General features: G+C 42.4%; 4 protein-coding genes and 1 long non-coding RNA gene across 7 annotated transcripts in view; 1 reads left to right on the top strand and 4 right to left on the bottom strand.

The window, feature by feature from the left end:
* The window catches only part of LOC136293684 (uncharacterized), a 15,646-nt gene extending 10,636 nt beyond the window's left edge, over nt 1–5,010 (bottom strand). Inside the window, exons 1-2 of the long non-coding RNA XR_010722218.1 lie at nt 4,973–5,010; nt 4,227–4,402 (exon numbers count right to left, since the gene is read on the bottom strand). This is a non-coding gene — a long non-coding RNA (uncharacterized lncRNA). The remainder of the gene's footprint in view (nt 1–4,226; nt 4,403–4,972) is intronic.
* Nucleotides 5,011–16,882: 11,872 nt separating this feature from the next.
* ANXA8L1 (annexin A8 like 1) lies at nt 16,883–29,737 on the bottom strand. Its single transcript, XM_066190617.1, has 13 exons — nt 29,633–29,737; nt 29,475–29,521; nt 26,040–26,130; nt 25,672–25,766; nt 24,461–24,574; nt 23,614–23,704; nt 22,926–23,005; nt 22,264–22,323; nt 21,673–21,766; nt 19,827–19,922; nt 19,523–19,581; nt 18,566–18,688; nt 16,883–17,261 (listed from the first exon to the last, which is right to left on the bottom strand). Exons 2-13 carry the CDS (start codon nt 29,493–29,495, stop codon nt 17,205–17,207), a joined length of 981 nt encoding a protein of 326 aa, XP_066046714.1. The 5' UTR covers nt 29,496–29,521; nt 29,633–29,737; the 3' UTR covers nt 16,883–17,204.
* Nucleotides 29,738–39,455: 9,718 nt separating this feature from the next.
* ANTXRL (ANTXR like) lies at nt 39,456–98,608 on the bottom strand. 2 transcript variants are annotated; one of them, XM_066191282.1, is made up of 19 exons: nt 98,566–98,608; nt 95,530–95,774; nt 83,995–84,066; nt 83,787–83,858; nt 81,542–81,623; nt 81,406–81,439; nt 79,375–79,454; nt 79,191–79,259; nt 78,912–78,992; nt 78,748–78,808; nt 72,012–72,110; nt 69,993–70,062; nt 68,789–68,867; nt 64,832–64,927; nt 64,162–64,200; nt 61,743–61,841; nt 60,540–60,707; nt 59,302–59,382; nt 39,456–43,830 (listed from the first exon to the last, which is right to left on the bottom strand). In XM_066191282.1, the coding sequence occupies exons 2-19, from the start codon at nt 95,688–95,690 to the stop codon at nt 43,600–43,602; spliced, it is 1,674 nt and encodes a 557-aa protein (XP_066047379.1). In that variant the 5' UTR covers nt 95,691–95,774; nt 98,566–98,608; the 3' UTR covers nt 39,456–43,599. The 2 variants fall into 2 exon arrangements, with proteins under 2 accessions (XP_066047379.1, XP_066047378.1); XM_066191281.1 differs by lacking the exon at nt 98,566–98,608 and having other exon boundaries at nt 95,530–95,864.
* Nucleotides 98,609–99,891: 1,283 nt separating this feature from the next.
* ZNF488 (zinc finger protein 488) lies at nt 99,892–118,909 on the top strand. Of its 2 annotated transcripts, XM_066190615.1 has the most exons (5): nt 105,916–105,954; nt 108,083–108,172; nt 111,239–111,461; nt 115,341–115,569; nt 117,489–118,909. In XM_066190615.1, the coding sequence occupies exons 3-5, from the start codon at nt 111,246–111,248 to the stop codon at nt 118,655–118,657; spliced, it is 1,614 nt and encodes a 537-aa protein (XP_066046712.1). In that variant the 5' UTR covers nt 105,916–105,954; nt 108,083–108,172; nt 111,239–111,245; the 3' UTR covers nt 118,658–118,909. The 2 variants fall into 2 exon arrangements, with proteins under 2 accessions (XP_066046713.1, XP_066046712.1); XM_066190616.1 differs by lacking the exons at nt 105,916–105,954; nt 108,083–108,172 and adding an exon at nt 99,892–99,900.
* Nucleotides 118,910–124,501: 5,592 nt separating this feature from the next.
* RBP3 (retinol binding protein 3) lies at nt 124,502–140,226 on the bottom strand. Its single transcript, XM_066190614.1, has 5 exons — nt 137,269–140,226; nt 130,349–130,539; nt 127,364–127,506; nt 125,228–125,532; nt 124,502–124,686 (listed from the first exon to the last, which is right to left on the bottom strand). Exons 1-5 carry the CDS (start codon nt 140,224–140,226, stop codon nt 124,654–124,656), a joined length of 3,630 nt encoding a protein of 1,209 aa, XP_066046711.1. The 3' UTR covers nt 124,502–124,653.
* Nucleotides 140,227–144,179: the final 3,953 nt, after the last annotated feature.

Genomic DNA, 144,179 nt, shown 5'->3' with positions numbered 1-144,179 from the left:
GCTAGGCTGCTCCCATTCTGCAGGCAACAGCAAGGACTGGGAAGGTGAACTACTCATCAGTGGTGACAAAACCAAGAGTACTCCCGCGTGGTCACAGCAGGATTTCAGATGGACCAGGGAAGTGACACAAAGCAGAGGTCTAAGATTAGGCAGGGCTTTGAGGATCCTTTTTTGGGGTATAGATGCACAAGCTCTGTCTAAATCTAATATTAAATTCAGCTCCACGGTGACAAGCTGAAGTCACACAGGGAGCTTGTACCTGAGCAGCCATTGAATCCAGTTCTACACCAGCACACTAATCAATAATCCACTTCCACATTAACCATACCTAAATCTCTGAAAACTGCAGCTCCAGCGTGTTCAATCCAGAATAGACTCATGGGTAACAGCACTGGAAAGGAGATGGGGGATGTACAAGGTGACCTGCATAAGTATGGGCAGTCACACAACTGGAACAATTAAAATGATTCCCCTTCTTGGGGAGTCACTTGATTTTATAATTAACTTAGTTTGAATGAGTTAATTTCTTGCAGACTCTGTAGTACTAACGAACCACCCAGCCTCTGAGGAATATCTACCTGTGCAGAACTTGGTAGATATGCTTTCATGCAATTTTAATTCTTATTTGGTTAATACCAAATACCATTTGGTTACCTCCTCAAATCTACCTAAAGAAAGCAAAGGTTTTGTATGCTCTATCTCCGTAAGAAGAGGACCCAGTGAGGTACAGTGAGCTGAAGTCAGAGGTCTGATTTTTTCAGTTAGTTAACATCAGATAACATACAGTCCTGCTGTCTGCAAGAGACGGCGTAAGTCAGTGTGCAATTATACATGATGGATCTAGGCATCATGCTGGTCGCTTCTCAGCTTTCCCCCCACTCACTTGTTCATCATCCTATAGACTGTGACAGTATATCCCGGCAGGGATGGGAATTGCATAGCTGAACTGACATGCATTTAAAAATAAGACTTAAAAAAATGAATATTATTTTAAAACCCGGGCTTGTTATATTTAACTTTGTCTTATCATTGATCTAGTTAATGCAGTGACCCTATAAAGAATTTTATCATTACAAATAAAGAGACAGTGACTTTACACAGGAAAAAAAAAAAAAAAAAAGCAGAGGGGAATGTTGGGGACTGGGATTTCTTAGATGAACTTTACCGCCAAAGTGAACACTCTGCCTAACTAAACGCACAGTGTCTGGATTTGTACTTTACCTATTCCAAGGGTACTGTGATCAGAAACTTCTCAGAAACTTGGAACAGCTGAAGGTGGAAGGGACCTCTTCATGCTACCTTATCCAGCCCCTGAGATCAAGCAGGTTTGCCACAAACAAGATACTCAGGACTGTGTTTGGATGGGGTTTTAATATCTCCATGGATGGAAATTCCACCACTGCCCGGACCAACTTTGTTCCAGTGCCACCACCATTGTGCACAGGCAAATTGTATTGCTGCTTCATCTCACTGTCTTAAGCTGAAATCTTCAGCACATGAAAACCAGCAGATACTGCAACATCTGCAGAAATTGCAATGGGATGTGATTGGTTTACATGTACTGTAAGTCTGTCCACTACTTTTTTTTCTTTCAGTCCAAGTTTCTTACTAGTATTTGATATTGAAAATTCAGCCCTTGTTCAGCTGCTGACTCATACTGCCCAACTAGAATCACACTAGCTTGCAGGCAACTGTTTAAATTTAATTACCAAATATACTGCCTTTGAACTTATTGAAATTTAGACCTAACTTGCGTGATTCTGTTTCCTGAAAACAGTAGATTTAGTCTGCGCGAGGTATCTCAGTGGACAGTGCTGAATGTATAGCCACAATGATACTAACTCCAAAACCCAAGATAGAACAAATATTTTTTTTTCTAAAATATGAATAAAACACCTCAATGACCAACATTATTAGGAATCTCTGTTTGAGCAACTCTCCTTTCAAAACCTGTTACTTGTTGCTTTATTTCATATCCTTGCAAATACCTTCAAGATTTAACATGTGGCAGTATTTTCCATTTTGCCATTTATATCTGACAGATTTTTTTTTTCTGTTGGGTACCATATGAAGTTCATGGGTCTCATTTGCCAGGGTATTCTGGTATAAGGAGATGGCAGCCAAGAGGAGGAGTGAAGGTCGTGTCTGATGCTTTCACAACAAAAGGATTGTGCTTGTTTTGTGTTACTTCAAGGAGATCATCCCTGCAGTTCCTTGAGAAATGGAGTGGACACTTACTCCAGCAAAACACCAGGTTATCTTTTCTTTTGCTAGGGTCCTATTTTTTAAAAGCAAATTTTTTCCTAAGCTGCCCTGATTAGATAGTACTAATAACATTAAACTAAATTGGTTCCTTGGGAGATGTCCCAATTAAATGGCTATCCTAATTAAGCACATCCTGATTAAGCAAAAGATCCTATAATTATAATAATAGCATGTAATAAAAACTGGCCCATAGTTCTGTTCAGACAGAAGGCATTTTGCAAGCCTTATTTACAGGAACCACTTTATCCAGTATTAAAACACAACCAGCTCTTCGGTGAAATGCAACTTCTGTTTAACAATGTGCAGTAGAACTAAACAGGGTTTCAGAGCAGGAAAATGAAAAATTCTTCCCCATATGACAATGCAGACAATGTTATGATAAAGCAGAAGGTACTCAGCATGTAGTTTGGATGAAGTATTTTGACTGATCTTAGCAGAATTACTGCAGTATGTACAACTGCTTCCCATTATCACAAGTTCACCAAAGAACTTCTAACAAATATTTAAGCTACATACTAAATGGAAGAAAAGTACCCCACATTGAACTTTGCCATCTAAGTTCTGAAAAAAAAAAATCTCATTCCTATATTGCCACAACGGAATTTTTATCAACTTCGAGGAGAGTGCAGAACCAGAAGCCAAATAGTCTGGGAGAAATACTAAGTGTGAAAACTCGGTTTTCTCCAACCTGCTGAAAAGCTGAGCTCCTGACCCTCTGCAGTTATTGCAAATGTATGGCATGTTTTTTGAGCACTACTGTGCCAGAGGGAATTCCAATTGTGTGTTTTGGATGCTGTTCATGCTCCAGCTTGCCTAATTGTATTCGTCTGGCTTAGTTCCTCTCTTGATCACAGTGGAGTAGGACAACCTCATTATTTTTAGTTTGCCCTACACAGCACTGCAGAGAAGATGTTGAGTAATTCTTGGATGAATAAGAGTTGAATAAACAAACATAAACAAATATATTTACTCATTAAAATTACCCTTTTTTTGCCTCCTAGAGGTCAAAAGAGCAGAAACAAGGAGTTAACATGAAACTTAAGTGTCACTTGGCAATAACTGAATGAATATAAATGTTAGCAGTCATCAGCATAAAGTAAATTATCACTGAACAGGAAAATTGGTGAAGTCCACCACACACCATTATTTCACAGAGTACATAAAACAACTCCCTACATCTTTCCTTATTGTCCTGCCATTTTTATGTCTGAGCATTTGAGAGTTATAGAGACATTATGTTATTAATTATTCAGTATAAGTTCAGTATTGTGTGGATCTAGAATTTTTAAGCTATACACCATAACATTGAAGAGCAGAATCTGGTCCTTGCATAAACTCAGGAGTACGTATAATGCAAGTGCACAAGCTGCACTGAGGTACTGCTCTCCACAACATCAAGAGAGATGCCCATCTGTGATAATTCTGAGGTGCCATTGTAAAACACAGTAGTGCCCTTTGAAGAAAACAAGGTGTGCTGGTGCTGCTGGAGGATGATGGCAATGTTGTCCTCTCAGCATTACAGTGAGCTCCCAACACAAGTCAGTTCTCAGAAGTGCAAATGCAACCTGAGGATGTGTTATAGAGCAACATTATTGCAATTACTGCCAAGTGTGACTCTATAAAAGGATGTAAGGCAGAACACTGAGACCCACACTGAGGAAATATCTACAGAAAACAGAACAGGCTGCAGAGTAAGATTACTAGGATCAGAGAAACAGCCAATCTATATACCAACAATGATTAAAAGTGCTTCACTGTTCAGGATGCAATTGACATTTGTACCTGCATCAGGCAAATTAAATTAGAAAAAAAAAAAAAAAAAAGCAGTTGAGGTAAAAGGGCAATGTTAAGGCGAAAACAAGCTAAGTCTGGACTTGAAACTGAAAGGCTTTCATTGAGGTACCTCCTAACCATGTTAACCCTTCAGGATAAAATCCTGGTTAGCCAGTAAACAAACTTACCTGGTGCTGTAGCAGACGATAGGTGTAAACCACTGAAAGTCCTTAAAGTCCTGTGCTCTGCTGCCAGGTAGTTGTGATATCTGACTGACTGCTGCAATCTCAATTTCAGCCTTGCTTGAAGTCTCCTTCCTTTATCCCAGCCTCCAAGACACTAAATCTCCATGCCTTACCATGTCCTGCAATGACATATGACAGAGAAAAAATAAAGACAATTGCAGAAGCTGCCTGCAGGCAAGATTCCCCAAGATATCATTAGCCTAGGCTAAGGAACTAAGATAAGGCCCTTTTAAGGAACTAACATAAGTCTTCAGGCAGTTCACAATAGCAAGACAGTCACTTCCTCTTCCCTTCAGGTAAAAGCAGAATTTTTTTCTTTTTAAATAGAAATACACCTTGATGCTTCCAGATCACAAGACAAATAATTTTATAGTAACAAATGCCTCAGTATAAGGTACTAAAATAACCCCAAACCAACCTAAACAAAACAAAACAATACAGAAAACCAACAAAACAAACCCAAATCAAAAGAACATGAATAATACATTACAGAACTTCTAGTAAGATCTCCAACAATAACAACACCATGGGAAATGCACTTCAGTAGCAAAGACTAAACTAGTTTCTAAACTAGCAGCTCTTCCTGCTTCTTCTCAGAGTAATCTTCCCAAACAACTAATCTGTTTGCCTCATGTCCAGTTTCTTAAATAGGAAAAAGCCAAGGAAAAGTCTTCTGGGATTCTCCCTACCATCCCCAAATCAGTTATCATAGATAGCGTTACACAAAGTTACCATATTCCATGGCCTGATGCCTCAGGTGGTGATTTTATACCCAGGTGTCCACAACGAACTGCAATCATTGTTCTTGAAAAGCTACTTTTGGTGAAACATGGTGCAATATTTTGCAAGCAGTAATAAAATCTTTTAACAATCCTGAACGCAGGGCAAAGGTTATGGCAGATGAAGTGAAGCTACCCCAGCAGGGGAGGCTGGAAGAGTGTTTTATGTAAAAAGGCCTATTTCCAGGCAGCAAGGACTTGCCCAGACTATGGGAATTAACATCTGGTTAAATTAAAAGCAGATGTTTAGCTGCTTTAAAGCAGCAGAGGACCATCAGAGTCAATGAAACAGAGTTTCCTTGTGCAAACTCTGCCAATTCGGTATCATGGGGGAAGCTGGGCCAAAGCTCCATTCCCATCCAGGTCTCAGCAATTTTGAACCATCCTGAAGTGCATTTAGTTAGCAGGTTATTTCATTCTTCATTTCACTGAGGCATTCTGAACTGTGAGCTCAGGCACAAACAAGCAGGTTGTTTTATCTACAAACAGCAAGTTCATCTGTGTTACAAATTACCCTTGTTCTGTTAAAATCGTGGTCCATTTACACTGTGTTCTGCTTAGATTTTAACTCTTAAGTGATTCCATGACTGCTGAGAATTTTGTCCTTAACTCAGGATCTCATTTTTAGAATTTCGAATTAACCTTAATAATGCTGTCCATTAATCAGGTGAATTTGCTGTTTTTTTTCTCCAAACAGTGTTTTGTCTCACAGTATAAAGGTCAAAGTTTGTTTGGTTGTATCAATAGCACTCTTTTAGGATAGAAAAAAAGCTAGCATTTTCATTATTACACGAGAAAAGGTAATGCCTGTTTTCTTTAACAGGCTTTTTGTTAAATTGTAAGAGCTTCATAATTTGAGGCAAATTTTCCTGCCTGCTTCATACACCTTTGGAAAATTGTGTCCTGTTCCTCCTGATGCTGTGACAGAAATGTTATTATTACAGTGGTTGTCTTGGGAAGGGGCATGAAAGACTTGAAGAAATTTTATCTATGGATTGGAACCTTCGCCTGCATGAACTGGGCTTTCTATTTTTTTTCAGTGAGCCAGGTTCGGATTTTGGGAGGCCTGGTGCTAAGCCAGGTGGTAAACTTTGTTTGTGTTCATGGTTCTGCTCTTCTGCTCATGGAGACTGAGTGACTCTGTGTTACTTATTTTAACTGTCTTCAACCTGTTTCACCTCTTGAGTCATCTCTGTGGACCATCTCTGTTAGGAGAAGAAACAGACATACAGAGTTTATGATCTAGTCGCAACTTGTGTGCCACCAGTACCACCAATCTCACAACTGCAACTCTGAGACACCCTTAATTAATATATTGGTGTTAAAAAAAAAACCAACCTTTTGGTGTCCCCAGGCAACAGCAACATCTGATCACATATCCTGTGTCAGAGCAGTGTCAGAGCAGAAGGAGAGGCAGACTTTATACTGCACAACCATCCAGCCTCTGCCCTAAACAGTAAGAGAGGCTCAGCTCCCCAAACAAGAGAGGCTCAGCTCTCAGAGCATGGTCAAGACTGCAAAGTGGGAAAATCTAGGACTGTGTCCACATATTCCCATGAAAATCCTCTTGGCTTTTCAAACTACATATCTTGTGTTGCATATGTTTATAGGGCAGGCAGAACACAGACTATAGGAAAAGCAGGACTCAGTGATCTGCTAGAATTTGCAATGAGAGATCCAACTGGGTCCCTTCAAGACGCTGTGATTCCCCGTCTACTTCTGTTTATTTACTATGAGAAGCACTCGACACACATTTATTTGAGGTGCTTAGCTTCTACACCTCTTACTAAAGCCAATGGAAGAAAGTTTTGTGCAGCTTTCTGTTCCAGCTGTAGGCTGTGATCTCAAGAACATGTTAACTGGACACCAGAAATCCAAGAGAACTTTGACAAAATCCATAGTGCTCAGTTCTAGCATTGCATCTGTCCAGACAAATCATCTACCAGGACTGGACCCCAGACTGTTATGTTAATAAATGTTTCTAAAGCGTGCCATTTCTGGGGTAGGCTTTCTATTCCCTTCACACACAACATCAAGGCCTCACTGATAGCTGCATGCTAAAATTATCAAGAAACAGAAGTGTGGTTTTTTTCAACCAGTTTATTCTAGAAGCAAATGGGTGATATTTTAAGAACTACATTGCATGTTCAGTCTTGACCCCTGGGATTTTTTAGCCTTAAGCCTGGATGTAATAACTTCACCCTGTCTTAAAACAGAAATGTTATGCTTGGTAAGATGTCAGTCTCCGCACAGTTTTTTAAGACTTCATTTTATAATGTCTCCACTGATCATCAGGTAAGGGAAGTGTCATAACAAATGTTATAACAAGGATTGGTGGGACAATGTCCTTCATTAAACTGACTCACAAACATGTACTTTTAAAAATAATTTTGGCTGCTCTTTAAAAGACTGCTGGCTCTTGAAAAGTAGGACCTGTGCTGGTGTCAAATTCCAAATTCCTTGGCTCACAAAACAAAACTTAGAAAATCTGCAGTCTGTATGCAGACATACAACTGTTTGACAGATAAGTGGAAGGGAGAGCTTGCATGTTATTTGTCACATTCCCACCTCATCAGGTAGCTTCGTATGTCAGGTCCTTACAAGTCACCTTTGCACAGGAGGAAAAAGGTAAGCACAACTAAATTTATTTATACACTATATGCAAATCCCTGAAAAGCATTGGTTATAAATACAGATGGTTTAGAGTTATGTGAGACAGTCAAAACATCATAACTCGGTTCCCAGGGAGCAACAAGCATCAAGAGCTGGTTCCAAGTAGACTGAAAGGCAAATTTTCTATCCAATGGGGTGGCAGGTTCCTTTAGAGCTCAGATATCATTGCTTGTTTCAGGGAGCATCAAAAACAAACCCAAACTGTACCCCACAGTGAATCTTGCCCTGTATATTTTATAGAAATTATTCACGTTCCAGCAGAGCAGATTTGGCGCCTGTCACAATCTCCAGCTCTAGGAAGGGAGAATTTCAACTTACACAGATTGCAGAGGGCAAAGGGACAGCTCAAACTTCTACTTTCCTGACGTTGCTGCTGTTGTTACTCAGAATGAGACACAGACACACACCCTTTCTTGGTCCCTTTGATACTCACATCACCTCAAGATCGAGTCTGATGAAAGTTCTTTGAGACTGTAAATATCTACCTGGATCCACAATAGGAGGGTTGTGGATACATTTGGCAGAGTATCAGTTTAGGACCCAGCAGGGTGTGATTTTGTTCCTTGCAAGAACACAGTTTTACTGCGTGACAACAGGCACAGTCAAGTCCTGCTGTAGGGATTAGCAATAGTCTCCATATTCACTCAGTTATATACTCAAAAAAAGAGGTTAAATGAAGCAGGATGTTACACACACAAGGAATTATTCAGATACCACAATGAAGGTGGTGTGTGAATACCTCTAAGTAAATACCTTCCAAGCAAGGTATGTTTCTTCTGCATGATTATCATAATGACAATCAAAATCCACTGTGCCAGATTTATGTATCAGCAGGACACAGTCATAAATACAGGATGCCTTTCAAGCACTGTGACATTCCCTTCCTGCAGATGGCTGGAAATGTTCTTAGATACAATATTTGCAATTAGCTTGCTGATGAAATTAGTGCTCTGAAATGGTTAGTTTTATAGATGCCCCTGTTACTCCCTCTCTGGATATTACTGCTTTAACCTCTTTGAGACCTTGGCTGAGAGCACTTTCTTAGGACTGCCATATCGAGAGTGCAGGTCAGACAAAAAAATATAGTCCAGCACAAGCACTGAGAAAATGTGGAGTCATCAGGTGGGTGGCTTGTCTGGGGCTCTGATGAGCTGCATCCTAATCCCTGCTGCCCCACTGCTGCCCCTGAACTGGTCACTCCCCTGTGTTTCTGCTTCAGTAAAATGAGGTACCACTTACTGCCTTCCAGCCCTCTGCCTGTGGCACAGGACATGGTGTGGGAGAGTTCAGAGTCACCACTATTCCCAGTGGCCAGTTCTAGTACCTCCTTTTTTAAGCATGAGTAATCACCATTCCTGACATGTGCTGCCCTGCTGCTCTCGTTTTACCAGCAAGAGTGTTTGGGGCATGCGATCAGAACATTTAGGAGAAATGCCTCCAACTACTGTTCCTGAATTTCCCAGGAGAAGTGTCCAGGTGCACACACTGCTGAGGACATCTGCCCCTTGCCTGCTGACTGGAAGCACATCAGCGGTGGGAAGGATTCATCAGTAATACAGGGACTTCATAGGTCATATTGGGGACTTGGGGGGATCCCATACATCCAGGGCACTGTTGCTCCAACCTAGTTTGCCACTGTTTACTGCTTTGTGCCACTGAGATGTGAGAGAGCAAAGTTTCTTCCATAGGAAGCAAGCGGGAAATTGAGATTTTGATGAAGTTTCTACCCTCCTTGCACCAAAGCCCATCAATGTCTCAGGCTGGTTTCCACCTTTCACGGACAATAAAGTAATTTGCTTGTAACAAACAGCTGCTCATCTGAAAGAGGACTGGCATGAATCATAGCGGAGGCATGAATCAAAGAGGACTGGCATGAAAAGCTCATGCTCATTTTTGAACACTGCATTATGCCCTGATTAATTGGCAGTGGCTTATGGCTCTATCAATAGGACACGCTCCCTGGAAGAATGACACATTTCTGAGAAATTCTCAACAGACCCAAGCATGCATTATTGATGAGCTAGGAGAAAATCATCTGGGTACTTTCACAAACCCAAGCTTTAAATCAGTTTTGCTGAAAGGCCTGTCAGTCTTTTTGATTAGGTTCCCCCTGAAATACATTTCCCCTGAGGCAAAATCTTTAGTTATGGCACAAGCCTCCAGCTTAGGAGACCTGTACTCCCTCCTTGGTTCTGTGTCAGATACGTGGTGCCAATCGCACAATGGAGATCGATTTTAACTCTATGCCCGAAGATCATGACTACTCTTTAAGTAGTCTCACAAAAAAAATGAAAAGCTCTCAACTGCTGCCAAATATCTTGGCTGTCCAGTAGTGCTCCCTCATCCCTGCAGTATTTGCAGACCTAGTTTGGAAAACTTTTCCATCTTCTTCTGTTTCCTGCAGGGGTATTTTCTGTGCTTGCAAGGATTCAATTAATGCCATTGATGTGGAATGTTGTTCCATTCATCACTGGCCACAGCATCTAATGAATAGGATAATCTAATTCTCCCCAAATAAATATGACACCAAATTAAAAGGGTTCATAAACAGCCTCCAAAACAAGTGAGTTTGTTTCAATTTATTGCCTTTTAAATTGCACTGGATCCCTCAAGTACCAACCTAGGTATAAACAAACCAATGACTGAGTTTGAGAGTTTATTATCACTAATGTTTGCCTTTATTTATACTAGATTTGAGTGTTAGCATTAGCTGGAGAACAGAAAAAGAGAGGTCATCCAAATGCCACAGTTTCTAGCCACAATTTTCCTAAACTAGTTAGAGAGCTTTAAGGAACAATGTATTCTAGACAATTATTTTTGCTGTGTTTACTGTCACTAAAACATTCAACAAAGTAGTTATGACCTATCATTAGAACCATGCAAAAAGTTCACCAGGAAATCAGAAAAAAGTTGGAATGCCTAGTGGCTGGTGTAAAAAGACACTCCTCACCCTATCTTCCACCAAAACCCAAAGCCACAGTTCTTCTAAGTTTTCGTCTGATACAGTTTTATTTGGGAGCCTGCTGTTAGAAATTTTAGCACATATGTAAAGACAGTGGATCTTGTCAAGCTCTTCTCTGAAGGTAGCCTGTTTTTCAGTATCCTGCCTTCACTGACCAGTGTTTCCAGAATGCCTGGCAGGAAAGGAGACCATCAGTGTGGTTGTGGATTTCTTAGAGGGTGATCTAGATGAAAGAGAGAGAGAGAATCCATGGACTTAGTGTGATGCTTAAAAAGTACATCATATTGGCTCACCAGTTTAACTGTAGACAGTACCTGGTGCTTCAGAAGAACCTCATCTTGTGCTTTACTGCTTGAAAATCCTATTTATTTAACAGGTTCTATAATAGATTTTAAACACTTTCCTGAAATTAACCAATTTAGCCTCATTACAGAGTCCCATGAAGTAAAGATGTATCTCTACATGACTTTTACAGTTAGCATATTGCTCAGGGTAACACAGCTGTGGCTTAGAAAAACCCAGGGCTATCATGTCTGCAAAGCAGAAAATTGTCTTGTGCAGGGGTCTTCTTTCAGTCCCAGGAGGACAAGCAGTGAGGAACAAGTGAACTTACAGAATCATAGAATGGTTTGGAAGGGACCGTTAAAGGTCATCCAGTCCAGGCCCCTTGCAATGAGTAGGGATATTTTCTATCAGATCAGGTTGCTCAGAGCCCCATCCAACCTGAATTTTCCCAGGGATGGGACATCCAACACCTCTCTGGGCAACCTGTTACAGTTCTGGCAAGGCTAGAAATGAACATCAGCTGTAGCTGTATTTTTCCTATTTCTTGTTTGAACCTTTGGGGATACATTTAAACTCAGAAGTTAGACCTCCAACACTGATGTCTTCTGTTAGAAAAGATTGCTAGTGATATTTAAAGCAATGACTCTCCCCTCCCTTTTGAAAAACATCAGCCTTTATTTTGGCCAAAATAACAAGGGACCTTTCAGCTCAGTGGCTAAACCAATGAATTGAGGGTGAAACTGTGGTTCTCTGGCTTAAACCAAAATAGAAATTTAGGAGATATTTCAGAAAGTAAAAATTATGTTATCAGACAAACTGAATATTAAAAATTTTCCCCTCCAAAATGTCATGTTTAAGCTTCAGATTAACAAAACCTTTTAATAATTGTTTTTTAGCTTGAATAAGCTTTAAAAATAAAGTTGCCATTTTAAAATCAATCGATGTAAATGTTGACTTTCATTTCCCCCCCCTATTTTTCTGCCTGACATCAATTCATAAGCTCAGTTAAATTTCATTTATGTCCACCAAATGCCTTTTTTTTTCTGTGAATATAGTACTGCCAATGATATTTTGCCCAGTGCTGACTGTGATTCTATGCTTCCCTAGACCATTGCTACTCATGACTCAGTTCCTGTTTGGACTGTAATTCAATTTCAGAGCACACTGCCATCTATAACTCCAAAGAGCAATTTCAGCTGAAATCCTAAATTGAATTACAGATTCATATTGCATTGCTCACTATTTATTAATAATATTGTGCCTACAACATATCCTGTTCTTCATTACCACAGAGAGAACAGTACTGGTTCCTCTGTGTGATCCAGAGCTATTTATTTCTCCAAATGTTAGGTTCCTGCATGTACAGAACCTACAGACATCTGTGTTTCTTTTGCAGTAAGTACCAGCCAGAAAAGCAGAAAAGGTTTCTCAGGAATATACTTGGATGTATCATATGACTTCTGTATCACAGAAAAATATCACCGTAAGTATTTCTTTACAACTGGAAGAATGCTAAGTATTATGGGATAAAGTCCCGGTGAACTTTGAACTACCATACAATGACACTCTTCAGGGTTGGGCACAAAACTTTCAGTCAGAAATGCCAACTCTAAGCCTCCAGCAAGTCCAAGACATGATATAGACCCAGCATCGCTAACTGAGATTTGTAACAGGAAGGAATGTTGGGGAAACAGAAACACACCTTGAACAAGTTGCACTTCTTTCCAGACAGGAGCTCAGGTCCTCAGGATTGGCTGTTTCTGTCTTCTCAGAAGAGAGTCAGATGCAACCCCCTAATTATTAATTCTTTTCTGCAGCCTAACATAAAGTTTTTTGTGAATAACAGAAACTACTGGCAATTTCTTGGAACCTCAGGGATGAGTTCTTTGGGTTCAAATGTATGACACCAGAAGAATGAGCAATGATTACTTACAAGGCCAATAATATTTGCAGTGAGAGGAGAATTGGAATGACCTTGTTTGCATGTGGTCTGAGAAGAGCTTGCTGCACTGTGTCAAACAAAACATCTCTTGCTGCTATAGCGTCCCAGGCATGGGGATGTTCTGCAGTTATTGACCCCAAACACTAAAGAAGTGAAGAGTCTTTGGAGTCAGCTCAGGCATTTGGGTTCAAGGCAGAAATTGAAGGAAAGCCTGACAGGTCTTTGGCCCACTCCCATCTTAGCATCTTACAGTTTGCTGCTACTATCTTCCCAGCAAAGGAGATTCCACACAAGAATCCCTCAGGAAGGTGTATGCTTTATTATCAGATGGCCACCTTGCCAGAAAAACAGGTTGCTTCAAGATAGCCAGGCACAACAGTGGGAGACTCCATTATCCCATCTGGATGTCTGTGGCAGGCAGTATTTAAACATTGCAGCATTTTACATTAATACATCGACACTAGTTTACCATTAATTTATTAATTTAACAATAAAAAACAACCAGCAGTTTCCATTCAGGAAGGCTCCCATCTGCCCAGCAATGAGGGTGTTCTGCCCTTGAGCCTCCCTCCAGCCCACCCCAGAACAAAGAGTGGGGCCACCCATGATAGCACAACCCACCTTCCCTTCGCCCGGGCCACACACTCTGCTGCTCTGCGCTTTGGCAACCCCACCGTCAGCTCCGAAGGGAAGTGCTGTCTGGGCAGCCTCAAAGATGCCCCAGTGTTGGCTCTGGCGACTCAGGCAAGGCTCTGGCCCCATCCCAGCCCTGGTTTTCAGCAGCCTGCAGCAGCCAGGGGTGCCTCTGTGCACTGATGAGGAAACCGCAGGGAAAAAGGAAGACTGAACATCTTTCTCAGATTATTTCCTGCCCTTGAAACACTTTCCTTAACATGAGGAGATGGTAAAGACATCTCCCACTTTGCCTAAGATACCTGATATTCTCTTCTTCCACTTCTTGACAGGAGCAATGTTCTTTTAACCTCAATTTGAACACTTAAACATATTTTATCCAAAAATTACTCCAAACTGCTGCAAAATAGAAATGCAAGTGAAGCCAAACCAATCCAATCGTTTTTTTTTTTTCTCCAGAAGCTGCAGTGATGACACACCTCTTAAGAAGCCGAGCCTTTGCTTGCCTGTGTCTGGCTGCCTCGGTTTTGGGTCACATCTGCTCTGTGTTTCTGGGAGAATTAAGCAAGACTAAATGAGGTCAGCTTTCTCTGGAACAGAAACTCTCAGGGGTTAAACATGAAGTATGTGCATTAGCATCCTATCTGGAACAGACTTCTGTTAGTTTTCCGGGTGTCAGGAACAGAGGTAACAGTTGGAGGCAGCTATTCCTACGTACGCCTGGGTGTGAGCTGGGCAGAGAGCTGACGTAGCCACACCCCACAGGGCTGAACGGTAGCACAGCTCCTGCTGTGTGACCTGTACCTGGGGACACAGGGCAGCCACCCGGGGAAGACAGCAAGGGGGCATTAGTGCTGTTCCTGGAGACTCCCTGGACGTGGGTCTTTCTGCAGCACAGGAGGAAGAAAAAGGCTGGCACATAGGCAGCAGAAGGCCTACACCAGTCCTGGGCATTTTTAATGTTGCCCCTGTTACCTTTTCCTTGCCAAGCTTTTATCTTGATTTTTGTGCAATAAAATCATGTTAATAAAACTGTGAATGAATAGAAAGGCCCTAAGTCAATATTTGCACTTAGAAAAAACTGGTTAGAACAGCTTAGAGATTGATCCTGATTTATTAAAGCACCTGTTCACCCAGGGAACATTTTAGCAGCAATCAATATGTAATTAAATCTTCATTGATGTTTTACAATTGTTTTGTTTCCCAGCAATTGCAGTGATAGAATCAGCTTCCCCTGGTTGTTCCTCCTTTCCAGCTTTACTACTGATCTCCTGTGAGCATTCTGGCAACTCACTTTACATCTCCCAGGCTGTTACTAATAAATTGGGATCACAAGCACAGTGAAATAACTCTAATCCATACACACTGTGCTAAGCACAGGCCAACAAGAAAAGCCAACCTCTAACCCGAGTAACCTGATAACAATAACAACAACGGCAGCTCTGGGACCATATAAACACAAATGTTTTAGTGAAATCATCACACAACTCTGAACTAAAACAGCTTGAAGAGCTGAGCTTTCATTAGGCTTTTCTAGTGAGACTTTAGGTCCCTCAAGTCTGGGATTGCTTTTCACTTGCTGCCTGTCCATCTCCAGGAAACAGAGGTGCTGTGGGCGCAGCATTGTAAATCACTCCTGCTCCCTGCTCAGGCAGACACAAATTCCCATTTGGCCTTTCCAAAATAATACCCCAAACACACCAGAACAGGTCACACTTTCAGTAAAACCTCCTCACATGACTTTGGTCGGAGGAGTGCCTTGCTGCAGAGCCCGTAGCCTTGCTGAGGGCCCGGGAGCTGGGTCCCTAAGGGGACAGGGAACGCACCTCTCCGTGCCAGGCTTCGCGGCGGCTGCGAGAGAGAGCCAAGGGGGGAAGGGGGAAAATCCTATCCGTTCCCCTTGGCTCCCGCGGCGGCCGTGCCCGGGATGCCCCGGGGTGCGCGGTGTGCCCGGGATGCTCCGGGGTGCCCGGGGAGGCCCGGGATGCGCGGTGCCGCCGCCGGGATGCGCGGTGTGGCCGGGATGGGCGGTGTGGCCGGGCTGCCCGGGATGCCCCGGATTCTCCGGGATGCCCGGGATGCCCGGGATGCCCCGGGATGCGCGGTGCCGCCGCCGGGCTGCGCGCAGGAGGTCCCCCAGCAGAGGGGGGTGTGAGCACGGCTTTGGCCGCAGCCGCAGCCCCCGCACGGCGCTCGCAGGCCCGAACCGACTCGAATAAACCAGAACGGAACAGGCAAGCCCGATCATCGGTGTCAATTAGAACAAGTGACTGTGAAAAACCAAATGGGGTGCTTCGACCAGCAAAAGAGACATGCGAGTCCCTGTCTTTTGGTGCCCGTAGCCGGCTCATGTTCCTCAAAAACTGAGAGAAGAAACCCCCACCTTGATGCTCCGCCTAGAGACAAGGAGAGAGACTGGGACATCACTGAAAAAACAAGCACCTCAAGAGGCAGAGACTGAAACCTCCTCCTCTTCGTGTTCACTTGAGGTGAATTGATACCCTGACCCCAGGACCCTTGTCTGTGTCCTGGACTCACCAAGACCTTTTGAACTTGCCTCACTCATGGCACTGATTCCTGCTAATCTCAGCAGTGCAAGGAAAGTAACACCCCTCAGCCAAAAAAGCTCACTCACTTGATCAGAAAAGCTCCTTTACTGAATACATTTACTGAAAGGCTTTTGTAACTACACATTTAAAGGATTGCTTTAGGAGTGGAGAACCAGTGGTCAAGGCAGATCCCAACTTCTCAGACTTCTCAGACTGTTCTCTCTGTATCACTGTCCATATTTGGGGCTTCACTCAGCACCCTGGTGGTGCATTCATGGGGGTTGGAGGCAATTTTGGAGGGAGTCTCAGACTGCTGAGAAGTTACTGTGACGCTAGGAGCACAGGTCTGCTCCATGGGCAAGGTATCCTGTGTTCACGAAAACCAAATCATCCATGCCAGTTTTGATTCCCCCATGGTCTGACATCGATGTGGGGCCCTGAGCTTGCTGGTCTTAGCCAACAGACAAGCAAGAAGGAAATTAGGCACACAGCCTTCAACTTTTACATGCTTGCAGCTAGCTTGGCTCTGCCATTCCCTGCTCCTTGGGGAGCTCCCTCTGAAGTTATGTAGACAAGGCTGCTAAACAACTGCCTCTGGCACTAAATTCTCCATTCTCACCCATGGCCTAAAGCCTCATTAATATCTGGGACTCCTTCCAGACCCATCCTTGCAAGCATCAAATGGCCCCCCAATCTACCAGCGAGTCCTGGAGAAATTAGCATGGCTTCAGGGCAGCCCAGGCTTTGTAGGGTTGTTCAGACTTGTGAAACATCTATTGAGCATTTGAAAGAACCTTTAATTCCATGTCAAAGTGCCATCCTTCACAGTGGCTTAAAATAGAAGGAAAACTTCAAAGAACAAAATGGAAACAAGAAATTAACCTTCCCCCTTGTGTTTAAGAAACTCTTTGGGAAGTGGATAGCATTCAATATGTAATGAGCATCTACATCCTTCAGAAAGCTTTGTATATCTCAACCATTAATTTGGTCTTTCCCCCCACACCTGGATCAATGCAAAGATTTTCTAGAAGTATATTTTCAGACCCTTGTTCACTGTTAATCTTCTCTCTGTAACCAACATCTTCCTCCTAGAGTCTGTCAGTCACTGCCACAGAGATTCAGCAAGGCTGTCTTGTATTCACCACTGGTATCCTCCTGAAAGGAGAAAATATTAAAAAAATAAGTGAGTATGGAAGTTCCTCTGCATGCTCCAAGTGCTGACGTCGTCAGTCTGTGGAATATGCCCACACAGGAAAATGCCTTTGGAAAGAGCAAGCCAGACTTCAGCAGAGTTGCTGCCAGCTGACACACCATCAAAAGCAAATGGAGAAATGAGGCTTGTAGCTACCACCTGAAATAACATTCATCAAGTCCAATTTTTTCCTTTGGAATGCAGGTGAGAAATTGATCAAGGTTCTGTTCCACAGAGCAGCACAAAGTCAGCATAAATGACAGCAAGCAAACCTGTTGTGTTCAAATTTTTTGTTTGTGGGTATTGATGTAGCACCTCTTCCCTACAGGAAGTGAAACGGCACTATAGGTAGCCCTGACACATGGCATTTCTAAGGTCATTTTGGTCTGGAAGCACTACACAAAATATTCTCTAGTTTAAAAAATTTCCTCCCTTTGAATGTTCTGTGGTGACAGGTGTAAGCTAGTTCTACTTCTAAGAAGGAATGAATATTCTATACAGACCCTTGAAGACTGATCATTAATCAACATGACAGACCCTGACAGTGTCAATTATAAGGAAGGCACTTCATTTCAGAACCAGACTTCCCATAGAGAGTGCTGAGGACAGAGTTTCTGTGCTATCTGCACAGGGGCAGAGGAAGATCCCAAAGTCCTTAGGACAAATAGTAAAAAACAGCATTTCAGTGCTAACAGGGGAGGCACATTCACTCGGAGCTGAGACTCAAATGCTACAATAAGCCTTGACAATGTTCAGTTTCTGAACCTATCTCATCACAGTGTAGACCAGGTTTTCACCTGGGATAAGGCAGCAAAAAGCCCCTCAAACAACAGGGAAAGGAAAAGGAACAAAATGCCCCAGCACTATTTTGGTGTATATGGATGACACTGGCTTGAGGGAGTTAAGGATGGCAGAGAGGACAAAATGGCACAGCAGTGTGGGATAGGTATAACAGGAATGATTCATTAAATTTAGATTCATCTAGGACATCATGCAGTGCATGGATACAGAGACTGGCCCACGAAAATCCTAGTGCAGTGTCTCCTTGGGTTTGCTTTGTCCGAGTCACAGAGAGCAGACGGTCTGACTCACCTTTCAGACACACGTGTCTCTGAAGGACATGACTTAACAGGCCTAGTGGAGGAGAGCCATGATCATAGCAGAAATCACATTGTTACTGCAAACAACCATGGAAGCATCCCACAGTGCTGGAAAGATTAGGAATACATGCACTGGCTGAGAACCATCATATCAAGATTCTGCTTACCGAAATCATAGTGGAGAGAGGCTTTCCTGCAATACGCTTGAATTCAGGCTTGATAAGATTTAGGTCAACTTCACTTCGAGAAACAAGCACCCTTATCAGAGTCCCATCATCAGTTCCAGCCCCCTGGAATAACAGATATATCAGTCTGTGATATTACTGGGTGTTCAAGGCACAGGTTGTGCAAATTAGTCCAGAGTCAGCTTTCCAACACCACTTGGCACCTGTTCTGTGGAACATCTGCATCTTTTTCTGGAGGTCCCACACTCACACTCCTCCCAGGGGCCTCTGCCAACCCACAAGCCCACCATGGAGGTGTGCACAAGTTTTGCACATGTCAAATGCAAAAGCAAACATGCTACAGGGATGGGAGCTGGGAATGAATGCAGATTGTCCTTCTGCAGCATCACCCAGGCAGTGTTTGGCTTCAACAAATATTGTTTATTCACTCACAGGAAAATTTGGATCACACTGATAAGAAAACAGTTATCTCAGCTTTCCAAAAGGTTTGGAGAGCTGACATCTTGTACATACCAGTTCAGTATTACAGGGGCACAATCTGCAAATGCCTTATGTGTCCCCATTTGAAACTCACATTTTATACTGCCATTGAGAGAATTGCTTCCTAAAAAGAAAATACTGTGTTCCAGTCTACTAACACAGAAGGAAGTCTTCACCATAAAAAACCTCCTAGAAAAGCCTCTTCCAGAAGTTTTGTCTGTGTTCCAGAAAGTAGGGCAGGACTCCTTGCAGACTCTTAAGCCAGAAAAGCCAGACTCCCTTGTTATCTTGAGCTTAAAAGGTACTTTTCTGCTCAAGGTGTTTGAAAGGATTCTGCTATTACTTGCAACAATTGCACTGAACCTGCTGAATTTCACCAAAACCCTGGCTCTTCTAGTTTAAATTGGTGGAAGCCAGGTTACAAGTTCAAAACCAGTGTGTTGCAATGAAGAGTCTTACCTTTAAAGCATTGTACAGCCTCTCTGCAAAGTAGCAACGGATGTTTCTGGTGCATTTCACTAGACATACAAAAAAGCTCAGTAAGAATCAATGGTACTTCCAGCCCAGGGCAGGAGGTGACTGAGATCCTGTATACTTCCCATTAATTCAGTGTGCTCCTGGAATATGAGTTTATTTTACCCAAGAGATACCTCTAACTTCCTACCATATACCCTTATAAAGTAGATCCATCTAATATAAGTCAAATACTGCAGAAGAAAAGGCAGCAGACTCTGACAAAGCAAAGGGAAAGGTCACCACTTACCAATTGCCAGCATGGCATCCTCAAGTGAACCACGAGTTTCACTCTTGATAGAGTCTTCTATGCTCTTACCAGCCAGTTTCTGGTATTCTTCAAACACTGTTTGAAACACAAAGAACTTAAATTTTTTACCAAGTAACCTTTGAGGCATTTTGGGCCCAATATTTACAGGCATTACTTGTGTGGCAATATGATCCTGCAAAAGATCCTGCGAAAGCAATGGCCACATTTGCACCAGCTTCAGGAGGCTTAGTCAACATCAGAAATTAGCTATAAAGATGGATGTTAACATTTATAAAAAGCCAAACCATTCATGGTTCTAAATTCAGGCAATTTCAGTCACTTCAAGTTTATTTGGAAATGTGACCTTTCATCGCTGTCTTTAACCACAGAAATAAAGCAGACAACAAAGTTAGGCACACCTTTGGTCTTGTGGTTGTTGATTACATTAGTTCATGAGCCAAAATAAAATCAACTTAAATCTAGGACTATGCAGCTCACAGCCCATGGACTTCAAAATGATGACAACACCATTTGGGGAAACTTACTATTTCAACCACAATTTAAAATAAAAACAGCTGAGAAAAGATGAGCAAAACACAGGTGCAGATTCCAAGATATTTGAGTTACCACAGTAACAAAAGCTCAGCAACAGAGTCATTGCTTGGCTTATACACTTGGGATACCCCAAGGCTCAGAAACACAGATATCTGTTTTTATTCCTAACTTCCTTGGACTAACAAAGAAGGGAAACTGCTATGTAATGTAATAGACATATTAAGAAACTTTGCTGAGCATCCAAGATCATCAACACTCAAGACACTTTGGGGAAATGGAATACAGGATAGACAGATGGATACAAACTTCCCAACTCAAACCTACTCTTTCTATTTAAAAAATAAATAAAAAAGTTGCAATAATTACACTCCGATTTTAGAGGCAAATAGCTACAGGTGGCTGTAGCACAGAAGAAATTGCTTGGTGCCACAGTAGGTTCCAAAGACTGGTTGCATTGTCACAAGATTAAATTCAATTCTTTAAGACCAATACAGACAAATACTATAGCGACCACCTATTTTTGTTTGTTTGTCTTGCTTATTTTTTAAGTGACCTTGGGAGATTGAATTTGAAACACAAGGGGGAGCTGGCTTCCAGGGCATAGAAACAGCCTCAGAGTACCTCAGCTTGGAAAAAGCTCAGGCATACCTAATTTATCTCCAGCTAAATTTACCAGTTTAGGTCCACCTGATTCACACAGTACTTGATATGCTTAGATTCAGCCAACATAACAAAATCTATTATACCTCAAAAGCCTTGAGATGACAAGGTTTGGTCTCTGCTGCATGGAGCTGAGGTCTCAGCTCAAGCAGGGCTTGTGTCTTCCCTCCCAGCAGCCTCTGATGCCCTCAAAAGGGCCTGGGGCAGAAATGCAGGCTGCACCCTGTGATTCTCTAGCACTGAATAACCAGCTATTTTTTTAGTGATTTTTTTTTCCTCAGAGGAATTCATATCCAAGGGGACGTGTCTGTTCACCATATGCTCCTACTTAATGAGGATAGTACTCACTCACTCACTTCTTGGATTTATAAAATCAACTATCCAGTTATCACCACTATACAGGGACTCCTGGAAAAGCCACTTGATTTTCATGAGAACTAAAGCTTCATAATCTTTCACAAAATCTGCTGGTAGCTTTTGGTTACTGGGTGACCAGGAATTAAAAAACAGGCTCAGGTACTTATTTCTGACTTCTCTCATCTCTAGCCCTGCCTCTTCTTTTTGGCTAGGGCGATCTCTGATTTTGGAGGCCTGGGAGTATAGTGATGACAGTGTGGGCTCTGCTCTGTACCTTTCATTAAGTGTGTGGCACTCCTTTTGCACAAGATGGTGATGAACTGTATCTCATCAGTGCCCCGGATCTTTTCTCCAGCAGCATAGAGAGCCTGTAATTTAACACACAGTTGTTAGCAAGGTGTTCTGTGTATGGTAAATGAACAGAGTTTGGTTGAAGGCATGGCTGGGGTAAAGGGGTTTGGAGTAACTGAAACCACCGTGTGAACCAGAGTCTCCTAGAATGGCTGTTTATGAAAGCCTCCCTGTTGTCTAGACAAATTGGAACATCCATTATCTCCATGCTTTCTACCCCTCCTGCAGCAGCTGGAGCAGCCAACAATCCACTTGAGGTTCCCTCCTTTTTCTCTCCCACTCCACCATACCCATATACTTTCACACGTCAAAGGCAGCTGAGCCAAAGCCTCATCACCCCGCTTTGGAATGGCAGAGCTCAGCAGTGCAGGCAAAATTGAAAAACCCCAAGTTACTTAAAGGTAACCCCACCCCAAATTACTGTGACTCCAACCCTCTGTTGACACTGAAGCACTCTGAAGTTCAAGAAGGTGGGGATGCAGGCATATCAGTGATTACAGGTATCTGAGAGTACCTCTGCATCCTGATGAGCCAGGTCTGTGTCCACATAGAGGGTAGCATTGTCCCTCTCACCCTAGGAGCAGAAAAAGAAAGACAAACAATTTTGTCTCATGAAGATTCTTCCATAAATATGGATCAGAGCATTCATTCTGAGCAAAGATCAATTATCCTCTTAGTTATCTACTTCTGCAGAGTACTCAAGCAGTAACATTTCAGACAGCACAAGTGCTAACTCCTTCACTGAAAGGTGCTGAAATCAGTGATATGAAGCAGAATGAAAAATTGCTGTTACTCTGCTACCAGGCAGGAAAATTCCAAAAATGCGGTAGGGTAAATGCACTGAGCATTGAGGGCACAGACCCTGGAAATCCTAGTGGATTTGAATCCTGGTGGAGGGGCATTTGTTTTTTAAGACCCATGTAGAGTACAGTGGCTTTACACATATGTGAAAGTGAGGTGTCTCTCTGCAGTAGAGTTCTCTTACTGCTGCTAAGGGAGGGAGATTTCCCTGTTTCAGTCACATTGAAGCTGAAACAGATCTAGTCCAAGTGACGTGGTTGTCTGCAGTTATCTGTTGATCATGACTGTACTGGCTCTCCCATTGCATGTCTTCTCCAAAAAAGAAGAGAGAAATGTGAAGACTTTTATACCCTCATTTCTCTTCTCTAGCATTACCTGAAGAAGGCAAACCAGAATCTGTTCTAAGTAGCCACTTGTTTCCGATTTTATGTCTTGTTCCAGATCAGAACCGTACTCTACCCAAGGGAAAGAGAAGGACAAGGGAAGGATTTGTTATTTATTTAGATGATACAGTCAAGATATTACCAGGAACCCAAGCATACACAATAGCTTGACACCAGGCAAGAGGGTCATTAAGGAAATAAAACAGGGCTGAGAGCAGCTCACACCCTCTGTGATACCCAGGTCAGCGTTTGCATCCAGCTGAGTCACTAGCTCCCCCGATGTCCATGAAATAAACCCAGAGCTAGTTTTAGAGGTATAGCTGAAGGGATGAACAAGATAAAACATCTACAAATACATATTTGATAAATTCCCATCTATTTAATGGGGAGAAAAGCCAAGTGAACAGCTATAGTTTTGTTTATGTTCTGACAATACTCTGTAGCCAAAACTGAACCAAATTTGTGATTTGCTGACCCTTTGCTACAGCTGGATGACGGTCTAGAAAGGGATTTTCAAACCCTCTCAGCATAGCCACGTTCTGTTTGCCAGCTGAAAGCAGAGTTACACTACTTTTGGAGTTAAATGTTTTTAGAAAAGCCCTTTTCTTGCTGACAGTGCTAGCTGGTAACACCGCTCCTGTTGTGCTCTGACCACAGAAATCTGAGCCCCAGGCACTTACCTTCTTTGTACGCCTTGATTATCTCCTTGATCTGCGCTTTTGTCCGAGATGCCAGGATCTCTATGATAACACTTTCCCTCGTTCCCACACCCTATAATAGAAAACGCAGTGGAGAAATAAAGGTGGAGAAAGGCATCTAGTCATGGAGGGTGATTTACTGCTAGAGAAGTATGGTGAAGGGAGGAGTTGGATGGCAGCAAAGAGTCAGTCTCTGTGCTGAGCTGTAAGAAACCATCGTGATGAAAGCTGGAGATACCAAACACATTTGGGTTGAACATGGTTTCTTTTACCAAGGTGCCTACATGTAAAGGAGGATTTTGAAAGGATCATTTAATTTTATGATTTTATTTCTGCAATGGTTTTCTGCAGTCAGATCTTTGACAACAGCCAGCATTGCAGGAATGCAGGGAGACCAGTGCTTGGCTAGTCAGTCCATCTTTGTACCATTCTAACAGACCACTCTGCATCTGAAACTTGTAAAGATACATTAGCAATAGGTAGGATCCCAGCCAACCCCAGCCGGGCCCTTGCACCACCACTGTTTTATTCCTTAAAGGTTTCATGGCTCAGATGGGGCATCAGAGCAGCAGGTTTGGGTGTGAATTTAGTTTTGCTGTTGCCTACCCTGGCTCCATGAGTCATATACGTACAGCAACTTTCTTATAGCCATAAATATTTCAGCAGCATTTCCCCCAGAATATTAATAGTACAATTAAGTATTTCTCAAAAGCTACTGCTAATAACAAACTTAACCATGCAACAGTCGAGTTATTAATGCTTGCACAATTGCAGGAAATGACGACTGTATTTGTGCTACTATTTAAATATCAGTATGCAATTTGCTTACCTTCATGGCATCATACAGCTCCTTGGCATCATACTTGAATGGGGAGTACATGAGAGCTACAATGAGCTTCTCAAAGTTGCCACTCAGTTCAGACTTCAGGTTTTCAATCAGATCCTGTTAAATGGGCATCATCAGATTGTTACATAAACAGCCTCACAGGATCATTTTGCTGCACAAACTGCTTTCATCCCCATGGCCCAAGTCATGAAGCTGTATGACAGTATTGTTGGTAGTTCATTTGAAAAGGTCATGGGAATGAAAAAGGAACCTAACTGCAAAATGGGATTTGTCTAGGTGCTTACACATTCCCTGTTTTCTTGATATTCAGGCTTTCTCAATTATTAGACCCGCAGCAAGTCTTCCTCCACCCTCCTTTACACAGTGAACAGGACCAGGTAGCTGAAGGCCTTGCATTGAGCAAGGGTGTAGCTTCAGAGAGAGCTGATTCCCAAACCTGCATATAAACTTGCACCCAGACGTTTGCAGAATCAGGAATGCAATCTGCTTGAAGATACGCTTCAAGCTTCCCTTTCACTACAATGCAGGTTTTCCTAGAGTATGAGTCTCTCTGTCTTAGTGGGATGCAAGTGCTCTATTTATTCATTGTTCCATATCCACAACCCCCGTATTTGCATCCCTTTCTGAGGCTTTTGCATGGCAGTCCCCTTTCCAGCAAGGGTCATTGGAGACTCCACAGTAGGGCTGAGGGAACAGTCTGCTGGTGAAAAAATTTTCCCAATAGTAGTAAGATTTTATCAAAGAAACAAAGAGAGACAAAGGAAAACATAATTGTCGATGACCATGGAATTTCCAAGCAAGTATAATTAAATAAGTCTTTAAATTGAACTTTTTTGACATTTAAAAAGATCTGAAACAGACCAATATTTTTACTCAACTTGTCACTTAGACAGGTACCAATTTTTGTTACAGCTTCAAATCAATAAGAAGCTTGATTTCAAGTTAAAACTGGCTTTTAAAAAGTATTTCTGGTCAAAATGCATTTAAAAAAATCTTTAGGAGAAAACCCTTTTTTTCTGGTGAAAAATTAATTTTACGCATTCATCACAGGCCTTATAAATAGATATTAGTCTACTTATTTGCAGAAGGCCTGCATATAGTTTCCATCATGCTACAGAATGAACTGTACCCCCATTTACTACATCCTGCATGCAGTAAACCAGTGATTGAATATGGCTTTGTTTTGGAGGAACCTTTCCAAACTGTGCTTTGAAGGATTTGGCAATCTCTTGACGCTGCAGATTGCTCCTCTTGGTTAGGACATCAATTATAGCTTGTTCATCAGTCCCTGTGGAAAGCAACAATAAATCATAAATACAGTGCACAGAATAAGCTGACACTCGCCCAAAATCCCAATCTGAATATTCAGACAACCTTGTCTGGTTCATTGCCTTTGTGTAGAAGTTTAAGTACCTACTGAGGAAACTTTAATATCAGTTTTTCACAGTTAAAAAAAAAAAAAAAGTGATATCTCTTGATGCAAATTTCCTAAGGAATGGATTTCAACTTAGCAATTATAAGAAGAACATAGAATTTACATCTGTGGTTGGAGTCAACTCACCAAGCCCTTTCATGGCCTTGTACAGGGTCTGAGCATCAGGTGCAGCGTTAAAATTTAAAGAACCTGCCACAGACCTGCCCTCTGCTTCACTCTGAAAGAAGAAAAAAAATACATGACTTTCCACCACTGCTTTTCATCAGCTGAAGAAAAAGTATTTGAAAAGTACATTCATGGTATTTATTGCCTACACTTGGTAAAGTCACAGAAAATAAGAGAGACTGGCACGAAGTCTCTCAGCAGAGCAGAAAGAGAACACAAGTTGCTGTCCAAAGAGAACACAAGTTTCCTGTTCCCACCTGCATGTACCAGCCTTTGCTGCTGGCAGAAACATGAAGTGCAAAGCACAGCTGACAGTGCTGCAAGTGTTGTGAGGTGCAGGCAGTCTGGCAGAAATAGCACAGACTGTAATAGACTGGACTTTCCTATTCTCCCCTTAATAACAGTCCCTGGTAGCATGGATGCTATTGTATCATACTGCATTTCTCAGTGGGTTGGTGCAGGGGAGTTTTTAGATAGCTTTTTGAATCCCTGAAATAGTCTTGTTCTCACAGACCATTTTTTTCAGTAGCTGCTGCTGCATTTCTGCACAGCTGGTTTCAAAAGGGGAGCATCTCCACCAGAAGGATTTGGGCCAAAACACTACTTTGAAGGAAGAAATCCATCTGGAACAGTGCAGGTTTGATGTTCTTCCCTGCGCCAAGAATCAGATACAAGTACACAAGAATTCTCCTAACAAACCCCTGAGGTGCTGACAGTACCAGTCCCAGGGCGTAGAAGGCACACTGAGAATTATTTCAGTCACCACAAAGTAATAGGGCCATCAACCAGAACCCAGGCATAATTTAACAAAACTGGTAGTCAAGGAACTGGCTTGAATATATTGTCACATCTATCACAAAGCTGGTCCTATCAATAGGGGGAGTATGCGGGTGGGTAGGCATGAAGAGTCATCAACACTTTATTACAATAATAGACACAATTTTCTCCTTCCAAGAAGCAAGGATATTTAAGTTGGAAACTACTATATTCTCCTAAATTTACCTTTAGAGGCCGGGTTAATATTAAACTAATGGTATCAGTATGACCTGATAAATATTTTAATGGGGATGTCTTCACAGTGAGATAAAAATCAGAGATTAGAGATCCGAAGGAAGCATTAGGATTGTCCCACCTGACTTGCATAACACGGACCACCAAGTGCCGCCCACCAGCCTCCTGCTGTGATGCAAATCCCTTCTGCTTTTACTTCCCACGTGAAAGAGAACCAGTGGATACAGACGGCCTGTTTGCATGCTGGCCCCTTTGCCAGCCTCGCTCCGGAGCAGTGACAACCAGCCAAGAGCCAGTGAGGGGTTTTGAGAGAGGCAGCACGTTCAGCAATCAACAAGACTTGGAAAAGTTTGCTTTGCAGCCAGCACAGAGACACTTTTGCACCACCACAGCTTGCTCCCAGCAGAAAGAGCAGCTGAGAAGCAAATGTTGTCAACAGGAAACTTCACAAGAGATGCAGCTTTGAATCCAAATGGTCACTGAGCACCAAGTTTAGGGCTGAGGTGAAGCTATCACCGCAGAAAAAAGCAGTGACAGAGCAGGTGGCACTGCCACCTCTAACAGTTTGCCATGGGCCTAGAAGAATTTGGCTGAGCTGGCAGGACCATTTCAAGTGCTCCTTTTCAAGCCCTCTGCCAAGATGGCCAGCACCACCACAACTTCCCTGGGAAGCAGGTTAGACTCATCCATCTGAGTTTGCTCTGAAAAGGATGGTCAATCCTCTCCAGCTGCATGCAAGGGCCCTGTGAAGAAACCCCCAAACACTCTGGACCCATGCCTGGTGACTCAGTGAAAAAGGGAGTACAAAGCTGAGCTTTCTTTTGGAGGCAGTGGAAACAATTTAAACAATGATCTTTTTTGGTACTAATTCCGATAAACAGTTACTGCCCTTCCCAGCTCAAGTAGCACATTTGTGACTCACTCATGCACCTCATTCTCTGTCCACATCCTTGTTGCAGCACAAATACAATTCCACCAGCTCTTCAGAGAATCTCTGTTCACTTTGGTCTTGTTTCCTGGCTGAATTAATCCTACAACTCCCTAACTGAAAATACTCGAGGGGTTTGTGCTCATGGAAATATAAATAACTGGCATGAAAGCAGCAGAAGCAGTGTACCTTACAGCTGATGCTGTGAAAAGTTTTACCTATAAATGAACGGAAGAAGGAATAAAAGGTTTACCAACAAAATATTTTCAAACCTAAACTATAGGCTTTTTTAAAAAGCTGGAATCTGGGGACAGGCTGGGTTACTGTTTGCGTTTTTTTCAGTCAATATTTTCTGAGAAAGTTTCACATTTTTTCATTCTTTTGGCTTTTGAACTGTATTCTTTATGAAGGGTTTAGAAACCCCAAATTTTTGCCCATCCTTCTTTGGACCTCTCATTTTCTCTCATGCCTCCACCCCCTACAACACCAACTGGTGTGAGATCGCTGGAGTTCAAGGGCTTTTCTCCTTCTTTTCTCATTCTAAGTTTACAAATTATTTCCAGCTTGAGGGTAGCAGGGAATAGATCATCCAAAAGGAAAAAAAATTAAATGAGAGCTACTCCTAGCTCAGGAAAAAACCATCTATTTTATTATGCCAAACTTCCAAGAGAAATAGGGAGGCAGAGAAAACTCAGAAGGAAGATTACAATTTTAATCTTTCTGAGAAAAAAAAATATTTTGAGACCTGGGAGTAAACCTGGCCTCCCACAGAGGCTGAGGGGGCAGCTGCCATGGCTGGCACATCACCAGAGCTACCTGCTGCCTGGTCTGAGCCAGACCCCAGGTGCTGCCTCAGCACACCCCATGAGCTTCTCCCCATCCTGCCACATTCCTCTCAAAGCCACAAGCATTTACAAGAGAACATACATGGCATTTCTGGCTCCTGGCAAAGAGACAGGCTGTTCAAGACATATTATTGTTGCAATATTAAAAACCCACCAAAGACAGACATTGTGGCTGGACCATACCTTTCTGTGTGACCACAGCCTGACAGCACAACGGGGAACCAAAAATGGGGACAGGTCAGTGCCCTGAACTCACTGCCACAGGGCAAGGGAGCAGACAAGGAGCCCACAGCTCGCAGACTTCAGCTGTGTAACTTCGCAGTCCCATGGTACCATCTCCCCATGAACACAGGGATATCAACACCCCCAGCACCTCTCTTAACTGAGGATCCAGGGTCTGCTCCTCTTCCTATAGCCAGCAATCCTAGCAACACCCTCCTTCATCAATGCTTTTGAAGTGCTGAATGCTATTTTACAGCCAGAAAAACAGTGCAAAAGTCTTCCTGATTTTTAAAGGAAACTGTTCATTCCCACGCAGTGCCTGATGCAACTTAGAAGTTACCTTATTATAGTGCCAAAAACCCTCGGAGTGTCAGTATATCCTCTACTTACCCAGGCCTTCCACCATGCCATTGCGGTCTCAGTAGTGATACCTGGGTCTGTTGGGGAAGAAAAGCACACATATCACACCTCACAGCTTGGAAATATCAGATTTGAAGGGAGGCATAGGGAGCAGAGGAAGAAACAAAAGTTCTTTTCAATAAACTTACCACAGGAAAAATGGAATAACTGTTCTCCTCTGGAGGCTTGTTCCCTCTGGAAGCCACAGAATGTAACTGGCCTCTCAGGCACACGCGGGTATAAAGGATCCTTATCTACAAATTCCACAGGGCAACACCCTCAGACATGGCTCAACCTGTTTTTCACATATGATCTCACAGGGAGAGCTCAAGTTGCTTAATAAACGAGGCTTCCCTTGTGAGGAGGCCTAAATTCAACCTTGTTGACTCATTGTAATTTTTCCACTTCTCCCAATACACGCCCTTCCCTGCTAACATTTTGGCCTCTGGCACAGATACAATATGCAAATTACAACCAGGTAATTTCTCAGCATAAAAGAGACTAGATGAATTCAGCTACAACTGAATAAGCCACTCATTATTACCAACTCTTTCTATCTCTACTAATCTGGAACACTGCCAAACAGGACTCTAGAAACATAACATACCTTCCTCTACTTCCCTTCAAAACCTTAATAAAAAAACCCTCAAAGCCAAACAACCCAAAAATTTCCAAACAAACCACAAACACAGCCGAACTCCACATCATCCGTGTCCTACACCCTGCAGTGTGGCTCCATAAAGCATCAGATTGTACAGAGACTTAGGAGGCCCCCTATCCCATACCTAGACTTCCACAGCATGAGTCACAAATGATCTCCAGGGTAACGTAGGACCAACACATCTAAGGCTGGCAAGTTTGAGTAATGACAACCCCAGCTAAGTGTCATAGGGCTTGCAGGAGCTGCCGTGACATGTTAAGGTTTAGGAACTGTGTGCAAAACTTCTCTTTTTTCAAAAAGAACTGAGTTGAACAGCTCCTCATACTTTAATTTGGTGAAATGTTTCTGTGAAATCATCTGAAATACCTTATGGTTGTAGCAATATTTTCCTGTCTAGACTTTTGTCAGAATCTACCCATGCCAGCATTTATTTATTTATTTGCAATGGAAAGCTGCCCTGATGGAAACATTCCCACCAGCTATCTTAACACTTGCCATATAGGAGCTTTGTGCCCTCCACATTAGCAGGCCCACGTGGGATGCTGGGTAAACACCAAACTATAGGCCTCTCTTATTTCCTTCCCACACACTGCTATTTCACTTAACTCAGCAGGGCCCCTGATGGCCTGGGAAGTTGCCCTGGTTATTCCCAAGAGAATAAGCTAGGCCAGCTGCCCCTGCCTCCAATACAACCATCATGTGGCGAGGGCAAGTTGGGAAGGAGGAGCTGGCATTGCCCTTGGTACAACAAACATGCTGCTGGGTCTGCACTGGCTTTGCTCCCAGTTACATGTGAGAGGCAGGTTGATCAACAGCACACAGCAAGGAGAGCTCATGAATGATCCTGAAGTCCTCCTCCTCTGGGGGTGGTAAAGGCAAGGTGCCTTTGCAAGCAGGGTGCATCTGCTTTTGCTGGATCCCAATATTTGCTGCCTACACACACATTTCCCTCAATTGGGATAGAATTGGTCAGCTTGCCATGGAGATGAACTTTCTTGAGGATTCCAAGGACAAAGAAGTCCTTCTAGGCAGAAAATCACAGAGTTACAGCAAACAGCCATAGGTCACAGAGGGCAGAAGAGACCAAACCAGACAGCAAATGGGAAAAAGTCCAAGGGGTTATTCTTGCCATCATAAATTAAAAAGGCTGTGAAGGGACAAACCAGGGGATTTTAATGCATAGAAACACTGGCAAGGTTTTAATCAATATGGGCAGGCTAGGAAAGGTCTGGAGAACCTGAAACATGCTGCAAGTGTCACAGCAAGGCTGCACAGACTTAGTGTAGACCAGAGCAGCTGGCACTTGCAGGCTAGTGGAGCAGAAGACAGCCCAGTAGCCCTTTTTCTTGTGCAAATATAGTTACCTTGAGCAGCTGTAAACATGAACAGATTTGTCTTCATTGCAATTCTTGTCCCTCCCTTAGCACTTGTGCTGTGTGAGCGAGCTTATCTGTGGTTCATGGATTTACTACTGTGTACTAGAGACACACACACAGCTGTCACAGCAGCAGTAAGCAATGGAAGGCACAACCTCTCACACACTTCAACAATTACCCTCAGGAGCATGCAGCTCTTCAGAAAAGGGGCAGAAGATGATGCACGGACTTTCCCAAGCTCAACTTTCTCACCTTGGCACTGTGCCCCAGCCCAGGTGTCATACTTGCATTTCAGGTACTACTCTGTTTTGGAAAGTGAACCCCAAATGCACAAAGCACTCTGTCTATAAACTCTGCTCAACATAATATTGAGGTGGTTAGAATTTGTCTCATAGAAACTCTGCTCAGCATAATATTAAAGTGGTTAGAATTTGTCTCAGACAGTGATCGTGTGTGGTTGTACCACAGTGTGCTGTGGTACCCCACAAAATACAGCCATCTCTGATCTATCTGCAGGAGGAATACCTGGGAAGTGGGTCAGTCAGGCCATGGGTGTGGACACCTACAGCCTGTCTGTACAGTGGCTCTTTCTCAGGCCGCATCCACTGGCCTCCTCCAGGCTTTTGGAGAGTCCCTACACCTGCTGACATGCCCAGCACAGCTGTCAGCCGGCAAGAGTGGGCAGCAACCTCCAGCAGAACTACATCTTACAGCATAATCAGCTTTGGGTTCACATTTTTAAGCCATTTAGTCCAAATCAATTTTCAGCTAGACAAAATGCAGCAGGTACCAGTACACTTAGCTTTTCCTGACTCTGTCCTGGCACTTTCCAAACTTGAATCACAGACATTGGAGTTGTCCCTGATATGTACTCAGCCAGCGCAAAGGAAATAGAAATCACAATCAGGATTTTTAACGAAAAGGTGCCAATAGCCTTCGAAAGGTGCATGACTGACATCACTTTAAGAAGCTTTGGCTACCCATTAATCTCAGGCAGGTTTGTTACAGGTTGAATGACAGCAGTATGAAGGATGTTCTAATTTAGACTGAGGATGACTAAAGTCTTCTAGGGCACAGAGGCAGCCCCTTTCCCATCTATGAGTTTGTGAAGTCTGGTCCTACGCTGGGAAAGTTTCAGGCCAAGGGCTGACTTTTGGAACATGAAAGCCTGTGGAAACCAGGTTCTCAAATGCTCAGCAATTTCATGGTTTCCACTTCTAATAAAATCTTTTCAAGACTAACAAAACCAGCACAGTCCATTGGGAATTTCATCCCACAAGTATGCATTTGTTTGATTTTTCAGCTAGGAACTTGGAAATCAACTGGAATCATTGAAGAAACAGCAGACCAAACACAGAGATATACTGTTGGGCAAAGCAATAGTACTATAACCATATAACATAAGTACTTAAATTTGAAGCAGAGCATACTCTTTAGACCAAACAGGAGAGGGGTATTCTGCTACAAGGCTACAAAATGGAAACCCTTCTCCAACCCAGACTGTAAGCAGAACCATGAAGAGCTGGAGCTCTGATGAGGACCCAGTTCAGCAAATGTCAGAATTGGGGTTTTTTATGTATAATAGAAACCACCAAACTCACATAGTACTGTGCTTTCCAGATCTGAACATTACCCTTACACAAGTCCTCTAGCTTTACACCCATTACTAACAGCACCTGGCCCTACCTTCCAGGGTCATACCCCAGCCCCTTGCCTCAGCAACTGTCATGTCTGCAGACAGGCTCACACCCTCGCTGTGAAACCAGAGGAGTTTCATCCTGTAGGTTTTAAGCCATTGTGTAAACAAGACCAGAGACCAGGCAATACCTTCTGCTGCTCCATTTCCCTACCCTTTCCTTTTCTTCCTGTTTATCTCTCTTAATCACCTCACCTGAAATCAGATCTCTAAATGGAAGAGCTGTGTAAATTTGCCAGCAAGCCTATCCAAACAAAGTTATTGTCTGTTTATGAACGAGGTGTGAGCTGGGTAGGGAAAAGGGTCAGATGGGGAAGGCAGCAGTTTAGAGCAAGGAGAGCATCTGTAGTGCAAAAATAAAGTTGTTAAAGCACCTCCCCCCTCCCCCCCCCCCACAAAATTGCCAGTTCAGTACTTAACCCGCCCTTTCCTCTGGTGTGTCTGAACCATGTTTCACAGTGAAAATGACCCCAAAATAGGTTTATTTCCATTTGAAAATCATTATCACAATTTAATTTTTGAATTCGCACTGCGAGCAGCTATGAGGCAAGCATAAGAGAAATTTCATATTGCATGTTGTTGGGCATGTTCAATTACAGAAGGAACAGAAGGGTAAAAACCCAGGGCTTGATTCTCCTCAGCACCTCAGTGTCAGTGGTGCCTGTGCTGTGGGATCTCTGCCCAGAGGTTTGCAGAGGTTAGTGAAGGGCGTGGGCTTCTCTTTTTCCAGCAGCTTTGCTGCCCATGAACATTCTGCTGCAGGTAGGAGAGTCAGGGCGAGGCACCAACACTTGCCCTGCCTCTGCTCTGGCACTGACTCTGGCTGAGCATTTTTCTGCTCATTCCTTTCTTAGCTAGTGCTGGTGCCAAGGAATTCCTCCCCGTTGCTCTAACAACCATTCCCCACACAAAGCAGGCAATTGCTGTACTTGTTTAACCCCAAAGGCCAATAAAGAAAGCACCCTCTGAGTCAAAGTGGTCAGAGGCAGATCACTTGGGTCTGATGGGGACATGACAGATGCCAGGAGCTCACATGCCAGCAGAGGGTGGTAGGCAGCATTCAGCAAGTCTTTGAATGCTTGGCTGTGAAGTATTTTGTGCATATACCTTTCTGCCTCTATGGGAATTGGTTTTTGTGTGCTCCTTGATGGAAAAAGTATAGGTGTTTGTACACAATTAAGCACAGTCCTGCTGTTTGAAATGACCCTGTGATGGAGGCAGACTCACACAGAGCAACCTAAGAGAAAAGTAAAAAAAGAAAAATTTGCTCACGTCAGGCATGTATCAGAGTCCAGGTGTTTGTCGCAAGGCAGCAACATTTACTGCTTGCAGTCTCCCAGTTATTTATGTCAAAGCTGAGCAACATCCATGGCCTTTTGGTTGATTTTGGTTCCCTTCCCACTGCTGCAGAACTGCAGTGACACCACTCAAGTCAGTGTGCTCGTGCCAGTCACGCAGGTTACACTGCAATGGGTATGCAGATCTTTCTGGGTGGATGTAGAAAAGGCATCTTAAAGTCTTGCCAAAGGAAAACAAAAGCAAAGAGACATGAAGGATTACTTCCCTGTCCTGGGGCCATGACTGCTGAGGCTAGCCCTGGCAGAGAGGCATCATGCACTTTGCTTGGCTGCTAACACACTGACAGGCTAGTTTTACACTTATTTCCTGCTCTTAGGGCTGCTCCTGAACTACCGAAAACAGTGGAATGCCAAACATGAATCATGTGCTTGGCCAGGACCAGGAGCCTCTCCAGGCTCTTGCCTCTGCCCCAAGGTTTGCTGCAAAGGTACCCAGAGAGGAAAGCTGGCAGCTGCTAAGTCTGAGAGCAGCCACCATAGCTACAGTTGCTGAAATTGCCTGGCCAGGAGTACTGAGCTGTAGTGTTCCAACAGCCAGAGCTGAGCATGGTCCTTGAAGGAAGGGAAACTGAGGCACAAATGGAGGGCAGAAAAACAGCCATAACTTGATTGGCCTGCACTAGACTCACAGGAGAGAAGGAGAGGCCACCCCACAAAAACAACTGTGCAGAGTTTGTGAATCACAAGGTGCCCCATCAACCCCTCAGAGCCCCTGTTGGCACCAGCAGGTTGCAGCTCAGACCCATGGGGAGCAGGCAACCACCACCCCTGCATGGCTCAGGAAAAGGAGAACAATACTCATGTGGGATGCAAAACCTCCCTCTCCAGACAGAACTTCCATGAGACCATGTAGACACACTTCCTGAGAGCACCTGGGAAGCATCCTGCCTTCTCTTCCCAGGGTGATGCTGGGTCCAGCTGGCCTGGGTTAGAGGTAGACCAGCTCCTTTGCTCCTGTGTATGGCTGGGAGGGAAACGAGCTATTTCATGTTTTCATTTGTGAGTTACTTTAACAACACAAATGATTAGTACTGGAAAAAATAGAGAGAGAGCAGGGAAATTCCAGAGCCTGCAGAGTTACAGTTTCTCCCTGCCCACTTTTTTCCCTAGGGAAGAGTAAGTGCTTCAAGGCACAAGTGGTCCCTGGCCATATCTGCTAGCTTGGGAAGAGGAAGATCCCACCAGGGTCTTTCCCACTGTCCTGGCAGATAGGCTGTCTCTCCTGATGTCTCAGACACAGACACAGGCTGTTTGCATTCCTGGAGCTGGAGTTTCCTGGTGAGCTATAGCAGAGCCAAATCCACCGTTGTGATGATGGCTTTCAAGGGTTTTGAACTACCTTCTGAAGGCACTGTCTGCTGAGGACATTGCAGCATTTCCCAGTTGGAAAAAACAGCCTCACTGATGTGTTGAAATCCCTTTATCATGGGAACTGAAGATCCCAACACACCTCACACAGGTGCATCAGAAATCCAGAAAAGAAAAAAAAAAACCACCAAAAACAAAACCACAAAACAAAACCCAAAAGCTGAATTAGGACCAACCAGTAACCCTAGGCACATTCACTGCTAACTAAGATATTCTTCATGCAAAAGGAGAGAGAGGCACAAAGCAGGAACAGCTGTGTTTTCGAAGAGAATGAGCTGCCACATATGCTTGCCATATTTTTCCTTTGGTTTTGATTGGCCAAATAAGCCTTTGATGATGAAGGGGAATCTTGGGACTTCCGTTTCCACCTCAAAACATCTATGTACTGAAAAAAAAAAAGAGACTAGAAAACATTTGAGGCCTCTAAGTATTTTACTCTAACAGTGCATGAGGCATGACCAGTAAGGCAAGAGCTGCTGTATTTAGTAACCTGTGGCAAACACATGGATGTTTATAATGTGACTATGGCTTGAGAGCTGTGTTCCTGTGTTCACTGGGAAAACTCAACCCCATCTGCCCCACTCTGCCATCAGAGGGAAAGGTGTACACTCTAAGTTGTGAGGTGTTCTGGGTCACAGGACCTTAGGTGTTTCTGCAGGGCTCCTACTTCTACCATGAAGAAGCAGACAGTCTGAGCTCCACAATCATGGCCCAGAGGCCCAGCATGATGCAGGACACCAGCATGGATGAAGGGCAAGGCAGTTGCTTCATGGCAGGGATAGGCTGGTGTGAGGAGAGCTCACTTCAGTGAGTGACCTCTGTGGCTGAGACACAGATGGACTTATCTAAGGACCTTCAGTGAAGTATTGACCCATGCAATCATGCATTTCTGAAAGCGTACAAGGAAACATTTCTCAATCTATGTCACAGGAAAAACCTTTCAGCAGGAAATCTTCTCTTAGGGAACTTTTTCATATCATACATAATCTGACAGTTTGAGCTGCAGTCAGAAATCAGAGTGATACCTGGCCAGGAAACTCCAGTTCAGCCTCCTGTGCAGTAATAAGGAAGGTCCTCCAATGCGCAGGAAAAAGAGGAAATTTGTCATAGAAACAGATGAAACTTGAGTCCTATCCCAAAGGGCAAAGCACATTCACAGAGTAAAGACCAGACAACTTCCAGCATGGGCAACATGCTCTGCCTGTGGTTTCTTAAGGAATGAGAAGAGAGGGAAAAACCAGCATTTTTCCATTCCTGGCTCAGGTTGCTGAAGCCAAAAGAATCCTTGTTGCTGACTTCCATGCAGCCAGATAGGGTAGAGTTTGGTGTATGTGAACATATAAATGCCACTCCTGAGACCGTGAAGTACATTTGATGAAAGATTCTAAATCAACACTAGAGGCTATTTGTAGACAATTCCATAACCAAAAACCTGGATCTGCACATTCCCACTCTCTGGGAAAGTTCAGGTCAAATCTGAATTTTGTTGTCTCAGGCATGTGTAAACCTAAGCAGCTACAGCTGCAGCCAATGTAGAGTTTTTGTTAATGCAGAATAAAAATGCCCAGAGCCTTGGCTGCAGAACCACTTTTGTTTATCTGATCTCTTCCAAGAGAGCCCGAGCCTGCTTTTTGAGTAAGAAGCAGATGGAAGAACAAAAAAGAGCGAAGGCCACAAAACCATACTGGGTGACTAATGTCTTGCCAGCTTGGGGTGCAGAGTGAGAGCAAGCCAGGCTTTCTGTCAGAGCCCCTGCCTCCATGAGGGAACAGCACAGCTCCAGGCTGAGGATTTCAATTCCCATTAGCAGCACAGCCAGTTGGAGCTGCCCAGAGGGAAGCGGGTGCCTGGCTCAGCCACCACACAGCTCCCACCTGCTTTGCTGCAAAGAGTTCATGTGGCTACCAGACCCCCAGAACTTGGTGCCCACCGTTTTTTGCAGATGAGGCTCATCACGTGTGCTCAGGGGATTATGTGTGTACAAAAACCAGCTTCCTCTCCCCTTGCACACAGGGCTGTGGCTGCCATGCTGGGCACACTGAGTGCAGAGCACAGCTCAGCAGCTTTGCAGCAGCCTTGATTACCCATAATTGCAGCCTGCTTGGGTTGGAGATTTTTGTGGCCTACCCCTGCTGACCTTCTTGCCTGCCTTATGTCCACCAGCCCTGCGCCCCCAGTCCTCAATGGGGCTGGAACAGATACAGAGGAAACATTAGAAGCAGGGAGGGACTGAAAATCTGTAGTTCTGTCTGAAGCCTGGTGACTCCAGTGTTTTCAGAGGTGTAGGATTTCCCACAGAATTTCTCTTTGTTAAAGTCTTGAGCTCTGGCATTTTATCTTCCATGGATTTTACTTTATGTCTGTGTTTCTATCACTCCTCTTTAAGATAGCAGCAATTAGTTCAGGCTCTGCCCCACATGTTAATAAATGTTTGAGCCCTGACTCAGTTCAATTTACTCAGCATTTCTATCTGGTTTCAAAAAACAATGGCTTACCTTTGAAATAGACAAAGATCGAAATCCTCAGCCTAGAAACATGAAACTGAGGCACAGAACATACTCTTGTCTCTAATTAAATTAGTAGCAAGTCGAGGGTGGTAATTCTGACAGCCCAGCTCCACATTGTTCTCCTGGCCATTAGGTGGCTGAGCTGATTACAAAGAAGACACAGAGGAGCTTATAACCTCTTAAAATGACCCTGCAATGAAATTCTTTGTAGTGTTTAACCAGTAAGCACTTTTATTGTTGATTCTGAAGCCATTAAGACTACATTATGTTGGATTATAAGATTTTGGCTACATCTCCCACATTTGCATGCAGGCATTACATTTGCAAGGTTTTTCTCAGAAAAACGGAGCACGTGCCTAAAATGCATAAAATTACATGATTATAACATGGAAGCAGCATGTCAGTTACAGAAATTTGTACCACATGTACCAGTAACAAACCCACACTCCCATGTAAAGCTTCTTTATCCCTCAAAAATCTTCCTGCTTCTTCTGCCCACCATCTCCATGCCCCAGCTGTGGATCAGCCCATGTCCCCATTGTTTCTGAAAACATTACATCTTTCTAAACGACCAAAAAATTTTAAAAAATTGAGTACAGTACATTTTTCTCCATAAAAACTAAAACATTTCCTAAAACATTTCTCCCTCACTACCCTTCTCCTCATTTCCCAAATGAAAAATCTATCACAATCTACACATTTGTTCAAGCACTGTTATATGTTAGGAATCTCTATTGCATTATTCAAAGGTATATCAGTAACAAACTTCTAAAAAAACCTAAGATGACCCAAAAATTCCCCTTGCCCCAAAACTACAGAGAACTGAAAATGCTATACTGCATTATCACACTTGCATGCGTGTATCCTGAGCCACCTCTATTTATTCACCTTGAGCCCCTTTTAATAAATAACTGTCCAGCAGTAACATCCAGAAGTGTGCTGTCTCCTCCAAATTAAACTCTATATTTACAGAAGTGGGGCTGTTTTCTCAGTGAAATGTTTCTTAAAAAAAAACCAAACCCAAACAAACCACAAAAAACCCCAAAGTAACAACAATAAAAACAGCAAATGATTAAAGAGAAAAAACATATCATACTGATCATGGCTGAAGACCAACAGGACTAAAAAGCATTAGGAGCACCAAGTGCACATGCATTTGAACTGGTACAGTTCATGACATAATGTCATTCATTGTTATGCTTGCTCTTTTACATGAGAAGCTGATTATTTTCTTTTTTTTTTTTTTTTTTTTTTTTTTTTTTTTTTTTTTTTTGGTTTCCTTTTTCTGTTTAGGACCTTCTGCTCTGCAGGCTACTCCCCCAGATGGCAACACATGCACTGAGCTTGAAAGATGGCCATAAATATGCTTTGATCAATGTGGTTCTGTATCAGGTTTAAACACATAGAGTTTCCCTCCCCACTGCTTTGCACCTTGTGTCATTTCACTTCTGTACTAAGTGTGAGACCAAGGTCTCCTGAATCCACATTTTCCTCTAGGATTTGGGGAAGCATTAAATATTCACTCTTTGCAAGTGTCAAATGATGCTATATACTGGAAAATACACAGCAATCATCCCACATGAAAACATTTCTTAGCAATGTAAATGTAACTACAGTAATTACAATTGACATATACAAGAATGTCCAAACAAACATTGAAACAACAAGCCTGTTAGAGGGATTTTGTCCCTTCATTTATTTTCAGACATTTCTCAGCTGATGGACACCAATATTACTGCCTTGACTTCAGCTGGTCTATTTTGATTTATACCAGATAAGGATCAAGCTCAACAGACAATAAAATAGCCACTAGTTTCTCCTACTGTGGTGTTACAGTGCCTGAGATCACTGCAAATGGGTACATTTCTATACAACCAAGAGGCCTTTCTGTAGCCAGTGCAGTATATTCACTGCTCCCACCATTGCAAAGGAAATTCAGTTTAAGGCAAAAACATTCACTTTCTCTTCCTGATTTACCAGCAGACTAAATCTGCAGTGCTCCTGTCACAGAGGCTGCAGCCAAAACTTGAGTTACACACCAGATGCTTTATTTTTTTACAGTGAGAATGCACGAAACTCCATTTATGTCAAATCTAATTCTCAAATCCATGGTGGTTCCTGCTTTATCATACATGAATTCATTCACCTGGGATTTGGCAAAGCCTAAGCTCTTCCTATTCCTGCTGCACTTGCAAGTTGTGCAGAATTGTGAGTATGTGTTATCTTTGCAAGACTGTCTATTCCCGCAAAGAAGAATATTCTCCTCAACTGCAAACAACAGGCAGTTGGATGCGTGACTGTGAGGAGCCCTGCCTAAGCCAACACCTCCACTGTCACTGGTAGTGAGTCAAATTTCACCAACATTAACATGAGGGCAAATCGCCAACTCTACTCACCCCTCCCGAGATCTGTACAGGTGCAAGACAAGACAAAATCTAGCTCCCAGGCTTTTTCATTAGCTAAAGGTAATTCTTGACCCACCAAGTCACTGCTTCAATCTCACTGCTGCCTGCTGATAAGAGACTTGGCATCTACGGAGCAGTGGTCTGTTGCAACCCCATAAGAAGTTAAAGCTCTAATGCTGTGTTTTGTCCTGGCATGGGAATCAGTTTTATGTCCTCTGCCATTTCAACAGTTAGCATTTGCTGGCTAATTATTCTTATACAACCAATGTGAGAAGCTGTTAGGTTCGCTGTAAATACACATTACAAACGGTCGTAGACCCAGCAAGGTTATTTCATGGCTTCCACATTACCAGCACAATGCCCATCGACATCTCTGCTTGTGAAGCACCTTCCCCCCCCTTCCCCCGGCCCTTTCACTGCAGTCATCCAGTTCTTTCACTGGGGTGAAAAACAGAGTTTCACCAGAACTGCAGTGGGAAAAAGGACTTGTTTTAGTTTCACCTTTCCACTGAAAGAAACAGAGATAGGTGATGACTCTGTGTCACACTGGCTGAAAAAGGCCTTTCCATTCATAGGAGTGCAGCTCTCAAGCAATTTTTGTAAAGCAGGAGAAACCAAACAAAACCCTACACATTTCCCACACACAAGCAAAGGCACACAAACACACACACACATACACACACTCTTCTTTCCCCTCCGAACAGAAATCCATTCTCATGAACCAAATTATGCAGACCCTATTCAAGTGTCGAAAAAGAATGAGGATAGGGTTGAGTGCATTCCAATTCTCCTTTCTGATCACAATGAAGTCACAGGTCAGCAAAGTACTTGGGCATAAGGAAGTTTCTCTTGACCTGCAGGACATTTTGACACAAGCAGAAGTGCTTTGCTGGCTCTGGCCTAAATTAGAACAGCTCTAAGGCCAGCTGGCATTCACAACCATGATTCCACTACCTGCACCAATATACATGAGGTAAGAGCTAAGCTCAAGAGAGCAGAGCAGTGCAAGAGGAGAAAGAGGCTCTGTGGTTCTTCTGAGTTATGTTTGACAGCCTCAGCTGCATACACACGGCATGTCACAGTGATCAGCATAGACTGATGAGAGCTTGGTGGTGTTCTGCAAGTGGGCCTTCCACTGGAAACATTAAGCTTGATTTCTGTTTGTACCAGTACAACTTTATATGCCTGTAACAACTGCATGAATAGGTTTTAAATCTGGAGCAACTGCACGATACAGCTAGTGTTTTATCTCAGACTTATGTGCCAATAGCTACTGTGATGTGTTACACGCCCACATACAGATGGAGAAATAGGTATATGCTGCGTCATAATGCAACATATCATTATTTCTACAACTATCCTAAAAACACAGCCAGTGCCAAAGCAGACCAGCATAGGTTCCCTCTCCAATACAATAGGTAGTGGGGGAGAAAAAGCAAGCTCAGGTGTTATTTTGATTCACTAGGGAATGCTCTGGGCACAACCCACTCAGGTATTGCTCAGTGAACAGTAACAATGGGCTGACCCACAGTCCCGCGTCATAAATTCCCACCTCTGTGTGGGCGCTCACATCGCTTTCTGATGACACCCAGAATTGAGGTCATGGGAGAACAGCCAAACATATAAAACAGGGATAAAAGCTCATGCTCACTCTTCACATCATGCCTCTCAGCCGCAGGTAGTCTGCAGGGTTATATCCTAGTGGGATCTGAACTGTCTAAAGAAACAACTGCTAAAAGAGGAATTTATGTTTGAATCACAAAAGGATTGAATTCCTCTTGGCAGTAAGAACAAAGGAAATTCATTCAATCAAATAGTAATAGAATCAGTCCCTCAATGCTGCTGATATAAATAACACATTCTGTTTGCTTACTACAGTGTCTACACTCAAATTCCATGTATGTTTCCTTCATTTTGGACTACCCTTTCTGTAAATGAAAACTAAACACCAAGCCAAAATATTTTTCTCACAATTTCTCTGAACTTTGAACAAATATAAATCCAAGTCTTGTACAAAGTCTGGATTTCTAGAGAGTATCTCATCTTCAGTGGCTATTCTATGCAACCACGTCTAAAAGTATATAGAGATGGCAGGCTCAAAACTGATTTTTCCAGGGGAAAAAAAAAAATGTCCCTCTTCTATGTTAGATTATTGAGCTAGATTATTGGCACATAGTCTCATGTTACCTCATTACTGTTATAGGCTTCTTAAAATTTCCATGGAAGTTCCACCTGCAGAACCAAAGGCAGAAAGTTATCTTTGCAATTGTTGATCCATATTTACATCTGGCTGCTGTACTGTTGGGGAAAAGAAAGCAAATTCCTCAATGAACTATATTGAACCAACTTGTAGGTGGCAGCTATCAAAGCCACTGATGCACGAGTACCAGCTAAAGTTATTAATGAATGATCTGACACACCAAGTCAGACAACTGTCCTATCTAAATAGATCTTCAAATGTATACACACAAAAGCTGCTACTGTCTCTAGATGATCACTTTGGTTTGTTTCTATACCCCATAGCTCTGAATCTCTCCACTGAATGTTTACCCAGCACGTGTGGTATAAATATTTTCATACACTAAAATTGACACTTGGCAATATTTTTTTTCCTCTTTTTTTTCCCCTTTTTTTTTTTTTGCTGACCAGCAACAAATTCTGATATCTTTAACTGTAAACCAATACTCAATAAATATGCTGTGTTCAGCAAAGAGCCATGTTGTGTCGATCAGGTTTTGCTGCACTCTAAGCCATGGGGTGTGGGGGTGGGCGTGAAGGAGGAGGTCCGGGAGGGGCTCGGGATGGAGGTGGTCCAGGAGGTGGCTGCCTGGAAGGAGGCTGCGGAGGCACAGGAGAGGAGGGATTCCGTGGCGCATTGTTGAGGGGAGCATTGTCGCGGCAGGGCAGCTTCGGTGGTGGGCTGTAGGGGGCAGAGGTTCCATCCGATTTCACACGGGTGAAGTTTATGCATCTTCCCTAGAGGTGAACAAAAACTCATTATTAAAAACAAGGTATTTTGACTCATCAGCAGCTAGTCAAAGGTACTATAAGCAGAGGGCCCAGGCTACATTTCATCTAGTATCATTGACTGGGTCCTAGAAATTACATTCAAACCATGCTATACTAAAACTCATACTTTCCTTGATTTTCAGAGTCACTGCCTGTAGAGAATAGCCTAGGACTGGCTTAAACCAAAAGGGATCACATTGGGACTATGCTCACAGGTGCTCTCTGCTCTGCTACTAGAGCAGGACATGCCTAAAGTGACAGCTCCATCCAAATCACGCTTGCCTTGGTGGGATCCCTGACTGCAAAGCTGTGCTTGAAAAAAACTCACACAGGATGATACCAGAGCAACAACATTAGCTGGAGACACAATCTGTAGCTCTCATTTTCACAGTGACCCTAGCCTGTGCTTTGAACATTACACTGGGATAGTACATGTCTTCCATGCTCCAGTGTAGATGCAGGTCATCTCAGAAACACCAACAAGGTGTGGGACTTGCACAGAGGGCTCTCCAATGAGTGTGTTTTCAGGATGGATGTGGAATGCAAGCAGACAGGACCTGATGGGAGCACTGCGTGTGGAAATTTTAAGACGGGAGTAGCTTGGATTCGAAAAAAAAGCAAGCACTGGGGATGTCCCAGTCAACCAGAGGCTAAATGCAAATATGTCAGGGTTTCCTTTAGCCAAAATAAGCTTTGCATAGGTTCCCACTAACCAAGCTCCGTAGAGGAAGAAAGAGAGACAGACCCCAAAGAGCACCCGGCCCCTCCTGTGGGAAGCACCCAGAGGCTCCTAGGAAATGGAAAAGCTACATGGCAACCTCAGTGAGAAACCCAGATAGGTTGCACACTGGAATCAACAAACTAAATTCAGCTTGAGGTTATGACAACATCCCCTGAGCAAATTCAGGAGAAGGATTCCAAATACAGAAAACTTATCTCAAAGCTAAGCAGCCGTAGATCACAATCCTCCCCAGCTACCCAAACACCTGTGGCAGCAGGAATACAAAAACCCACACAAGTCACACATTCTCTTGGCTCACTGCTGCCTGGCATGAGAAAAACTCTGAAGGTGTTTAGAGAATGGGCTGAGTTTCTGTGGCAAACTCACAAATCGCAATTTCCTCAGGAAATGAGGCAAAAGCCATCACAGCAGAACTACAACTGTTTTGTTGAGTGACTTCCAATGCCTGCACCTTTGTTCATGAAGATTATTTCTTTGAAAAGAGGGGAATCACTTAAGTTCATGACTTCTCTGAAGAAAAGCAAGCAGTGTTTCAAAAGAAGCTTGTGTAAGCTCCAGAGCTCAGAAAATGATTTTACGAATGTACTAAAAGCCAAAGGGTACCACCCTACCACTTACTTGGACTGAATGGCTCTGGGCTTCCAGAGCTCAGCTGTAGACATGAATTGTTTGAATGGGCATGTTCCTGCCTGCACATGAGACACACTGAGTAGTCCTCCGTCTCAGCTTTCAGCACTACAGTTCACCACTACACTTAAACAACAGCGTCAATGAGTAGGATAAAATTCTCCTCCTAAAAATCCAGGCTTGCTATGGCAGACTTTGGTTATGAACTAGGTTCATGGCAATACTATACTGGGGCCAGAGCCTTTTAATGGAGGCAAAAGGCAAAAGTCAAGGTTTTGGTTACTTCTGCCGAGGTAAACCATTGGATCAAAAAAACAAGTCAATGCTTTGCTCTACTCCGTCACAGAACTCAAGTCCTCACCAGCACTGCAGCAAGCAGCCATCCTTGCCAGGTATTTGTCTTCTGCTGTGATGCTTCTGCTCTGTATTCAGAGCCCACTTGGAAATTCAGCAGTATTTACTGACACGCAATGAATGTTACAGCTATATTTAACAGCTGTACATCAAATTAATTTAAGAAAACTCAGCCTTAATATTTATAAAGTTATGAACTTAGAGCAGCTAAATAACCACTCATGATGAAAGAAAAAAAAATAAAAAAGGTCAGAGGTGCTCAGATGAGATGCACCATATGGAGAGGGAAAAATTTAGGACAGAACAACTTCCCTCATAGTAAATGCAAAGCTGCAAACCCAACACTAGTGCTTTTGCCTACAAGCCTTTCCTGCCCCTCTGTTGTGTCTCTCTCACAAACATCAATTCCAAATATATTCATAGTCTATAATCAAAGGGGATCCCATAAATCTGTTTGCATTACTTTCACTTCAGTTAAAGTGATAGGCGACGTCAAACTGCTGCCAGTTTCTGCCACACTCACTGATTTGTCAGACAGATGGGTAATTTAAAGGCCATGCGCTGCATTGTGTCATGAAAAATACGGTTGAGTTGGAAGAGTCTGACAGATAGAGGCTTGGATGATCGATGTATGTATTGTGACACTTCCTCACAAAAGATTATCACTGTTAGCCTACAATCCCATATATCAAAGACTCCTGGTGAATACTGGAGCAAATCCTCCTGAGCACTTCAAGCAGCCATTGATAAAATGAGGCCGAACTCTAAGCCAGTGTCAGGATTAACAACTGAAAAGGGAAAGGGAAGAACAAATGATAATAAATTATAAGTGATAGTTTGGACTTAGCAAGTGAATTTTGTCAAAGGATTTCTAGGTTAAAGAATTAAGCTCTCGACACATCACAGTTTCCTAATAACAGAGTGCCACCGTTATTCTACCTAATATGCACACCCGTCTGGGGTTAGTTATAAAAAAATCCACAATGTTTCTCAAATAAACATGCTAACCACAGGATTTTTAATATTCTCTGTTTGAAAGAATTAAGTAATTTCCTCTCCAAAGGCAAATAAAGGTTTTTAAACCCTGGGAACACATACAGAAATTAGGTATCCTGCACACTTATCTCTGCTCTTCCTGCAGAGAGGATTTACAGGGATTAAGAAGCCACCACCACCACTTTAGCAGTGGTAATGCCATATATTTTTCCAGAAGCATGGAACACACTAAATGTTTCAGGGAAGGTGTCAGAGCTGCAAGGTGCAGCAATACCAGGATGATCTCAGGCACAGCAGCTGTGGGTAGCTGCCTCATTGTGTTCCAGGAGGCAGATGATGTGTATGAATGCAGTTGTGTCTGGCTGGGGCCCCGCTGCCCAAGCCGGTGCTCAGACGGGGCGACCCGCGCGGCGTGCTGTCATTCAGGCACCAACTGAAGGTCAGCACTGTGCCATATGGAGCTACGCCCTTGCTTCAGCTCACATCTGCACCGCCTTCCTAATGCACAATTATTTTGCCTCCCCATATGTCCATCCACTTGTTAGGCTCTTGTTACGCTGCTTGCTAAATTGGCTTTTCAGAAAGTACAAATACTGAAGCAGTGGGATCTGCCCTTGTCCCGACTCCAGCTTTTATCCTAGTGTTACAATCACATGTGCAATTCAGGCACTTTGTACTTCTAGGCAAAGTCTCCTCGACCACCTAGGATGTGTTATTGTGTGTGGTTTAAGGCAGGGGGAGGAAGGGAGGAACCTCCTGAAAGCCACCGCATCATGTAGCTGGGCTACCTTCATCACAGAGCTCACAACATCATTCCCCAGCATTCATTTCCTCAAAATCTTTAGCTACTACTCAGAAAGTTTTCAATTGACAGAAATGACTGTTAAAAGAATCCAGGCAATTCGAAGAGTGAGATGGAGAAGTCTGTTCAACCATGATACTAGCAGCACTTCAGCAAAAAGAATTTAAAAAATCCAGGCCATCTGCCAGGAGCTGTCCCTTTTCTCTCTTCATTTTAATACATGCATTGGTGTTTAAAAAAACAAATCAAATCCACTTTCATCTCCATGCATGTCAGCATCTGTGTACACAAAAGTATGCCTGTTTCTTATTTTTACCTACATTAGTTGACCTAATAAAATACATCCTTCACATTATACATTTCGCTTGATTTTCCATTCCCTCTTGATTTGGCTTATGGAGTCCCAGAGGTGGGTATCTGACTGAAAAAGAGTTAGCTTCACCTAGTTTACTAAATTTTCTTGTCTTTGGCCTTGTAAGAATAAGATACCTGCATTTTAGAATGGATTAAAATAAAATAAGTCCTTTAAAATTTAAGCGTGGCCATTCAAAACACTAGATAACCAAATTAAAAATGAAGTTGCTCCCTATGAGAAAGTATTAAATTATTATTATTTTTAACTATAAGTATTATTTAAGATGCTGAAATCCAAAAAGAACATAATTTCCAAGGGCTCTCTCTCCAATTTTGTTTATCTATGTCAGTGGGATGAGTCTGCCAGCTTGCTATGGACCTGGTTCATCAGCATGTAGCTTCACTTCCTAAACATCTCTCAATAGTGCAGTATAAAAATGTAGCTCTAAATCTCAAAAGAATAGATTCAGATTTTATGCTACTTACAAATCACAAGACAGAGCATACACAAAAAAGTTGTGATCACTTCAACTAAGTGAAGGCTTTGATCCACACACCCAGAAAACAATGAGATATACACCCTTAAGTTCAATGACTTCTGGCAAAATTCAGTCTTGGCAAAATTAGGGATTACCCTGTCTTCTGATAAAGGACAGGAGTGTTCTAGCAGAAACACCTACACAGAATATCTTAAACCAGCCAGTATGGGAAACTCATTTAGCAGCTCTATTTATCAGAGGTAGATTATGGACACAACACCTGCACAGTGAAAGAGATGAAGCAAGGTGGGACAGAGTTCCCAATATTTCAGTTCCCTGGGCAAGTGTCAGGATTAGCAGCTGGCTCCTCAGGAGCCAGGATCTATGTGCATCAGCCTTTGCCAAAAGCTTCCTCATACTGCACTGCTTCACGCTGACTGTGCACTCAACATGTCATGGCTCATTAAAACCTTCATGGATTTCCTGGGAATTGCACTGATTACCCTGCAGCATACAGGCTAGAAATTAGCGAGCTGCTGAAACAGTTTGTCACGTAAAACCCAAGGCTGCCTGGTTTTCAGGCACATACAAGTAACTTTTACTAACTCCTGCTCTTACATTTGGGACTCAGATATCATTTTCGTGTTGAAAAGTAAAATATTGGAAGTGCCAGAGATTCCCATATCACCAGTTTGGTGACTGATCACGCTTTCAGGTAAATAAATATGTAATTTATAATTATTTCCTAATTATATTATTTAATGATTAAATTATAATCATCAAAATTAATTATATAGTGGGTATTTCATTAATCATTACCAATTATTTTATGAAATTGTCATTAATTTTTATATGCAGCCATTTTAAGTTATCAGGGCTCAAATCAAAACATTAAATATCATCAAGTTAAAATATTTGTTTGCATGATATCCCGACTCTCACACATATCTTCCAGTTTAATAAGTCCTCTCCTGTACATAACATTTTTTTCAGAAGCTATTTGGCAGCTCAGCACTGACACCCATAATGATGGTAATCCAAAATTATGAAGAGATAAGAGAAAATGGGGTTGACTGAAGAGAAGAGGGTTTTAAAAGCAAGGTCCAGTAAAGTGGCAGCGTCCAGCAACGTGAATGTAATTATTTCCTTTTGTGTTGCTTTTAAAAAGGAAAATAAGTTCAGCCCATTCTTTTCCCAGTGTATTATCTGTCCTCTTTCTAAACTCCAATCACTCTTCCTCCCTCCCTTCTATGATGGGGTTATTGGAGGGGAAGGAAATCACTGCACTGTGGGTTGTGAATCACTCACTATAACAGTGAGGACCCTGTAATGCCCTTAGGCACATCAGATAAATTGAAATAGAAAATTACAAAATGATAATGCAAATGCACAAGGATAATCCTAGCAGCAGCAGAAAACTCTGTTTACAGCACAGCATGAGCAAGGTGATGCTACCAAGAGGTGTAACCTAGAGGGCTCACCCAAAGTGCTGCTTATTGCAAAAGGAATTAGACAGAACTTTAAGATGTGGGAGGTAACCCAACTTTAAACAGGACACATATTCTGACCCAGGAAGAGGCAGTGATATTTAAAAGTAACTGAGGCACATGTGACTCCTTCAAAAGTCCACAAAACCCCTCTTACAAGTAAATCTCTGCTTTTTCTCTTTTTAGCAACTAAACCACCCACAAATCCTGGCTCGCTGGAGCAGCACCATGGAGACACAGCACAGGAAGTTAATCCCTGCCTCCCAAACTCTGCCTAAACAATGAGATCCTGCACATGGGCTGGGAGCTGAGCACATGGTGACAGTGACACACAGCTAAGCAATTCCTTGGGCTGCTGACACATTCAGGACAAAACCTATTGTCTTGGCTGAGGCATGGCTGACATTGCTGCCCAAAAAGCTCAGGCAAGATGCCTGAGCCCCTCTCATAGAGGCAAAGTGGGACCAGCCTTGTTTGTAAATAAGCTGGGACAAAATATCCTTCAGAAGTCCAGTATGCCCTCAGACACCCTGGCTGTGGAGACCAAATAGCTGAGAAAATAGGATTTATGGGGTGGGGAAGGGATGACAGAGCACAGGAGTGCTTCAGGGACCAAGGGAGGTAGGTTGCCAGGGCAAACTCACAGACCCATGGCATGCAGTGCTTATAAAGGCAGCAATAAAAGTTATCTTTCAGTTCACTTGCTAGCCAAAGGAAAAGTCAACAGCAACCAAAAGTCTTCAATTTTCAAGTAAAACGAGTAAGTCAAAATAGGTTTAATTTAGGCTTGAAACATGTGCTGTTCATTTCAAACCATCTTTGAGTTTCAGACAGAAAAGGTGTTTCAAAACAAAAATTGAAAACATTGAGACTTTTTATGGGTATTATTTTCAACTTCAGCTAATTCTACTAACATGAATAAACATTTACAAACCATCTAAAGGAACAGTTTTAAATCAAAATAAAGACAGTAATAGGGAAAATGGTGTTCAATTCTACTAGGCAATTAAAACAGGAGCTGTTTTGCAGTACAATTAATAGCTGCAGTATCCCAAGCTACTGTAGTTTCTTTTTTCAGAATACTGAGAGTTGAATACAATAAAGTACTGATAGTTTTGCCAGACATACATCTGCAGACACTATTCCCCAGTTCACAGTCCCAGCTGTGCACAGTGCTGCTTGAAACAAGGGATGGGACTTCTGGGAGCAGTCTGTTCAGTGAGTTGAAGACCAGTGCAGGAATATACTGAAGGCAAGGGGGCTACTTCCAATTTACCACTGGAGAAAGTGGACAATAATGAGGAATCTGAGGGAGGAATAGCTCAGCCAGGGAAATCAGACTTTTAAGTTAGGACCAGTACCCTTCAGCAAAATAAACTTTGCTGAACACATCCCGACCATGCAGCTCTCTCATGCCTGATACCGCTTTTTCAGCCTAGGCACACAAGGAAAGAGAAATGAAGAGCGCACCCCAGTACTGAAGACAGGGCAGTTCAAATAATACACATCACACTCCATTCAGCAGGAAACTGCATGCTTCTTCCAGCCTGCCCCAGCAAGGAAATGCAGCAATGGGCTACAGACATCTCCTGAAAGAATGGCCAGAGTCACAAGATATCTTGCAGGAATGCACAAAACATCACATGTCTTGGACCTTGCCGAGGCTGTGGCTGAAGTAATGCACAGTGCAGATCCATAACAAAGCTTGTTGATTCTGAGCCCTAAAAAAGCTGAAGTGACAAAGGGAACAGAAAAGAGTAACAGTGGGCATAACCAAAGTTAAGGTCTATCTACTACACTTTACATTCAGTACCAATCTCAAAGTGCTGTCATGCCAGATCAAATCCCACCCAAACCTCAGAAAAATATCTTAACCAGAATCTGCACTCACATGTGATTTACTGCCTTCCTCTTTCCTGACAGCTTTTATGGATGAGGGTCTCAGAGTGGAGGAAGAGAGGAGAGCCACTGCCAGGTCATGTCATCTACTCAAGGTTATGCAGGGAGAAAAAATGGTATTTACAAGTTCAGGACTTGTGACTCATATCCCTTGTTTTAACCACAGCACTACACATTTCCACACTTGAATGCTGACCAGACTAGAATGTGGTTCAAGAAAAAAACAACAGAGGTTGGTTTGCAAAAGATTTTCCTCTTTCCTTTGGTGTTTTCAGGGAAGGGGACATTGCATTTGTCCATCTCCTAGAATGGGGAGGGCTTTGGAGCACAGCAACAAAAACAACAAACATTTGCTGGGTGCAACAGCCACAGCCTTGAGGAATTGGTGGCTTGCTGGGAGCAGCAAATTAGGCCACAAAGGACCATAACTGATCTTGCTCAAACTGCAATTAAATGTCATCATGCTTTCCTAGGTGAATTATTTGACTGTCTCTCAGGAGCAAGCAGGGATTATTGTGTACACAATGTTGTTCACCTGACTAAGGTACAGAATAATGATGGAAACTCAGAGATTCCTGGTGGAAATGCTTATTATTTTTCCTTGCCTAAGCCAAAAATGTAAGATCCTGGCCCACCACACAGACAGGCTGCCTCTTTGTGTAGAGTCTGGAAACAGATACAACTACCACTAACGCTCCTCTGTGTAACTGGCCCCTAAATGGCTCTACTGCTACCTAAGGAAGGCTGGGTAGGTTACCTTCTGCAATGTTACCCAGCTCAAAGACAATGAGGGACACACAGCTCCCAGCAAATCAACTGAAACTGTCAGATGATGTTCAGCGTTGATCCAAGGCTGCTGCTGAGAAACAATGTGCATTTGTGCGCTTTTCCTCTCGAAAGAGGTGTGCCATCAGTACTGCCCTGGGCAGTACTGCTAAGGCCCAAGACAGTCTCCAGGCTTCAAGTCAGGCCCTTGGACACGTTGTAGGATTGTGGAGCATCAGTGAAGTGATGCCTGGAAAACTGTGATAACAACACAAGAGCCTGTTCCCCCCATGCAGACATATCAGAGTTGCAGTTAATGAGGGACTAAGTCACCAGGCCTTATCCCAGAGACATGTTCCCGATAAAAACCCCTGAGAATCAAACCTGATGAAGCTGTTCCTTTATCATAAATATCAGAGAAATAGCAATATGTTTTAAGACCAGCAGAAGAGTACCCTCTCTATCTAACAGAGCCTGTCTATTAAGTCCTCAGAGTTCTAGTAGGAACATGGTCTCAGCCTCCCAGAATTTACTCTTCATCTCACTTATTCACTGTACAACTGCAGTGCAACGGAAGTGAAGTAACTTATGTAAGCTACAGCCAGTGCCTTAACCACAAGGCCAATCCTCCTTCATCCTGTTGTGTGCCAAGTAAAACCAGCCCTGGGATTTGCACTCATCCTTCACAAGAGCCTCTTGTTCCTGAGCTTGCCTCTGGCCACCAAAGACATGGACAGACCTCTGGTCTGGCCTGGGTGCAGGCAGGCAGTGTTCATCCCCGAAGTCTGTGAATTCCTATTCCACAACAGAAATAACACAATCCTGGCACAAGTGAGGGGTAATGCAGTATATGGGCTTCTCGTAGGACAGGAAATTCGTTAGTCACTGATTACGTGTTCCCAGCTGCAGCGCTCAACACATCCTGGGAGCAGTGCATTAGGACACTGGTCCCACACCAGAGAGAGGGAGCTTTTTTCCGCCATGCCATGTCTGCTGAAGCAGTAATGACTCTTAGAGATACCTGCGTCCTTTAAAAAAAAGAAGAAAGAAAGTAGCAAAATGGGAGCTAAATGTGTCACATTTTCATTGAAAGTGACAAAGTGAGATCACCTACTGTGGCAGGCAATGTCCTCATCTCTTTATTTTTTCAGGAGCTCATGAAGGTGAAAAGCAAAGAGAGAAAACCTGCAGGACCAGGCAGCAGCCACTGATGACTTCAGTCCAAAGGAGCTCAGTGCTGCTTTTTCAGCACCCCCTGCAGCTCTGCCAATTGTTACACGGGTGATTACAACACATCTCCAAGCAAGAGGCAGGGAAGCCTATTAAAAGGCATTACTGGGTCTTGAAGAGAAGTAATTAGAATAAGCTCCAAATAGCAGCAGTATGTGGGCAGCCGCCGTGGCGTGACAGGCGGGTGCTGCCATCACCGTGGGCTGCATTCAAGCTGCTGACCACCTGTACGTAGCAGCTAGAGAGTAATTACTAGTCATTAATAATCCATAAGCTTGGTGTCCCATGATTCAGCTAAGGAGTCCCAAGTGCCTGGCAGAACAGTAAACCTCACAGCTGTAAGGAAGGTAAATACTGTGTTCTCATGATTATTTCCTTGTCAGGACAACTAAGGCACATCGATGTCATGGTCAGCATTACAAGTAGTCACTCAAGACTTGAGTAATCAGACCTTCTGAGCTTTAACAAACCTATCAGACTAAGCATGATGACTCTGAAAGGGATGCACAGAATAAGGAACCCACATACTCCTAATTTCAAAGGCTGCTGTTTAAAATTCCAGCTGCTATGCATTGTTCCACATTACGCCGTAACTCAAGGGTGAGAACTTGAAAAGATCCAGAAGTTCTGGCTTCCAAACTGACCAGCAGCTCATAGTTTGTGACATTTTTGGCTGTCAGTTTTACAGAACAGAAAAAGGCAAAAAGGCTCTCAGAGCTTTGTACAACAGCCTACTTCTAGTCCCCTTCCTCAGGAAAGGGCTTTACGTGTACAAACCACAGGGTAGTACTACTAAGGCATTGCTTTTTACTAAGTAAAGTCCCAGGGGTATACAAGGGGATGGTGACAGCAAAATCCAGTCTACACTCCCTGTCGCAGCTACAAAATTTTCAGTGAAAATAATAAGATCACGTTTTAAGCCTTTAAAGTAAATGATCAGTTCTGCCTGAGGGGAAAAATGTTGGGTTTTTAGTCAAGGACTTTGGTAAACCGAGCCTCTAAGAATTTCCTGCATCAATCAGTATGTGCTGAGAGGCAAAATGGAATGGAATTGCTGAAAGCAGCAACTAACAGACCATCAGAAAGCACCTCCCCTTCCTCTCCGCACATACTGAGGCTTTCAGTGTTTACCTGCTCCCAGTGGTAACAGGCCACTTTTGAACTATAGGCCAAGGGAACAGCTTGAAATTTACCTTTTGCAGAGACTATGGACAACCTGCCCTACCAGCTGCTGTGGTTTCTTTGTATGAAGTATTTCAAGATGGCCAGAAAATAATATTCCCCAAACTCCAACCTTCACAGCAGATGCTCCAAGCTCAGAACCAAGCTCAGGAGGACACCAACACAGTGATAGGAAAGTCTTCAAGGAAATCTGAATACCTTGAGCAACACGGCCCAATCAGGACATGTGGACACTCTGACATGCTTCTGTGGCTGGATGAGCACTGTCCCCATCTCAGAGCTGTCAATCCCTTTCTTGGGCCAGAAGAATGATTGCTAGTCCTCTAAGACACAGATTTCTGAGGAAGGGGGAGAAGAATAACAGCCAAGCTCCAAGGGATTGGCCACTGCAGCAGTAGCACAAATGCCTGTGAAGGCTTCACCTTTGTACATTCCAGCAAGGCAGAAGGCCCAGCAACCCAACACAGAGCCACAAGTCTTTTTTCATCAATTCACTCCTCTGCTGATGCCCTCTGAGAGCTCAGCAAAACTCCATGCCACAAATAACAGCCTAGCTGCTAATGATGGGGTAGAGCTAAGTGTGTTTATCCCTTGTTGCCACATGTTGGTGCAACAGAAATTCCTGCTAGAGGTGACCTGAGGAAGTCAAATGAGTGGGATCCTGTGACCCTGTACTGAGGTGCTTGCCAAACTAATAAATTTCAGTGGTGGTGCTATGATATGATCTTGAATGGAGACTGGGAGGAGGAGCTGTCTGTAAGAGCCAAGAAAAACACGGCGGCCACACAGGAGAAGGAGAACCAGAGCTTATGCTTGAATGATTTTCTTTAAATAGGCAGTTCCAAAAAGCTCCTGTGATTTTCACAAAGATTAATACAGTCCTATTAGTACAATCCTGCCTAATACTGATGAATGATCCATCCTGAGATCAATTTCTTGATAAGTTCACGGAAGACATCAGCCAGGGCAGGGAAACTGTTGGAGCTTCAGCCAGCTCTGCAGCGAGGCTGCAGCCCAAGGCATGATGCTACCAGCAGCTCAGGTCCTTCAGCCTGAGAAGAACAGGGTAAAGAGGCTGGGGACCAACCTATTGCTCCCAAAGACAGGACTGCAGGGAATCAGTCCGGCTCATCAAGGGGAAGGGCATGCAGACAAGAACAGAGAGAGAAAATGAGGAAGAAACTACAGGAGGAAATGGAAGACAATGTCTAGGGTGGGCGACTAAGCAGGGCACAGGTAAAAAAAAGGATGGGGAATGGTAACAGGACCATGATGGAGAATGAAAAATAAATGGATGGACAGCAGACCTGCTCACTCACAGGAAAGGACAACAGAACCTCTTGCAGCCTTCAGTCCCACAGTACTGCACACATGCTTCAGCCTGTATTTCTACTGTAAGGTTCTCACATACACTCTGGAATGGGCTTGCCCACACGAGGACTCAAAAATATACAAGCAGTGCTATTTTTAACTTCATGATGGGAATGGGTAAGAAGTCATGATTTAAAAACCTGGGATAGCAATACTGCTGTTGCTGTATGATTTGCAGATGCAAAGAGGAGAGGCCTGTGTTGTGGGGAAAGACACTGAACAGCTCTCAAAAAGTGTAACAGACTTTTGCTTCTCTGTGATGGATACATTGGTGAATACACCAAAATCAACAAAACTATCATAAAGTTTTTCTGCAAGTATTTTTCAGGTTTTTGAGGGAGAGAAAAGCTCCCAATTCACAGTATTCATTTTCAAGTGATTAAGAAGTTACACTTTCCAAAAGAGTTTCTAAAGATTGCTTCAATGTAAAGAAATATAAATATAAATATAAATATAAATATAAATATAAATATAAATATAAATATAAATATAAATATAAATATAAATATAAATATAAATATAAATATAAATATAAATATAAATATAAATATAAATATAAATATAAATATAAATGTAAATGTAAATATAAATATAAATCCTTTTTCATCTTCCCCCTGTCCTAAAAGCATTGTAAAAAATATTTCTCTCCCTGTCCTGTGGATGTTCTTTTCTCCAAAATGAGTGTTTTCATTATGCAAAAAAAATGGTTTGCTATAATTTCATCCAATGGCTGAAAAAAGGAGCATATGCCCAGCTGAAGAAGTAGAAATGGAAAAAGGAAACTTTTTTTAATGGAAGTAAACTTTGAAACAGAAATTTGGAAAATGTAACTTTAGTGAATCTTGTTCTAGAGGAAAACAACCTATATCTCTGGTAATCTCTGAAAATATAAAGGAAATAACTTGTTTGATTCTGGGAGTTTCAGATTTAGGACTTTTCTGAGTTATCCAAGTGTCCAGGTGTAACTCCCAAAACAGAATTAAACTCTGTTCCTTTTGCTTTCTAAGCTCTACTTTTTCCTGAACTACCAAGACAGCTATGAAATGACTTTAAAATACAAAAAAAAAAAGGGCACTTAGACCCCACTAAGAAGTCTTTCCCCTGCTCCCCCACCCCAGTCCCTCAAAAGCCCCCAAGCCAAAGCAATGTCTTGCTCCAAGATCACCACACAGTCTCTGGCCTCTGGATGGCAGACTCTGGAAGAACACCATGTGCCAAGGCATGGCAGGCTGAACATCCGTGTCTCCTCAAGCCCAAGCTAAATGCTCTGGCTGCTGCCTGCACAGCTGGACAAGGAGTGACCTTGTCCTGCCTGGGCTGAGGCCAGCAGAACTGTGGCCTTGCTCCTGGGGCGGCCAGAGCTCCAAGCTGTCCGTGCTGCTGGTCACTCCCAGCACTGACCTGACCTCCCAGTTCTTCAGTCTCAATGAGGAGTGTGCACAGGGATGTATGTTCACATTTACTTATTTGCACATACAGGTAGATTTATACACATCCCTCAGCAAAAACGTAACTTACAAGGAGTAAATTATCCACTGAGGGCCTGCTACTAGGGAGGTTACCCAAAGAATAAATAATAAAATTGCTCCCTTCTGTGCTAGTTTTCTCCATGAAATACAGGCCTGTGATTTTTTTTTTTTTTTTTTAACAGCAGAAGGCTGTCTAGTTATTTTCTTGTTTCACTTTCAATATTCTTCAGCCTTAGTTAATTTCACAGGCCAGGGAACAGAGATGATTCTATGATTCCACTGGATCTGGCTCAATAGGATTCTTTCCACCCTATTTCCCAGATGTACATTTGATTTTTCTTATGTTATCCCTGATACAATAATCCTTCAGCTTGCTGTTTTACATTGCCTCTTTTCAGTCCCTTGTTCTCCCCACAGCAGAGCTGGAAGGCAAGGAACTGAGGATCCCTGTTCTGAGCCAGCCCCCTGCATGTTTCTTGACCACTCTGGCTAACAGAGGCTCTGTTGTGCACTGCACTGATAGAAATGTCCCAGCCAAGGGAGTGAAAGGCAGAGGACAGATTCATATTATACAATGTTAGTGCTATCAAAATACAGCTGGACCTAAAGGGCCTATTCAGAAGCTCTAGATCGTGCTTAAAAAGTAAATAAGGCGTCTCAAACACAGCTGCCTGGAAAATGCAGCTTAGTGAAATATTTAAGACCATTTTACAAAGTAGTATAAGAAGCTGGGTTTGTTCTCTTGGTTCCCTTATGTGTCAGAAGAAAAATGGAAGAGATTAAACTTTAAATACTGATGCAGCATGTTTGGTTAATGACTAGACAAACAACATAACAATATTTTGCCAAAAGCAAAAGGCATGCAACTGCTGCCCTAGCTGATGCAAATTAGAACTACTTTTAAAGTCTGTCATTAGGTGTGAAAGCTACCCAGGCAAACAAGCCTGGGCATCTGCACTGGTCCTATCCCCAAAAAAACACTTTATGGACCCTATTGCTGTAACTCTATAATCCCCTCACCTGAGAGCCAAGGTGATGAAATGTATGGACTCTGCCCACAGGGGAGAGAAAGATGCTGTTGTGTCTGCTTAGTTCTCATGTTACAAAGAACCATTGCAGAAAGCAAAACCTTGATGGTGAAACAGCTCAAAGCAGTAGCACTCAATTCTTAGGGAATTGTCCCCTCAGAATAACAAAATAGAGACAACCGTTAAGTGCCAGGCTCACATGGGGAAGCTGTGAGAGCTCTGAACTAAGCTATTGCCAGTGGGCCAGGGACAGTACACAGACATCTTTGTGGCTCTGAAAAACACAAACTCCCTGCTTCCTCCCAGGAGAAGTCCACTCCTGACCTACTTTTGACTAATGGACTTCATCAAGGCAGGAGATACTCCTTGCCTATGTATAGGAGATGGCTGAGAAACTGTCTGCACACAATTCAACACCAACTTGTTCTCCATTAACCTTGCAATGATTTGTTTTTTCATCATGATTTCTCAATGATGACTGAACTCCATTATGAAATATAAGAAACATTAACATGTTTAGCTTTTAGCTTTAGGGCAATGTGAAAAGACACAAGCTTATTTAAAAAAAAAAAAAAAAAGATGGGCTGATTGTGAAGGAAGAGCATTGCTGCTACTAACAGAGGAGTGATGCCAATGCATTTGAGATGCCTTACCTTATCCCCTGGCTGTGGTCTCATAAGGGAGACTTGGTCATAGCCTCGTCGAACCAAAGCCCACAGTGCATCAAGTTTACCCTTCAATTAAGAAAAAAAGAGACAAGATATGACCAAGAAATGTGGTGAAAATAGCATGAGATTAAATAACAGGTGGGTTGGTACAGCTTTTCTGTATTAAGCTGTTTGTACCCACACTGGTCCTGTACCCTGGCCTCTGTACACAGTTTATCTGGACAACCAGGAGAACCCCAGTGGGGTCCTACAATATGCAGTAAGCCAAATATCCAATATGCAGTGAGGATGAGAGTAGATTAATGTGAACAACTCCCTTAAGAGGCACAATTAGACACGTAATACTTTAAAGCGTTTATCTTACCTTAGGTGTTACAAAAGGCAGAACAAAAGTACAATACAGATGGGAAGAGAACTGAGGCAGGGATAAACAGCTACATGAATACCAGCCTAGGAAGGCTTTAAAATTCACAGAAGCTTTCCAGAAATGTTCAAGTACTGTTTAACTGCTCTGTGAGTAAGCAGGGGAGGGAGAAGCTCATCCCATGAAAGACTGCTTTGGGCCATAGATTCCTGGGATGAGCATGGTATGCTGCAGCCTTGACTGTGCTAGCCCTCCAGCTTCCTTCTCTGTAAGCAGAGATAACAGCTCTTCCCTGCCATTAGGGTTGGGTGAGGATACATACATTAAAAGACATTGAAACACCAGATATTATAATGACATGGGAGAGCTGAGGATGAAAGTATGGAGAGACTGAGTAACTTGCCAAAAAATCAAGCACCACTGTCTTATGGTTGAACTACAGGGAAACAGATCTGGATCCCAACCCAAGCCCTTAGCCACAATGCAGTCAAAGCAAGGACAGTGCCCTTTATCTGATCCTTTTCTATGCTCCCTTGAGATGGCAGAAAACAGCATCTGCCCTCCCTAAGGTTCAAGGGATCTGCTGTTGCACCCCAGGCAAGAAAGTACCTGAAAAGAGTGTGAGCTGAGGAAAGGAAGATCTCTGCTCATGCCCTCCACTCATCTCAAAAAAATATGGCAACACAGAGCCAAATGAAATACACAATCCAAAACTAGGCAATAGTGAGGATTAATGGCCACTTTTCTAAACAGGCTCTCTCAGCTAGCTCTGCTAAAAGAAAGGCTGTGCTAAGAAAGTGGGGTATAGTACCTCACATGATTTGAGAGACTTGGTAAAATGGAGGGTCAGACACATTACCTTGATTGGAGTGTACCATTTTCGCTGGGATGGTGGTTTTCTCACATGGGGCTTCTTGGGCTTGGGTTCCCACGGCTCATACTCCTGTTCTGGCAACTTAATAATAGCATTTTTGGGTTTCTCCAATTTTGCTCCTTCCTCTGTTGACCCCTTGTCTCCCCATCGCACCTGATGTCAGGAGAGCACACTGTAAGAAGACCCTTCAGCAGTCCCCACCAGCAGGTGGTTTCCACAGATACTAATCTAGTTCCCATCAGATGACCAAGTGCTACCAGGAACTAAGTCAAATTTATGAAAACACTAAACTCCCACTGTATCCAGAAATACACATTTAAGAACAAAATAGTGTCATTCAAAAAACTGCTGGAACTACTAGCCTTTGCACATTCAAGTAATCTAAGGTGTTGTGGAAATTCAAAGCATCTGGGGCAGATGGGAATCATTAAGGTTGGTAAGAGCTCTAAGATGACTAAGTTAACCCAGCACCACTAAACCATATCTGAAGTGCCTTATCCACACACCTTTCAACACTTCCAGGGATGGTGATTCCATCACTTCCCTGGACAGCCTTCTCCAACTCCTAATCACCCTTTCAGTGAAGAAATTTTTCCCAATATCTAATATCTTAATATCTAATTTTGTCGTCTGATGCAGCTCAAGCAGAAAAGTGACTCCGCATTCAAGAACAATATGTGATCCATGGTGTCACAGTCAGCATACATTCTCAGCATCAAGGATAAAATTTTTCCAAGGAAAATGATTACAGATATTAAGATGCAATACTTCATCTTCAGTCTTGCAGAAACTTGCTGAGAAGCCTCCCCTTCCACAGAAACCAGGCACTGCATAGAACAGCACCCTCAAATATAAAACCAGTGTAGCTTTGCCTGAATTCCCTCTGACAAGAAAACTGGTCGCAACTGCACCAAAGGGTTTGACTCACGAGATTAAAACTTCTTTTGGTGCTTATCTCATTTCTTAACCTGTGAATTTCCTCTGGCTCATAATACTAGATTCATTTAATTATTCATGCCAATGACAGCAGCTTGATGCCTGTTACTTGGACAGCATGTGTGAATTAGGTAGACAAACCCTGATTAAATCCCAGTCTCTGGTACTCTTCAAAAAGCACATGAAAACACAGTGGTACAATTTTCAATTAAATGTGCTGGGGTTCCTAACACTAAAGAATAAGCTAAATACCTCCATCCTCTTAATCCCACCAACACCTCGACCTCCATAATAAGATGCATCCACGGTTGGCCACTTCTTCTTTGGCAATCCATCTTCATCATCTGAGTCCTGTGGGAAAGACAGGGAGATATTAAGGCTGTTCTCACATAAAAAGCATAAACTGTGGAAAACAGCTGAACATCCTATGGTCCAATCCTTGGATATCTGGCTTTGTGTGTTATGCTTATTTGCTGACCGAAACTAAAGAAGTCTCTTGTCTCAGCAGCTGCAATTTTAACTAGGGTAGCCAGAGAGGATTGCCTGCTCCTCTGTCCAGACTGCTTTTATTTAATCGAATATGCATTGAGCTCTGAAATCCCAACTGATTTGTAAGGAAAGGCAAAGTACAGATGAATTGTACATATACTGGCTTGCCACTGTGCTATGCAGAAAGGCAGTGATGAGCTAGCCCAAAGAAATAAAGACAATAATATCTTTTTTAAACCATGTGTTAATTTTTGTTTGTTTGTGTTTACCTCTTAGGTTATGCCTTGGAGAAAGGTATTTCCAATCAGTTATTCAGTGACATCTGGTCTCTCAGCTACAGTTCAAGAGGTCAGTTCCTCCAACAAATTCTTTAGTATGGCCAGGCACAACTAGAGTTGACATTTGCATTAACTAGTAAGGGGAGTTTGAGTTTGGGTCTTTTTATTATTGCGGTTTGACTTCTTGGTGTTTGTTTTACCCTTTTTTTTCCTTTTATTTTGTTTTTATCGTAAATTGGTGAAATAAATATACAATGAAGGTATTGTGGTTTGGTGTTGGGTTTGGTGATGTTCCAGTTAGCTTTTTTTGAGAGTACAACAAATACACAATTTTTATCCCATTTCATGCCACATCTAAACCAATATTCAGTGAAATGCATCAGCATTTTTAATTCATTTATGTTAGATTTCATTGTGAGCATGAGTATTATAGAAGATACTCTTCCATGCAATGTAATACAGATTTCAAGTGTTCATGTCTAACAGCTCTTGCTGCTGGCAAGCCTGACTCTAGCAGGACAGAGTCAGAACTAACAGCTGATACTTTTCCAGTTGATAAAGGATTTATACCCAATATCCCCTACACTGAATGCACAGCAAAGCAACATTACCAGCTCCCACATGGAAATCTAATTCTCGTGCTTTAGAACAAGTTTTACACACCTAGTGTTAATAGTAACAATACCACGCTGTATCAGCTGAAGGGCAGGTCACCACACCTAGGGAGCCTAATACTAAATGTAATGAAATCCATTACACAGTTACAATTATTACAATGCACGATTATTACAACCCATACTGGATAAAGACAAGGCCAAGAAAAGGGATGGATAACATTTCTATTCTGAGTTATTCCTGGAGGCTTACATCAGTTCATTCTCTTTAATTTCATTTAAAATTGCAAAGCATCTGGAACTTCTGCAGGAGTGTGATGCTCTCTGAAACCTCCTACAAATGCAGCATGGCTGCAACTGCAGGTTTTGTGATAGCACTAATCACACTAACCCCAGCACAAACTCCAGTGTGCATTCTGAAGTTAAATTGTCACAGTGTTTCTGCTTAGGACAAGTAGCAGGATCACATACACACTAGTGGTGGCCTCTAGCAACCTCGAAACAGCAGCTGTGGTTGCCTCCTTACATTCATGCCAAGTTACAGCAAGTTAACAGTAAACTATAAGCTTTTCTTGTGGGTTAGGCAAGTATTTTTCCATTATTTAACTGTCTATGCCTAGGAAAGAACTAAAGGAAGGCCTAAGTTTTCTCTGGAGGTGCTTTCATTTACTACTATTTTTTATTTTCATGAAACTAGTATGGGGAAACTAAACTGAGGTCAGGGTCAGTTACTGTCCCCAAAAGAGCTAAATACAGTCCTGCCCCAAACAGCTCAAAACCTAAATGGAGAAAAGCTAAATGTCTTTCCAAAGGTCACTCTGCAGAAGAGCCACAGCCAGGGACGGCTTTTGTCTCCTCTCCTGTAGCAAAGCCACAAGAATGTGGCCTCGGCTGTTCTTTTTTCCAGCTGCCAGACTGTTCCTTACTACCAATCTGGGCTAAACTCCTGCAGAGAACAATGGCAGCTTTACTGGAGGAGGGACAGCTGTCAGCACAGCTTGAGAAGCAAAGATTTGCTTACACACCTATTTGATGCACGGCAGAGGGAACAAAATACCAGAGGAACTGTTGCCCTGTGGATTATTGAGTTATGCAACTGTTTTCATCCTAGATGGGAGCAGTTTTGCTGTATGTAAATAAAGAGGCCAGAAGGCAGAAATAACTGTCCTGACCCAGAGAACTTCCTCTCACGGCCTTTAGGGTGTCATTAAGACACCTACAGGACTGACATTCCTGGGCAGCCCTGCAGTGGCTGCAGACAGTGCCACAGCTCAAAAATAACACACTTACAGGCTCTGGAGGTGGGGGTGGAGGTGGCTCCTTGATTACCTGGAATAAACAAATAATGGAGAAATCTGAGACAATGGTAGGGTTCATCCATCTCAATACTATGTTCTTCCTGCTTTCCTGCCCATGTCACAAATGAGTCATTCTGCTTCATTCCTCCCCATTCAATTCTCTCATTAGCCCCGTTGAAAATAAACTCAGATGAGATTAAAAAATATCATATAATTACCAAGTTAGTGCAAAGACATTCTCTACAGCTCCTCTGAATAAATTAAAGAAATCCCAACCAACAAAATGCAAAAACACTCCCCTAACTCTTATCTTTAAAGAGGACCACACAGCTTCTACACACATTAGTAAATCAATTCCATTACACTTTCATGCAGCAGGTTTCAAACCTGGTCTAAAGGAGATCTTGATCCCTACAGAAACCTAGAGTCACATCCATGAGCTGATTTAAATTCTCATTCAATGTAAAAATCACACAGGCCTTGAAACAATCAAAAACCCAGATGAGAGTAACTTCAACATGCACTTTAAGCAAATTGTTAATCAGGGCTTTACAAATGTGATTTTTTTTTAAGCAAGGCTAACCATCCACTCCAACACTTTAACTGTGCTTTGGCAGAGAATAGATGAAACCAAGTCAATAGAATAAAAAAGCTGTACTTACCACTGTGCAGCAAAGGGGCCAAAACCACCACAGAAGAGCCAGAGCCAGCAGCAGAAAGAGAATCAGAAGAGCAATGAAAAGGATGGTCCCAGTCAGCTGCAAGCAAGATGATTATTTCTGAGTTACTTTTGTATGTCTCAAAGAAGGCAGGAGTCCTGAAGTTACACGTTTAGTCAGCTTTCCCTCATTACGAGCTTTCAGGTAGATTGTCCAGTCAATCACTACTATCATTAGGATCACCTGAAGTGACAAAACCAGGGAAGCATCTCCTCTTTGCAGTGTGAACATGTATGATTTACTTACAAATTTACAGTGTGTCTATAGCCCACTAGATTCAGTAAGGTTAAACTTGTATACAACTCATTCTGGGCAAGTCCCTTACTACTGTCAGAAAGGCATTGCCACAGACCCTCAGGTGTGCAGAGTAACCTTTGATTCCTAGAGATGCAGAATATGCAAATGTTGATATTGACAGAATGGGAATGTTGGAGCTCAGACCTTATGGGTAACTGTTCACATGTCAGTATCATAGAACAGAGCGCAACTTGCTCAGTTCATCAGCTCCCAAGCCTGCCTGTGTTGCCTCTTGGCTCAAACCACTCTCACAACCTTAGCCTACACGATTATCAAAAAATTCAGTAATGCTGTTTTTTCTTGGTATGCTTCTTAGGGCTGGTTTGACTATTTTAAATGAGACTGTAATAAATACTGTAATCATTCTCTTAAGCATTTATGATTCTTATATCCAGGGATCTCTCTGCAGAGAACAGTGAGACACTGGGGATGCAGAGCTAAGGCTCTATACCATCAAAATCAAAGTTAAATTTTCTTTAAAATTACTAGAAACAAAAAAAAAAAAAATCAAGTGTTAACACTTGAAATTAGCTTTTCAGAGCAACTGAGAATCAAAGAGAATCACAGCTTGGATTTTTCTGTGTAAATCTTGATGGATCCTTTGCACTTGGAGTATTTAATATTGGTGCGTTCAGAAGAGATTAATTCTCTATTGCTCTGATGACTACAGGAATCAGGTTTTCATATGCTGCTTGCTTCTTGCAGAATATACAGAGCACGTGGCTTTTGGAAAGTAAACATTTGTTTCACATGGCCAGTGGCATGCTGAGACATGCCCTATCCTCGGACTGTACTGGGTTCTAGAATTATATTAACTTTAGCTGTGGTGTTTTAGCTATTTTTCTAATATATACTGGGAAAAAAAACCTCTTCAATGGTAGATTTTCAAAATTTGAGAAGACGTTCAATTTACCAGCAACAGGGGTATCAGAGAACAGGAAAAACTTTGCATGAAGCTAGAGGAAAGCCTGGGGCTAGGAGGATGTGGAAAGAGCTTGAAGAAAGGTCTGTCAATGAGGCTGAGGAAAGAGGAATAGGCTAGAGAGAAAGCTGTAAGAGATTTTCAAAGGATAGGTGGGATAAAGGGAAAGAAGCTAAATTCCCAAAGTGAATTCTATATGATAAAGTCCACGAAATTCACATTATTAAATCTGAAACTACCTGCTGAATTTCTATGACACCAGAAACTGATGCTTAGCCCCTTCTTACAACAGAGATTCCTTGCAGCGTTCTAAGTGCATTTGTTTTCCCCCCAGGCAATGAAAAGGCTGAGGGTGGAAAGTATCAGCTGCTAAGAGCTTTGCAAAGTCTGGGTTCGATCCTGGATGACCGACTTAGGTGGTACCTAGCTCCCTCCAGGCCAATTCCTAGACTGACATGTTCAATATGGGACTAACACAGACACAGCTCCTACTCCATGCTGTTAGGCAGGTAACCCAGTATCCCATATCTGTGTCAGCAGCCATCCCTACACTGCTCTGTGGCTTTTTGTTACAGATGCAACAAACCGACCTGCTGTAGGATACGCCACCTGGCTCACCTTCATTTGGCCAGGGAGCAGCTGGACTGCTCCAACATGTGCCAGACTCCCTGCTCAAACAAGTCGTGTTAGAGAACACTGTACCCAGCTGCAGTTCAGTGCTAAGCCCCCCTCTCTGGCCCTGCCATGGCCTCATGCACAACTAATGCATCTGGAAAGCAGATACTTGAAGAGAAATGAATTCCCAGTAAAGTGAGTGAGTAAAAATCACGCATAACATTAAGAAACATTGCTGCACTCCTTAAAAACAAATCCGAGCACAGCAGCAATACAGTACCATTGCTACTATTACTCCAAACATATATTACCTCCTTGTTTTGTAGCCTTTGTTCCCAACCATCGCTTTTCCCATGCTAACTGCAAATATAAATTGCTGAGACACTTGCCAGCAGCAGCTTAGGAGCTGCTGGCACCAAGAAGCTAAAGAGTCTTCTTTTAATGATTTTAATGATACAAAGCACCACAGTGAAGCTGGACTTTGAAAAGAAAATAGCAGACTTCATACAGTTGAACAGAAATAAGCATGGGGATAACACAGAGGCTTTCGGATTATAGTGAAGATACTTACTGTACAGAAAAGACAGAAGGACCAGCTGGGGAGGAGAGCTGAGCAGGCCAGCTGACTGCCACCCACAGAAAAGGAAACAGGAGAGGAAAGGAAATGGAGGGAGTCTCTAAAACGAGAAGAGTCAAATGCATGAAATTAAAGTTGCAAAGTGAACTGCCAACCTCCCTGCTTATGGGACTAACAGGAGCGAGACAGTATTTTTCCATCAGCTGCAAATCAGGCTTCCTCCTTCCTTCAATTCAATCTGCAAGAGGCTGGTCAAAAACTGTCAGATTGACAAGACTGGAGATTGGATTCCTCTTTTTATCCTAAGGCTGCCAAAAGGAAAAGCTTCCTCCATCCATGCTCTGGCCTTTAGGAACCCCGGTTAGGGTTGAAACTTCAGTCTTCATCAGAAATAGATTACATATGGGTAACTAAATGCACCAGTTAACGCCACTGCAGACTGGAAAGGTTTTATTGTACCTGAGGTAAAAGAGTGGAATTAAGTGTGAAAGTATCAGTTCTCAGTGCCGAAAATTTGGAAGAAAGTTTTAGCAACATAGAAATAATCCCATAAAGAAACAAACACATATCTGTTACATTGTGTCCCTACAACCCAGCCTGTTCCAGCATTCTGGAGTGATATTTCCCACCTTCATTGCTGCAAATATCAGAAAATTAGATTTACAAGTTCCAGTCGCCTCTATCTGCATTCCTGCCCTTCTGTTCTCCAGCTGTCAAAATGGCCAACAATGATTACAAGCCAATATGACAGCATTTGGCATAGGCTATGAAAGTCCTTTTGACACTAATAACAATGATACAAACTGCTATCAGGTACTTCAGCCAGCTTGGTTTAGACCACAAGCACAAGGTCACATATTTAATTACTGTACTTGCTCACACGAGCTATGGGCACTGCCTATTTTTACCCCAAGGCAAGGACAACAACTCTTTATTTATTAGTCAGTTTCCTAATTTTGCTTATTTGGTTCTAAAAATCTGATTTTGATAAAGGACCACTTCTAGCTGTTTGTCATTGACACTTCACCTGGTCTTTTTGACCACGTGATGCAGGACAGACATCACTGTCCTTTCCCTCTGTGGCCTTTCCAGACACAAGTCCTAACAGTTGTACCTTTTACCCCATATCCCATCAGGGACCCCACGGCACAAAAGAGGTTGCTCCTTGATGCTCCTTCGATCATTTTCTCAGATCTCCTTCTGTTAAGATCCTAGTTTTGAGGATCTCTCTCCTGGAGTAGGAATGGGCAGGGTGCCTCTTATTCTAATCTTTTACTCAGAAGATTTCTTATGATCTATCCATCATCAATAACAATTTGATGTTAAGTAGCCCTGGTTATTTTCCCAGGAGCTGCTGGGATCCAGTCAGTAGCAGTGGGGCAGAAGCTGCAGAGAGGTCACGCTCACTCAAGGAGGCTTTGCCTGAAGAACAACCATTTCTTTCCAAGGTCTCATGGTTCCTCTGTCAAGCCCCATTGGAATTACTTACACAATGTGTGCTGGTGATGCTGACAGAGCTGGAGATGAATGTTAGCCCGTTGTTCATGCTGACTTGCAGGAAAACCACCCTAGAGCACAAAACAGATATGTTTACTTTTAGTGTCATCTTTACACCCGTTGTTACCTTTAACCTGTCTCTTTTTCGACCACTGGTTTATGAGCATGCACTGACAGTGCATCCTTTTGAGTCAGGGCGTTTTCATGGCCTCAGGCACTTACCTGCGTTTGCCTCCTTGTTTGCCCAGGAGCCACCCTTTTTATGTTGCCTTAGTTGAGCTGGGACAGATACTTTTTATTAAAAAAACCCATCCCAGCTGGGGCAAAGGGCGCTAGGACAGTGAGTCATAACAGAATGCCTCAGACAATAGCAATACTGCTGTAGACAGCACAAGAAACTTTAAGACTTTTATTTATTTAAAGAAACCCTTCTGTCAATAAATCAGAATGTGTTCTTTTGTATCCAAGCAAATCCAGACCACCTGCACTGAGATTAAGAAGGGTAAAAACACTGAAATCCCAGTGAAATTCAAGAAGAATCTTCCCTAGCCATTCTCCAGTATCAGAGAAAGGGTCCAAGGGAGAAAAAAAAATAAAATAATAATTTAAAAAATTACAAAACCGCACCAAATTAATTTCCTTCAGTGACAAATACAAAAGGGAAAGGAGGCATTCACCCATAGCGCCAATGCAGTATTTAAGCACCTACCATAGGGAAAAGGTAGGGCACTGTGCCATGACTCCCAGAAGTCTACAGAATTAAAAAGGCTGAAAAATATCAACACTAGACACAAGAGCAAAATACAGGAAGCAATGTATATAATAGCAGCAAAGGAATTGAAATCAGGCATCTCCTTCTCATCAAAATTAAAAGTTTTGAACTTAATTACCCTTTGGTCTGAAACAACAGGATATAGGAAGAGAGGAGGAATCACCATTCTGTGATTCTATGATATGGGGCCATGGCCCAAGAAGACCTTTGGTTAAACTGTGCTGAAAACCCAATGTTAAATAGAGCTATGTTGGCACATACTAGGAAAGGAGATGGCTGCAATATCACACACACACATACACACACACACACACACACAAATTTATTAGGAGACACTTTGGGCAAAATCCTGAGCCTCTGGCTCAGTAATGACATCTTCACCCAGAAGTCCACTCTCTCAACATGTGCTGAAAGCAATACTCACTGTCCAGCATCTTCTATCACTGGGGCAGGGCAAAGTAAGTAGGTATCATGAACAAAAGTCGGCTTTTCATCTGAAAGTAAATTAATTTAACTATCAGGGATGAAAAAAATAAATTGCTTCAAGCAGGCCACCCCCTTGAGAAGTGCTGATACCAAAGACAGCCACAGATGAACTCAATATATTGGCAAGTGCCAATACTCCCCAATGGTGCTGATCACAAATCTAAATACTAGAATAACCATTCATGTTCATGCCAACATGATGCTATCAGGCTAGAGATACCACAGCTGAGAATTCGAAGTTTATCTCTGTTCCTGACAGCAGTGTTCAGCTATTTGGAATTCAGCTTTGAGGAGTATTCATCGTGTCTACCTGAAAATTACGTGCAACCTCTTCTCACACTGAATAGTCTGACCCCTCGAGTTACTCAAGGGCTCAAAAGTTTAGGGTTCAATTTTTGTCTAAGCATGTCCAAATACACATAGAAGAGAATCCAAGGCTGCACTGCCTGAGCCCAACAAAAGGGAAGGACAGAGATGGGGTGGAGCTGAAATGGAAAAATACTGGGGGAAAAAAAACAAACCCAAGAGATGGTTGGTCATTTACAGGAAACAGGCAGAGAGGGGCCATGACTAATACAATCATGAGGATCTGCTCTGCACTAGCTGCTTCTCCTGGACCCAACCTTCCTTTCTGTGGCAGCATCATCTGTAAACAGCCCATGTTTATAAAGGTTTGGTGCATGCAGAGTTAAACACTAGGGCACACATCCTCCCACCCCCTTGCACTCCACTGCTCCATGATTCAGCAGTGTTAATGCTGTTGCTTTCAAAAGTCACGTCCAGAAAGCCAAGCTCAATGAATACAGTCAGGAGGCCCAGCAGTAATCCTGCAATGCCACTCCACCAAAAGTGTGTAAGCTGAGGCACAAGAGCAGGCATATCACCCCAGTGACTACAGCTTAGCTCTGAATGGCCAGCAAAGCAACCGTGCTGCCAGCCTGGAGAAGGAGTGGTCTACAAGAGCCAAACCCAAGGGAATAAGAGGCTTATAAAGGCTGCCATCTTAATTATACTTTTGAGGCTTGTTTACTCTTTTATGTAGGAAAAAATTCACTCAAGCAACAACAGATGTAAGAGTTGTTCCTCCGTGCTTCACCCACTTCAAGCACACCAGAAGACAGAACTCATTTCCCTTCTTTGGCAGAGATGAGGGCATGGAAATCAGTGATACGTTTTGGGGACAGAAAAAAAGCCAGCACAGATCAGCATATCTGTTGCAAACTTAACCCAAGGAAAACACAGCATGGAGTAGGAATGGAATCAGAGTAGTTCTCCTACTGTGTATTTTCAGGCCCAGGTCAGCACTCACTGTGTGAAGCCCAGCCAAGGTGCTAATGATTGGGGTCAGGGAAGAAAAAGCAAAAAGTCTGTCTAACTGATAAACCACAAAAAACAAATCCTGGTTAGAGGATATCTGTAAGTGGAATAAATGCAAGACCACCAGAGCTGATTGACTACAACATCAACATAGACAACTGAGATGGGAAATGAAGGAGAAATTCATGCATTCCCTCTTGTAAGTGAATTCACTGCTAGGGAAACATCAGTCTGGCCACAACAGCATATGAAAGCCTCTACTGTGCTCTGGCCACAAGGGTAGCATATATGAAAAAGGAGCAGAGCTCCTCTCCCCACACCATGTTTCACTCTGCCAGACACACACGGCTTCTCAGGAATGAGAGAGGACTGCTGAGAAATTGGACAGGCCATCTTTTTTTGGCCATTCAGTCCTTCGCCAGGCTACTGAGACATCAACAAAAAGACCCTGTTCAGCACAGCAATGACAAGGAGTTTCCATGTTACACAATCAATGTGATGGCACCAGCAACTGGTGTCAGAAAGGAGCATCCGCTCCTCTCACATCTGCTGCAAGGACTCCCCTGAACGTGGATGAGAATTGGCCTGTGAGGTGACACAGCCACAGGGGTCACTGCAATTCACCAGCCTGCAAACTTACTGATAGTAAGACTGTCATTGAGCTTGAAGCTGCAGAGCACCTGGTCAATATTTCTTGCATGATAAAAGCCGTTGCCTCTTACCACAACTTGAAAGGATTCTGTAAGCAAAAATACAGAAGATTTATGATTTAGTTATGAGAAATAACTCAAATACAGCATTTCTGTTCAGAGTGACCTGAATTAAAACATCCATACAGACACTCCCTCTATTCAGAAACAATGTCCAAGAGTGCTTCAGTGGCATCAGTGTTTCAGAGTCTTCTCTTTGTCTCAAGTCAGCTCCCACAAAACTGCAATTCCTTAAAGGTGCCACAGCAAAACTAAGTCTGACTTGGCTGATGTTATCTCCTGTTTCATCCATGGCTTTTGGGACAGGCACCTTTGTTAACCACCTGTACCAGTCCTTCCCCCTAATCTTCATGGCAGATGGCACTAGGCTTTCAGCAGAGCTCTGTTCAGCAAGATGCTGACAGATAGAACTCCCCTCCTAAACCTCCTGTGACCCAGAAAGAAAGCTTTGCCTCTGGAACAAACCCTGGGAAAAACCAGTGCTCCTGCCCATGCAATAACTGAGTCCATGCACAGCCCCATTAAAATCTGCTCTGCATAGGAATATCTAAAGATCCAGGCACCACCACCTTCTTTGTGCTCTTCCATCACATCCCTGCCCCAGCAGCTGAAACCACCAGTGGCACAAGGAGAGACCTGTCACTTCAGTTGCTTTAGTCCTGATAGGGAAGGCACCTGTGATTTTTGACATTATTGTGATAAGCAACCATGACTTGTTCATTCAAGCAGCAGAAGCCTCAGCAGGTTTGGGTTTTTTCACAAACATTCCAATGGCCTTTTTGCTGACAATGCAGTTTTGCATTTGAGTAAAGCCAGTCCAGGAAGGGTGCAATCAGAAGTGAGATCCCAACTGCACATGCTCTCTACTACTGGCACCACTGATCATGCTGCAGTGTACTGAGCTTACTCATAAGCCTAGAAAGTAACTCTGTTTATTGCTAGAGAGATCAGTAGTGCCTGGCTGAGCGTCTGCTAGAAGTAGAAATGTGCAGGAGAAGGGAAGGATAGAGTCAAGTAGAGGTAGGATTGCTGAGTTCATGTCTATCCTGAAAGCACCTGGGGTCACCATACCCTGTACAGTTAGAGACAGGAAAGGTCACTTGAGGAAGAAAAATATTAAGAAATCTGGCTTTGTTTTCTCAGCTTCTCACCAGCAAGCTTTTAAAGTTATTCCTTAGTAACCTACATAGTTAGCATTTCTCCTCAGAGCTCTAACAACACAACAGTTTACTATTCTTCCCCCCCTTTCACTGTGCACAAGTGAAGCCCAACACAGAGCCACAGTCCCCCTTCTGGTAGGGTGAACCTGAATTGCCAAACTAGGCACAAGATGCACGAGAAGGGAAGCAGCAAGGGAAACTTCCCTCTAGGACACAAAAAGCCATTGTGGCTGCTACACTGACCAGAGATAACATCTTTAACTCAGACAGGTGGACAGACACGTAACAAATTTGTTCTGTCCCTAGTACAGTTTTGAAACTCCCTTTTGATACTGTACACAAGCAGCCAGCTGACAGCTGAGATCGCTGGCACGCAGCAAGGGAAAGCACAGAAGTTGTACTTTCGCACACGAATTTCCTACTTTAACCAAATCCTACACAGGGCTCTCACACCAGACAATGAGCAGTGTTTGAGACCAGCCCAATACAAGGGGTATAACAGCACAACACAGGATCAATTAGTCTTCAGGCTTCACATTGAAAATTATGAATAAATTATATAGTGCTCCACTAGTAGCAAGTAAAACCATGAACAGGTCTACATGCATCATCATTTATACTTTGATGGACATACTAAAAAGGAGAGCAAAACAATGTTGGTAGGATTGAGGGGAGCTGTACATGATATTTAGCAATATAGGATTTGGCCTTTAGCAACCTTCCATACAAGGCACTGCCATGTTATTTGTATGCTTTGGAAGAAGGAATTGTTATTGGATAATGCTGCATGAGGCCCAAAGGTGGCTGAAATACATTCAGCCTCATCTGCCTGCACTTCATTATCAAGCTACTACAAGGCAAGCTAGCACAAGGATGTGGAATGCCTTACTTTTCTGTACAAACAGCTTGTTTTTGTCAAAAACACTCTCCTTCATTGCCATTATCACTGTATTGAGATCTAATGCAACTCCAGGTGAGTTGGACAAATTATAATCACGCACTGGAAATCCACTCTGGTTTTCATTGTGGTAACTTGCTCTAGAGCAGGGCTCTGAACTGACAAAAGCCACAAGGTACATAGGAATCAAAAGATATTTTTGAATGAGGAAAACAAAGTATCTACTGGAGTGCATTTTGAAATGAAACATATGCTTAGGTACCTTACTGAAGAAAAATGATAAAATCTGAGATCTCAATGAGTACACCAAGAGCCAAATACACAAATCCAGCATCAAAATTTGGCCTCTTTTTAATGGTAAGGGTTATACATCCTGGTTCTCACTGGGGTTAATGAGCATTTCTTTAAACAAATGAAAATGCACTGTAGGGCAGATTCATCTGTTTCTTACTCCAATAAGAATCTTGAGTTACTCTTAGTCAGATTCATGCTTTGAGCCATTCCACATCTAACTCAGATGCTATACTGAGAATTTTGAGCATCCTTTTTTTTTGCCAGCAGAGCTGAGAGTCATGACCAGCCTTGAGGGCAACTGGGCCTCTGCCCACCCACCAGAACTACCTGCCTGGGACCGCACATGGGTAGACTTGCTTGTAACCAGCCCACTTCACAGTGGCTTGAACACCCAGCCAAGGTGATAATTTTTCCCCATCTCAATTTTGTATTTTAAAAGAAGCTTGCTAAAACAAAATTGCACTTAATTTTTCTTCCCATTCTCATGAATTAATGGCCTTAAAAGGCAGCAATCACAAAAGCTTAATTGGTGGCTGTTTCAGTGGCTTGAAAAAAATGCCACAAGTAAGAAACTTTCAACACTAGACATCAAAGGTAAAAGCTACATCTAGAAGTTTAATCTTGTCAGGACAATTTACCTCTCCTGCCATTCTTTTCACTGACTCTACTCTGCACAGCCAATTGTGAACAAGTGATTGGGTAGTAGTAACCTGTCCACCAACACAAGCTGAAAATATACCAGACTTGCAGGGAGATGCAAACAGTTGGTACTGGGTTTGTTGTTGCTGCTCAGAAGTCTGCCACTGTGGTTGCTCTGGAGCATTAACGTGTTCTGGGTGATGCTCTGTTGAAATGGCTAATTCCATTTAATTTTGCGCCCTGGCTCTGGCTGCGTCCTTTTCTTCCTTAGTTACTGTCAGATCATAGATTGCAGCTTTTGACAAGACAGCGAAGGGAAAAAGGTCAGCTCTGAAATAACCGGGCGGTGCTGGCAGCGAGATGGTGGGTTGAAGCTGGTGTGCACTGGCTGCGCTGTCGGCTCCGCTTCTCTGACTCTGATGAGAAGCTGACTGCTTGCATCCACACCTGGTAGTTGATGTGGCCAGTAGGATGCCACATCCAACAAAACCTTTCAATCACATCTGCGTACCATAAGCATAATCAAAGCAATGATGCTGTCAAACAGGATACGAGGCACCTCTGACTCTGCACTGATAGCCTGTTTACAGGCTGCATGTCTTGGTCACTTTAAATCAGAGGGAACAGGAAGGACCCAACTACACTGCTCCACATAGGGGACAATGAATTTGCAGGGTCAAAAAGCATTAAACATCAGATAGCTGTCACAATATGACGAGATCAATTTGTAGCTGGATTTGCCAGATAGCTTTATCACAGAAAGCCAGAGTTCCAACTGGAATTGTCAACACATAGAAATTGTTCCATTAGCATTTTACTAAACCTCTGGCAAGTCAAAAATGAAGCCAAGACCACCAGCAATCACCAAAGCATTAGTAACTATGAGAACACTTAGAAGGAGTGGCTCAGACCCAGCTTTAAGCCCTGATCATAACTTGTTTCCACTGAACCACACAAAATCCTCATGAACGCATAGCAAATTGTAAAAATTATTAGCAATGCTAAATAAAGGCTAAACCAATTATCACCTCCTCACTCAGATAAGTTTCGCACAAAAAGCATGGACAGACACACATTTCAAGGCTGTAAACACACAAGTATCTTTGCTGGAGAATATGATAATATATTGCACTCTCTCCAAAGGTCCATTATTTTTCAATCATAATTTTGAAATGAAAATTTATATTATGTATTTAAACAAACAAATACTCCGAACCTAAAAGAGAAGGAATGGTGAATTTCTAGAAAATGTTATGTTCTAATTCTCAACCAGTGGGTACATCCAGTATGCAAGTGTATATATATATATATATATGTGTTGATGTAGATTTCAGTGGCCATATATCTTGACAGAATAATACATTATCAGTAAACTGTATCAGTAATTACCTAAATTTAAAATGCATAAAATTCTGACATTAATGCAAAAAAAAATGAAGCTGATGAAGTAAATTCCAAATGAAGCACATTAAAAAAAAAAAAAAAACCAACACATTACATATAGAGTAGCACTACAACTGTCCAGTGAACTGAACTCAAGATCTGGATTCACACTACCATGAAAGAAGTTGTTTAATCCCAGGAGATTCCTTCCAGGAGACAGTGGTGCACACAGCTACACAGATGAACCTCCAGCTATGTTGAAGTAAGTGGGATAATAAAGGACAATAAATCTAAGCACAAATGTAAATATTTGTAGCCTCATGCTGTAAAACCTTTTGCAGGAGGCAATGTCAGCTGTGGCTTGTGGGATAATAATAAATGCTATTGCAGGCCTGATTCGTGCTGAAGATTTTAATACTTTAAATACAATGGTATACAAACAATGCAGATCATGTGGAGCTGCAGCTTTAGCTTCCTCCCATTGTCTACTCTCTGCTGCTACAAACAAACCTTGAAGCAGGTGGAGATTGGGCAGCAAAGCTTCCCCATGTGCCAGCCCTTGCTTGGTCAACAGGGACAGAGCAAACCTCAGAATTTAAGTGAAAGAAGTGCTGAATCAGCAGCACTACACAGAAACTGATTCTGCCCAGTTTATATAGGTCTTGTTTGAAAGCCACGAAGACAAAGGAAAATTCTACCGATCCAAGTAAGGTAACAATATTGTTTGGGGTTTTTTTAAGGCCAAACTATTTTTGAAGTGTACTTGTGGAATTTTAATCACATTTGTCATAAACATTTTACCTAGCAAGCTTAGCAAAAAATGAAGTGGTTTGAACACATTATCCTTTGGAAAAAAAAAAATTACTCTTTTTGCTGAAATATATCAATTTCGTTGAAAGAATTTTTTTTTCCTGAGAATTTATTTTCTCAAATTCTCCATAAAAATATTTTTAACATTCCATTTGAAAAACATTGTTTCAAATTCAACTTTTCAACATACTTAACATTGTCCCAAAAAATTTCAAGAATACTACTGAAATCCCTCCTATTGGAACACTCACATTTTCATGTAGCTAAAGGCATTTTTGTTGAGCGGGATGGCTCGTAATAAGCTTTGCACAAAAAATTGTCAGGTATACAATAACTAAGCAAAATTAGGAAAGTATCATTATGAAATAAAAAGCCTTAAATGGCAAAGCTTTAAGACTGTTTTTTTCTAATCAACTCCACAATATTTTTAAAAGTAAAATCATTGCTTTAAATTTTCTGGAGATGAGATTTTACATCTAGTCCACAATAATATACTTAGGAATAATTCAAGAGACACAAGGATGTTTCATGTTAAATTGAAATATTCAGGGTAAGATCATATTGTGATTGACATGTGGAAATGAAGAGTGAACAATTTTTCTTCTGTGATACTAAATTTTTCCTGACTTTCCTATTTTATCTGTTTTCAAGGTCAGTTTTCATGCATCATTGCCATTTTTATGTGCTCCTTTTTACAGTGTACAAGGAAATGAGCACAAGACAATAACACTAGAGCTAAATAACCATGCTGAAAACTGTACCTTCCAGCAAACTTACGGTGTCACTCTTACTCTGCTGCAATAGCCTCTAAAGCAGAAAAAAATACAGCAAGAGAATTGCTAGCATAAACCAGAACAAATCCAAGTTAAATATACTAGACACGAAAGGCATGAAATTATCAACAACTCTTCTGGGTATCCTTCATGTTTATCATAAAGAATAATGTTTTTTTTCAAATAAGTAAAACATTAGCATTTTGGGAAACACAAGAGATATCTTGGCCTATGCAGCACATTATATTTGGTTCAATAAACCTGAAATTTCTGTAAATGTTTTGCAAAATCTTGTTCTAACTGCTGACAAGTCCGAGCAGATCTCAGGAATGCAGTCTTCCCAGAAATTTGTGAGATATTACCTTTAGACCCTAAAACACCTCTGTCAGTCTTTTTTACATTACTTTTTACATTAGGTTTTATATTACTTCTCTCTCTCTCGCTCAGATTTTATAAAAAGTGGTATCCTCAGTATGCTGAGTGTTGCCTCTGTCAGCACTCCAAACTGGTACTCAGCCACAGCAGCTACGTATTTATTGTTGGAATGTTTTTCTCAAGCTGAGAAGGAACATGTAGGGCTTTAGCCATGGCCTGAGAGGATGCTCTAACACATCCAAAGGCTTCAGGTCCAGTACCACATTAGGTAGTTACTGACATTTCATCAGGGTCATTCATTTGCCTTTAACACACTGTTCTTGTGGAAACTTACCTCCTGCACAAACACTGGATGGTTCAGCTGCTAGGATCTCAATGCAAGACTTCTTCAGAATCTAAAAGATTTAGATAAAGGCATTTTTTGGTAACCGTTTTCATCTATGCTTTATTAATGCAGGAAAGGGCACCCTTTACTATGTGTCAGAATATCCAACTTACTGAATCAATGGTTCCTCTTAGGGCATAAAAGCCTCCCTTAACTGGAAAAACATGATCGATGCTGTCAGCAATCGTTGACAGCTGCAAAGAAAGACAATCATAAATCATGAGGAAAACAAAATTACAGTGAACAAAACCAGGCCCTTTCATATTTGCTAAAAGACATCACAGTGACACGAAATGATTTATGCCTCAAGTAATTAAATAAATGCCTTCATCTGATGCTGTTATTTGTGCAGTAGTATGAAAGAAAAACACAAGAGAAAACAAACATGTTACCTGAGTTTCATTGAAATCTTTCACTCCAACACAATAAACAATAGCTCCAAAGTTTCTGGCTCTGTTGGCCTAAAAAAAATCCAAGAACTGCCATTAAGTGCAAAGCCATAGAACCAGTGGAGTCACCAGTAAATGTGTACAGGTTTGACATAAATTAGTTTGGGTAAGGAATAAAGTGACTTACTTCTTGTTCTGCATAATAAAACTGAGCGTCTTGCAGCTCCCCGTCTGTCAAGGCAATAATCACACTGGCAGTCCGAACTCCTACATGGAGAACAGTTAACAGCAGATTGCACACACATGACACGGGATTCAGCAACGCAAAAACAGTCCAGAGTGAGGCAATCCTTTTTACTGACAAATAAATACAAACCCAGCCAGACTCAGCCTGATTAGTATGGACTCGGTGATGCACCAGCTGAAGGCCAGATGCAAGGCATGCAGTGAGCCAAAACCTCTGCACCTTCACGTCACAAGCATCACTGGAGGGGGACTGCTGCTCTAACAAGGTCCACACACCGACTTTTCTGTTCTGAATAAAATAGAGCAGCTATCAAGATTACAGAGCTTTCATGTGGAGAACTGACAAAATGGGTTCCCAGAGAAGGAGAGGTTTCCTCTCTTGACAAACTTGTCTCTACATAAACACTGTCCAGAGACTGTGGTAATAGATACCTCTGCAAAAGTAGCTTTCCTGCCATCCCACCTTTCCCTCCAGCAGGCTTTGAAAGAGCAGCCCCACTGAACACAGCATGAAATGGGCTTCTGCAGGGAGGTCAGTTCTACAGCCCTCATGCAACAAGAACTTCCAGTGAAATTCATAGGAATTATGAGCATGTGAAAACCTTAAGATCAGGTTCATTGGAAAAAAAATCATGTCTTGTGATACAACATTTCACATCTCATCTAAACTTAAGTGAAAAGGTTGCACAGACTGCAGAAATTTATATATGCAATGCAGTATAGAATACAATGCTACCTAGAAAAATGCAGCCTGTTAACAAAATTCAACAAAATTAACATGCAAACTATGGTTCAACCAACCATTCTGAGTCCATAGTGCTTAAGAAATGTAACAAATATGCATACATGTTACTTTCAGGCAAGTATTTGTTTTTTTTTTTCAAAATAATCTGCTACAATTTCAAGTGTCTTCCTCCATACTGTCTGAAATTACAGACTGATTAGTTCTGACAGGTTTCTTATGCCACGCAGTCCTTCCCATGTCATGTCAGACACAGACATAAATCTTAAAAAAATGACCTGTAACTCGGGGGAAAAAATAGCTTGGATTCTTTTTTTTTTTTTTTTTTTTTTTTTTTTTTTTTTTTTTTGTGCCCAGCACCCTTGAAAAATGCTGAAGAAAACTGAAGATCCTATTTTGTTTTTGTTTTTTTTTTTTTTTTTTTTTCAATGCTTGTGGTAGTTTAACTTCTAAGTTCAGATCTCATCGACTCTTTTTCCTTCCTAATTCAATACATAATACTTGATTAGTTCTTAGCTATATGCTATGAAGTAAAATTGTTTTCGGTTGGACATTTCAGGACTCCTGGTTTTGCTGGCAAAAATGCTACAACACTGTGCAGAGCTGCTGCTCCTACACTCACAGCCTATTTCAATAAAAGGCACCAACCTGTTTCTCCATCTTCCAAAAAGACCCTTAGCCCACAGCTGAGAACAACCTCACACCAGGGTATGAACTAGTCAAGTCTTGTTAACTAACTCGGTCTTTTGGCACAGACAAAAACCACAAATACACTTTCCCCTCAAAATTTAGTGAAAATGCACATTTTAGCAACTCAGAATCTGAGCACAAATCATTCACACTGATGCAAAATTCCCATTCACACCTACACTAACGAGAACAAGGATGTGGGACCACAAAACAGAGAGGACTGAGTGTGTCAGGATGGAAAGGACCAGGAAAATGTGGGTATTCCTGACTCCTGGGTAAAAGATGGGCAGCTCTGGCTGCTATGGTCTGGACAGCATTCTGCAATGGCCAGATCTGGGATCATACTGGTCTTCTCTGATCTCAATAATCCATGAATCATGCGTTTAGAAGTAGGGCTGTAGTCAAAATGGAATGTGGTATTGCATAACACCACTGCTTCTCCAATACTTCTTTCAGCGGGTTTACAGCAGGTCATAAAAAGAACTATAATCCCTGTCTTGTCAATGCAGATATACAACGTGAATGATACACAACACATACCTCCATAGGTTTCATGGTAAATTTGCTCATTTGCCTGCAATGAAGTGTAGAACATGGTTAGCTCTTAAGTGTTCCAGCAGGAAGTAAGCAAAGTTTATATGTGTAAAATAAAGAAAGTAGGTACTGTGATGTGTACCCTTTTAAATCCTTCATGCATGAACGTGTCTCCTCCAGGCAATTCTTCCTTAAGAATGTCGAGCCCTCGTCTTATGGCTTCCCTTTGGATTGAAAAAAACCAAACAAAAAATAAACAAACAAACAAAAAAAAAAACCCCAGGACAACATTTTATTCTAAGTTTTTTTTTTCTTTTGTTGAGATATTCCTGTACCACAGCTAGATTGTGCAGCCTGTCAATCAGTTACATAGAGAGCATACACATCAGCAAGGACACTGGTTGAACCAAGATTTTTCTCAAATTCCACAATCTATCAACCAAACACCCATGGAGGCACAAAGCCAGACACAGGGTACAGCATTAGGGTAACATATTTTAAAGATGGAATTCCGTCCCTGCTCCCTCATTCTCACATATTTTCAGTCAGGATAAGATTGAATTAAAGCCAGTGCCAGATATTAAACTTTAACAAAACAGAGTTTTCTCTGTTTCAGAGTTTGTTCTGTTGTTAAATGTAACAAAACAGAGTTGAAAAGCTTATGATCCTGTCACAAAAACTGGCTAGATTGAAACTCTGTATTGAATCAGTCATCAGGACAGTCTGGATTAGGATTTTTCCATTTTAAAGACCAAAAGGTAGGTCAAAAAGATAGGAGAACATTATGGGAATGGGGAGAATTTCCTATCCTAGACCAGGGACTCAACCTTCCTGGGACATAGACTATTCCTGGAGACAGAAGCATTTGCATGTCGTGACCCCTGTTGCATAGCTTCTTACTCCCTAAATACCTATTAACCAATAGGATTGTTCAGGGACATTAATAATTTAATTGAACACTGACAACCAAAAGACCCCGATCCTTGACAAGGGTTTTCATTATATTAATGGAACACAAAGCACAAATATTCAACAGATAAGACACAGGCAGTTCAAACATCAGCTCCAGATGCCATGGGGCAGCCTTTCTTTAAGAAAATAATAAGAACCTTTCTAAACTCCATTTTGCAACTGGGTATTTTAGGTGACACAACCACAATTGCACAGAATACAGGAGCCTATATGAAATGAAGGTTAAAATCAGGAGCTTGGATTGGGTCCTTAGGGATCCAATCTGAAAAAGTACATTTTTACCCTTCTGAAGTATAAAATAAACTAAAAAGGCACACAGTGATCCATATAGAGAACAGGATTTTAGGACTGGGAACACTCTAATACCATGTTCAATAAATTGACAGGGAGGGTCCTGCCTACCTTCCACCTTGCAAAGAGCAAATTCACCCAGAGAAAAGTAAGCATGTTTGAGCTCTGCCACCAAGATACATGATGGAGACCTGCAACAAAAGTCAGGGGAGCCAGAAGAAATGCAAGAGCCCTACAGGGTATTTGGCTTCAGATGAGTCCCTGGTGTTCTTTCTGCTCCAGAGTTCCCATTATTTTATAGGGTGCCCCATACTATTGAGGCCCTCTCACACAGACAGCAGCAGCAGCAAAAGTGAAGGCTTTAAGCTGAAATGAAAGAAAATACTTAGAAACACCCCAATGACAGGGATTTGTTTGTGTAAGGAAAATTAAATTTAAAAAAATAATGTCTTGGGGTGTGGGGATTTCTTGTGTTGGGGTTGTTTTCAGTGGTGGTTTGGGGGTTTTTATTTTTTGTTTGTTTTTAAAAGAAAGAATTTGTTGTGAAGTTGGCAAGCAGAATTTTGCTTACAGAATTTTTTTTCTTACAAAGACTGTCACTTGGCTTTGCAAAGGACCCCGGCACGGGTGCTGTTTGCAGGCAGTCCAGGAGAGGGGTGCCACAGCCTGGTGAGGTCCTGCTCCAGCACTGGGGACAAGCAGCTGCTGGTGTAAAGGTCAGGGCTTTGAGTCCCTTCCAAGGGCTCTGGGGATCTCTCATACACTCCTTTGTTCACCAGTCCAGGGTCTGAGATCTCTTCCACAAAAACTGTCCTTATTTGGGTAGTTAGGGATAGCAAGTATGGACCTGGATCCTCAACTGGAAATGTAGTTTCTTCCTGAAATACCACAGTGAAGAACAGACAGCCCAGTGCTGCCTTCCTCCTACAAGGCTGAAAGGAAAATTGAAATGGGACACCCAAAGGCCTTGTAAGCCCTTCTCCAGTTGGGAATGGAGGAGAAGATCTCAGCAGGGGCCACACCAAGGATCAAGACAGACCTCCAAACTCTGGGTGTGGGGCCACTCACTGTTTGAGAGGAGGGATAGGGAGTATTTCTGGAGGAATGCTGTGGGAAGTACTTGCCTGTTCTCTGTTAGTTTCATGATCGTGGTGCCTCGTGAAGAGAAAACAATGAAAGACATCCGCAACATTGGACTGAAAGAGAAGAACAAGCCAGATCTATGTCATACTCGTTACTTCAGCAGAAATTCATTTGCTACTAAGCACTGAACAAAAAAATAAATTATGTACAGCAAATTGAAGTTATCATTTTTTAAAAAAACCACTTTACCTTATGAACTTCTCAGCTAGGCTTTCCACAAAGGAGTAAATCTCAGTCCAATGATTTTTGACACTTCCAGATCTGCATACAAAACATAACTGATTATATTAAGCTTTCTTTGCAAGTGAAATTCCTTGTTCCATTTTGAATTTTAATCCTGACCTACTCCAGAGGTGGTTAGGGACACAAATTACATAGTGTTGAAAGCTGTAATAAGAACCAGGATGACAAAACCTACTGACTCAAAGTCAAGCAGTAAGAGGTCTGAAATGACTTACCATAAAATTTTGAAACAAACTCAGTAACCCTTCCATTGGCTTTTCTTCCTTTTATAGCATAAAATATAAATAATTTCTTATACTTTATTAATTTTATTTGATTTCATTAAATTATGTTATCAGATTATTTGCTCTCCTAGAGCACAGCTCTGCCCTTGCACTACACAGAAAGTCTTGACTGATCTATTCTCTGAGAATGCATGGGAGAATGCTTCCATGAATTACTGTTTGTTTCAAAAGATAAAGCTTTTGAAATAATTCTGAAGGGAAAGGCAGTACTCCTGCCTAATTTGCTGGACTGATGTTCTGAGCAGTCAAGCCCTGGCTCCATTATGGATTTCTTGTGAAAACTTGGTAAACTTAGTTACATGCAGAAGACTTACACATCCATGCTGCCTCTTCCACTATAGAAAACTACATTAGTGGCTCTGCCAGGTCTTAGCAGGGACACCCACAGTCTGATGGGACTGAGCCTTCAAACAGACCCATGCACACAGTAACCCTACAGTAAATTACAGATTTCTACGAAGGTGATCTATACCTCACACTTCCAAGACATTAAAAAGGCTACAAAGCATGAAAGTCAATGATTTTAAAAGCCCTCCCTAGGACTGTGATGTTTACGAAAGAATGACCCATTTGCTTTCCTTGTTTGCTGAACTTATCCACCAGTTGTCTTAGGCAGATAAAATGAAAGAAAGATAACTGAAACAATAGCACATACACAAAATCACAGGGGTTTAGATGCAGAACTAAAAAAATTCTGAAATTCAACGACTGTAAAGCAGTAGGATTCCTCCAACTGCTGTTAGGCACTTTTCTGTTTAAAAATAAGAAAACAATTGCATTTTACAATTCTCAGTTCTACTATGGGCTTTCCAAGTGATCTTATGCCAGTCACTCCTGCCCCTGTATGTCAGACACAGAAGCCCATGTGTGCAGTGCAGGATTGCACTGCCTGCCCTGCAGCAGAGCTGGTGGAGTGGAGAAAGGCAAAGATACAGGGACAAGGACCAAAGGAGTCTCCAGAAGTACATAAGCTAGAATAAATTGGCTTGTGTAACCCTGTGCTTTCAAGCTGCTCTTCTGGACAACTGTTGATTCATTCACAGAACAAACTGACTATCAAAGAATGAAGAAATTTCCAGGCAGCAAGGGAGGGCAACAAAACACTGGGGACTTCTCAAACCAGGGCTCTGGGTCCTCTGTAGTCCCCAGTTTGTATGTGCCAGGCAACAACATGTTTATCATTTGTGAACAGCACCAATGAAAGGTGCTGGCACTATTACCAAATTAAAACTATCAACATCCAGAATTCTCCAGGATTTTTATGAAAGTCCCAGGCTTAATCTCTAAACATGATGAAGTCCAAGATTTCCTTGAATCTATCCAAAATGCATCTACAGCTCCCAAACTTTTTAAAAATTCTTTACCCCTCCAAAGCTGATACTTTCAATTTCATTCTGAGCTGCTATCTGACTTAAGTTCAACTCCTGAAATTTTCAATGAACTCAATCTCCTCACAGAATAACCAGTTTCTTACTTGGAAAAGACTGACCTATTTTACATGAGGTATCAAATTTCTACTGCCAGCTGCAGAGGCACTGATGCAATCCAGACAAAAGTAGCAGTGAATTTTCTTTCAAACTGCAAAAAACCAACATTTCCAGTACCTTGGTAGGACTATCAGAATTACTTCTTTATTCTCCCATCTTTTTTTTTTTAATTTTTTTTTTTTTTTTTTTTTGGAAAGGGTACAACCAGCAAGAGAATTGACTGTAATAAATCAACAGGTGCCCATCCCTGAAAAGCTAGGGAGATCTGTGTCATGGATTAGTCCTCACAGGAAGCATTCTGTGCTCTCAGAGTGCCCAACTCTACATCACAGAGCTACAGCCCTGCAGAGCAGAGTTACTTCAGCTCAGCAGTGGGTGTCCTTTACCCCTAAGAGGAATTCTGCACTCACATGTTGCTTACCAGCTGGGAAGTGTCACAAGTGTTCCAATCTAACAACAAAGAAAAGTCAAGGCCAGACAAAAATACTAGCAAGAAAATGTTAGTTTCGAAATCCCAGAGGGAATACCAGTGAAGTGGTCAGCATTTAATCCCTTTCCCCACACCACACTACTCCAAGCCCAGGTGTCATCTCCCACTGCAAATAGAGCCAAAATGCCAATCGTGTCAAACCCCTCATGAACATCAGTGGGAGTAGCCTGGCTTACAGAAGAACCTGATTTCCCCTCCCTCTCACCCAAGCTTCCCCCTAAATATCCCTGTTTGTAAAGTTATTTGTAAGGGACTTTTTATTTGCCATTGTATATGTGTATGTGTATGTGTATGTGTATGTGTATGTGTATGTGTATGTGTATGTGTATGTGTATGTGTATGTGTATGTGTATGTGTATGTATATGTGTATGTGCATGTATATGTATATGCACACTTTGGAGGCTTTGTGGGTTTGGCCTGATAGTTTTGTCTGTTGCCCCAGAGGCCTGACTTCATACCACCGGCAATGGCAATTTTAAAGGCAGATTAAACAAAAAATTACGACAATAAAAGGTTTGCTAAATTATATACTAAGTTGTTAAATGTCATCAAATAAAATTCTGACAAACAGAACTGCCCCACAGTATTGAAAATCTTGAGCCATTTCACCGCCTTTGGAATCTTCCACACTGCAGAATCACCGTTACAATCAGCATAAACTAACTTGTTGCCCTTGCTGGCTGGATTAGACCAGGAGAATAAACGAAGTACACCAAAGACCAGCACTGTGCCGTAAAAGCACTGGGGTGCAACAGACACTCATCAGCATCTGGAACAAGCCGTGGGGAAGTGACACAGACAGGGGATCTTACATATCCTGTTGTGGAGGTTTGTACCAGTGGGTCCACCACAACAGCACTGTGGCTGTCTGCAAAAAACAGAAAGCCTGTCTTGCAGCCAGATCCATCTTGCAGGCTCACACCTCTGGGATTTCCTGCTTTCAGGCACCAGCAACCTGGTTCAGCCCCTCACATCAATCAAAGGCTGCCACCACCTTGGGCCCTGGCTTCCTCGCTGTACCCTCCGTGCTGAAGAAGCCCAGCCAGCCTAATGCTCTCTACAAAGGAGTGGGGCACCACAAGACCTCTCTGGATAGTGACCCATGGCTGACAAGCCGTTTGTGTACCTTTCAGAGTCAAGCAGGATGGTGAGGCTTTACCCCTCTGAGGTGACATAATTCTCATGGTGAAGGAAAGTACAAAGCAACAAACAGTTGCTGTGGGCAGCTGGAATGTTCCAGAAAGCATCTCAGAGCCTGTTTCTGCTCCTGCTTTCACTGGGGTAAATCTGGACTGCGATCAGAGAAGTAGCAAAATTTCCCCAGGTTTACACCTATGCAATTGGGACCAGAATTCAGCCCAAATGAAGTTAAAAAAAGAACCCCGTGGAAGCCATTTGCCTTGAGCATGCTCCCTGCTCTGTGAGCTCTGTTCCCATTACAAGACATAGAGAAAAGTCAGCAAACCACAACACAGGAAAGAATGTCCTCCTGGCCACATCAGGACTGGGCTCAGAGGAGCAGCTGCTGCTGCAGCTCCTGCTGTTTTCCTTAATTTTATATTGCTACTGCTTGATGGGAGGGGAAAAGAGGAGGTCAGTGAGTATTTCTGGGGGTGGAAGGAAGTGATGTGATTCCAAGGCTTGGTTCCACTCCTGCCAACTTTGGAGTGATTCCTTCTGGTTTAGCAGAGCTCTGTATTAGCATAAAAACCCCGAGCTTGTTAGAATTGTGCCTACCCAATCTGAAGTATTTCACTGATGTTTGTGAATAGAAAGAGCAAGATAGGTTGGAAACTCTGTCTTCTTTCCTAACAGGCTCCCAGCAGCAGTGGAAGCTGGAGCCTGGAGAAACGAAGCAGCACAACTCTGGCAGAAGGGGTGCCACTCCCAGCCCAGTCACTTCAGCAGGCAAATAGCAGGAGGGCCAGTTGTGTCTCTCCTAGAGCACATGTGCTTCACAGCTACTGCTGAATTCAGTCAGGAGCCCATATGGATCAACCCAGTGCAATATACAGCAGTCACTTAGCTTTGCAGTGGAAGTTAAAATCTCAACACTACCCAAACAGTAAACATTTTTATTACCATATGTACACAGAGAAGGCAGCAGGACCCAGAGCCTTTCATCCCTGCTGAAAGTGACAGAGTGAAACCTCTTGAAAGCACAGAGCTGCCCCTTGTCCTGTTCCGCCCCCCCCCCCCCCCCCCCCCCCCCCCCCCCGCTCCCACCATGCCCATTTGCCTCCATTACAGATTAGCTGAAGGCAGCAATTCCAGACATCCTGGAGCAAGTAAAAGAAACACCGTGACTGATGCTGGGTTTAGTCTCAATATGGTGCAGGGGAGTACAAGACTTCTCAAGTTTGTAGGTCCCTGTAAGTCTCTACCCCCTTGAGCTAATAGTGGCCCTGTACATGGTCCAATGCTCACAAATGTGACACTGTTGTTATTTGGAGGGCTCTTTGTGGTCACAGTCACATTGTAGACAACAGAATTCTTGTACATGGCTAATAAAGGCTCTGCAGTAAAAGCAAACCCTGGGGCGCCGAGTTTGTTGTGGTTTCAGACACGCATGCCCGAGTATTCATCTACCCCTCTGCTCCCTTCTGAGCCACCAGAGCATTCAAAGTGACAAGAACCCTCCTCTCCCAAAGAATGCATCTTGCAAGCATGGAAGGGACCTTGACTGGGTGATTCATCCAGGCAAGGAAGAACTAGTTTCTATCGTCTGCTCCAGAGGCAATTAGAAACACGGGCAGAGACAGCCATTCTGAGACAGTCCTTGCTTCAGAGTACTTGTAACATTAATGGACAAGACAAGGGCTGGAATGGGGAGGGGAAGATGCAGAGAAGTGACTGCAAAATGGGTTTTAATCCCAGGCCAGCACCTGAGTAAATGACCCAAAGTACTTGAATCCAAAAGGTTTCATGACCAAACCCATTACTTTCACAGCTAGTTTTTGTCCTACGGATAAAGTCTGCAGCAATATTACAGATTTCTATGAAATCATGCCTCAAACAAAACACTACCCCTTGATCCTACAATTGTCCATCTAATTCACAAATCCTATCCACCTGGTGCCATACTATAAATCTTGCTAGGTCCCTCACCAACAACAGGGTACAAAGTGAAATTCAGAAGCCATGCTCACACTGCATTCAACCACGTCAGATCTCCCTGTAAAGCTCCAGGGGTGCTCTGAGCGGCATCAGGGCAAGAAGACCCACTCCGAGCATCCTGGTACTCTTCTGCACAACACAGGAAGCAAAGCAGGGCACGCAGTCCCAGCCATGATGCAACACTCTTAAAAAGGTGCAAATGATAGACAGGAGCAGGGATATACAACTCTTGAGCTGTGAATAGTTCACAGGAGTCAATTCCTTTCTGCATTTGAGCTTATAAGATTGAGTCCTACTACACCTCTTACAAATTCACAGTTTACAACACTGAATTTGGCCTGCAAGCCCAGACAAAAGTAATGAAATTCTCCATCACTGAACACACAAATAAAAATCCTAGGTCAGTGGGAATCTTACGGTTTACTTCCTTGGCTCAAGCCCCAAATAAATCAGATTTAGTTACATGCATAAATAGACTGCAAATGACAAGCTGCCATGGCTTTTTCTTCCCCTTAACTGTACATGTTTTATGTCAAATAATCATTATCCATTAGCTTTGCCTTGGTTTCATAAAGATTTTTTTTCTTTGACTGAGGGAAGGAGAATTAGTTTTCCCGAATATTTCTTTTTTCCTGACAGAAGTCAAAGCTGGCAGAAAAATATCAGACAAAATACAAACAAATAAAACCAGGTTCAAATAACATAGGTATGTCTGAAACAGAATAAAAATTTGCTTTGGAACATTCCAAGCAATTATACCTGGTTGTAAGCAAATCATAGCACTGGCTGCAATATAACCACAACAAAGAGAGATGCAAAGGCAAAATACCAACAGATAACATTTTGAAAACAATTAAAAAAATTGCTTACAGGCAGTTGGAGATTATGAGAGGTGTCATGTAGATAATGTGCTCAAGTTACAAGCGAGGGAAGTCAGACAGCAAAGGAGGGAGACAGACAACCACTTTTAAATACACACACAGAAATCCATGCTTTCAAAGGAACAAAGCTGGTACTTTTGTTCAGACAGCAACTCCTCCCAACTGATCTGCATCAGGTTCTACATCTTACAAAGAACTGAAGTCTGGCTGCAGTGGGTTCTTACTTAGAGGAAAGAGTTCAGCAGTGGCTTAAGAGCCAGTCAATACCAGCTTTTCAAACCTAGTTAAGGTAGGTGATAGAACAAGTGATCAGACACATATTTTTGCCAGCAGTCTGATTTTCCAACCACAAAAATATTGTTTAGCCACTCATCCCCTCCCCACACACTGCAAAAGCAGCACACAGAATGGCAGTGGACTGAGCATGGAGAGACAAACTGCAGAATTTCCCACAGGTCCAGCTCCATCCTAATGATCTTAGGCTGGGACTACATGAGGTGGGAAAAGAAGAACAGGGCTGCAGTGAGACCCTAAGGCAAAAAATACTTGCTCTCACTAGTATTTGTAATTCATGAGTGCTAAATTCATTCAAATCATTGGCAAGGAAATAATTTTGGGGGTGTTGGGGGGAGGCAAATAATGTGTTTACCAAATGCTCTTAGTTTGCTTTAAATATAGCATATTGTGAAAAAAAAACCCCAACATACGTGGAGATCAGAAATCCCCTCTAGTTGTATTAAAATAATAGAAGGTGACCTTAAATAGCAGCTCTTGAAATGCTTTTGTTCTGAAAGCTTTTGCCAAACCAGGAAGGATCAACCTGTTTCCCTCCTGACACTTCCCACACCCATTGCCTTTTCAATGGCAAGTTGAGAAGGGGTACACAGACCCAAAAAACAAAATCAGGAAGGATATTGCACAGGATAGTTAATTCTCACCTAATCAGAGGTTTTGCTCTTCCCCACCAGTTCCCCACCAGTGACATTCACCTCTGGAGCAAGGCTTACCAAGTTGAAAGAGAGGCAGCTGCAAAAAGGATTACGAGTGAGAGACTGGGCACATTGTAGTGATGTCTTTACCAAAGCTGCTGGTGACACAGATGCCCTTGGGAGCACAGGAGACAAAGTAAAATTAATGTGAAAGGCAATATTGTTGTAGGTCCAAAGAGTCAAAGAGGGACTATACAGAAGTTCAGGGGGAAGATGAGGACTGAAGAAAATGTAGTTAAGCCAAACTCCCCAACATATCAGTTATAATCCAAGAAAACTGGCCAAGACTTTATAAATGCATTTCCACTGCCATGATCTGTGCTGTAGAAAACGGAAACATTTTCCCAAGCCTGTGCAGCTCATTTTTCCTCAAAATCCAAACAACTTTTAGCAAACATTCCAAACAGGAAAAATAAGAAAACACTTTTGTCTATCTCACAGTCAAAAATAATCAGGAAATTGTATCATATTTGGTAAATTACTACACAGATAGCTCTGCAGCTCAGACCTGTCATGTCAAGCATTGCCAGGAGCAGATATTTATGCTAAGTATAAGTCCTTACTTTAAAGGAGTTTCTATTTGTTGCATTAATAAACAATCATAATGATGCTACCAGGCACTGTTATAATTAGGAAACACTAGAGGTCAGTCATCCTTTCTTCTCTTCAAGTGCAATTCAGTATGGTTACAAACAACAGCTGGATGTTAACAGGAATGCAGGATGAAAGGGAGTTATTTACATTCTCAAGCACAAGTATGTCACTACAAGACCTGATGGTCAAGCAATCAAATCCCTAACAGGGCCTGTCCTCCAGTTTGGGATGGGACAGAAACAAGCTCTTTCTGCACTGGGACAACCTAAGCAAACGAAGCAACCAAAGCACGTGAGAACTACTCGACAACCCACTATTTCTGGCTTAAAAGCACAAGAACTTTTTACTTTGTTTAAAGGCAAAAATGAGAACTTTGCTATCACAAATGGCTTGATCTTACTACATGCCCTGGGAGAGGTGGGTGTGCCTACTGCAATGTATACTGCCTTACCTCATGCAGAGAGTGACTTAGTTGCAAACAGAAGAATTATTGCTGCTTCATTATGATATTTTAAAGTCTTTCACTCTGCCTCCACACAAGCTCAGGCCTGCACAACTCATGAAACACAAGACAGAGACAGAGCAAGATTACAGATTCTAGGCAGCCGCTTCTGCAGCCAGCAAATGTCCCACTCTCCCAACTTCAAGAGATTTCCTCATTCAAGAATCCTCAGAGACACGGAAGTCCTAATGTAGGCTCTGGCATGGTCAGCCAATCCTCAGGAGGATGATGGCTGGTCTCCCTCCCACACATGCTGCTTTTCCATTTCATGACGCCAGTTTTTTGGGGCATCTAAGGTTTAGTGGCACTGCTCTGATTTTGCTTATGGAGTTAACATGAAGGACTGCAATCTACTTCAGGCAGAGAAAAACTGTAAGAAAACAGCAAGTTTCTTTTTTTTTTCCTAACTGGCAGCACATATATTATACCAATAACTTCACCAGAAGATGATCTTTTCCATCTGATGGTTGCTGCCTGCAGGATTAAATACTCACAGATTTTGCCTGGCAGAATGAAAAGGAAAAATCATGCCCCAATAAAGTCATTGCAGTTACACACACTGCATAAGGAGAAAGGTTTGTTGTCTTCTTCCAGATTGCCTCCTACTGATGTGCGATTACATCTTTCTATTGGGAAACAAAGCAAAGCAGACAAAGTCATTTTGGTTCAGCCAGGCTGACTTTAGAGACAGGAGCTGTCATTCAGCTCACTACAGGGCCACAGGATTAAAGCCTGTGTTTTCACACAACCAATACTTCAATCCCAATGTCAGACAGCTAACTAAGACTGAATGCATCTAACTCCAGACTGGCACGGCACCAACAAAGAGAGGCAATCCTCAAGCCATAGGGGTATACTTTGTGGTGTGTATGGCTGGGTTTTTCTGGGGTTTTTCCCACTTGAAATTAGAGACAGAATTCTTCATAGATCTATGTCAGCATGGATCCAATTCTAAAAAAAAATTGTTCACTGCATTTACAGATGACCAGATGCTTCTGACTGGCTTCCTGCTTTCTCCCTACCTGAAATACCCTTGACTATCCTTAACATTAATGAATCCTCAACACTCTCTAGTTCCTTCCTGATGTATTGTCCCAAGACCCAGGGTCTAGCCACTAAATCAGTCCTCCCTGCCTGCATAAAGCTCCTTGTGTTGTGCCAGATGTCACAGAATACAGCTGGGAAAAATATACCCTCAGCCAGCATGGGACCTATGGTTCCCAAGATTTGGCACTCTAATGTTACCCATATGGATTGTAATGCAATCTCATTGAGACCAAAAGCAGCTTTGTCATTGCCTTGTTACAGACTTGCCAGTAGCAGGGATAGATTCTAAAAGCACTCAGGGGCCCAAGTAGCTCTTAACACAGCTTTTTACCAAAGGTAAAAACCCTGGTATAACTTTCAAACTCAGTTTGCAATTGAAGCTAAAGAGAATTTTCCCACTGGAACCCAAATGCATGACTTTTTACTTCAACCGTGATCAGGTCCAGTTTCCAGTGGACCACTGTAGTGAATGGACAGAACCTGAAGCAAAATAAAAGATCTGTGGCTTGCTAAAAGAAAATACATTATTTCAGGTCCAGAGTACAAGAAAGGAACTTGCTTAGATGATCAGCTTCCTACTGTCTGAGGATCAGACAGTATCTCTGAGCAAATTGCTTGCTTCTCTTTTTTTATCTCCTCAAATACAACATAAATACAATGTGAATACAACAGCACAGCCAAATAAGGGCTTTCTGAAATACAGATGAAAAGTAGCATAGGGGCACAATGTGGAGATTGCTAGAGTACTCAATGTCACTGTACCAAGGAAATTGTACTATAGAAGACAGAGAAGACATACTGCTATCACCAACATTCATTGTTACAGGGAATTCAGTGTGGGAACTGGGCATAACAGTGCCAGTCACTTCTAGGAAGCCTGGCAGGAATGAACTTGAGAACTAACACTAGTCCCCCACAGAGCCCTTTCTAGACACAAAGGTTTACTTCAGGAACAAGTTCTAAGGGAAAGAAAAACAAAACAATGACCACATGGTGTATTAGTGTATCTTTTAGAAAGGCAGAATGCCTTTGATCTTCAGCCTCTTTTCTCCTATAAACAGAATCACTATTTAATGATACTTTTCCCCTTCTTGAATACAGAAATACACATCTTAAGTGATAGTGACTTTTTGCCTCTTGCAGGCGGTACAAAGAACCTTATGGATTGATCCATTCTTGCAGCTGGGAAATAGAGCAATGCAGACTTTATACCTGGCTTGAGGGCAAGAATCATGAAGTCTTCCATCTTTCATAATACCCTGTCACATAGGTAACTCAGGATGTATTAGATTACAGAGCCATCACACTGTGGGGCACTAACAACTTGCTCCTTGAGTTAATCCCTTGGCTTTAACCCTCTGTCAAGCCAGAGCAGTACACCAGAAGAAAGAGAAATTTGTACATTCTGAAAAACAACTGTGGGTGCACCAGTTTAGCACTTGCTTTGCTAGTGCTTGCTAAAACATGCCTACACATGTGAGCTTAATCATACCCTGCCCCCCCACCATACCTGAATTTAGCTGACACAGTATTAAAGAGAAGTATTCGACAGCTTATTTTAATAGATGGAACTCAAACACAGGTTTAGACAACTCCAAAGAAGCTGAGCAAAAATGAGTTTTATAAAACCTTGTTCATACAAGCAAACTTGTAAAAAAACAAGTACTCCATACAAGCAATCTGGTCTTAACTTTGGGTAGGTCTGCATGGTTCTAGCACTGCTAAGTCCCACAGGTGACACCTCTGCACACAGCCCAAGTCATGACTCAAAACTCCAGGAATGATGGGGGCACTGGCCAACATCCCCTAAATCCAACACTCACAGCCTACACCCCACATCCTACAACCTGAAAGCAACCTGATTTCCCAGGTTTGCATGCACAACTAACTCAGCATAAAGGACACTGCTCCCCTAAATGCTCCACTTGGGAAATGTGCAAGTTTTGGGGAGCAAAAATAATGAACGAGTCCTACACGTAATGTTTGGCATCAAGTCGTCCGGGAAGACGGGGGAAAGAAACAACATTCCTGCTGCTGCAAGGAGTCACTGAAGGGTGAATAAACGTTTTTAAATGCGACTGTCACTTACTTATCCAGGACGAAGTAGAGATCAAAGGCACCGTGACAGGAGCGCTGCTCTTCTTGCTCTTCCTCCTCCTCCGGCCGGGCGCAGCAGATTAGGCTCCCCATTGCCAGCAAAAAGCAGCACAAAAATGCCGCTTTCTCCACACTGCTCCAGCAACTCGCCATCTTTTCCCTTTCCTTAATTCTTCCTCCTCCCCCAGTCTCTCTCTCTCTCTCTCTCTCTCTCTCTCTCTGCAAATCTTCCAGGCACTTCAGAAGCACCGAGAGCAGAGGGAAAAAAAAAAAGTCAAAACAAAACTAAATAAAAAAAGCAATCACTAACTTCAGGATCTCAGCTCAGCCCTGGGAACTCAAGGCAGTCCAACCCCGCGGGGCGCCGGACCGCTGGCTCCGGGCAGGGGGCTGAGCCCAGGCGAATGGTCCCCAGAGCCCAGTCCCCATTCCCCGCCGCCTCGGCGGCTCCCCGAGCGCCTCAGCCCCGTCCCGCAAGGAGAGAAGAGGCTCCTCTCGCACGGGCCAAAGGCAGGAAGGGGCAGAGGGAGGGGAGCGGGAGGAGGGAGACAGGATCTTATGGGGGTAAGCTGAACTGGGACTTTCCTGTTCCGGGATACCGAGATGGCAAAGGCTGCTGCTAGCGAGGGACCGAGGTTAGGGTCCACTGCCCGGCGGCACCGGGCCACAGGGCGGGCGTTCCCCCCTCCTTGCCTGTCGGACTGCCCTCGGGGCAGGACAGCGGGCAGCGGGGCAGGGGATTCTGCCGCCGGCGGGCAGGGAAGCCGGCCAGGGTCGAGGCAGCCCCGCTACATTCCGGAGCATCGCTGAGCGTCCTGCTCAGTCTCCCCCGCTGGCTCGGGAGCGGCTGGAGCCCAGAGGTGGTTAGAGCTGAGGGGTTGGCAGCGCCGAAGGCAGAAAGAAGTTGGTGTAGAAGATGGGCGTCATGGCAAAAACCTGTGACAATGCAGAGGTGGGGGCACAACGCGAGGGGCACTTAAAAATCTGTTTGCAGCTCAGTGCAATTAAAAAGATTATTGCTTGGGGACGGAGGTAGGGGCACGTTTTCACGGCCCTCTCGTGCCACTGCAAATTGTTTCTCTTCGTGGAAATCTTGATTTACTCACACTGGAGTCTGAACACATCCTGCAGGCGATGAGTAATGATGAAATGAAATCTCTTAATGGAGGCTTTGTACAGTAACATAATCACTCCCCGCCTGATACACACAGGTTACAAAGCGGTGCCCTAAAGAGATTGCCCAGCTCATCTGGATGCTGTCCCCAAAGTTTGAATAATTAGTGGCTTCCAGCCGCTTCCCCCTCCCCCACACTCTTGCCGCCCCTAATTAATGAACAGAGCCACGGGGAGGGATGCGAGCAGAGTCAGTTTGCATGACAGAGTTGGGGCTAGACATTTCCCTCTCGGGGCGAGGCTTCCATCGTGAGCCAAGGAGGAGGAAATCCATCCCCTGTGGGGTGCTGGCGCGCTGTCCCACCGAGCACAGCCCCCCGAATACCCAGCGCCTCGCCGGGCCTCCTCACCCGGGAAGCCGAGCCGTAACGCTGCAGCCGGCAGCCGCTTCTACCTGCCAGCAGCAAAAAGTGACACCTTCTGCCCCCGACAAAGGTGGTACCCGCGGGGGGCACGGCCCACCCGGGCTGCCTCGGCCCGCTCCCTGCCGGCGTGGGGCGTGTGCGTTGTTTCCCCGGCGCACAGGGAAGCTCTGCCCTCGCCCCTGCCCGCTCCGCCCTGAGTGTGGCTCTGTGCGGGAATGGTGGGATGCTCCCCGCAGCCGGCGGGCCCTTTCCCTCTGCCCCTCCGCGCAAAGCCCCTTCCCCGTCCGACCCCGCGCCCCCTCCAGCAGACTTGGCGGGATGTGTGCGGTGTGGGCTGCCGCCTGCGAGTCTGAAATAAAGCCTGCACTTCGGGGAAAGCATCTCCATTTCAGTTGCCTGTGTCTGTGCTGGACCGAGTTCAGACACATCCAACCGCGGCGGCGGTCGGGGACTTATCAAGGAGAGATTAGAGGGTCCACCGGTTTTCAGCCGCTTGCCTGGTTTAACTATGCACAGCTAAGAACTGAATGCACTGTTTGAGCTCACCACTTGAAAGGTTTTTTGAGCACTGGCCAGTTGAGACCCAGCGATTACTTAGATCATGGAGAAATAGAAAAAAACCCACATCCTCCCTGGCGACATTCACAAAAAATGAACAAGCGGCTGATGAGCAGCAGGAATCCCCCGCTTCCTCCCGCGCCGCCGGGCTTCGGCCTCGCCGGTGCCCACTAGTGTCCGCAGCCCGAGTGGTCCCCGGGAGCCCTCGCCACCCCTGCCCGAGGCAGCCGTCCTTCCCCTCGCCTTTCAAAACGAAATAAAAATGCTGATGGCGTCAGATCCCCTCGGTGCCTCGTGAATATCAGATTGTATCGTAAAATAACGCGGCAGACTTCAAGGGAGTCTCCAAAGCAAAGTAAGGTACTGACGAGAAAAAAAAAAAAATCATCACTATTTTTCGATAACGTGCACTGCCCTTCTCTGAGCTCTAACATATCCTCTGATTCTGCAAAGAGAGATGGCCTGCTCATCTGCCTCCTCCAAAGGGCCCGGCGAGGGGGTACGTTTTAAGGCTAGGTGGGCATAGGGGAGAAGCCAGGACACGGCTCAGTTCTGCACGGTCGGTGCTGGGCAGAAACACCCTGGGGAATGTGGGGCTGCGTCTTTGCGAGCGCCCCTCCTCTACTCCTCCAGCCCCTGCGAGGAGGGCCGGGAGCGGCCGGGGCTTGCGGGCCGCCTCTGCAGGGCCAGAGCCTTCTGTTTTAAACAAAACGGGTTTTCCCATCGGCCTGAGCCCCTCCTGTGGCTGTCACACCCCGGGCAGGCCTGTCAGGTCCCAAGCCCGAGAGGGGTTTGTGTGGGGTCAGGAGGGAACGGGAAAGCAGGGCGGGCCGGAGTCCTTTGATTGGGTCTTGCTCGAAGGAAAATCACACCAAGCACCAGGGCAGCTGACCGTGAGGTGCGGATCCCACCCTCCCTGGGGCACAGGTTACCTCAGCGCACCGTCTCACAGTGGTTCAAGCTCCGTAAGACAGGTGACCACATTTAATTGTCCCTTCTTGCACCTTCTGTCGCTATATGCATAAAGGCTGCAAAACAACAACAACAACAACAACAACAACAACAACAACCAACAAACAACAACAACAAAAAATCCCACCAACCAACCAACCAACCAAAACCCTCTTGCGATATGAAGTGCAGTGGGAATTGTCCTTCCCAGTTTTCTGACACCTGCATCCCAGTATTAGGAGATGCCAGCGGCACACCCGTTCCCGGGCAGGCGGTAGGATGCAGAGTTTCCAGGGCGGCTGGGGAGCTACCAAACCCCCGCTGCCCTCAACAATGTTGTTCGTTCGGCCCGAGCTGAATTTTAAAAGAGAACAGGAACTCTTGAGTTCATCCTCTATAATCCCTGTATCACAGAACACAGCGAGAGTGATTCGCTCTCATTATTGGTATATGATTACTCTTTAATTGCAGCGAAAACCCATCCTTTCAAAAGCATTAACGGGTTGACGTTTCTTTTCCTGATACAAGCCCATATTCAGATTACATGGACACTAATCAAATAACCCGGGTTATTTCATTTGTCAACATGTTCATAAAAATTTTCTACCAGGCGTTAAAGGCATTTATATGGAACGACATCTTTCAAAAGCAATGTCGCTAGTCCAGATTTAGGGTATATTTTATTATGACAAGACGTTTGATGGTTTTATTTTACGTACCAGCTGCGCCACAAAACGTTTCATACCTCAAAGTCCTAATTTTTATCCTGCGAGTATTTTCTGTGAAGAAGTATTTTTCATTTTAAGCGGCTCTTATCAATATCTGCAGCTCCTAGAAGAGCCTTCTATCCAAAAGCGTTGTCAGAGGATCTAAAGGACAAGTGGAAAGGCGGCTTTGGGGATGGTTTTGCTTTGTTTATTTCGGCGTGCATGTGTGTGGTTCCCCCCCGCCCCCCTCCCCAACTTTAAAAGAAACTCCTCGGTTTATGGTACCGTTACCAGGGGGAATCCCGTCCACCTTGCGGCTGCCCCGCGCCGCTGTCCGCAGCCGCTGCGGGATGGCTTCTGAACCTCGGCGCGGGCGGCGGCCCCCGCGGGCGGGGTGGCAGCGGCTCCCGGGGGAGGGGGACGCCTGGCCGGCGGCGGGGGTCGGGGGCAGGAGCTGCGGTAGGCGTTTCCCGGGGTCTGCTCTGGGCGGGGAGCCGCGGCGGGGAGGAGGGTGACGGCGTGCCGCGGCGGTGCGGCGGCGGGGGGCTGCGGCGGGGCTCTTGGGGGGCCGGGCGACCCCAGCGGTGGGGTGAGGTGAGGTGAGCTAAGGTGAGGGCTCCGCGGGCGCTTGTCCGTAGTGGCATCCTGGGAGAGGGAAGGAGCGCGGCGGGGCCCCCGGCGCCGCAGATCCCCCGTCCGCGGGGAGCCTGCAGCGGGACCCGCAGGTGAGCGGGGCCGGGGCAGAGGGGTCGGGCGGGGGTCTCGGCGCTCTGCAGAGCGCGGCGAAGCGGCAGCAGCACCGGCCGGCCGGCCGGCCCGGCTGCGCTGCCGTGGCCAGCGCTGCCGGGCCGGGGCCTGCGCGGGGCTCCCCGAGCCGCCGGGCGCTGCCGGGACCCGCCGGGAGCGGGGCCGGGCTGCCCCGGGGCTGGGAGCGGCCGGGGAGCAGGGGAGGGCACGGGGGTGTCCCTTGCTGACAGTGCCTGACCCTGGCCGTGCCGCCGCCCGCTCCGGTGGGGCAGCGAGGGGCCCGGGCGGGGCGCCCCGGGCGGCGGCGCCCACCCGGGGCTGCCGGGGGGCGATGCCGAGGCGGAGGGGGAGGCGGGTCCCCCTCGGCAGCCCCGCCGGCAGTAGCGCTTTTCCTCCCTCCCGGCTCTCTTCTCTCGCCGAGAACTCTCGAGCATCAGCTGCTCTTTTTATTGGTTACAGCTCTCCTCATCCTTCCAACTTCGACAGGTGATCAGAGCATCGTCGCTGTTTTAGGTACTTCCTTAGGGTCTGACTGCTTTTATGAAATCGATGAACTTTGGAATAGCTCACGTTGTTATTCTCTGTTTGTATGTATTCCTTATATCATGGGTATCCATGTAGTCGAAATTTCTTAAGTTAGGAGCTGCTCTTGCTGTCAGTTTAAAATGTCACATTGATATTTAAATTTGCAAATCTTTACAGTAAAAGGTTTCTGTAGGAATTCAGTCTACTAAAAATGTTTGAAGAATTTTAATGACTTTTTTTTTTACTGAGAACTGACAGCTACTGATTGAAAAAAATGTCAATAGTAACTTGATGTAAGATAAGATTTTTAAATAGTTTTGTATTTTTAGTATAGCTGCTGTCGAATAAATAGCAGTTGCAGTCATGCATAAAATTCAGAATTTAATAATAAATTATGTCTCAGGAGTTTTCCCTTATTTTTGGCTTTTAAAAATGCGAAATGTAGCACTTGACAGCTTTTGTGACCATGTATTAAATACAATTGGTAGTAGAGAGGAATAGAGGGATTTCTTTTGGCAGCAGAGTGATTTATGGTTCTTTTTAATGTATAAACTACACCAAAGTATAATCTATTCTTTAAGAATTCTTTGTATTTAACCATTTTCCAGTATTTCAAAGTAAAGTAGAGCTGCCTTATGGAACTGTACAGAGATATAATATTATAGAGAAAATAATTTTGTAGCCATAGAAATGCTAATGTAAAGTCAAAATATTTAGATCCTGTTAGCTGAATGTAATATAACCAGATGAGAAACTACAAAAATAAATTATGTGTAAGAATTACAGAGTGTACCAAAGATTTTGCAAAAGAAATTAGTCGGCTAAATCTTAGTATTTACAGATGGATATTTCCATGTCTTTAATGCTGTGATTCTGTTAATATAATTTTCCTGCAGCACAGTCTTATGTTACCTGCAATTGCTATTGATAAACATCAGGTCAAAGAACAAAATATTTTGTTGGCAAACAAACTATTTTAGGTAAGATCTATTTTAATTTACAAAATCACTTTCAATTAAAAGCTTTCTTGGCTTCATTGTAGTGAAAAATAAGTTATTTATGTTGCTTCCCACAATTTCACCTTGCACAGTGTCCTTCAGGTCTGTCACTTGCTCTTATTGGAGTTGACATCATGTAGTGAGTGTAGCACAAATGTAAATAAGATTAATGTAAGTTAATGCCACTTAGTACTGTTGAAGAAATCTTCAGCATCAGCCATGTGGAAGTAACTGATCTTTGTTTAAAAAGATTTCTTTTTAAATAGAAATTATGAACATGCAAAATCACAAAAACCCCCCAGGTGTATGTATGGCTATAAGTACAGTTGTGAATGCATGTATGTGTGTATATATATGTTTCCATCTTTATGTATGTGCTTACACACCACATGTATACGCTTTTCTCTCAGAAAGAAACATTTGAACAGATATTACTTTTTTTTTTTTTTTTTTTTTTTTAGCTGCCAAAACCAATAGCAGGACTCTTAAATGGGAACATATCTTAATATATCTTTAAATTCAACCAGATAATGTAACTAAAAATTTTCTGAAAAAGAGACATCAATGTGAATTGTATGAAGAGGGAAGGCAAATATTTATGACTGTTTTCACAAGTTACACATTTTGTTTCAGCCTGCTTGTGTTTGGTTCCGTCTCTATGTGCTTGATTCATGCTGTTTGTGTTTGGGTCATGTTGTTTGGTTGGCTGTTGTTTCTCCATTTTCTGTGGCTACATACAGGGAATGGTGGTTTTGTCTGCATGGATGCCTGGGTGAAGGAACAAACGCACAGATCTATGAGAGAACAAATGCGTTAGCACAGATTGCTGTGGTCAGGGCTGCTGTTTATGTGAGTCAAGGATTTTGCTGAAAGTGGGTACACACATCTGTGTCAAAAGTAACTTTTTACACTGTATGACAGATGAATAGTTGCCTTTTTTGTTCCCCATCTCATGGAATAATATTTGCTTTCTGCTCTTTTTGGATGTCCCTGTAAAATTCAAACTTCAAATGTTTTGGAGCATTATGTCAATTGCTGAATGGTGAACAATGCCAGAGCAGCAGGTGCAAAACCAGATCAAGCCTCTGAGATGACCACCAGCACAATTCAGGCCTGGAATATGAAATACTGTGAGCTCTGAACTGAAATGTATCCATACAGTGTACGGCACGTACAACTGTATAAGCAGTTGAAATTGCATGTTCATTTACAGTCTGATAATCCTCAATCCTGCCTGAAGAATTAAAACATTCTCCCTTTATCCTACAGAAAATCAGTTTTCTCTTTTATCCTACAGAAACCCTATTTTTAGGTCTCAGGCCTTGAAACCATGAGAGTGAAGTGGTGGATAAATGCACTGCTTCATTAAACAGAACAGCTGTAAGCCAGTGTAGAGTCAGCCCTTCACACAAAAAATAAAGTCTTTGAAAGCCAGTAGACTACTGAGCTGTAGTAATCTCTTTATGCACAGGTGGATTGTCTGATTTATGAGTGACTTGTACAGCCCAGTACCATCCAACAGGGTCCATTAGATCAGACACAGTGCCAGACAGAAGCATTCATTCTGTCCTTGGGACCAACCCAACTGGAAAGGAATATTGACATTTTGTGCATCATGAAGCCAAATTCCTAGACCAAGTCTATTTGAACCACTGGGATTGCAGAAAATAAATGTACTTCATCCTTTCCAGTGGATGCAGCATGGTATTACTGTTGCTCATTGTCCAGTTTGAAATATCAAGAGTTCTCCCAGTGCCTGCACTGCATTTCTTGTAGTTGAGCAGTGGAAGGGATGGAACAGAGACCTCAGTGGCCCTGTTGTTCGTGTTCTGCCAGATTCAAAACCTCCAGCTAAATCCAAGAAGGCTTCATGTGAAACTGTGCACATATTGTTGCATCCCATATGCCAACAAGGGAGTATTAACCAGGCTTTCCAGCTGCATGGCATAAGCCATTCCTTTCCTATCTGCCACGTTTCTGGCCATGGAAGAGAGTGGAAGTAGAAATAAGGGTTTGGTGCTGGGCTGCCATTTGAGAGCCAGTGGGGTGAGAGTAGGTGACTCTGCTGGGACTTGTTCAAATCTCAGTTATTTTCTCATCAAACTAAATGTGATGCTCGATCCCAGGCATTTTGTTCCTGGACATCAGGTAAAGACTGGAAATTGCATCCTTGTGATGGTCTTGGAGATGTGATGTGATCTTCCTCTGCTTTGGAGAGGGTCGTCTGTGTGTCTGTGTGGCAGCTACCATGCATCAGGAGAGAGGCCACTTCAACTTCCTTATTCTCAGGGAAAATAAGAAGAAACCTGTAAGGTTTTCATTTAGTTTCCAGTTCAAGCAGTTCCTGTATGTCACAAGACTTGTTGAAAGCAAACGTGGAGCTTGAGGTATTTGTTCATTTCCAAGCAGGGATTTTAGCTCTGTCTTCTTCATTATTCCCATTGAAGTTTGAGAGATTGTTCGTAATAAAAAGATTTGGCAGTTTCATGATTCACTAGGCTGGGTATCCAGCCAAGATATAATGATGGTTCATCAAAAGCTGTCAGCTTACATTGCATGTACTGGGGATTTCAGATGATGGAAGACAATCCGAAGACCACAGAGCCTTAAAATAGTAAGAACTGGAGAATTTCTCCCTCAAGGTATCATGATGATAGAATAACAAAGAGGTGAGGGCCCCCAAAACTTAAAGGTCTCTAATTCACAATAAAACCTCCAAAAGGGCCCAGTTTCTAAAAGCTCAAACTAGACACCAAGCTCCACACCTCGAGCTGCCTCCCGATCATTCCAGAGGAATCTAGGCACTGAGTTTCCCTCTTTCTACTCATTATTTTTAGGTACTTGTCAGGCTAGAGTTGTGCAGCTGCTGTACAGAGAAGTATGATGAAAGAAAGCTGGGGAAGCCTAGAATGCCAAGAGAAGACCATTTCCATGCATCAGGCTAGTACAGCCCTGATTTTATTCCACTCTCTTTAGATTCTGTTCATCTTTGCAGACAATAAATTCCTCCTTGATGCATAGTTGTATTTCCTTCTGCTTCTTCCCAGATGCCTAGCTCAGGTAAGGACATCAGGCAAGCATGACTGAATCATGCCAGGAGAAGAGGGGGTATGTTAGATGAGCTGTACATCAAGAGCTGTGAGGAGCTGAGAAGAGAGGTACTCAAAATATGCTCCAGCTGTAGCACTGGACTGCAAAAAAGAAAAAGTAAAAAATTCCAGTCTCCACAGGTTTTATTATGGTTCTCTCATCTACTTCATCAGTGCTAATTGGGCTGGTTTTAGTGCATGGATGTGACATGGCTCACTGGCAGGAAAGGGACCTCTGGATCAGCCACCCTCTTGCTTCTCTGCAGCATCACTGCTGGGATCTAAATTTGTGACCAGTAAAAATGGGAAGATGAAAAAGCATAGTCAAAGCTCAGAGAAATTCAGGGTGTATTGTCTTATGTCCATCTCAAAGATGGACATGTTGCTAAACCTGAGACTCAGAAATGAGTGACATATGAGTAGTTTTTCTTAAAATTCAGAGAATTTATTTCCTTCCCAAGGTAATCCAAGACCTTTGCATACTCTGCCAAGGATACAATATCTGTCTGAGGGGTAGCAAACCCTCAGATGGCTTTGTTCACCCCAGAAAGGCTGGGAATGGCAACCCATAACTGCATCTGCAGTTGTTTTTGTATAATTTTCCTCATGTGTGTGGGATTTTCAGCAGTGAAGGTGCACAGAAATCATTTAGTGCTCAGAAAGACCTGACCTGCACCCAAGCTGAAGCACATAAACTCTGTCTTGCAGTTGCAGTGAGCTAAAAGAAATTACTTGTTTAGACTTTTTGTGCTTTTAATGGATTTCTCACCTTGTGATTGAATTTAGGAAACAGGGTTTAGTTTCAGGATTTATTTCATTGGTTCTGGGATTCTTTTTTAGAACAAGAACTCTGCATTCTTTTATTTGATTTCCTGCCAGTTTCCTTCAGTTTTAGTTTTGATTTTTCTCCTTTGCAGATCACAACTTAAATAAAGGGAGAAGAAAACCTGCCATAGAAGAAAAGCAATATTATAAAATCCAAGAATAGATTTTCTCACTTTTCTATTTTATATTCTCTTGAAATTTCCTTCATGTGTTAAGAATCCTCAGTTCCTTATAACAGCAGAAAATGATAAATGCTGCAGACAGAACCACTCTGTCTGCATCAGCTCAATTCCTTTATTATCTGTAGTTTATTGTGCATGACACTGCGCGTCTGATCATGGATTCCTCAGACCGACAGACCTGCTGGTGAAATCAAAGGCAGTTTTGGCAGCGGCTGCAGGACTGCACTGGCACAGTCACAGGTTGTGCTTCAGGGAAAATACCATCACACTTTGGAGCAGAAAGGAGTAAGTTAGAAGGTGAAGGAAATGATGGCTCCAGTATTTAGTATTTCTGTTTCTTTTTTTCTTTCAGTTTGGTTGACGTGGGAAATGCAGAGCTATAGTGTTTACATTAACCCGTGCTCCAGAGAAAGTCTGGAGTAGATACAGAAAATGGTTGGGGAGGCTGTGGTATGATGCCTTCCAGGATCAAATACTTTTAATTATTTTTTAAGAGTAGCTTCCGTGCTGTTTTTTTTTCCAACTAGGATAATTGCCCTGAAAGTGATATAACTATATGCAAATTAATCTACAGTTAAAGTGGAAGTAAAGGTGAAATAGAAGTAGCTAATGACAATTTAAAAAATCAAATTAATTTTAGGGAAACAGTTTTTATTATCTGCTGCTGTTTTTAAAGAGCTGAACTACCTAAATAAGTTCTGGCTGAAATGGTTCCCCTCTTGCAAATGTGATTAATTTGTTTCCTTCCCACTTGCATGGTTGATCATAATACTAAGCAGGGCTACCAGTGCCTTTATGGCCAGTAAGAAGCTCCAAACGATGCCAGAGTTCAATGTGGTTACTGTAGCAAGGAGAATCGGGTCAAGTCCTCTGAAAAAAGAATGCAGGGGAGTTCTTGCTCAAATCGGTGTTTCTACATTTGGGAATTTCCAGATATTTCTTAGAAGAGCTTGCAGTGACATCTGAAGGCCATGCAGTAGAAAACCAGGGATCTGAAAATTCCTTTCTTATCCTCTCTGCTAACATGTTTTTCTCATGAGGTACAGAAGCTCTGTAAATGTATTTCAGGAAGGCAGAAGTTGTAGCCCTAATTAGTTAATGGGATGCTGTGCAAGAGCTAGGAAATGGGGAGAGGCTAGGAGAAGGTTATCTTTAGAGATCCAGCTTGGAAGAACACTCAGAAAACCAAAAGTTGACTAGAAATTTGTGTGCTGCTCTGGAGGCAAGCAGGCTGGGAGCATTTGCTGTGGGGATCTATTTCATGAGCTTTTTGATGGAACATCCAGAATTGCATAATCCATAGGGAGTTGCTTGCCCATAGGTCCTTGTTCTTTGACAGATCTGTCACACTTCTCAGAAATCAAGATGCAAAATCCATCACTCAGGGACATGGTATACATATATCAGATACTCTCTGGGGGATGAAGAGTCCATTAAAGAGCAAGTTCCTAAACTCATCCACATGAAGAATTCACATCTGTGACAGATATAATATGGAGAATACCCATCATCTAACAGGTGATCTGAGCCTAATGTGCTATTAAAGCACCATAAATATTAATTTTATTCTTAAACGTCTCAGAGATGTCTGTGGGTGATCCCAGAGGGATAGGAATTGCTTATGCAGAATCTGAGTGGGAACAGCAGGATCATGTTGTATGAGGGGGATCTTGGGAAGCAGTGGCACTCCCAGCACTGGCAGTTTGAGGCAAGCATATCATTGCCTGCATGATGTAGAGCTGACTTTCACAATGAAGCTTATGCTAGAGTTCTGTAAACTTTGCTACATAGTAGAAGAACAGGGAATGAAGTCACATATATAACAGCTAGTGAATCTGTAAGAAATGGAGGAACAGCAGATTTATTGCTCATTAAAGGAGGTAGCCAAAATGTGGAAATCAATGGCATTAAGACAAGAGTAATCAGATGGGTGAAGTTATGGCGAATTCTCTAAGAATTTTCTCTCTTCTTCACTCACTGGGAAGAATGTGACTGATTCACCTACTTCAGCCTGTCAAATTAAAATGGCAGGCATTCTAGTATACCGTCTCCATTTCTCATTATGACTCCATTTGCAGGTTCTTAATGAATTTCCTTTGACTAAGAAAACTGTTGGCAAAAGTGTGAGATTTGCATTGAAACCAGATTTTATAATTAAACAAGAGATCAAGTACTGTTTGTACTTGATCTCTTGATTTGGTGTAAAATTCTCATTCAGGATGAAGTCCAAAGTTCCTGAAAACTTAAGGGAGGTTTTATTAAAAAAACGCTCAAGCATCTTGACTGTGGCTGAAATTTTGGCTTTAGATTATAACCAGATGAAAAACATGCAGAAGTTAAAACCTATATCCAAATTGAGGGGCATTTCAGATTTTTTAGATTTATATTCTTTCCTACTTACACATGATTTTCTTTTTTTCCCCAGCTAATTTCTGCTGTCTGTTTTGAGTGTTGTGGATGCTGCTGCTGTATTTCAGCAATTCTGAGATCGCTGGTGGTGGTGTCAAGGTGTGAGGTATGCATTGACTTTTACATAGCCACCTTCTGCACTGGCAGGTGCCACAGTGCAGTCATACTCCTGCTGACCCTCTCTGAAAATCCAGCAGATGCCCTTGGCAGCAGGTGGACCTGACTTTGCACACAGCCACTCCTTGGATGTCTCTGGGTTTGCTATGAGTGAAAGCAGGACTGAAAAGCAGAGCTTGCTGGGGCCCCTGGCAACATCATGCCCATACTCTGTTGAGATTTACTTCTGTACAGTGTCAATGAGTATTTGACTGAAAGAGCACTATGTGGATTTAGGCTTGGAATACTGCTAAACTTTCCTGAGCTTTGCTGAAAAGGCACCTCTGTGTCATTCTCCAGGCACCATCTTCCTCAGACTCATAGGACAAAGGTAAAATCTATGTTAGTTAACTTTCTTTAAAAGTGCCACAAAGCCAGATAAGTTTCTTTAACAGCAGCAGCCATTGGAATGTCATTTTGAAAAGTAATTTTAAAAAGTCTGCCTTGTAAAAATACATTACCTAGGTTGTCTGTGGGTTCCCTCTTTCATACTGCAGCTGCTGAGTTGCACAATCCAGCCAAACTATTACAGCGATGCCTGTGAAGCTTTTGTAGATATTTATCTCCTCTTCACCTCTTACTCTTGTTGTCCATGGTCCTTTGACCTCCCTTCAGCTCATCTGTTTGATTTCCTTTGCTCCGCCAGAGAGCTGAGAAAGTAAACCAGTTGAGTTTTTTTTCTCTCAAGTCGTGTCTCAAGCTTCACTCTTTACTTTTGAGGAAGTCAGTATTTCAGTTCTCTGTGGGAAGGGCAGCAGCTACCAGAGAGCCCCCTACTACCCCTCACCTGTGCAGGAGGCAGGACTTGTTCCAGTATTGCCCTGGATGAAGCTGTCCTTTGGAATGGAGGTCCCTGAACAAGGGCAGGTCGGAAAACCCACAGGATGCAACACATCCCTTTGCAGTGGTAACAGCTCATTTTTGAAAGCAGTACAGTCATGTTTGCTCACTGTTATCCCTCAGCTGATGAACTTGGCTTAGTAACAGAAGCTGAAATCGTGTGGGTGGAGAGGGAAGAGTTTTCTCATGCTATGTGAAGACTGTAGAAAAAGGTTCACCCTTTTTCTTCTGATGATGTTGCAGAGTATCCCCACTCTCCACTCTAAGTGCCAGCAGCACATCTTCCACCCACACTGTAAAAGACCAACACTATAGATTTTAATTACCCTCCCTACCTGACATGACCCTGACCAGACCCTATCAAGCCCAGTACCTGAGGAGGCAGCTAACCTCCAGTTTGAACAGAGGGGGGCAGAGAGGATGCCCCACTCCTGAGAGAAACGATTCCTGCCTGACCGGGTGCTCAGCAGCTGCGGCGATGCAGCTCCCCGGCAGCCCCGGGCCTGGGGCATGTCCTGCTTTGCTTTGTCACGGGACGCTGTGTTATGCTGAGATGTGACACTAGATGGTGCATTCGCCAAATGATTGGAAAAGGTGGATCTCCTCAGTGCCCAAATCTTTCGGCACAAGGCTGAATGTAACTGTCCCATCTGCTATGTAATCACGGCACATCCTTCTCACAACTTTTCACAAAGTGACCCTTCCATGCAAGAGTCAAATTCTGTGCATCCACAGCTACCAGGGTGGCACTTTGAGACTTACGCACTTACGTTTGTAGGTTTGGGGTATTTTTTTTCTGATCATGTATTAAGTTATCAATTCAATCAGAAACAAGCAAACTTTAATATCATATTGAGTTCAAGGGACAGAGGATGTATGCTATTCCACTCTTTGCCTTGGTAGTCTGGTTTAGGCCTTCATCCTTCTGATGCTTGCTACATACTGATTGTCTGACCATATATTTTAATATTTTTTAGGGTAGGGTCTAAGACCTTGCCTACAAGGAATAAATTATTCTGAATTAACTACACTGACTTAGAAATTGATTTAGTTAAATCAGTGCAACTCTCCTGAGCACTTTATAGCACTTCAGTTTAAGTCATGAGTCAGTGAGTAACAAATCAATTCTGTTGGCAGAGAGTGAGAAAGATTAGACTAGATCTTCAGCCTTTCTATCTCAGTATTTATTAGGCTAAGGCCTCTTCAGGGCTTGTTGCTGTTCTCTTTAATTTTCTTTGCCTAATGGACCTCATCCGGCTCTTGATGGCGTAAATGAGGGGTTTTCCATGACTTCCAGCTGGGAGCTGGAGATGGCAATATCTTTATTAGAAACCTTGAGAGGCTTAGAATGACAAATAACTCAAGCCTGTCTTCTCCTCGCTGCATATTGAGTTCTCAGATTGTGGTTCACATTGCAGAAGATGCATCTGCAATGACAAATATATTATTCTACATTCAGGGCTGGAAAATTTATCCTCTAAAGACAGGAATATCTACTAACATTGGGCTAGGAGTATCACTATGCAAAGAGTTATAATCTGATTTGATTTTCTCAACAGCAGCTGATAACATATACTTTTAGGCAGAATGAAAAGAATTCTTTTCAGGAATTTCCACAAATTTTGTGCATTCTGGTTCGATAGACTCAAAACTCAGGTTATTCCTAGTTTTGTAGCAGCTTAACCAGAAACTAGACTGATGTTGCACTCAAGTAAAAAAAGGGCAGCTTTTTCCAAAATGTGTTTTGAAAAGTCTTGCTTTATTTTGTTGTTGTTCTCTTTCTCTACCTTTCTTCACACTTCTACAAACTATTTATAATAAGAAGGATATCTGAGAATATGCTTAAGAGTATGCTGAGTTTTACTCACTGAAAATTTTGCTTATTCCCAAATCTTCTTATTCCTGTCTGTAGAAAGCAGCAGTTGAACTCTTGGACTGACTGCCTATTCCAGGAAGAGTAATTCACTTGTTTATAAACCTAAGTTTTTGGTTTTGTGCAAAGTAATCTTTCTTGTACTGAAGTGGATGTTAATAGAGCTGTAAACTCTGTAGCCAGCAATGTCCTGACATACTCTTACAATTCACCTACAGCTCCTGGAAATCTTTATATTTCAAGTAGTGATGTCATCTTCTACTTCCATTTATGCCAAATGTGATTTCTTGTGTTTTTTTGCAGGTTTATAATGGAACTTACATCTTTGCCTAAATTCCTTTGGACAAGTGACAACAAACTTCTGCATCACCATTTTCCAGACATACTGGCTACTGTTCATACCACACAAGACATCCCCAAAGAAGTTGTTTTTGGACCATGCATGCTCCAGAACACCCTGCTGGACACTGTAGCTTTCATTGCTCTCAAGTGTTCTGATAAACGGAACATCCACTATGTGTTTAAGGTATGAGAAAAATATGAGTGTTTAATGTTAGACCTATCCAAAAGAGTTACACCATCCCCGAGAAGGTAACTTTGCAAGGGGTTGGTTTTTGTTTTGTTCAGCACAAGTAACAGCTCCTTCAAAGAGAAGGGGCCAGTGCATTTCTGATTTATGAGCTGTAGACTGGCAGGACCTAAGGAAAACTGTTTCCTTTTGCAGAAAGAATACAAAGTCCCTCTTCTGTGCTGATGATTGATGACCTGCTTCAGATCTGACTTGGAATAGGAGGGAAGAGGTACAAATAGTTTAGTAACCTCTAGTTCAGGTTTTGTCAGGACGAAGGATGTTTATCAGGTGGTGTGACAGTCCTGTGGGAGCAGAGTGGGAAGACTGTGGCATTGCACTGATCCATGCAGGTGGTACATTCACAGCATTTATTTGCAGATCTAGGCAACTGCTACCCTGGTGTGTTCAGTTATCCTTAAAAGTGAAACCACAATGGCAGTCAGGCAACTAGCCCACACACACTTTGGGCAGCCACAACTTCACTGCTGTCCACTTACATGGTCCTCCTACAGCTGCCTTAGATCTGTATGTCTGTGTTACAGCTACACTTTCCAATCACTGTAGGGAAGGCAGAAACCCCAGGACTGTAATGGACTGTTAACTCTTAAGCTCTAGTTCCCCAAATTCTTTTGTTACATAGCCACTGTTTATCCTGCTTACCCTGGCTTTCTTGGTCTTGGAATATCTTTCAGTCACCGTTGGTCCAGATGAAGACAGAGAGGTGTTTTACAGTGTGGGGGAAGCCAATTTCCCACATTCTATGGTATGGATGGATGTGGGAGAGATCCATGTTTGCCTAAGATTTCTGTGCTCTGGAGGAGAGAAATCCCAAGGCATATCTGTAATATGGAAGATACAGATGTTGGGAAATAACCTGTTCTACACTTCTGCTTTAAACAAATTAAGAGAGCAAGGAAGAGGCTTCAGGGTTTATCTGACTGTTTTGGGTCTCTGGCACAAGTTTGCTTTCTTGGACAGTGTTATTAGTACTCCAGGAGGCCAACAAACTCTTTGGAGAGAGACCTGCCCTGAAATGAGGCTTTATTTTTGGAATATTTCTGTATTTCTCCTGGGAGTTTTGAATTACTGTAGAAAAAGCCTCAAAGGTTTTCTACATTGGAAGAGCCCTCTAGAGGGATGGCTTTAGTGTTTTTCTACTCTTGAGCTAAGTAATTGCTATGCAGCAATGAAATTGGATGCCTGAGTTGGCTCAGATCTCTGTCTTTTGGCAGTAAATACATGAAAATGCTGTGCAAGTAGCTGTTTCAGATGCAATCGGTAGTCCCACATCCTGTTAACTACTCATAATTAAAAGTAAACCTTCCAGAAATCAGGCACTACCACTAAGCTCCTAACTCTGTGTAGTAATTAATTCAAAATTCAATCATGATGCTGTGTTGTCATCATGGCACTGAAGTGCAAAACAAGAAATAGGTTTTGCTCTGCTGGGTATAGTACAAACAGAATACACATGGGAATGATTTGGCAAGGTGGATTCGTTGCATCTGAGGTTTTCTGTTCATCAGCCAAGGGTTTCATCATCTTGGGCTTTTTTGTTTAGACCAAAGGGGGATTTTATAATTTTTTTCCCCCCTCATTTTCTTGGAGACCTTAATTTGAGCTCCTTGGCCCAGTTTGTACACTTGAGAAAAGAAGATGCCTTGGCAGCCATTGGCACAGGTAGTTCTTTCCAGCTGATTCCTCTGCCCCTTACAGCTTCTTGGGGGTGTCAAGGAAGAGCCTTATTTACTCACTTTTCTTCCAGCATTTCCCAAGGGAGCCACATTCCTCCACAGCCCAGCCATGACTGAGATGCAGGGCTGTGAAGGCCTGACCTCCTACATGGGTGCTAAGGATCCATCTGGGGGATTGACATCTCCAGGAGAGGGTGGATTTTCTGGGTTTATAGTTTCTCTGAACACATGTTAAAACTATAGCTGGTTCATGCTTCTAGTTGGCAGCAACCAGATCTTATCTTACATCTGGTACTCCTCCTCACCTACTGGAAGCTCACTGAGCTCTTTCCCTGGAGTCCTGGTTCCTGGTGGAGCTGTGCTCCCTTTGACTTTGCTTAGAGCACCGGGTGGCTGCTCGGTATTTCTGAAGCACAGCAAGTAAAATATGACAGCCTCTGTCATTGCTATTTGTTACAGCCACTGTGTGTGGGTGGGTGTTCTTGTGTTGCTGTCAGACACTTGTATTTCTCAATCATTGTTAATTACCGTGGCATTTAGAGAGAACCAGTTTCAGGGCATGCTAATTTATTTTCTCTCTTACACTAAGTAACTCTTATCCTAAGGGTCTCTTAATGTTTAATTCTTGTATCCAAGCTACTAATGTGATCAAACTTTTAACAGTAGGTAATGGTCAGTTAAAACCAGAGAAATAATTAGCCAAAATATTGTTTCTGGTACCAAACACCAACGAATGGCTGCCCTGCAATTAGTGGAAAACAAAGAGCTATACATTGCTTGGGGTGAAATTTAGATCATACTTGTCATTAGACATTTTTCATTTTCAAACTTCTTCCTTTCTAAACAATGACTTAGAGCTTCAAAAATTAGGGTTTTTTTGCATATAAATGTTGCCCTTGATCACTCTGTGTTTTAGCCTTCAAGCTATGAAAATCTTCCCCGTCTTTCAAATGTTGCAGAGAGCACAGATCTGCTGTGGTAAACACCAAGGAAAAAGCTATCACGAAAAAAAACATTCCCTATTCAGTGTAATAAAGTAACAAAGATTGGAGTCAGACACTGAGTGAGGAAGACAATGCCAAATGCTTTGTACTTAAATTATTTCACTGTCAGCCTGTGACTAAATTACTCAGGAGTCCTGTGGAGTAAAAATTATGTGCTTTAGGACTATGCTGTAATATACACACAGAATGGAAATTTAATTTGAGCAATAGACTTATATTATTTTTTTAAAACTTTTTAGTGCCTGACCTTACAACCTGAGAAATATCTTTAAACTTAATTTGTTTGGTATATCTGCATGCACACAAATTGAAAGTAAATCAACCCCTTGCAACTCTCAGAAATTTTTTAACAAAAAATGCTGATCTCATGAGATTTATCTGTTTAGGTACCTTGAAATTAATTTAATTAATCTAGCAAAGGTAAAAAGGGAATATATAATGTTATTTCTGAAAAAGTAAAGAGATCATATAAGTGCTCCTTAGCTATATTATTAAAATCTGTATTTTATATAATCTAGCCAAACAGATATGCAGATGTTTACTTGGGGTTTTGAATCAAATAACCATGATTTTTCTTACACCCCCTGATCCATATCCTCTTATGTCAGTGAAAAACTCCACATGAAGCTGTCCTGAGTGTATGTTCATCCCCAGTTTCATACTGCACTGATCCAGGGGTCTGCACATTTCACAGTCCCCAAGTGACAGCACTCGCACATCTCCTGACTCACATCCCATTTTCATGTCTCAAGGATTGAGACCTTGAGAGGATCACATCTCCTGTACCTCTGTGATCCACACCTGGCACAGTCCCATGGGATGGTCTGCACAGGACAGGGCTAGAGACTGACCAAGATACCAGGCCTGGCTTTGCCATGGGAGGTTACACATGAACTTTGGTGTCTCCTCCTCCCTCCCACACAGCTGTATTCCCTGAGCTCTCAGCCCCCACACTGGAGAAGCCTTCTACCTATGATGCCTTTGGATTTGGTGACACTGGCAGATGTATTTGGCTTACAGCTTTGTCATATGTGCTCAGTGCGAGGCAGAAAATAGGCTTTGTTCTTGGATTGGATGAAAATCTTGTTTTGGGCCTTGAGACCTGCAACTTCCCTTCTCTGTGTCCTGTCTCACAGGTGGACGTCACATCTGTGCACAGTCCCACAGGCCTGCCTTGGATGAGACTTGTACAAGCGGCTGCCAATAGCAAGGAGCAGAACTTGGAAGCTTACCTAGAAAACAGTCAGTTATACTACCGCTCCACCAGGAATATCAGTAAAAATGAGGAACTGCTTGTCTGGTATGATGAGGAGCTTTCCAACCTCTTGGGTTTCAATGAGATAAAAGCTCAGAGTACCCAGAATGGTAAGTACCAAATTGCTGACTGCAGGGGTCACTGAGGACAGAAGTGAGTCTGCATCTTCTTTAGTACGTGGTTGTCTTGTAATAATACAAAACATGTCTAAATCCTTAGCTGGTCTTCTAGGAGAAAAGACCTTCTGCTTTGAGATTTGAGCTGCAGGCACACTGCAAGGACTCATTTGCAGTTCTTAATGCCATTCTCATTGGTACTTTCTAGCAGAGGATGGTGCACTTGGGATTCATGCTGAAATTTTTGAGCTATGCAATGGAAGTCTATGCACTTTGATAACTTGGAATCCTGAAAGTCTAAAGCATCAGTTGGAAATAGGCCTTTTTTAGCTCATTGAGAAATCAGGAATAGGCTAGTATTCAGCTTTAATCTTGTAAATGAGCAGATCTTTAAAAATGCATAACAAACCTAACAGTATTGCAAACAGCACAGTCAGCCTCTTTAGTGTGGGACACAGTGGAAATGTGGAAAAGAGCTTTAAGTTCTGAGATGTTTCTGGAAATTCATTGTTCCAAAAGAAATTGACCTGGAAGTTGTTACAAAAGTAAAAATCCAAATTACAGAGACACCAATCAAGTCAATCAGGTCAGACTTGGGTCTGACTCCAGCTGTCAGTTGCTCCAAATTTTACCGAGGTAGACTGGAGCAAAACTCTTTCTACATTCCCTTTAGCTGATTTAAACAAAGCTTGTATAGATTGGTTAGTAAAGGTGTAGGTTGGTAAAGACGTGTGTTAGCAAAGTCATATGGTAATGTGCTTGTCTGTAAATTAGTATTAAATTAATACAGACACATTCATGGCAGGAGCAGACTTAATCATTCCAGCTGGTTTCAGTGTATACGGCTGGTTTCTGTGCAGACACACACTGCCAGCCCTTTGGATTTACCAGGGAAGAGTGTTACTTGCACAAGAAAGACTATATCTAGACTCAAGACTTCAATCTCACAGGTATAATGTTCCGTATCAGCAGCCTTATTTTCTTATAAAAAGTTCAGCTTCTGTAGCTTGTAAAGTGATCTAAGCTGTGCTGAGTCCCAAATTAGAAATTTCTAGTTCTACCCAACAAATTCATGAACTTTTCAATATATTCCAGGCCTCAGGTGCTGTCTGGCATCACTTGCATTTTAAAACTGCTGTATTGTGAAATAACATCGCATGGATTTTTACAAAGGTTAAGAGGTACCTTGTTTGTGTTGATTGCTGAATTTTGTATCATCTGTTCATGAGCAATCAATCATCCTAATGAACCAGAGGTGCAGTATGTCTGAAGACCACAAGGAAAGAGGGTTCCTTATTCTTCCCGCCCATCACTGGCATTGTTTCAAATTGAACATCATTTTCTGTGCCACAGACGTGTGCCCTAAGGGTTATATAACAGCTTGCCAAATGAGCATGAGTAAGGGCTTCAGGCATTAAGGTCAGATCATTTTTGGATGGTATTAAACTTCCAGAGTATCCTAAAAATAGAGAGTGATGTAAAAATCTTTGAATCCTGGTCTAAAACTTCTTATTTCTTGGATATATAGTGTTTAACGTTCATCCTGAATTAAAGCCAGTGACTTAGTTGAGAAATGTAGACCCAAATCTGGGTTTAGACTTCAAATCATTATAAAATCTAAATGGTTTTATCTAGATCATGGTGTACTGGCCATTTTATGTACTTTTATGTAATATAATTACATTTTATGTAATAAAATCTAGTCTTGAGAGTCTAAATGGAATAATTTCTGCCAGTAGCACAGAAGCATGGGAGAAAATAAGAGTGAACTATTCTGCACTGGCATTCATTTTACCGCGCGTAACCTTGTATAGCACAAGAGGTGTTTCTGGTTTTTTGGGTCAATGCCAGAATCTGCATCCACCCATGATTCCATGTTTGCAAAACTCATCCCTTGTTGTCTCTTTCTGCAGAGTTGAGATGCCAAGAATGTGACAGAGTCTTTAAATGTGAGCATTCCTATCTGTCCCACGTCCGCTTCCTCTGTGTGCCAGAGAAGAATGCTCTGCTGTGGAGAAACTTCCAGAACCCTAAAACTGAAAAGAGCAACTTAGCTGAGCAGGCCACGAATTTCCACAGTCTGGCAAGGGACTTGGAAGTCAAAATGGCAGCTTGTAAAGGTGATGCACATGGTCTTACTGGAGAAAGGAGAGAAAAATCTGAAGAGCCTGAGAACAACAGGAGCAGGAAAACAGTTCTGTTGGAGAAAACCAATAATTTGACTGAGGAACATAACTGTGGGGGCAAGGAAGAGGTTGGGGGAGAGCATGCATTGGCTGGTTCTTTCTGGAAGGTTAGTTCAGGGAGGCAGTCAGCTAGGAAGGATGCTTTAGAGCAGAAGCAGAGTGCTTTCACTGAGGTGAGGAGGATGAAAGAGAAGCTGAGGAATGAGAGACTGCAGGAGCCAGAACAGGAGGATGGCACAGTCACACTTGGTAAAGAGCAAGTATCAAAGGAAGTGTTGCTGAACTCCTCTGGTAGTGCATTCTCCTTTGTTTGGCCCAGCAGAGCTCGAGGAGAACAGAAGAGTGCTTTCAGCAAACCCAGTAAGTGTGTAACAGAAAGAGCTGCAGTAAATTCTTCTCATCCTATGAGTGAGTCAGCAAAGAGCCTGGGGGAGCTGTCTGGCTTCATTGCCACCGCAGACATCATGTGCTGCAGCACTCTTCTCAATTCCAAGTTCTTTGTCAGTGATTTGTGTAGTGCTCAGATGCTGCAGACAAGCATCACTCGGAGCAATGTTTTCCCATATACCTCAGAACCATGGCCCAAGCAAGCAGGACAGTTACAAAATACCACCACCACTTCCTCCTCTTCCTCCTCCTCCTCTTCCTTGACTCTTCTTCCCCCCACCTTCACATCCTTTGGAGTGGCTGCCCAGAACTGGTGTGCCAAATGCAACCTATCCTTTCGCATGACATCTGATTTAGTCTTCCACATGCGGTCACATCACAAAAAAGAATACTCCTCAAGTGAATCCCAGTGCAAGAGGAGACGAGAGGAGAAGCTGACATGTCCCATTTGCCATGAGTACTTCCGAGAACGCCATCATTTATCCCGGCACATGACTTCTCATAATTAGAGCTGTGCAGACAAATGTCACCAAGGGACTGGGCAGGTTGGATGAAGAAGGGAATGATAGTTCACTTAAATCCATTTCTTTTTGAGTTTACATTAATTTCTTCCAGGAACTCACTGTTTACAATAATTTATAATAGATGCGTTGCGAAAAAAATATAAAATGTTTACAAGAGTCTGAGTGGGTTTTAAGTTTTGAGAACTCAACCTAGCCCTTGTCAACCTATTTTTGAGGAAATAAAATAGTGAAATGAATCCAAATGCAGTGTTAATTTCCACTGTTTGCAACTCCATAATTCCAAAAATTATGGAGTTGCAAACAGAGTTGTCTTTGCTTATATGTGATTTGCTGATGTCTGTGCAGTACACTGTAAATACAGAAATAACAACCACCTCACTGAAAGAGGAACCTTTAAGCATTAGAATAATCAGAGCTTATATGTTAAAAGAAAATAAGTTACTATTTTGAGCAGTATTGGTGAACTCTTACTCCTTTATGTTAGCTGAATCAGCTCTCTTACCAAATTTTTGAGTTAAAAACTGACATCTTACCATCTCCTTGACTTTGAAAGGGACCTGAATTTAAGACTGTTTGAAATCTGTGATTGTCAACAACTGACTGGCAGACTGCCAAAGAAGATGGGACTTGTACAGCAGAAAATCCAAGTTCTGTTCTAGGCTCTGCTGCTTTTGAAATATCTTTTACACAGTGAAATCAACGTGGGTTTGTATCAAAATGTAAGCTGTTGTCAACCTTATTGTTTAGACAGGAAGCAAATATTCTAAGATCTCTGTGACTTTAGTAGGCATACAGATCTGATGGGAGTAGAGTTTAGCCTGTGGTTTTCAAGTTTCGGATATACCAAAGGAAGCATTTAGGGTATCTGAGTTACAATTAGCTACTGATGGATAGAATCTGCACACTTTAATTGTGGATGATAGGCTCTGTTCTGATAACTGCTAGAAGAAAAACACAGAATGATACAGGCATACATGAATTGCACTGCATTAGACCAGCTTGTCTATCCCCTGGTTTCTACATGGGCCAATTCCAACTTTTAAAAAAAGAAAGTGGCATATTCTTTCTCTTGCCTGTCCATGAGACAATGTTCTCCTGTTTACTTTGTTTTGAGGTTTGCTGAGTCTCGGCACCAGATAAATTTATACTTCTCAGGGTGGGAGGAAACACTTTCTGTTGTTACTGTAGCCCATCTACTTAGCCTTTCATTACTTTTTAAATCCATTTAGGGGTTAGATTTTGATAGTTCATGACACTGTGTTCTTCAAGCAATCAGTTCTCCTGCTCTGGTATAGTATTTTTCAGGTTGTCTGATGTTTTTGTGCCCTGTCTCTGAACCTCACCTGCCTCATCAAGGGCTATTACTCCCTTTCAGACAGAGAATGATCAGAAACCACTCATTTCCCTGCTGAGGGTAAAGGACATTTCAATATGGTCTGTATGTTCCACTATACTCCACTGGTTTTTGAATACTGGACAGAATTTTGAGTTACCATGACAATGCCTGCCCTGATAATGCAAGTATCAGCAAGTAAACACATCTGAAAGATAAAAGAGAGACTGACAGTCTTAGGCTGTCAACTGGAACCAACATAACACAGTCACTGTCACTTGTTGGGAGATTTCTGTAAGTCAGGAGATTGTATTCTTCCCAATATGTTGCTGCTGCTCATTAATACATGGCTGTTTCCTATTGATATAAACATTTTTCTTATTGCAGGCCAACCACTGGCTGTGCACCCCAGCTTTATTTTTGAAACAAAAGTGATAAAACTGTTACATTGTGCTTTTGAGTTCAGGAGACAGTTCTGGTTGGATTGTAACACAGCTTTTCAAGGTCAGTGGTGGAAGCTCTTTCGCTTGAATCATTAAAAAGCAAAATGAACAGAGACTTTGAAACACGGAGCACAGGGAACAACGTTGCATTGAGTAGGGGATGGTGTGGTTTCCTTGTAATCTTTCCATCTCTATTTTGTGTCCAATAACATTTACTGTGTAAGGAATTTATTTATGGCAAAGTTTAATGGGCCAAATTTCACTTCACCTGGGTGCCAGCCAGTTTACTGTGAAGTCAGTGTCCATAAAGTGTAATGAAGGACTTTGTGGTGTAACTGCATTCATATGTGGTCAGGGTTATATTTCCCATTAGTAGTTTAGGCCAGATTGTGATCTCATTTATTCCAGTGCAAATCCAGAATAATTCCATGTTGCTACTCCTGATTTATATTAATTACTTTAAGATCAGCCTGGCCCAGTATAAATAAGACTGAAGATATTTTAGTACCATTACTGCAAAATATTCTCTTCTGTACTTACTGAAAGATGCCATATTTTCTTAACAGTTTTATGATTAGAAACCTAGCTTCAGATTTCTTCTGGAAAAAGACAGGACTAGCTGTATAATGCTCCCCAGTATTATTTTGGCGCATCACTTCAACATTACCATGCTCCAAATGCCTGTTTTTCCAGTGCACTCCACCTGGTGTATAATTTAGATCGGAATGAAGCAATACAAAATCTTACTGGTTACGTGGTTTCACTGATTTTGTGTTGGGCAAAGTGCAGAAAATCAACTACTGAAAAACAGATGCTAAGTCTCAAAACTCTTCAAACGGTGTGCTAGACCTACAGCCTGAGAGTTCTCACCAGTAATCAAACTTCTTCACTTTGCTTATGGTATGAGGTTTAAGCAGGCAGCAAGGTTACATGGAGAGATAACTTCCCTTTATGTCATGGAGTTGTTTACTTAGGGAAAAAAGACAAGGTAAGAAGTCTTGCCCAGTTTCCTTGTGGGCAGATCTCAGCCACAGCAGTTTATATACTGTGGTGCCAAGCAATGGAGGAATGCCTTCTGTGCGCTGAGACAGAGAGTTAGGAGGAGAAGCAGCTACAAAAAGTGGCAGAGCTGATTCAAAATGCAAAAATGAGGAGAGGTTATTAATAAGTTTTATTTCTGGTACTTTCCTCACCTCCTCCAGCTCAGGGGCAGTGCACTGTGGTCCTGTTCTGTAAAGATTGAGGATTTCCCTCTTGCAACATGGAAATCACACTGCAAGCAGTGTGTACAATGCTGTCCTTGTTTTTTTTGTAGGTGGCCATCAGCATAAAGATTGTGTTAACAAATTGCTTCTTATTCTGAGGTAAAGAGGTTTGTGAACCAGGACTTACTTAGACACACAGCAAACCACACAGCCAAACAATATGACATCTTGTTGCCTGCTGCATCTGTGCTGGTATCAGTGCAAAACCACACAGATGCCAACAGAACCAGAATTTGATTCCCTATGTGTAGAACCAGCTCTTGTGTAAAGCTCCTTGTGCAGGCACAGTGAAAATCTTTTATGTGTCTCAAACTTAACTGAGTGTCTCATCTAAACTGGGTTACATAAACCAGGGGGCTTATCCAAAATTTTTGCAGATTTTATTTCTTAAATAAAAATACTCGTATTAAAGCTGAGTGAACCAAATATTAAACAGGCAGAAGGAAGCCTAACGAGACAAAGAAAAACAAACTTCCTATAATTGAGTCATGCTGGAAGCTTATTTCCCCTTGTGTCTAGGAGTCTGAAAATTTAACTTGGTGCAGATGAAGTCCTGCTGGAAGGAAAGCACTCCACTAGAACAGGGGGATCATGAAGAAATGAATGACTGCATTCTGTCCCTGTGAAATACTGTGATTTTACAGCAGAGATCTCCCTCTTTTCTACAAGTAGAAATGCTAGGGAAAGGGGAAAAAATAATTTTGTTTTTAAAACAAGAGGAGACAATTTGCAGTGAGCTGACTGGTTCTTTTCCTGTCTTTGCTAGCAGCTAACTGTTCATTTTGATCAAACAACTGTTTTCTCATGACGTGTTTCTGGATCAGTGAGGAAGGACACAAAACAGTGCTGTCAAGCCTAGCTGTGCAGGCTGTGTTTCTGCAATGGATAATGAGTTTACAGATAGGAAATGCCAGTTTACGATATTTGTTCACTCATGGATCATTGATCCCTGAATTTTTTCTGATGAAGATGTGTTTTTCCATTGAAATGGCACTCACATGTGCTTTTGAGAAACATATATTTACTTGTTTTGTATGAGGTAATTTTTCACTAATCAAGGCAGTCTGTACGCTTCCTTGGATATACAGGGCACGGTTTGGAAATCACTGCTCTAAGGCAGCACAAAGGAAATAGAAGCTGGCTGTCATTTCTTGGTTAGAGTTCTATGAATGTTGGAAGGGGAAAGACGATACTGCTAGGTAGTCAGATGCAATAACTCCTTTCTTCCTGCCTTTAAAAGGAACATGATTAGGATTAAAATTCAGGAAGTTATTCTAGTTGAGATGATAAGAAAATGGTGCTATGAACTGTCAAATGTCCATGTCAGCTCTGGAACCAGATGAGAGAAGGGAGGCAGTTTCATCACATTTCATGTTTTGTTCTGGAAGGGCACTTCTCAAATTGCTTGTCCCTTCCTAAAAACCTTCTAACTTTCTCATTTAAACCACAAACCATGGACTTTCCATAACTAATTTGCATTTGTGCTTTTGTGATTTTCAGGCCTTTCAATGCAATGTAATTTTCTACACAGTTACTGACTGTAGTTCAGTGAGGTCTAAACTCATTGAGATGAGCATAACTATGACACACCAGTTTGTGAGTACAAGAAAAATTGCCTTTAACACACTGGCCTTTGTTAAGCCTGGCAGTTTCAATATTAATTAACCAGTACTATGAAACAGAAAATAATATTTTGTCCAGTAATAAAATTCCTCAAGGTTGCACAATAGTTTTCCACTGAAATTGATGACTTCAGTGAATGAACGGCATTATTGATTTAAAATGGACTCCCCAGCAATTGCATCTTCTTTGTTTTTCCAGCTGGATTCCAATTTCTGGACATATTTATTATACATATGTATTTCCCATATTACTCTGGGAAGAATTTATTTGCTATTTGTGCCCACACAGTACAGCTTTTTGTCCTTGAATGGATGGCTAAAGTTTCTAAATATTTGGCTTAACAATTAACATTGTTTGTACATGACAGCACAACTGATTGTTTTTAGGAAAACAAAGTAGTTTATCTGTATCATTTAGATATTAAAGAGGCTTAAAAGACATTAGAAGAAATACATTAGTGTTGTTTACTCATTCATTGACCACTCCATTTTTTTCCACATTAAGAATATTTAATATTCTTCATACATATATCCCTTTACATGAAATTCTGTATGGGTTTTGATTCATTAAAGTATTTTCCACAACTTAGAGAAGTTTAACAACAAGCTAGTGCATAAAAATCAGAACATGAAATGTCTCAAAAGAGTTCAGCTTAGTGATCACTCTGAGTGTAGTTGATAAGACAAGTAATACAAAAGATGGAAAATCTGTTTAGTTCCTAAAATTTTCTTCCTGTAAAAACTTGAAGTCAAGTGTTTAACACAGTTTATAAAAAAAGAAAAGGGCAGGAACTTACAAATGAGCAAATAAACACCAATGTGTAACTGCTGTAGACTCTAACTGAATTTTGGGGGACCATTTCCGTAATTTAATTACCTTACAACTGGCATTTTGTGGAGATGAGAAAATCTGAGATCTAAAGTAAAGTTACACATATGCTTAAATAATTATGATGATATATGTTTAACTAGGAATTGTAGGAAAGACAAGGAATGCTGTGCATTAAGCTCATGTCAATATCTCTGTGAGTTTTCTTGGAATACTCTATCACTTCATGTGTGGCTTGATAGCAGGGTGCAAAGGATATTTTTCAGCTTTTCTTTTTAAATTTTTTTCTCTCCCCCCCCCCCCCCCCCCCCCCCCCCCCCGCGGTCTTTGGGGCAGGACAGAGCAACCTAATTTCAGCCTTAAGTTAAAACATATGATTCTTTTCCTTGAGTCAGCCGATCTGGGCACTAGGTAGAAGAGTCAATGAACTGCCTTTGTTTCACTCATCCTCCCCTCTGACAGACAATGAGAGAAGCAGGCATGTTCCTTTCAAATACCAGGAGTCTTGGCAACCCTGACAGACTGGGAATGGTTATTTTTGGTACATCTAAATGATGAAATGGAGAAGAGACTTAATTTAGCTCTTGCAGTTTGGAAAACAGACTCTTCCAACTACTGGTAGTTTTAAAAGATGTATAAATAGGAATGTACACAATTTCCAAAGAAGAAGAGCCTTTTCTGTCTTAAAAGTTCTTCACATGCTTTCAACACAGACAACTGGGATTTTCTATGGGACAAAAGGAAATCTGTGATTGGTAGCTACACTTTAAAAAACTGTCACACTGAACATTTATGTTTGATTACAGGAGAGGAATCCAGAAACCTCAGTGAATTATTGAAGTATTTCAACCATGAACAGCTGGGTGCCACAGAATGAGGGAAATTGCCATCATGTTGGGAAGGAGTCACTTTGAGCTATGTAGAGGGACCCAATCACTGACCACAGAGATTGAAATGAAGCTCCCGCTTCTTTCTAGGGTTTATATCTGGGTAGCTAGCTAGCTTTTCATAAAAACTAGGGTTGTGTTCCTCCACTGGGTTATCTGGAGCTGTGTAGGTGAGCATTGAGCATCTCCTTTGCTTTGATGAGTGCTGTTTCAGCTGGTGTTTCTATGTGAGGAGGGACTCCTTTTCCTTCCCAAGAGGTGCTGTCTGCAGAGATGACTGATCTGGAGGTGGGGATGACCATGTAGAAATTGGTTTCATCTACCTGATACGTCTGTGGGAAATGGCAGCCACCACTGGTCTGCTCCCCAATGATGAGAGCTCTGCCCAGTCTCTTCATTATGAAGACAAACTCTTCAGCAGCCCCAGCTGTCACAGCACTGGTAAGGATTACCAGCCCCTTCTGAGAGCCATATCTCTCCCCTGTAAGGTAGGAAAAAACCCATCAGAAATGAATCCATTTTGAGGGATTTATTTTTTTAACAGAGCAAAGCGAAACCAAGATAGAGGCTTTACTCCCTACCTGCTATTAACAACCCAAGAAGTCTGGAAATTTACTTTGTGCCTATGATAGTAGTGAAGTACTTTTAACACTAGCCCAGACTATATGCTGTAAAAAAAAAAAAAAAAAAAGGCTGTCTCCCTGTGTGGTGCTCTTGTGTCATCACCTTCTGGTTATGAAAGAAGTTTCTGGTTCTCCATAAGGAGGAAAGCCAGCTCATGGTTACTACAGTTAGGTCTTCTGTGGCCTTGACTTTTGCAGGAGCTCCAGATCTCCCCAGAGTAGTGGAATAAACAGGTGAGAAAAATTACATTTTTCACCATTGCAGCAGTAGTCAAAACTCCTTCAGAAGCATCTTCAGTTTCACCCTCATCCCTGCTCTAGGAACATGGCTGTCATAGAGCTTGGCCTGCAACTGTGCAAGCATTATTTTATGAAATTACAATTACAGTGGTTTCCCACAGCTTTTTTTATAGTTTGTAAATGGAAGCTATACATGGCCTTTGTTCCAAACCCTTCAACAAATACCCCTTTATTATTAGGATCTGAGCCAAGTATCTCATTTTCTTACAGAAAACAGCTGACAGGAATAGGAAGGACTTTGAACCTTATTTTCAATATATCTGAACATGCTAGATACTTTTTGAGAGTGTAGTTTCCTCGAAAAAGTGACCAGTGGGTAATAGCTAGGACTTGATAACTTGAAAACTAAACTGCTCTAAAAATGTCAATCTGTAAGTAAGTAATAGTGCAACATATAATTCCCATGCTAAATTCTAAGAGAGGGGCCCAAAAGCATGGTAATTAATTTTCACACCATCATTTCACTATAAACATAATAACCATTAGAAGACTCATTTCTCAGTAGATATATATAATACAGGACCAGATCCAGTTCCTTGAAGTTAATGAATCTGCCTGTTCTCTTTGATGGAAACTGGAATGTGTCCGTAAAAATCATATCCCTAAGCACAACCCACCTCTGACTGCCTGGGAAAATAGATGGACCCTGCAGACTGGGAAAAAAGTTTAACCATTTCAGCATGATCCAGGCCAACAACTACAGACAACATTAACTTTTTTTGCTACTGTCTTAGCTTAAGAGGGGAAAATAATTAAACCCCATGTTTAAGGCTTCTTCGTAGTCTAACTGCAGTTTATGAACACTGAATGAAGAGCTCTGTTTTTTCCTGTTGCAGCATCCTTTCAACTTCCACAAACTGGGGCAGGGTATGTGTGGGGCGTGTGTGACACATTGCCAAATGATTCAAACTCTCCCAGATGTACAAAATTTAGTGGTTATTTCTTCTCTTTTCTGGACAAACCGGGGTATTACGGTGTTTTCATCTACTGATGTAGAGGATTACACAGGTAGGTAGTAGGGAACTAAAAACTGTATGGGAGTGTTGGAAGAAGCGTTACTAGAGGTCTAGGCAACACTGGATTCATCTTTAATTTTAAAAGCAACAAGTTACAGCTGCTGTATACAATAGTTGGCTAAACTTCTGGGGACCAATTTACAAACCTCTGTGCCTAACATACCCCATTTCTAGGAGTGATAAACTGTTATTTGTAGATGGCATTGAGTGACATAGCTGAAATGCACATTTTTTGTTTCTACATTCTCTACACAGCTTGAGCTGATCGTGGCAGGTGCTTTCACCAAACGAGTTACAGGATTTAATGGCTCACTTTAAAGTGACAAGGAGAGACATTTGACATGAAAAGCTACTCTGAAAAATTGTCATTTACCTTTGAGCTGTGGCTGGGTCCATACCTCCTTTACTGAGTCACTGGGTCTGTCATAGACTTTGTCCAAGAGAATTGGGTGTCCTTCATCAAAGAAATATGAGCATAGGATTGCTATGGGTGTAGTGGAGCCTCCAATATTGTACCTTTTCAAAAATTAAAAATATTAAGGAAACAATTGAAACTTTGTGCCAGCCAGCTGACCTCCCTTCCATGTATTGTTCCTTAATATTGCTCCCAAAAAGGCTTATGGCTACATTTTGTTATATTTACATTCATTCTCTCCTATCAGCATTTGCACGTCTATTGGAAAAACAAAATCCTTCTAAGAGTGTTGGACTATTATTGCCCAAAACTAACTTCAAAAGCAAACACAAAACTTAAAAGGCTATTTTTTTTCTTTATGTTACTTAGAAAAAACTCAGAAAGTAAGCCAAGACTCTGAATCCACTGAGAAACACCAGATTCTTATTCTCCTCTGAGTAACCCATTCTGCTCCTGATGTAGCCAGCAAGGACTGAATACCTAAACTCTAATACATGAAAGTAGATTCCAATTAAAGCAACATATGTTTGTAGACCTGTTGTGTTCTTATATTTTGCTACACAAAATGAGAAAACTTTGTGGTTTAAATAAGGTCATTTTCTTGGGGCCTAAAGATTGTGTTTAGCACAGCCATAATTGAAAACTTCGGTTGCAGTTTAATTCCATAGCAGTCTCTGAAGATTAATTTTACTGAAGAGCCTGTCATTGGAGAACCCCTGCTATGAATACATACAATTAACTACTGAAATATTTTTGCCTGTCAGTTTTCACTAATACTAGAGCACATATAGCTCTAGAAATGTTTGTACTTACTGATAGTGAGTATTCAGTACTTTCCTGTAGGTTATTTTAGGAGTACCTAGCACAGGCATTCCAGCAAAAACCTGCTGGAAAACTAGTTTATTCAGTTCAATCTATAGCTAAGATTTTTCACCTCCAGAAAAGAATCCGACAATCCAGGAGACCACTGTTCTAAAGAGTGAAGCTTCATCTTTATTCTTCAGCATCTGGGAGCTGTATTATTGACACTGTGACTGCCTAGAAGTCAAATAACCATCTTCAGCATGTCCTTGAGAGTGCTGTGCTGCCAGGGGGTGCTGCACACTCAGCCCAGCAGAGCCCAGGTTCCCACAGGTGCCATCAGTTGGTGGCAGGCAGGGCAACGCTGGAATGCCCTTCCCGGGACTCTCTTGCAGACAGTGAAACTGCAGTAACTTTAGTCAGTAATAATGACTGAGCAGTTGCCAGAGTTTTAACTTAACTTTTGGATGCTAGTACTCCTTCTTACAGATGTCTTTTGTGACCTTAGGGAGGCCTTTTAGTTTATCAGTGTCTCCTATCAATGCTCTGGGAGTTAAAACTATGAACTTCATGAGTGGCACAGCTGCTCTATGAAGGGGAACTATTAAGGTGAGAGACATTATGCATTATGATAAATCCCATGCAAAATTGACATTATCCAAATATGAAGTTCATGAGTGGCCCAGCTGTTTCAGGGATGAAAACTTGTAAAATGAGAAACATTATTCATTGCAGTTAATCCCATGCAAAATTTAAATCATCAGTCTTGAAATTATAAGATTGGCTAACAGAGAATTTCAAAAGATTTGTTTTTTATCTTTTATATGCCTTCAGAGAATGGGTCTTTTATGTGCACTGAAAAGACTGAAAATACATTAAATGTAAAAAAAAAAAAATAAGCCACACCAAACAACACATGAAAACAGTTATAATGATACCAATTTGGTACCTGAGAGATGATTTCATCTTTGCTGTTTCAGTGCCCCCAGCCCTGAAGGTTTTAGTTTGGGAAAAAACTGGGGCAAGAAAGAGGAAAATCCCAATCCTATCTCAAGTCTACTGGAAGATGGTGGTGCTTTTGCTGAATTCAAGTTCAGTCAGGGGTGTGCTTTGTCTGTTGCTGCCTTGACTCTTCTGTGCTCACATAGTAAGATCTTTACTCTCATCATTGTGCTCAACTTTTCCTCCCTATCCTGAAAATCCCACAAGAATATTAAGAAGATTACCAATATTAAGAGCCCTGTGATAACAATAGATGCAAGTGGTTTCTAACATTAAAACCAAGTTCTTACAAAGTCCTTCTTTTCTTTGGTTTATATTTGTACTGTTCTGGGCTCACATGCATTAGCTCGGGACCACGACAAGAGAATTACTTCCCTAAATATTGTGTAGGAAATGTCCATTTATGTGTATATATATATATGTATATGTGTATATATATATATGTATATGTATATATATGTGTATATATGTATATATATATATACGTATGTATATATATATATATAAAATCTGCTTTGATAGCTGGAGACAAATGGATGACATCTTATGGCTCATAGGATTTGGAGCACTGTTGACACACTGAAGTGTCCAACAGAATTCTAAGCAGAGAGCAGGTGTATGATGCTGCAGCTTGGTGCAGCAGTGCCCAGGAGTGCTGCAGTACCTTTGTGTTCTGTGCACAGGGCCCCTTCTCTACAGACCTGATTGCCCAGAATTATCCAGTAGTGCAGATATGGCAAACTAAATGTTGTAATGCAGCCTTAAATATGGTCTTTTTGACTGTTGAATCTTGGCCACTACATGAAGTAAAAGATTTATTTATATGTATATATATATGCGGGACATGGAGAGTTATATTAGAAAGAAATTAGAGAAATAAAACACATATAACATCCAGAATTGCATTATCAAACTATTCCCTAAATTTGCCTATTTATTTCTAAACATCTCAAGTGATGATACAATTTATCTTGAGATATTCTTCCAGACTGTTATTTTCCTTGGCTGTTTTCCTATTCTCATTTAATCCTAGCAATGTTAGCCTGTAAACAGGACAGCAAGTCATGTAAAGCTAATTCACTGTTACAAATAAAATGCTGTTTTTAAAGAGCTTTGGTTATTTGCCATTCAAAGGTTTACCTCATGTCTATGATTAATGCATCTGTGTGAACAATTTTCTTCCAAACATGCTCAATCATTAGGTCGGACACCTGGGTTAGAAGTTCACTGTCTCCAAACATATCAAATCTCAGATAGCCGATGTTGTTTTCAAATACATTTGTGTGGAATGAAAATTTAATTAAATCTTCAAATACTTCTGGTGGAGGGATCTGAAAGAGTACAGAAAAACAAAACAAATCATTTCAGCAAATGATAGCACTGGTAGCTTGACACAGAATTACATAGACTGTGTTTAATCCAGGTGGGACATGAGTGAGAAATGTGACCAAGTTTGAAAAACGTAATAAATTTTACAATATTTTTGCACACTAAACATAGGTTTGCATTGCCTGATGCATTTTTGCACACTATAAGGTGCATCAATAACACGCCCGGAATCCAGATCAGGCACCCAGAGCTCAGTTTACTTTTCAAAAATACAAGAATTTCCTTGACGCAAAGAGACTACAAGAACAATCCCAGCCTGCAGTATAGATTACCATCCCAAGCCTGCCACCCAAGCCCACATGGTGCCTTTATGAGTTGTTTCTAAATAAAGCACCTGGGACCTTCATAATCTCTTGATTGGCCTCATTGGACAAACAGCTGCTGGCTGCAGGTGCGAGTGGCCTCAGCCCTGCTTAATGACCCAGTCCCTGTGACAATGAGGAACCTGATGTGTTGGGCATGTGCTAGGATGCTCATGAAGTAGATATGCTAAATCTCTTATATGGTGGCCATGTGCCTGGAGCCTCACGTGTTAGGTTGCGATTTATTTAATTTTGCTTAGCTTATGTTATTGAACAGCAGACATTTTCTTAGTAGCAACGTGTAGCCAAATAATAAAGTTATCCTAGTTACCCCTGTATGTATTGGGACACAGCCAGCTCCTACTGCCAAACTTCTATTTTGTATGCAGTATCTGAATATGGAATAGTCTCTTTCAGCTTGAGATAAGAATTTAGAATACATATGACTTACATGGTCATTTGGTGTTTTATTCTCAGGGTTGCTGTGAAAACGGTGTTATACCTTTTTTTTAATCAGCTGCTGTCTGCCATAGCTCATCCCCAGACAATCCATGCTTTTACACTCAAAAGAACAAGGAGCCAGCAGTGAGCCATGTGCTAGAGTGCTCTTCCAGTTTACAACACGCCTCAGAATTGGGCAGGCACTCTGGCTTTCTTCAGCTGCAGAGAAGTCAAGTAATCTCCTGACCTCTCTATAGTGCTCTGGCCTGGAGCTGTGCTCCTGTCAAAAGCAGGTGTGCCACAGCAGAAAGAGTTTTTTCCAAGGTGTGTAAATGCAGCAATGTTTGACACAGCTCGAGGTTACCTTGGGGAAAATTACCCACCATATGACACTTCATCATTCATTCACTGATGTATGCCAAAATTACCAAAATTTAAATCATTATTTTAAAAGCCCTGTTGTCCAGTTGTTGTTGACCTGATGGAAAGAGCAAACTCTTCTGTACCCTTCTTTATCACTATAACTAGTGAAAATAACGATTGCATCTGGACTGTAAACACATCAGTCCAGCACTGCTGAGTTTGTCATTTCCAATCCACTTCCCAGTGAGAGCAATGCTACTTGATCTGCCCACTGTACTTCGATTAACAAATCACAGTTTTGAAAAATATATCCAGCATGCATTGATTGTTCTGACAGAACTTATGTCTAGTTCAGAGATATTGGTTCCCCCACAGGAGGAAACTAAAAACATCACTCATTAGTAAGATCTAAAAATAAAATTGACGTGTTACTCTCAGCCATTTACTAATGATATTTTAACTGAACACATAAATGTCTTATCTCTGTCTCCAGTGATAACTGCTAAATGCTAAATACATACCCATAAACACGTTAAGAATAATAACTGCCTGATAAATTTTTTCTTTACTTGTTCTTTTACTGGGATGCGTCACATTTTTGTTCCCTGAGGACTTTAGTTTTACCAACTCTTGAAAATTCATTATAAATTTCAAGGTGGGCAGGTTTCTTTTAAAGCCCCAACTCTCATGGGGTGAAATAAATGTGCAAGGATCTAAATGAAAGCTCTTCATGGCTGCAGGAAAAGGTAGGAAAATGTATCTATTCTAAAAGTTCTAAGACTGGAAATCAGATGAAAAGGACTCAGAATGTAATTTTGGGGAGCTAGAGAAAGTGACTGAATATCTCAGCAGAGGTTCAGAAAAGAGGTGAGGAGCCTGTGACTGACATTAGAGAGTTATTGCCCTGCAAAAACTGCAGGCTCATGACGCTGGTACGTGGGCCATGTGCTGTGGGTACCTAAGGAGGTAAGTCAAGCTTCAGGAAGCAATCACATGCTGTCATTTGGAAGGCAGGGCTCTGTTTGCTGGCCAAGGACAAGCTGGGACAGGATGCAGCTGAAAGTAAGATCTGCTGCTCAGTCAATGTTTACATACAAATGGCTTGTTGTTAAATATAAACCCTCAGGTGCACATTCTAAGCAATGTGGCTACACTAAAGGACCTCCAAGCTAACTCCACTTTAAGCCAAGGAAAAAGGTTTTTTCATTAACTATATAGGGTCTGCAGTCCTATTCTTCAGACTCCTTCCACAGGTGAGTGGCCTAAGTAAAAGACATGATGTCACACAAAATAGGATCTTAGAATGATGCCCTGGTACTTGTGCATGGAGTTTGATCCCTGGTTCTGTCATTGACCCAAACCTCAACAATGGGCAAACCGCTTGTCTAAATGTGCCTCTCTTCCTTCTCTCCTTTCAACTCTCCTTTAAGTTGTTTTGTCTGTTTTGATGGAAACTGTTTTTTCATAGCTATTTTTGTGCTGACCATTTTAAGATAACTGATTTCCATTAAGGTTGCTAGTGCTGTCAACTGCTGGCTGTTAAAATACTATCAGCCAATACCCTTGCAATACCATTGTAAACGCTGAGAATAGTTTAAGAACCATGAGATCTTGAGGGCTGAGTGGCAGGGTTGCACTTTTCTTAGAGCATTTGGATTCCTTGTGTGCCCTCACAGGCTGGAATGGAGCTGTTCATCCTAGTAGGGCCCCCAGCTCAAGGACTGAGCAGGATCAGCTATAGCCCTGACAGCTCATTCTCACTTGCTGTTAGCAACACACATTTTACTGGGTGATTTCCAGGCAATCCACCCTAGTACGTCACCAGTCTTACTATCAGAAAGATGTTTTTAAGATCTAGTGTAAACTGTCGAAGTTCACTACTTTGTAACGTTTAAGTGCATTACTTCTTGTTCTATTTACTATGGACAAGGGAAGAGATTATTCTTTTCATGTTTGAAACAGTCTCTTACGTATCTGAAGACTGTTTCCATGTGTCCTCTCAGTTTTCTTCTCTCAGGGATAAACAACTCAAACACTTTAAACTTTTTGAAGGCTACTTTTATTCAGTGTTCTCTTTGCTCCTGTCCCTCTTTTCTGCTGTCTCCATACTTGAGCCACATCTTTCCAAAAAACCATTGCCCAAGACTGTGCATATTATACTCTAGATGAATTTTCTTTAGAGCTATATGTAGCAGAAGATTTCATGTCTTCCTTATATTCTTCCTTATCCATTCCAGTTTGATGATGGTGAGTATTTACTGTAACAGCTTGACCCTATTGACTTTTCTCAGATTATGAACTCTGAAAAAACCATTTACATTTTTACAGGACTCCCCCTAAACAAGCTACTTTCCTCCCAGAGTTGTGCAGTGAACTTCTGTCACCCTAGAAACTAGGAAGTAAAATTGCAAAAGGTGAGGAGCCAATGAGCGTTAAACACGAGACATTTTTCTCTTGCATAAACTTGCATAGTACTGCTGACTTTACTGTGGTTATGTTGATATAAATCAACTCCATAGGGCCTACAATTGTTTTTTCATCTGTTAGCAATAGATGTAGCAATTTGATTATTTTGATTTCACTCGTTAATGAAGGGATATCAGCAAACTGTACTTTCTGGTGAAACATCTCCTAACTATTGTGTCCTTCAGCAAGTACAACACTCTCCTATATACACATATTATTCATCTGGAAACAGAAGGACTTGAAATGCAGGAACAATTTCTCTTTATAAAGGATTAGCTTTTGCCTTTTATTCTGATCATCATTTTCAGCTGCTTATCTAAACCATCATTACAAAAATTCTCTTAGGTGTAAAGACTGCATGAAAAGTATTTGGTCATTAAGAAGGGGCCAAAATAATCACTCAGGGAGACCCCTTGACACTTAAAATGGGCATAACACTTATGCAAAAATCAGACAGCAGTTCTTCCATAGGTGAACAGTCACAAACACAAATGTTCAGTTTGTAGAGGAAAGTTTGACTGGAGAGGGAGGGAGAGACAGAAGAATAAGAAGCAGGTATTATTAAGCTGCAGGTCAGCAAGTTTACAGAACTCTGCCTTATAAGCAAAATGTTATTTTCTGGATCACAAAAAATACAGACAAAATTTGACTCAAGAAAGTCTGACTTTGGAAAGTGACATTTATGCAGCTGACGAGACTGACTAGCAGTGACCTTGCTACTGCTTAGAGGAGACACATTCACTCCCCTGTACAACGCTTCAGCAGCTATTCTGGTGCAGGAGATACAAAGGTCTGCACACATTTCACTTGTCTGTCTCCTATGTCCCATCCCATCCTTCCTGTAGTTATTCATCATCACTTTCAGTTAATTGTGTTGGATCTGCATCACCATCGAGGTCATTAACAGTAAAATTCTACTGTCAAGGGGGAGGGTGGTTTGGAAGGTAGGTAGCACAAGAGAAAAACTAGCTCTTAGGTTTTTAAATAATAAATGTGGTAGAGATCAAGAGAGCCACTATGTCCATGTATCGGGCTGCTGAATTTTTTATTTTATATATTTTTTTTAAATTTATAAACACAGTTAGTGCCATCATATATGATTCACTGTACTCTAAAAGTATTTACTCGCTGGGGTATATTGAAATGTTCCACAGAAAGCATCCCTCTTATGGCTGCAAAAGCAAAACAGGAGATGAAGGTACTCTTGCTGCCCAGGGCTCTGTGGAACGGGTGTAATTTCTTTAATCTTCATCTCAAGGAAAATCCTTTAATGGCTTCAGTGTCTTTGTTATCATCTTAATGCTCTCTTGTCTATTTGACTCCCGATTTCCTCCAGCAGTATGAGGGGATGCTTCTGCCTCTGGAAACCATATTAGTCTCATAAGAGGTGTGATTCTCTGCTACATTATTTCACCTTGGAGAAATCTCACATTTGTCCTGATTTTTATCTACACTGGTGTGACTTCCTTTTTATGGATGTATCCCTGACCTCTTCCAATCATTTGGTTTGACAAAGAACTATGGTAAAACAGAGGCATTGGATAATATAAATGGCATTTCTTCACTAGCACTATCAGGATCAGAATTTTATGTCATGTGACAAATAAGATACTTGTCCTCGGTTCTCGACGTTTAAGGTCTGAATAAAGTAAGATCTGAACAAGTCAAAACTGCCAACAATATTCATTAACAGCCTTCAGTGAACACAGTGACTCATTTGCAATATTCTTCCATTCTGTAGAATCGAAAGAAATTATGATGTGTCATTACTGGTATGTTTGATAAAAACTGAGCACAGAACTCTGCCAAAAGCATTGAAATATCTTTAGACTGAAGTTTTCTACACTCAACCAAGTTAGGAGGGAGAGTGCTGGAATATAAAACTCCTTTAATTGATTATTTCCATTTAATCTTAGAGGCAAGAATGGGGCCAGCATCTCTCGGTTAACAAACTTGAAAAAAAAATATCCACCCCTGGCAATGCTTAGACTTTGTCCTTGACCTTAGTATTTGTGATAATACCACAAAGGTCATGGCCACTTTAAATCATGCATGCCAAAAATTTCAGAGTGTGGAACTCCACGGATTTCCTCCCCCAGGAAACATTTAATAGTTACCTGACACTTGGTCTTCTCTGGTTCATTGCGAAGCAAATGCATTCTCTTCAAAAAGTAATTTTATGAGTCCCTGGAGAAAATACGTCCCTGATAGCCATGCTAGTGCAGTAGCCAGAAAGCAGCTAACTCCATCCAAGAAAGGGATCAGGTTATCCTAACCCTCTATTTAATTTGAAGATGGAATTTTAACAAGTGCTCCTGGGAGCTCCCTCCAGCACAACAATGAACAAGAAAGATTGCCAAGGCAGACCAGTGTATAAACACTCAGGCTCAGAACAAAGCACAGACTGTTATGCAAACCACACAGCAAGGGCAAAAGTAGATTATTAAAAATCAATTTCTCTCTGGGGTCCCCTAACTTCCACCCAGATACTTCTTCCAAAGTATTTCTAGGTCACTGGGAAACTGTCTGATGCTGAGCATGAGATACAATTAGAACAACTTTCCACTGCCACTACCAAAGGAGTTGCTGATTATTCTGGTGTTATAGATGTCAGCTGCTACAATTTTGTATAGAAAAGTCCATCAAAGAGCACATGGCTGCATGTAAAGTGAGTTGTATGCATTTACTCTAGTCCAACTAAACTTCCCTCAAATTACAACCTGGGTTTGAAACCAGAGGGTTTCTGAATTAATTAAAGCTGGAAAAGCTGCAGCATTGAAAGAGGAGGGATCACAGAAACAACGAGATATCTTTCTTCTAACCCTGAAACCCCAAATTTTTGCTTGTGGCATATGGCAACTGAAAACCACAGCCTGAAAGTTGCTTCCAAAATCCAGAACTACCCTCTAATTCCACAAGCTACCACCCTAAGTGGAAGAGACAGCTCAGCCCGTAAAACCTACTCAGGCATTGGTTTCTTCTCTGGGTACAGGAAAATCAGGGTGAGTTAATGGTATGGGCTAGAAAAAAGACAAGGTATTTGACTTAATGCTCCCATTCCAGCTAGCATCTCTATAGCTGAGTACAAAAGAACTGTACCTGTTTTGGCATGATCCCTGGGATGCTGTCCTTGGCATGTTCAGGGATGTAGAGTAATTTCAGGTGTTCATCATCAGAAAGAGCTTGTAAGATGGCAGTCACCTTCCTGGCAAGTTCTTCCTCTGTATGGATCCTTTTATAATTGTCTTTGTTGATGTTCTTTGTGAGGTTGGATGCTATAACAGTCCCAATGTCCACAAAGGCATAATTATCTGCCACAAGCTTGCCTACAGTTTGCAGTATCTGTGGCACCTGGGCACGTAGGTTGGCAATGTGCTGAGCTACAGCCAAGGCTTCACTGGCCTGGATGGTGATGTGTGGCTCCACCCCAGACACACTCCATACTTTTCCAGTGACTGGGCTGAGCACCACTTGGCTGGGGATGGAGGCATATAGAGAACTGTTACCAACACGATAAATGCCCACTGAGAGAGATCCACCGACTGTGGGCTCACCAATAACTGTGGCTCGGTGTAGATCCTTCATAGAGCGAGTGAAAGCTTCAGCTGCTGAGCCACTCATATGGCTTGTTAGGATGTAGAGGTCCTTCATGGAGCCGTATCTCTTGCCAGCGACTTGGGGGAGAGTCCACACCTCTGTGCTGCGGGAGGTACTGCGATCAAAGATAGTGTAGAGGTGTTTCCGAGGCTCAGGATCAAAGAAGTAGGAACAAAGTATTGGGATGGCAGTGGAGTAGCCACCTGTGTTGTACCTCATGTCAATAATCATGGCATCCGTATCCACCAGCTTGTTCCATACCATCTGCAACAGGTGTGGCCCAATGGCCTTCACTGTTTCTGCCTCAGCCATCATATCAAAGCGAAGGTAACCCAGGTTCCCTGGCAATACCTCAATTTTGAAGAGTGCCTCAATGATGTAACTTAGTTCTTCGGGGCTGGGAATCACATTGGGAAGCTGCTCCTCTGGAGTTGGTTCCACATGGCTGTGGAAGACGTGAAGCCGATGGTCTCCAGAGGCCTCCTGCAAGTCACTGGTGAGCTGGGAAGCCAAAGTCTCAGAGTCTATAGCTGATCTATAACCTCCTTGGGCCTGCTTGGTGCTGAGCATAGCACTGGCCTTACCAGCCACTTCTGGGATGGCATAGTGAGCCTCTAGGAGTTGCCCGGTACCCTCCAGAAGTACTCCCATGTTCTTGTGGAAGGCTAGCACTTCTTCAGCCTTCTCCAGTGCATCCTCAGCCAACACTATGGCATCAGGAACAACTCCTCCACCCATCCAGCTTTCTCCGTGGTTGTCAATGAAGGTGATAACAGGAACAGTGATAGTCAGGCCTCGGGTTATTCCTGGGCCAGGCTGCAGCAGAGGGAAGGTGCGGGTGTGTGAGAGGCTTCCTGCTGTGATCTCACCGATCAGTGTGGCACGGCCCAGGGACTGCATGAGGTAAGCAAACTCCTCAGCAGCTGTAGCAGTGTGGTGGCTGGTGAGCAGGTAGATGCCACGCTTAGCCCCATAGGACTGGCCCAGCAACTCTGCCTGGCTGTTGTGCTCCTGTGTTTGGTTGGCGCATCTGTCATAAGTTGTGAAGAGATGGACAGGACCAGCAGTAGGGTCTTGAAAATAGGAGAGTAGCACAGGCACAGCAGAGGAGGAAGGGCCTCCAGGGTTGTAACGTAGGTCCATGATCAAGTTCTCTGTATTTTGAAGGGGCTCCCACACCTTGTGTACAATGTAAGGCCCCAGCTTCACAAGCACAGAGGCATCTGCAAACTCATCAAAGCGCATGTAGCCAACATTGCCTGGCAACACCGACACCTTGAAGACAGTATCCACCAAGGCATGCAGCAGCTCTTCATTGTCAGGTAAATCTGCTGCCATTCCAACTGGCTTCTCAGCTGGGGGATCAGCAGCTTCACCTGGCATCATTACTCGGACCATCAGGCGGGGGTCTTCAGATAAGGCCTGTAACTCAGTGTTGAATTTGGTGGCCAAGTCCTCCGATGACTGCACAGAAGAGAAGTCAAAGGTGGCGAGGTGCCGCAGTAGTGCAGGCACTCTCTCCACTAAGCTGTAATAGTCCTTTAATATGTTTTTGAGGTGGCTAATGGTGCCAGGCACTGCTCTGCGCACTGCCAGGATGTCCAAGGATTTCTGCAAGGCTTGCTCTGCCTCAGTAGCCACACATGGCATTACCCCACTCACTTCCCAGCTCTGTCCACCCCCACTCAAGGGGCTCACAGATCGTGACACAGGAACCATCATATAGAAATTGGAAGGACCAATACGCAGCTTCTGGATGTCCAGTGAACCCCCGGCTGTCTTCTCTCCAACAGTGATAGCTCTGTTCATGTGCTTGAGGATATAAGCCACGTCTTCAGCCACTCCTGTGGTGTGTTGGCTGATCAGAACAATGACATCCTTGTCTTTGCCATACCTCTCTCCCAACACCTTTGGCAGTGTCCATATCTCCGTGGTGGTGTTGGAGGGGCGATTGTATACAGTCTCAATATGCAGCCTCTTGTCTTGCTCATGCAAGTATGAGATGATGAAGGGGAGGCCAGAAATCTGTCCTCCAGTGCTGTGACGAAGATCTATCACCAGGGCAGATGTCTCTATCAGTGTCTTCCAGACCTTGTCCACCAGAAAAGCTCCAACTTTCTGCACGGCTTCCTCTCCTATGATATAATCAATCCTCAGGTAGCCAACATTGCCCTCCAGCTTGTCATACATGATCACATGCTCAATAAGACTCAGAAGTTGCTCACGAGTAGGGTAACCCTCCACTTCTTGTTTGGGAGCTGCATGGGGTAATGGCTCATAGGAAATCACCAGTCTTGGGTCATTCAGAGCACCTTGCACTCCAGCAGTCAAGACGCTGGCCAGCATTTTTGGATCTGAGATGTCCAGGATCTCTCCGCTCTTGATTGCTTGTTCAATGGCTTCTTGCATTCCCAATAGATTTTCAGGATAGCAGTAATTATCCAGAAGGACTTTAGCCATGTCCAGCACTAGAGTTGGCTGCAGGATTTCCTCAGCAGGTATGCTGCACACGATCAGTACTGAAAACAGCAAGAAATGTGTCCTGATCATTTTGTCTTTGTGTGGAATAGAAAAGAAGTCAGATGCCCTTATTGATCAAGATGAACATAGCTCTCCAATGACTCTGAAATGCACTGAAATCCCTGTGTTGAATCCAGGTGCACTGAACAGATCTTTTATCTGCATTAAACCTTTAATCTCATTAAAACGGAGTGCATCATCCAAAGTGCACCAATAGATGAAGTTCAGCTCCTTACTACTTCACAGGCCTCTTATGAAACAGTAATAAACTTCAATCATCAAGGATGATCTTTCTAGCAGTTAATTGTTTCCAAAAGGCAATGCATTGCATGTTGCAAACTGGTCCTGCCTTATCCTGAGAGTGGGTTGCTTAAATGCAGTATTGATTTTAACCACAGTTAGAATAGCAATCATCATGCCTTTTACCATTATTTATAAAGTGCTTATATGAGGAGATTCTTCAGTGACTAAGTTGTATCAATATTTAATATTCTTTCAAAAGTTGTTGACAATACATTGTCTTTGGTGTTTTTTAGTCTGAGCTGCAAAGGACTGTACTTGCATTCCATGACTAAGGGTTCCAAACAAGGAACTCCAGACGTTTAGCACAGCTCATAAAATCCAAGGTAATGACAGCCTTTTAATTTCTGTGCTGAGAATTGCCAGCATTTTAAACAGGACTTTGAAACACATTTGCCTCAACATAATACAGCTAAATCTGAGATGACTTTAATCTTCACAATTTGCACTCAATTAGGATTTACTTGTAATACTGTTGGGTAACATATGGTCATGTCTGATGACAGCTCCCAGCCAATAGACTTCAGGCTCAACACACCAAAATAGAACGTGAGGGGGTTGTTTTCTTCTGCTCACAATGTATTTGAGACCCTATTGTATTAAGAGTTTGAAAGAGGATCAGAATATGCAGGATGCAGGCTGTACCCACTCTGAGCTCCAGTTTGACATGCCAAAGATATACAAGAACAGACTCCTGGCTTCAAGTTTTAAATGAATTGCTGGCCCAGCCTCTCTGTTTGCTGGAGGTAGCCACAAGAATAGACCCTGAAATCTGGGAAGAGGACATTTTTCTACTCCTGTCAAAATGTTGCTGCATGGGGAGGGAAGAGTCTAAAGATGGTCTAAGCCTGTCTGGATGCACTCTGTTGGTGTCATGTGTGAGCGTCCTGAATGAAACCTGCCACTCATGACTTTCAACTTACTGTACAAAGAGTGTTACAGCTGTTATATAGAAGGTGCTAACAGTTACCTCATCTTACTCAGAATGTAACAAACATAGATGAATTTCCATGAAGACAATAGTCAGAAAGGAGACGAGAACAGATAGCAACTGCGTATTTTTAATCAGAGTGTGCCAGATATCAGCTGTGCCTTCCATACTTAAATGAGGTCTATCTATTTCTGCTAAACTCTTTACAAGACAATATTTTCTGTAGCATTTAAGGAAGTATTTCCACGGTTGAACAATATTCTTCTCCAGTGAGGCCTTATCTAGAGGTTAAAAACCACAAAATGGCACTTTCCTGCCTATGATAGTTATATAGTAATATTAGGAAAAAACCTTTTCTCTATTTTCCTGACATTTATTTTGCCTTTTATCACTGTCTATAAAGATTTTCATATCAGAAATGCTGGAAACTGTAGCTGAGCTTCTCATGAAGAAAAGATACTGAGAAATATATACGGGATTGATATTAGATTAGATAAGGCAAGACCCCATAGGTCAATTTGTTTCCCAAGTTATGTACATTCATTCTCATGTACCTTACCATTGTCACATACAAACAAAACCAGCTTCACAATGTAAATGTAAAATTAATGATTTTTTCCAAAACGCACAATTTAAAATGCTAGGACAGTGGAAAAAAGTATTTTTCCTTACTGGATCTGTTCAGTAATCTCTTTCTATTGAAATTCAATATGAATACTTAGTATGTATTTCTGAATTCAAAAGGACATGTAACATTCACTGCTACCCTGGTAATTCTTTATAGATGGTGTTAGAAGGTAAGAATCCTTTCTGTGTGGTGTGAATTCCTTAAGATTTGGAGAATGACTATTTGCTTACTCATTTTGAGGCACATGTAGCTTAAGTTTTTATCAAATATGTTGTTTAATACAAGTCTGTTCATTGAACTCTGAATAACCAGATCCAAAATATAACTCCACCATCTATTCTAATTTATAATATAACTCAAGCCAAATTCCTCTTTTGATTTTAGTTCTGAGCAGACCTAAATAGCTAAGGCCTAGTTTTAGGTTTTATAACTCATAAAATTTTATGACCCTTTAAAATCTGTCCACAAGTATTTCATTTTCTGACTTCCTGTGGGTATGAACTTCCCACATACTCTGAAAAGAGATATTTTTTAATCTGTCTGCCTTACTCAGATCACATACTAAAAATCTTCCATGGGTGCAAGATTATATTTTTTTTCTGCATATTATTTACTTTCTATATTCTGCTCCAATATTCCCCAGTTCTCACGTGCAGCTGATCCCACCATTTCCTCATCAGACTCATGTGGATATCTGGTCACTGACAAGCCGCAGTAGCAGGAGGCTCATCTGAAGGTGGCAGCAAGAGCACCTTTTTCACTGGCAGAGATGCCAACAGGATAAAGGTGAAAGTTGGAATAAACTTCTGGTTTTAGTAAAGCCTTCTAATACAGCCATATTTTAAATTACATGTATGAATTAGAATTAACTTAAAGGTGATAGCTGGCTTCCAAATACTGAGAGGCAGAGTTTATTAGCTCAAGCACAGGACTATGCTAATGAAATATTTAATGCTTCCAGGACTTCAGTAAGTATTTCTAGACAAACCTCCACTGAATTTATAGATGTACAAGTCTGGGTCAGTACTACTTCATAGCTGTCTGTGACAGGCATGACTGGATTGCATAGGTATGGTCTAAGACTGTCTGTTCTGTTCCGTTCTTGTACTGTTTAGTACAAAGGAAACCTTGTTCCTGAGGAGGCTTTCTAGGCCCCCGAGAAATAAAAAGAATTAACAATATCACCCTTAGATCCCTTTCTAATTCCCATGCCAAAAGAAGTAATGTTGGATTTTTGTCCCAAGGTTTTTCAGTTCTTATGCCATACAAACCTGTATAGATTAAAATGAAAGTTGAATGTTTTCTTTCGCATTTTTTTAATATTGAACTATCTCCATTTAAAGAACATGGAAATAGTATTCTAAGTTGCTTAATGATTACATTTGTAATAAGAAAAACTTAAATCCTTAAAACCTTGCTGTTAGATTTTGATTTTCTGTTTTTTGTTGTTGGATTTTTGATTTTCACCGAAAGCACTGATGGCTGAGGGCAGGCCGAGGATGGCTCTGAGGCGGCCGGTGGGCTCCTGTGAGAGCTGGGGTGGCACGGAGCAGGTGTGTGCCTCAGGCAGGCAGAGTGTCCCACCTGGGAGAAGCAGAGCAGAGCTCCGAGCCCCCCAGGGACTGCCGAGGGACCTGCCCTGTTTCTGACTGCTGAACACACAGCAAATGGTACTTTGGGGAGTTCACGTGGGAGAAGGGACATGGTCATCACAGGAATGTCCTGTTAGCTGTTCAGAGCAGCCAGAGAGGATGTGGAGCAGTCCTGCAGTCAGAGGACAGGGTCTTGCCTCACAGACATTGCACACTTAATATATTGGCTTTGCCAGCTTAGTATGTGTTTCCACCCATACCTTGCAACCTCTCCTGTGAGGAGTTACAGCAATGTGCTGATACTTCTGAGAGTTCACAGCATGTGGTGACGGGGACCTCCATGGTGCATGGCCACACACCTGAGTGCATTACCTGTGTGGTAAAAGCCAGGCTCTGAGGAGGCTGTAATCACCTATGCTGGGAGCAGCGTTAACCATGTAGG

The sequence above is a fragment of the Chamaea fasciata genome, unplaced genomic scaffold (genome assembly GCF_029207755.1).
Source record: "Chamaea fasciata isolate MVZ Bird 193981 ecotype frontalis unplaced genomic scaffold, bChaFas1.0.hap1 SCAF_9, whole genome shotgun sequence".
Lineage (NCBI taxonomy): Eukaryota > Metazoa > Chordata > Aves > Passeriformes > Sylviidae > Chamaea > Chamaea fasciata.
The sequence above is the reverse complement of the archived record's forward strand: the minus strand, read 5'-3'. Positions and strand labels throughout refer to the sequence as shown.

What these genes read in the sequence shown, in the direction of transcription:
- ANXA8L1 (XM_066190617.1), bottom strand. Translation starts at nt 29,495, where the DNA reads ATGGCATGGTGGAAGGCCTGG. An exon ending in AATCAAGGCGTACAAAGAAG is followed by an intron (nt 23,006 to 23,613) that starts GTAAGTGCCTGG and finishes TCCCTTGGGTAG; the next exon opens with AGTACGGTTCTGATCTGGAA. An exon ending in GGATGCCATGCTGGCAATTG is followed by an intron (nt 19,582 to 19,826) that starts GTAAGTGGTGAC and finishes TTGTATGTCTAG; the next exon opens with TGAAATGCACCAGAAACATC.
- ANTXRL (XM_066191282.1), bottom strand. Translation starts at nt 95,690, where the DNA reads ATGGCGAGTTGCTGGAGCAGTGTGGAGAAAGCGGCATTTTTGTGCTGC. An exon ending in TTACCATGAAACCTATGGAG is followed by an intron (nt 79,455 to 81,405) that starts GTATGTGTTGTG and finishes TTCTCCATGTAG; the next exon opens with GAGTTCGGACTGCCAGTGTG. An exon ending in GTGGGATTAAGAGGATGGAG is followed by an intron (nt 60,708 to 61,742) that starts GTATTTAGCTTA and finishes TCCTGACATCAG; the next exon opens with GTGCGATGGGGAGACAAGGG.
- ZNF488 (XM_066190616.1), top strand. Translation starts at nt 111,246, where the DNA reads ATGGAACTTACATCTTTGCCTAAATTCCTTTGGACAAGTGACAACAAA. An exon ending in ACATCCACTATGTGTTTAAG is followed by an intron (nt 111,462 to 115,340) that starts GTATGAGAAAAA and finishes CCTGTCTCACAG; the next exon opens with GTGGACGTCACATCTGTGCA. An exon ending in AGCTCAGAGTACCCAGAATG is followed by an intron (nt 115,570 to 117,488) that starts GTAAGTACCAAA and finishes CTCTTTCTGCAG; the next exon opens with AGTTGAGATGCCAAGAATGT.
- RBP3 (XM_066190614.1), bottom strand. Translation starts at nt 140,226, where the DNA reads ATGGCTAAAGTCCTTCTGGATAATTACTGCTATCCTGAAAATCTATTG. An exon ending in GACCCAGCCACAGCTCAAAG is followed by an intron (nt 125,533 to 127,363) that starts GTAAATGACAAT and finishes CCTACCTTACAG; the next exon opens with GGGAGAGATATGGCTCTCAG. An exon ending in AAGCAAAGGAGATGCTCAAT is followed by an intron (nt 124,687 to 125,227) that starts GCTCACCTACAC and finishes AACCATTCCCAG; the next exon opens with TCTGTCAGGGTTGCCAAGAC.